The sequence below is a fragment of the Oncorhynchus kisutch genome, linkage group LG2 (genome assembly GCF_002021735.2).
Source record: "Oncorhynchus kisutch isolate 150728-3 linkage group LG2, Okis_V2, whole genome shotgun sequence".
NCBI lineage: Eukaryota > Metazoa > Chordata > Actinopteri > Salmoniformes > Salmonidae > Oncorhynchus > Oncorhynchus kisutch.
Window position 1 is genome coordinate 9,680,963 of NC_034175.2, and position 143,747 is coordinate 9,824,709.

General features: G+C 43.0%; 6 protein-coding genes and 1 long non-coding RNA gene across 14 annotated transcripts; 5 read left to right on the top strand and 2 right to left on the bottom strand.

Annotated features, from left to right (window-relative positions):
- The first annotated feature begins 9,981 nt into the window (after positions 1-9,981).
- LOC109900952 (potassium-transporting ATPase alpha chain 1) lies at positions 9,982-20,962 on the top strand. The gene is made up of 22 exons (XM_031786989.1): positions 9,982-10,156; positions 10,296-10,406; positions 10,528-10,587; positions 10,929-11,132; positions 11,812-11,925; positions 12,272-12,406; positions 12,754-12,871; positions 13,399-13,667; positions 13,760-14,068; positions 14,193-14,327; positions 14,499-14,691; positions 15,446-15,621; positions 17,416-17,552; positions 17,733-17,883; positions 18,052-18,220; positions 18,393-18,547; positions 18,637-18,760; positions 18,979-19,124; positions 19,331-19,464; positions 19,653-19,754; positions 19,862-19,953; positions 20,125-20,962. The coding sequence occupies exons 1-22, from the start codon at positions 10,145-10,147 to the stop codon at positions 20,151-20,153; spliced, it is 3,075 nt and encodes a 1,024-aa protein (XP_031642849.1). The 5' UTR covers positions 9,982-10,144; the 3' UTR covers positions 20,154-20,962.
- Positions 20,963-22,432: 1,470 nt separating this feature from the next.
- On the top strand, positions 22,433-43,671 carry gapdhs (glyceraldehyde-3-phosphate dehydrogenase, spermatogenic). Its single transcript, XM_020505203.2, has 11 exons — positions 22,433-22,521; positions 36,656-36,715; positions 38,391-38,487; positions 38,657-38,763; positions 41,268-41,358; positions 41,616-41,734; positions 41,870-41,951; positions 42,105-42,256; positions 42,497-42,659; positions 42,859-42,956; positions 43,103-43,671. The coding sequence occupies exons 2-11, from the start codon at positions 36,687-36,689 to the stop codon at positions 43,170-43,172; spliced, it is 1,008 nt and encodes a 335-aa protein (XP_020360792.1). The 5' UTR covers positions 22,433-22,521; positions 36,656-36,686; the 3' UTR covers positions 43,173-43,671.
- A 969-nt stretch (positions 43,672-44,640) lies between these two features.
- Positions 44,641-48,438, top strand: LOC109907317 (transmembrane protein 147-like). 4 transcript variants are annotated; one of them, XM_031787034.1, is made up of 8 exons: positions 44,843-45,024; positions 45,592-45,708; positions 45,817-45,980; positions 46,189-46,258; positions 46,636-46,838; positions 47,030-47,114; positions 47,279-47,400; positions 47,789-48,438. In XM_031787034.1, exons 5-8 carry the CDS (start codon positions 46,636-46,638, stop codon positions 47,907-47,909), a joined length of 531 nt encoding a protein of 176 aa, XP_031642894.1. In that variant the 5' UTR covers positions 44,843-45,024; positions 45,592-45,708; positions 45,817-45,980; positions 46,189-46,258; the 3' UTR covers positions 47,910-48,438. The 4 variants fall into 4 exon arrangements, with proteins under 4 accessions (XP_020360814.1, XP_031642894.1, XP_020360805.1 ...); XM_031787031.1 differs by lacking the exon at positions 44,843-45,024 and adding an exon at positions 45,049-45,308; XM_020505225.2 differs by lacking the exon at positions 45,817-45,980 and having other exon boundaries at positions 44,641-45,024.
- Positions 48,439-51,234: 2,796 nt separating this feature from the next.
- sult2st3 (sulfotransferase family 2, cytosolic sulfotransferase 3) lies at positions 51,235-54,948 on the top strand. 2 transcript variants are annotated; one of them, XM_020505252.2, is made up of 6 exons: positions 51,235-51,627; positions 52,965-53,173; positions 53,397-53,523; positions 53,632-53,726; positions 53,836-54,016; positions 54,181-54,948. In XM_020505252.2, exons 1-6 carry the CDS (start codon positions 51,492-51,494, stop codon positions 54,294-54,296), a joined length of 864 nt encoding a protein of 287 aa, XP_020360841.1. In that variant the 5' UTR covers positions 51,235-51,491; the 3' UTR covers positions 54,297-54,948. The 2 variants fall into 2 exon arrangements, with proteins under 2 accessions (XP_020360841.1, XP_020360831.1); XM_020505242.2 differs by lacking the exon at positions 51,235-51,627 and adding an exon at positions 51,932-52,188.
- A 146-nt stretch (positions 54,949-55,094) lies between these two features.
- Positions 55,095-56,393, bottom strand: LOC109907350 (uncharacterized). Its single transcript, XR_002257525.2, has 3 exons — positions 56,332-56,393; positions 55,694-55,825; positions 55,095-55,273 (listed from the first exon to the last, which is right to left on the bottom strand). It is a non-coding gene; the product is annotated as an uncharacterized LOC109907350 (long non-coding RNA).
- A 32,807-nt stretch (positions 56,394-89,200) lies between these two features.
- On the top strand, positions 89,201-109,610 carry ncam3 (neural cell adhesion molecule 3). 4 transcript variants are annotated; one of them, XM_031787059.1, is made up of 16 exons: positions 89,201-89,363; positions 91,253-91,324; positions 93,431-93,625; positions 94,203-94,340; positions 94,782-94,922; positions 95,064-95,181; positions 95,515-95,669; positions 100,284-100,426; positions 100,558-100,696; positions 102,916-103,083; positions 103,324-103,444; positions 105,087-105,216; positions 105,326-105,491; positions 107,727-107,928; positions 108,060-108,185; positions 108,608-109,610. In XM_031787059.1, exons 1-16 carry the CDS (start codon positions 89,303-89,305, stop codon positions 108,645-108,647), a joined length of 2,115 nt encoding a protein of 704 aa, XP_031642919.1. In that variant the 5' UTR covers positions 89,201-89,302; the 3' UTR covers positions 108,648-109,610. The 4 variants fall into 4 exon arrangements, with proteins under 4 accessions (XP_031642919.1, XP_020360870.1, XP_020360861.1 ...); XM_020505281.2 differs by having other exon boundaries at positions 103,324-103,443; positions 105,089-105,216; positions 107,724-107,928; XM_020505272.2 differs by having other exon boundaries at positions 94,785-94,922; positions 107,724-107,928.
- A 6,967-nt stretch (positions 109,611-116,577) lies between these two features.
- On the bottom strand, positions 116,578-125,017 carry LOC109900959 (IgGFc-binding protein-like). Its single transcript, XM_020496885.2, has 12 exons — positions 124,957-125,017; positions 123,236-124,462; positions 122,688-123,028; positions 121,996-122,569; positions 121,299-121,903; positions 120,566-121,136; positions 119,818-120,416; positions 119,183-119,726; positions 118,835-119,031; positions 118,451-118,589; positions 117,975-118,303; positions 116,578-117,854 (listed from the first exon to the last, which is right to left on the bottom strand). Exons 1-12 carry the CDS (start codon positions 125,000-125,002, stop codon positions 117,276-117,278), a joined length of 5,751 nt encoding a protein of 1,916 aa, XP_020352474.2. The 5' UTR covers positions 125,003-125,017; the 3' UTR covers positions 116,578-117,275.
- Positions 125,018-143,747: the final 18,730 nt, after the last annotated feature.

Consider the following 143,747-nt stretch of genomic DNA (forward strand, 5'->3'; position numbering starts at 1 on the left):
ACTGACTACAGTAACAAGGAGGAAAATATTATTTGGGAGTAACAAGGATTGCCCCCCCCCCCACACACACACACTAATATGCTCTCCCTAACCTTATTGTTCTGTAGAAGAAAGGAAGTGCAACTAGAGAAGTGGGACATGACATGACAGACATATGGTTAAAACCACTTGTAGAGGTTAACTGAGGCTGCTGTGTATGTATGCACTCTTTCTCTCTGTCTCTCTCTCTCTTATTCTCTCTCTCTCTCAATTAAATTAAATTCAAATGGCTTTATTGGCATGGGAAACTTTTTTAAATTGTCAAAAATGATAAACAATCAGAAATTACTAGTTAACATTACACTCACAAAAGCTTAAAAAATAGAGACATTTAAAATGTAACATGTTTATGCTCTCTCAGTTAGTGATAACACAACCTCTGTGATCAGATAGCAGGACAAAGTGCCTGGTAGACTTATAAACTCAGGCCCAGGTCCTACTGTAAGTGTGTTTACCCACAGTATGCAGGCTAAAGGAGTCCCCATTTTTTAACTAGGCAAGTCAGTTAAGAATAAATTCTTAGTTTCAATGACAGCGGGTTAACTGCCTGTTCAGGGGCAGAACGACAGATTTGTACCTTGTCAGCTCGGGGATATGAGCTTGCAACCTTTCGGTTACTAGTCCAACGCTCTAACCACTAGGCTGCCCTGCCGCCCCCGAGTTAACATCACACTCACAAAAGGTCTGCATGGGAGGGGTCACCACCACCTTAGCCAGGATATTCTGACCATTTCACTTTAGGTGAAACTTTAGGTGAATGTGCTCACCTATTAGTGAAAAGCCTACATTTCACAGAACTTGTTTTTTAATGTGTTTGCATATAGTACATTGTATTTAAACATATTAAACTCTACTCACAATTCTGTATTGTCACAGGACCAGTTCGTGTATTTATCCAAGCCATGCAGCTATTAAGTGATTGGTGTAAGTGTGTTCCAAGCGGTGGGCACTCCACTCAGAGCAGTTTATTTTTATATCTTGGACTTGTAAACTAGAACACATTCCAGCTCCAGCCCACTCTACCTTACTGAGATTAGGACGCTAGTGTCCTGTTTGAAAGCAACTCCATGTTGTTTCATGTCTTCTAAAGACCCAGAAATTTCACCGGACATATAAATGTGAAGCATCCGATTGGCGTTTCCACTTACTACCAAATATGGTAACAAGAAGAAGCCCAGTGGCTGACAGTGTGATATGATGGAGCTAGATGGATCTTTGCTTACATTTTGCACATTTTCTACATCGATGAACAGCAGCAGTGTGTGGGTAAAATCTCTGGGGAAGTCCACAAAGCATATTGCATGTACCAGACAGTTACATGACCTAGAGCATGGTCAAGCAAGTTCAGACCACTAAACAACTATTGATTTAGAACCACAGAGAGTTACCACAAGTCGCAAAGAAAACAGGAGCTGCTTCCCCTATTCCAGTACCATTTCAACTTCATAATTTCAACATCATCAAATCACCTCTGCTTAGTCTAATACAGCGACAACTAATATATACCTAAAACAATTTAGTTCAATCAAGGTAAGCTAACTAAGATGTGGCTGTCCATGGTTCTGATTTCTGTGTGCGTGCGTGCGTGCGTGTTCGTGCAAGTAGAAACTACTGCACTTGTAGAGAAACACCATTGCAATCCTCCTCTCTTTCATGTTGACGAAACTTTCTATCACTCTGTCATACAGTACATGCTTTTATTTTTTGTTGTCCTAGGCTACCTGGCTAAAATGCTTGCTTGCTAGCCTGACTTCCATTCATGGGCAGCGTTAGGTAGTTAACATTAGCCTTCTACATCTAGCTACATATTTAACTTGCATCCTCTCAGGGCAGAGGCACAACAATGTATGAATTAATGGTTGGATCGGAGTTGCTTATAATCATTGGCCAGCACAGAGAATTAAGTAACATCACAAGTCCAAATCCCTATCTCCATCAATGGCTAATTTAGGAAAGGGTCCATTTTAGCTAGCTAGCTAGCTAGCCTCCGGATTACAACAACAAAACCAGATTCAACTATTCAAATTTTTCTGACAATGACTTATGCTCTCAATGGGATTTGATAGGAGTGACGCCAAAATCCAAGCTGGCTTCCCATTACATTTTTTTGTTGGTGTGCCAGGACCATTCACAGTTTAGCTCAACACTGATTGACACCTTTTTTTCTACTTTTCTAGGGAGGCCAAATGCTCGCTGGCTTCCCTTGCCTTCAATGCTACAGGTGGCAACAATTGTATATTTGTTTAGACCAGACAGCATCAGATAGATGGCCAACAGTTAGAGAGACAGAGGGGCATTGTTTCGCTCGCTCGGATGCCTTCTCCTGTGAGATACATTCAGCCTCTTGAGAATTGAAGGAAAATTATGAAACATAGAGACAAAATATAATTTATTATATATATATATATTGTTTTATTGGTACATTTTTTTCAGAAGCCTGGTTTCTCTTGGCATCCATGAAAACATGCCACTGTCGATGAAACATTTACTCTTCATAAATTTTTCTGTAACAATCTGTAACAAACATAGTGGATTGCATTTTGTAGACTTTACCCTTTGCCAAAGTTTCTAAAAATGGTGTTGTTTAGAAGGAGTGCAAGGCCGAATGGAGTTATTACACGTGCGCACTTCACAGAGCAGGCATTCCCTAGGGGAAATATGCAAATAAATGCCAGTGTTACGGTTTTCTTCCGTCGAAAGAGAGTCAGACCAAAATGCAGCGTGGTTAATTCAATACATCTTTAATAAAGATGAAACACGAACAATACAAAAACAATAAACGTAACGTGAAAACCGAACCAGCCTAAACTGGTGCAAACTAACACAGAGACAGGAACAATCACCCACAAAACACTCAAAGAATATGGCTGCCTAAATATGGTTCCCAATCAGAGACCACGAGAATCACCTGCCTCTGATTGAGAACCGCCTCAGGCAGCCATAGACTATGCTAGAAAACCCCACTAAGCCACAATCCTAAAACCTACGAAAAACCCCCATACATAAACACAACACAAAATAAACCCATGTCACACCCTGGCCTGACCAAATAAAGAAAGAAAACACAAAATACTAAGACCAGGGCGTGACAGCCAGAATGCGCCAATAGGATCTCACTAGCTCATGCTTGGCTCTGCCCACCTCCTTGCTTGTTCTGCCCCTAGCTCTAGAAGTCAAAATGAATTGCCACGCTGTTCCAGTTTGGCCTTTCAGTTGATTCATTTGATAAAAATGTCCCCACTATCAATGTCATTTATAGTCACATATTGTCAGATTATGTATAACGCTTATAACGATTATGTATAACGCTGTATAACGCTGTAAAGTGTAAATAAATCACACACTCTAATTTCAAACACATTTAGATGAAATGCCTTCTGTCTGGCAGCAGGGTACAATTAATAGTCCACTAAAAAACATGATTAATCTTAACACTGAATATTTCTCTCTTTACCCTCTGATTTATGTATATTAGCATTTGTAATATCTACACAGTACCAGTCAACGGTTTGGACACACCTACTCAATCAAGGGTTTAAGTAGGTGTGTCTGGAAAATTGAGCATGCCTGGAAAATACAAAAGGAAATTCATATCTAAAATTAAAAGTTATATTACAGATACATGGATTATCTCTTGAAAATAACTTACTGCCTGAGCCTTCAGTGCACTATGAACTGAACAAAAAAGGAGAACCTAAACTTAATGGTAGAAAACAAGCACAGATTCAATGCCAGTAAGTCTGTTCACCCACATGGGAGAGTCTATTTACACACAAAGCCACACAGCGTCAATGCCAGTAAGCCTTGCTCAAGGCGAGAGAGTCCATTGGCCTGCTTTGGATGGGGTGTGTCCTGGTTTATCAGTGTTGCCTTGGCTGCCCTCTGTTGGTTTGTGTAGACAACTGTATAGCTTAGCTTGCCAGGTTTATGTGGAAGACATGGCTAGGAACAATATTCACTGCAATAATACAAACTACAGTAACAAGGAGGGAAAACGTATTTGGGAGTAACAAACATTGCGTCCCCCCACCCTTTCTCTGTAGGAGAAAGGAAGTACAACTAGAGAACTGGAACATGACATGACAGACATGAGGTTAAAACAGCTTGTAGAGGTTAACTGAGGCTACTGTGTTTGTGTGCACTACTGTGTTTGTGTGCATTTCTCTCTCTCTCTCTCTCTCTCTCTCCCTCTCTCTCTTTCTCTCTGTCTCTCTCTTTCCCTCTCTCTCTCTCTCTCTCTCTCTCTGTCTCTCTGTCAATTCAATTCAAGGGCTTTATTGGCATGGGAAATGTGTTAACATTGCCAAAGCAAGTGAGGTAGATAATATATAAAGTGAATATATAAAGTGAAATAAACAATAAAAATTAACAGTAAACATTACACATACAGAAGTTTCAAAACAATAAAGACATTACAAATGTCATATTATATATATACAGTGTTTTAACAATGTACAAATGGTAAAGGACACAAGATAAAATAAATAAGCATAAATATGGGTTGTATTTACAATGGTGTGCGTTCTTCACTGGTTGCCCTTTTCTCGTGGCAGCAGGTCACAAATCTTCTCCACAAATCTTCTTCAATCTTTCTCTCTCTTTCTCTCTGTCTCTCTCTCTCTCCCTCTCTCTCTGTCTCTTTCACTCGTATACCTCTCTCTCTTTCCCTCTCTCTCTCTCTCTCTCTCTCTCTCTCTCTTATACCTCTCTCTCTTTCCCTCTCTCTCTCGCTCTCTGTCTCTCTAGCGCTTATCCCTCTCTCTCTTTCCCTCTCTCTCTCTGTCTCTCTCATACCTCTCTCTCTCTCTCCCCTTTTTCATCTCTCTCTCTCTCTCTCTCTCTCTCTCTCTCTCTCTCCCTCTCTCTCTCTCTCTCTCTCTCTCTCTCTCTCCCTCTCTCTCTCTATCTCTCTCTCACACTCTCTCAATTCAAATAGAGCTTTATTGGCATGGAAAACATGTTTACACTGTCAAAGCAAATGGAATAGATAAACAAAGGGTAAAATAAACAATAAGAAATTACCAGTTAACATTACACTCACAAAAGCTTCAAAATAATAGACATTTCAAATGTTATATGTACAGTGTTGTAACAATGAGCAAATAGTCTCTCTCTCTCTCCCGCTCTCTCAGTTAGTGATAACACAACCTCTGTGATCAGATAGCAGGACAAAGTGCCTGGTAGACTTACAAACTCAGGCCCAGGTCCTACTGTAAGTCTGTTTACCCACAGTATGCAGGCTAAAGGAGTCCCCATAGGTCTGCACGGGAGGGGTCACCACCACCTTAGCCAGGATATTCTGACCATTTCACATTAGGTGAAACTTTAAGTGAATGTGCTCACCTATTAGTGAAAAGCCTACATTTCACAGAAATGGTTTTTGAATGTGTTTGCATATATATATGTGTTTGCATACATATATGACCAACCTAAAATAGAGACATAACAAAAGGAACTAAGGTCAGGATGTGACAAACCAAAACTTAACGGAGGAAAACAAACACAGAGGCAATGCCAGTAAGTCTGCTCACCCACATGAGAGAGTCCATTGGCCTGCTTTGGATGGGGGTGTGTCCTGGTTGATCAGTGTTGCCTTGCTTGTAGACAACTGTATAGCATAGCTTGCCAGGTTTATGTGGAAGACATATGGCTAGGAACAATACTCACTGCAATAATACTGACTACAGTAACAAGGAGGAAAATATTATTTGGGAGTAACAAGGATTGCCCCCCCCCCACACACACACTAATATGCTCTCCCTAACCTTATTGTTCTGTAGAAGAAAGGAAGTGCAACTAGAGAAGTGGGACATGACATGACAGACATATGGTTAAAACCACTTGTAGAGGTTAACTGAGGCTGCTGTGTATGTATGCACTCTTTCTCTCTGTCTCTCTCTCTCTCTTATTCTCTCTCTCTCTCAATTAAATTCAATTCAAATGGCTTTATTGGCATGGGAAACATTTTTAAATTGTCAAAAATGATAAACAATCAGAAATTACTAGTTAACATTACACTCACAAAAGCTTAAAAAATAGAGACATTTAAAATGTAATATGTTTATGCTCTCTCAGTTAGTGATAACACAACCTCTGTGATCAGATAGCAGGACAAAGTGCCTGGTAGACTTATAAACTCAGGCCCAGGTCCTACTGTAAGTGTGTTTACCCACAGTATGCAGGCTAAAGGAGTCCCCATTTTTTAACTAGGCAAGTCAGTTAAGAATAAATTCTTAGTTTCAATGACAGCGGGTTAACTGCCTGTTCAGGGGCAGAACGACAGATTTGTACCTTGTCAGCTCGGGGATATGAGCTTGCAACCTTTCGGTTACTAGTCCAACGCTCTAACCACTAGGCTGCCCTGCCGCCCCGAGTTAACATCACACTCACAAAAGGTCTGCATGGGAGGGGTCACCACCACCTTAGCCAGGATATTCTGACCATTTCACTTTAGGTGAAACTTTAGGTGAATGTGCTCACCTATTAGTGAAAAGCCTACATTTCACAGAACTTGTTTTTTAATGTGTTTGCATATAGTACATTGTATTTAAACATATTAAACTCTACTCACAATTCTGTATTGTCACAGGACCAGTTCGTGTATTTATCCAAGCCATGCAGCTATTAAGTGATTGGTGTAAGTGTGTTCCAAGCGGTGGGCACTCCACTCAGAGCAGTTTATTTTTATATCTTGGACTTGTAAACTAGAACACATTCCAGCTCCAGCCCACTCTACCTTACTGAGATTAGGACGCTAGTGTCCTGTTTGAAAGCAACTCCATGTTGTTTCATGTCTTCTAAAGACCCAGAAATTTCACCGGACATATAAATGTGAAGCATCCGATTGGCGTTTCCACTTACTACCAAATATGGTAACAAGAAGAAGCCCAGTGGCTGACAGTGTGATATGATGGAGCTAGATGGATCTTTGCTTACATTTAGCACATTTTCTACATCGATGAACAGCAGCAGTGTGTGGGTAAAATCTCTGGGGAAGTCCACAAAGCATATTGCATGTACCAGACAGTTACATGACCTAGAGCATGGTCAAGCAAGTTCAGACCACTAAACAACTATTGATTTAGAACCACAGAGAGTTACCACAAGTCGCAAAGAAAACAGGAGCTGCTTCCCCTATTCCAGTACCATTTCAACTTCATAATTTCAACATCATCAAATCACCTCTGCTTAGTCTAATACAGCGACAACTAATATATACCTAAAACAATTTAGTTCAATCAAGGTAAGCTAACTAAGATGTGGCTGTCCATGGTTCTGATTTCTGTGTGCGTGCGTGCGTGCGTGTTCGTGCAAGTAGAAACTACTGCACTTGTAGAGAAACACCATTGCAATCCTCCTCTCTTTCATGTTGACGAAACTTTCTATCACTCTGTCATACAGTACATGCTTTTATTTTTTGTTGTCCTAGGCTACCTGGCTAAAATGCTTGCTTGCTAGCCTGACTTCCATTCATGGGCAGCGTTAGGTAGTTAACATTAGCCTTCTACATCTAGCTACATATTTAACTTGCATCCTCTCAGGGCAGAGGCACAACAATGTATGAATTAATGGTTGGATCGGAGTTGCTTATAATCATTGGCCAGCACAGAGAATTAAGTAACATCACAAGTCCAAATCCCTATCTCCATCAATGGCTAATTTAGGAAAGGGTCCATTTTAGCTAGCTAGCTAGCCTCCGGATTACAACAACAAAACCAGATTCAACTATTCAAATTTTTCTGACAATGACGTATGCTCTCAACGGGATTTGATAGGAGTGACGCCAAAATCCAAGCTGGCTTCCCATTACATTTTTTTTGTTGGTGTGCCAGGACCATTCACAGTTTAGCTCAACACTGATTGACACATTTTTTTCTACTTTTCTAGGGAGGCCAAATGCTCGCTGGCTTCCCTTGCCTTCAATGCTACAGGTGGCAACAATTGTATATTTGTTTAGACCAGACAGCATCAGATAGATGGCCAACAGTTAGAGAGACAGAGGGGCATTGTTTCGCTCGCTCGGATGCCTTCTCCTGTGAGATACATTCAGCCTCTTGAGAATTGAAGGAAAATTATGAAACATAGAGACAAAATATAATTTATTATATATATATATATATATAGTTTTATTGGTACGTTTTTTTCAGAAGCCTGGTTTCTCTTGGCATCCATGAAAACATGCCACTGTCGATGAAACATTTACTCTTCATACATTTTTCTGTAACAATCTGTAACAAACATAGTGGATTGCATTTTGTAGACTTTACCCTTTGCCAAAGTTTCTAAAAATGGTGTTGTTTAGAAGTAGTGCAAGGCCGAATGGAGTTATTACACGTGCGCACTTCACAGAGCAGGCATTCCCTAGGGGAAATATGCAAATAAATGCCAGTGTTACGGTTTTCTTCCGTCGAAAGAGAGTCAGACCAAAATGCAGCGTGGTTAATTCAATACATCTTTAATAAAGATGAAACACGAACAATACAAAAACAATAAACGTAACGTGAAAACCGAACCAGCCTAAACTGGTGCAAACTAACACAGAGACAGGAACAATCACCCACAAAACACTCAAAGAATATGGCTGCCTAAATATGGTTCCCAATCAGAGAACACGAGAATCACCTGCCTCTGATTGAGAACCGCCTCAGGCAGCCATAGACTATGCTAGAAAACCCCACTAAGCCACAATCCTAAAACCTACGAAAAACCCCCATACATAAACACAACACAAAATAAACCCATGTCACACCCTGGCCTGACCAAATAAATAAAGAAAACACAAAATACTAAGACCAGGGCGTGACAGCCAGAATGCGCCAATAGGATCTCACTAGCTCATGCTTGGCTCTGCCCACCTCCTTGCTTGTTCTGCCCCAATGATTAATTTGCTCCCATTAGAAACAACAGGCTCTGTTCTAACTTGGGTTAGTTATAAAAATCACCTGTTCAGGGTGCTTACAGTATGTGTCTTACAAACATGATGGAAAATTATTGATAAATTGGCAGATGATAGAATTCACTGTTGAATGGATATTGCCGTTGAATAAACATTATTTCACTTAACACTTAGTTCAATAACAGTAATAACAGTATTATGTCAGTTCATCTCCTGCCCACTGGTGTCTTTGTGATGGGAACATGGTGCAGTACAAAAGAGGTTGTGAGTGTCAATTTGCTTTTAATGTTCAACTGTCTTTTCCTTATAAGGGCAGATGACGCAGCAGTGACGCCAATGTGGAGTGTGCCACCATCACACCTTTCAGCAGTCTGAGGCACAAATAAGTATTTACACACTCTTTCACTGATAAGGGGTTCTCACATGACCCTGAACAGGAAATGTAGAAAAACAGTCTCCATTTCTAAACGCTTACAGGCCTGGCATGACCATACCGACTGTATTTTATTTGAATTGACAATTACATTTTTTTACACCGATATATACTGTAAGTTAGGCCCTCCTGGGGGCAGATAATGAACTATAGTATAGACAAGGCATTTGAATCTACTTTTCACTAGATGTGTTTCATTCAATTCATGTCTTATATATCTGTACCAGTCATTGAATGGGATGAACCAGTCATTGAATGGGATGAACCAGTCATTGTCTCAGTGTCAATGTATCAGTCAATTCATGTGTATCTGAGTTGAGAAGAAAATCACCCTTGATGTAATACAGATTTGTCCTATCACAAGTGAAAGAAGTAGTTGTGACTTTGGTATGGCATTGACGTTCTTGATAGCTTTACAGTTAATCAGGGAATGTAGAAACGTGTGTATTCTGATAAGACAGGTACAAGCCCTACGCACAAGGCCATTGGCACTGATATGAAAGAGCCACCAAAGTGGGTAGGGGACGCTTTGCCACTCACCTTAATAGGGGTGACATTGGCTACTCTTAAAATAACACTGCCATTTTGGGGCGGGTAGAGAAGGTGAAGGTGGTGCAGTAGTATATAAAGCTGAGCCAACAGTCTGGTCCTGCTCTGGAGGTTGGGGATTTTACTGTGAGGAAAGTCCCTAGAGTGGCTATAAAGACGCTTCCAAGATTTCGGGGGAAAAGAGGACTGAGCGTTGGACTTCAATTGATTTGGGCAGGCCCTCCACCATGAGTAAAGGGGTAGGTGACCCATTTATGTGATTTATCAAAGCTAGGATCAAATTGTCATGAATTAAATGAGATTTTCCTTCAATGATCAAGGATATTGTATATTCACCCCCTAGTGAGATGATACAGGATGTCATCTCTTTGTCTCCAGGACTCTTACGACATGTTTGAGATGAATGGAGAGGTGGACGTCAAGATGAAGAAAAAGAAGAAGATAAAGAAAAAGGATAGGCTAGAGGGAATGAAGAAGGAGATGGACATTGTGAGTGTGGTTCACAAGACCAGAAGGAGAGAGGCTGGAGAGAATATGCCAAATTAAATGAAATGGGACAGAATTGCAGCATAAATACATTGCAGCTTTAACAGTCTGTCAATCTTTACAGGATGACCACGAAATCACAATAGAAGAGCTAGAGATGAGGTATACCACCAGTGTAACCAAGGTAACTAAACTACCATGGGGTTTCTGTCTGTCTGTCTGTCTGTCTGTCTGTCTGTCTGTCTGTCTGTCTGTCTGTCTGTCTGTCTGTCTGTCTGTCTGTCTGTCTGTCTGTCTGTCTGTCTGTCTGTCTGTCTGTCTGTCTGTCTGTCTGTCTGTCTGTCTGTCTGTCTGTCTGTCTGTCTGTCTGTCTGTCTGTCTGTCTGTCTGTCTGTCTGTCTGTCTGTCTGTCTGTCTGTCTGTCTGTCTGTCTGTCTGATGAAACAGACTGTTGCTAATATAGAGTAAATGCCCCCTCTCTCCCTCTTGCTCACTCTCTCCACCCTCCCCCTTCCCTCCCCTTAGGGCCTGACCTCCAGCAAAGCCGCGGAGGTTCTGGAGCGGGACGGCCCCAATGAACTGCTGCCCCCCAAAGGGACCCCAGAGTATGTCAAGTTTGCCCGCCAGCTGGCCGGAGGGCTGCAGTGTCTGATGTGGGTGGCAGCCGTCATCTGCTTCATTGCTTTCGGCATCGAGTTCTCCAGGGGAACCCTTGGCTGCTTTGACGATGTGAGGAGGATGGGGCGGGGAGAGAAAAAGAGGGAGGAGAGAGGAAGGGTGGGAGGAGGGGGAGGAGAGAGGTGGAGGCAGAGGTAGAGTAGGAGTAGGAGACTAAAGTTACACTGGGAGGGTGAAGTAGATGCTAATGTTACACTGGGAGGGTGAAGGAGATGCTAAAGTTACATTGGGAGGGTGAAGTAGATGCTAAAGTTACACTGGGAGAGTGAAGTAGATGCTAAGGTTACACTGGGAGGGTGAAATAGATGCTAAAGTTACATTGGGAGGGTGAAGTAGATGCTAAAGTTACATTGGGAGGGTGAAGTAGATGCTAAAGTTACATTGGGAGGGTGAAGTAGATGCTAAAGTTACACTGGGATGGTGAAATAGATGCTAAAGTTACATTGGGAGGGTGAAGTAGATGCTAAAGTTACATTGGGAGGGTGAAGTAGATGCTAAAGTTACGCTGGAAGGCTGAAGGAGAGGCTACAGTTGCACTTGGAAGCTGAAGGAGAGGCTGAAGTTACACTGGGAGGCTGAAGGAGAGGCTACAGTTGCACTGGGAGGCTGAAGGAGAAAATACTGTATGTGAAGGAAGGGGAATACATACGAATACAACATGTATTACAGAGTGAATATAATGTGACTGTTTGTTTCATCACTATTTCTCTGTGACCACACCTGTCTACAGCTGTACCTCGCCATCACTCTGATCACTGTTGTTGTGGTGACTGGCTGTTTCGGTTACTACCAAGAGTTTAAGAGCACCAACATCATCGCCAGCTTCAAAAATCTAGTGCCACAGGTGAAGATATGAAATACATTATAACTAAAGAATATATTATAACTAAGGAAATACATTATAACTAAAGAATATATTATAACTAAAGAAATACATTATAACTAAAGAATACAGTATAACTAGGGAAATACATTATACATTATTAACAGACCAGGAAAAACTCCTGGCCCTAAATACCCATACAACAGTTATTTTGTTATTGTAAAAAATGGTTTACTTTCATGACAAATATATTCCTTTCATCAAGACTGATCATAATCCACTCACTACTGCACTGAGGCAAGGCAGTCAGTCCATCAATCAATCATTGAAATACAGGGATTTGGTATAAACATCTATCTCGTTCTAGCAAGCCCTGGTGATCCGTGATGGGCAGAAGAACCAGATCAATGCCATGGACCTGGTGGTGGGAGACCTGGTGGAGATCAAGGGTGGTGACCGCGTACCTGCTGACATCCGCATCATCTTTGCCCAGGGCTGTAAGGTAGGTACACTAGGCCATCAGTTCCCATTATAGACCACTAACACACTTTCAACCCAGAAGTAATGGCTAAGGGTGTTGATGCAGGTTGAGCAGGAATGTGAACATAGAGCTAGGATTCCGGTTAGGATTAGTGTTAGGGTTATAGTTAGAGTTAGGGCTGAAGCTAGGATTAGGGTTGATCCAGGATGTGGACATGAAGCTAGGGTTAGGGTTAGGTTTACGGTTGACCCGGGGTGTTGGCATGAAGCTAGAGTTAGGGTTAGGGTTAGGTTATGCAGAAGACCCAGGCTTGGTTGGTTTCATATGTTATAACCCTGTCAGTTCCTTGATCTTCTCATCCTCTCCAGGTGGATAACTCATCCCTGACAGGAGAGTCAGAGCCCCAGAGCAAAACCCCGGAGTGTACCCACGAGAACCCCCTAGAGACCAAGAACATCGCATTCTTCTCCACCACCTGCCTGGAAGGTAGACACATCACCGGAGGCTGCTGAGGGGAGGACGGCTCATAATAATGGCTGGAATGGAGTAAATGGAATTGCATCAAACACATGGAAACAATGTGTTTGATGAGTTAGACACCATTCCATGTATTCCGGACGATGAGCCCGTCCTCCCCAAAGGTGCCACCAACCTCCTGTGCTACCTAAACACACGCACATGAACACACACCTACACATACACACTGCCACCACTGCCTGAAAGGTACTACAGAAGGACACCAGAGGAGGTTGGTGGGAGGAGCTATAGGAAGATGGGCTCATTTTAATGGCTGAAATGGTGTAAATGGAACGGAGTCAAGCATGTTGCTTCCATGTGTTTTGTAGTATTGGTACCATTCCATTGATTCCACCACCAGCTTCCTTTGACTGACACACCCCTTATTCAATCACACACAGAAAAGATTCACACAGAAACACAAATTTGCAAAAACATCAACATTATACTCATAATGTAATCTAAAATCCCCTTTCCTGTTCTTGGCAACCAACCAGGAGTGGCCACAGGAACGGTCATCAACACGGGTGACCGCACCATCATTGGCCGCATTGCCAGCTTGGCGTCAGGCGTAGGCAATGAGAAGACGCCAATTGCCATAGAGATTGAGCACTTTGTTGACATCATTGCTGGGCTGGCCATCTTCTTTGGCTTCACCTTCTTCGTGGTGGCCATGTTTATCGGCTATGCCTTCCTGGAGGCTATGATCTTCTTCATGGCCATCGTGGTGGCCTATGTACCTGAGGGGCTGCTGGCTACTGTCACTGTGAGTCAACAATGAGGCTCTGGTCTGTCTAGGCCTATATCAAGTTAGTTATTAGCAGTTTTCATCAACCATCTCCCTCTCTCTCCCCCCAGGTGTGTCTGTCGCTGACGGCCAAGCGTCTGGCCAGAAAGAACTGTGTGGTGAAGAACCTGGAGGCTGTGGAGACACTGGGCTCCACCTCGGTCATCTGCTCTGACAAGACGGGCACTCTGACCCAGAACAGGATGACCGTGGCCCACCTGTGGTTCGACAATGTGATCCATGCCGCAGACACCACAGAGGACCAATCAGGTCAGAGCTTTGACCAATCATCCGAGACATGGCGATCGTTGGCAAGAGTGGCAGGACTCTGTAACCGGGCCATCTTCAAACCCAACCAGGAGTCTCTGCCTATACCTAGGGTGAGCATATAGACACCAACCTCAACACACAGATTGGCAGACACATTCATTCACAGACACAGCATCAATGAAAAACGATATGATTTATGAGTTACCTTTATTCCAATGCACCTATGTGCAACAGAGAATAGTGGTGGGCGACGCCTCAGAGACGGCTCTGCTGAAGTTCACTGAGCTGGCCATAGGGAATATGATGGAATACAGGGAGCGATTCAAAAAAGTTGTTGAAGTACCATTCAACTCCACCAACAAGTTCCAGGTAAGAGGCCTGATTTTCTGATCTGATTTCAAGTCAGTCTGTTGAAAGTGTTTATATAATCTACCATATGTTGTATAGGTGTATCATGTGACTATGAGAAATACTTTAATGGCATGACCAGAATTAGCTATTTGTGTTTGAATCGTACTGTCTCCCCCCGGTGGCGAGTAGCTGTCAGTGCATGAGTTGGAGGACCCCATGGACTTGCGCTACCTGCTGGTGATGAAGGGGGCGCCAGAGAGGATCTTGGAGCGCTGTTCCACCATCCTGATCAAGGGCCAGGAGATGCCCCTGGATGAACAGTGGAGAGAGGCCTTCCAGACCGCATATATGGACTTGGGGAGCCTGGGGGAGAGAGTGCTGGGTAAGGGACAGTGTTTGGGAATAGTGAACTACATGTAATTCAACTAGTAATTGAACTACATTTTGCAATAACTTGGTGGTAGTTGAACTATATTCAAATCTTGGAAGTGTTTTCAGTAGTTTTACTTTTTTTGTGTTACTTTTTGGGCCATGTAGCTTTGTAGCTAACAACTGGAACTACACCGTACTTTTTTGGCTAAAATAAAATATGGGAGAAGTAGGCAAACATGTCCTTTCTTTTTCAGCATCAGACCTGCCAAATATTTTGTGTTTAATAGGTTAAATGACACATTCTGTTAACATCTGACTGCAAAGTGAACTGTTCTTGCAATTTGTAGTCTATGACATTTCAGATTTAGATATGATCATTTATCACAAAGAGGTTATCACAACATTAATTACTTTCTAAGTAACTTTAGTTAAGTAAACAGTTTTTTATGGTGGCTTTAGTGTAGCTTAACTTGTATTATTTTGTAGCTTGGTAAACAATATTTTCAGAGTAGCTTCCCCAACACTGGTAAGGGACCGTACAAGGCTATAGGAAACCATGCACGAAGGTTGAAGGAACAAGCCAAGAGAGAAAAGCAACAAGATCAATTGACTACAAGAGAGGATGAGGGGAGAAAAGTCACATCTAGAAAATACAAGATAGTACCACAGAAGCTTTATAAGCTATCAGGGAGAAAATGGTATCTCTTCTTTGGGCCCATAAATACCCACTAACCCCTCCAATCTGTCCAAACATTTATCTCCAGGTTTCTGTCACATCTATCTAAATGAGAATGAGTTCCCTCGTGGTTACAAGTTTGACTCTGATGAGATGAACTTCACCACGTCTGGTTTGTGTTTCGCTGGACTCATCTCCATGATTGACCCGCCCCGCGCCACTGTGCCTGACGCTGTCATGAAGTGCCGCACGGCTGGAATAAGGGTACGAGGGTAAAATGGGGGAGAGTTCGGGCAAAGGAGAAAGACAGAAATAGAAAAATGGAGAGAGAGAGTTAGAACGTACAGTGCCTTGCAAAAGTATTCACCACCCTTGGCCTTTTTCCTATTTTGTTGCATTACAACCTGTAATTTAAATCGATTTTTATTTGGATGTCATGTAATGAACATACACAAAATAGTCCAAATTGGTGAAGTGAAATGAAGAAAAATTACTTGTTTCAAAAAAACAAAAAACAAAAACTGAAAAGTGGTGCGTGCATATGTATTCACCCCCTTTGCTATGAAGCCCCTGAATAAGATCTGGTGCAACCAAACACCTTCAGAAGTCACATAAGTATTAAATAAAGTCCACCTGTATGCAATCTAAATGTCACATGATCTCAGTACAGATACACCTGTTCTGAAAGGCCCCAGAGTCTGCAACATCACTAAGCAAGCGGCACCACCAAGCAAGCGGCACCATGAAGACCAAGGAGCGCTCCAAACAGGTCAGGGACAAAGTTGTGGAGAAGTACAGATCAGGGTTGGGTTGTAAAACAATATCTGGAACTTTGAACATCCCACGGAGCATCATTATTAAAACCATTACTAAAAAATGGAAAGAATATGGCACCTCAACACACCTGCCAAGTGAGGACCGCCCACAAAAACTCACGGACCAGGCAGGAGGCCATTAATCAGAGAGGCAACAAGCAGACCAATGATAACCTTGAAGGAGCTGCAAAGCTGCACAGCGGAGATTGGAGTATCTGTCCATAGGATCACTTTAAGCCATACACTCCACAGAGCTGGGCTTTGCAGAAGAGTGGCCAGAAAAAAAGCCAATGCTTAAAGAAAAAAATAAGCAAACACTTTTGGTGTTCGCCAGAAGGCATGTGGGAGACTCCCCAAACATATGGAAGAAGGTACTCTCGTCAGATGAGACAAAAATGTAGTGTTTTGGTCATCAAGGAAAACGGTATGTCTGGCACAAACCCAACACCTCTCATCACCCCGAGAACATCATCCCCACAGCGAAGCATGGTGGTGGCATCATCATGCTGTGGGGATGTTTTTCATCGGCAGGGACTGGGAAACTAGTCATAATTGAAGGAATGATGGATGCCGCTAAATACAGGGAAATTCTTGAGGGAAACCTGTTTCAGTCTTTCAGAGATTTGAGACTGGGACGGAGGTTCGCCTTCCAGCAGGACAATAACCCTAAGCATACTGCTAAAGCAAGCAACACCTGAGTGGTTTAAGAGGAAACATTTAAATGTCTTGAAATGGCCTAGTCAAAGCACAGACCTCAATCCAATTGAGAATCTGTGGTATGACTTAAAGATTGCTGTACACCAACAGGAACCTATCCAACTTGAAGGAGCTGGAACAGTTTAGCCTTGAAGAATGGGCAAAAATTGACTAGATGTGCCAAGCTTATAGAGACATACACCAAGAGACTTGCAGCTGTAATTGCTGCAAAGGTGGCTCTACAAAGTATTGACTTTGGGCGGGTGAATAGTTATGCACGCTCAAGTTTTCAGTTTTTTTGTCTTATTACTTGTTTGTTTCACAATAAAAAATATTTTGCATCTTCAAAGTTGTAGGCATGCTGTGTAAATCAAACTATACAAACCCCCCAAAAATGTATTTTAATTCCAGGTTGTAAGGCAACAAAATAGAAAAAATACCAAGGGGTGTGAATACTTTCGCAAGGCACTGTAGCTTATACAAGGTAACAGGCCATCACAGTCTCACGTCAACCTATATCAACTCATTCCACTGTGAACTCCCTCAGGTAGTCATGGTGACGGGTGACCACCCGATCACGGCCAGAGCCATCGCTGCCAACGTTGGCATCATCACAGAGGGCAGTGAGACAGTAGAGGACATTGCTACCAGGAAACGCATTCCAGTGGAGCAGGTCAACAGGAGGTGGGTCTTGTTCTCCAACACCAACACGGTCTGGCAGGGTTAGGATTCTGACTCTCACTTTGGTTGATGAATCTCCTGTGACAGATTTGACTATTTATACAGAGTTTGTATATCAAGTAAGTGGATTAGACATGTATATTCTATTCTATCATATTCTAATCTATTCTATGTGGTCTTCAGGGATGCCCGTGCCTGTGTGATCAGTGGTGGTCAGCTGAAGGACATGAGCAGTGAAGAGCTGGACGAAGCGTTGAGGAGTCACCCTGAAATGGTGTTCGCCCGCACCTCCCCCCAGCAGAAACTCATCATTGTGGAGAGCTGTCAGCGTCTGGTGAGCCCCCCCCCCCCACACACACACACATATACCAAGTCTTTAGTCACACTGCATTCCAGAGAGGTTTTTGGTTTGGGTTACCCTTCTTTTTTGTCATGTTATCTCTCTCAAACCTTCTCCTCCCCTCTCTTTCTCTCTCACTCTCTCACGTTCTCTCTCACTAAGGGCTCCATTGTGGCTGTGACAGGCGATGGGGTGAACGACTCCCCTGCATTGAAAAAGGCAGACATTGGTATTGCCATGGGCATAGCTGGCTCTGATGCAGCTAAGAATGCAGCTGACATGATTCTGCTGGATGACAACTTTGCCTCCATCGTCACAGGGGTGGAGCAGGGTAAGCGAGAGTGTCTTAGCAAATCGCAAAACACAACAATAGACATTTTAACAGGCTGATTACAATTTAAATGTATCCTGTGAACCAATATTTGGTTTCACAAAGTTAAGCCTTCATGATATTAAGTAATACTGATATTGAGGGATTGATTTTGACCATATCTGACACCAAGGTCGTCTGATCTTTGACAATCTGAAGAAATCCATTGCGTACACACTGACCAAGAACATTCCGGAGCTCACACCCTACCTCATCTACATCACTGTCAGTGTTCCTCTGCCATTGGGCTGCATCACCATCCTCATGATTGAGCTGGCCACTGACATTGTGAGTCTCCTCCTCTTCCTCACCCCTCATCCCCCTGCACTATAAGACCATTCTAGAATGATGCTGATTATCCTTCTTCTATCCTACAGTTTCCCTCTGTGTCTCTGGCCTATGAGAAAGCAGAGAGTGATATTATGCATCTGAAACCCAGGAACCCGCGTAAGGATAGGTTGGTGAACGAATCTCTGGCTGCCTACTCCTACTTCCAGATTGGTGAGGGTTCATGTCTGCTCCTGTAGTATGTAAATGTCTGGAAAAGGCCTTTCTATTTCACTCGGCCCTTTGAGTCCAATTGATCCTTGAAGCTGAATGATTTATTGACCAATATTCAAGGTGATAACCTACAAATAGTCTATTAGTAAATTTTTCATGTCCAATTTTCTCCTCCCTCCTCTATTTTGATTTATCACTCCCCCTCTCCCCTTATTCAGGAGCGATCCAGTCTTTCGCTGGTTTCACAGACTACTTTACAGCGATGGCCCAGGAAGGCTGGTATCCTCTGCTGTGTGTGGGGCTCAGGTCCCACTGGGAGAACGTCCATCTGCAGGACCTGCAGGACAGCTATGGCCAGGAGTGGGTGAGTGTGTGTGGCTTAAGGTAGGATAGATATGGCCAGGAGTGGCAGAGTGTGTGACTTACTGTAGGATAGATATGGCCAGGAGTGGGTGAGTGTGTGTGTCTATGGCCAGTACTGTACGAGTGCTTGTAGCTTTACAGCGCCCTCACTTACCTATAACTCCTGGAAATGTCTATTGAAAATCTCCTGTCTTCTCTGTTCTGCAGACATACGCCCAGCGTCTGTATCAGCAGTACACCTGCTACACTGTCTTCTTCATCAGTATCGAGATCTGCCAGATCGCTGACGTGTTGATCAGGAAAACTCGCCGTCTGTCCATCTTCCAGCAGGGCTTCTTTAGGTCTGTGGATGTTGACTGCATGGAACAAATGTCTCTTACTCCCTACATACAATCATATACTCCATGTTATGCATCGTTCATCGTAGTGGCAGAGAAGGCTTCCAACAAAATAACTTAGGATGTATCAATCTTGATGGGACTAATAAAACATTGTTTGACCATCCTCCGTGTTTTCTGTTTGTGTGCAGGAACAAGGTGCTAGTGAGTGCCATCGTCTTCCAGCTGTTACTGGGTAACCTGCTGTGCTACTGCCCAGGGATGCCAAACATTTTCAACTTCATGCCCATTAGGTACTGTTACACTCTGTTTGACTTGAATGGATGTCGATTCATCTTCTCTGTCATTGTTTTGATGGCTTTCATGTTGGTTTGTTCATGCGTGTAACTCCCCCTTACAGGGGCCAATGGTGGTTCGTTCCAATCCCGTACGGAATTCTAATCTTTGTCTATGACGAGATCAGGAAGCTGGGGGTCAGAAGACATCCAGGAAGTAAGTAGCCTTGCTTGCTTCTGTCTTATCCATCCATTCACCTCCCCATCCATCCATCTATTTATCATCCATCTATCCATCCATTCACCTACCTACCCATCCATCCATCTATCTATCCATTCCTTGCAGTAGTCCACCCTAATTCTGATTATTTCCATTCCCCTCTCACAGGTTGGTGGGACCAGGAGCTGTATTATTGAGAGAAGAGGGCAGATATCTAGACCAGAGCCATAGGTATAAAGATGCAGGTTAGCGTTTTCCGTCATGAATCTTGTTCTGGAGGCAGCTCTGCTCTGCAGTGGTCACTAGCTGGCACAGCCACAAAGTCATAAAATCTGATTTGAATCCTAACCCTAACCACACTGCTAACCCTAGCTAATGGCTAACCCTAAACTTAAATTCATTTTTGTTTTCATTAATTTTTACAATAAGTCCAATTTGACTTTGCAGCAGGTCTATGAGGAAATCGCTCAGTTCTGCCTCTAGGACAAGACACATAACAATAAACGTCAACCTGTTATACAAACCAAGTCTGGCTAGCAAACTGTCCTCCATCTTGGCCCCAAACATTCCATTACAAACATTGGTGCCATGGTGTCCATTACAATTTAAATATCAAACAAGGTTTGCCAAATTCTATACAAGTGTAGCTCTGAATATCCTAAACCATTTCTGATATGGAACCAAATATTATACATTGAAATAATAACCATAAATTCTTATGTGATATGTTTTTAAAGACACACCTCCATGTTCTAATACAAAAAAATAAGAATTCTTGATGTGAGTTTGTCATATCAATTTTAATTTAGAATCCTTTCCTTTTGTAAATCCAGTATGTATATGTCTGTGTGTGATTGCCTTTTGCTTCTGAATTCCATTGCCTTTTTATGTATAACATCAAACATATTTGCCGTTAAGGGTTCTTTCTTGGTGATAATGTTGGAGTTACAGTAGCTTATAGCAATTGTATTTCTGTATTTGTATGAATAAAGTGTGTCAAATATAATGTATTGTATGACTTCATATTCTAGAGAGGTACCTGAAATGTTTCTTCACCATTCTAATTTCAATTCAAATTAATGAATCACTTTTATTAAAAGCCAGACACTCAGGGGTTTTGTACATTGTGTAGCTCAGTCTACGTCTGGTTGATCTCATCTTATCCTGTCCACACAGATAGTAATATTGCTTTGACACCTCCAAGGTGAAAAAAGCTTACCAATATTGAGGGATATGATGTCATTGATGTACTTCCTTTCCTTTTGGGTCATTTCAACGCACGATGGCGCCATTGAGAAAAATAGGCTTTGACACAACGACTGTATGGTTTGACAGCTTCCTATACATATATTTTTACGCAACTCACCATATGTGATGTAACATTTAATATACACCCTGTTCAGTCAGATTAGAGAGTAATCTAGTCGATTTAAAAACTCAATGTTTAGGTAGCATACCACCATAGCGGTTAAGAGCTTTAGTCCAGTAACCAAAAAGTCGCAGGTTCGAATCCCCGAGCCGGCCAGGTGGAAAAATCTGCCATTCTGCCCTTGAGCAAGGCAGTTAACCCCCAACAATATCTGTTCCCCGGGCGTCGATGACGAGGGAGGCAGAACTCACACCTCTGATTCAAAAGGGTAGGGTTTAATGCGGAAGATACATTTCAGTTGAACGCATTCAAATGTGCAACTGAGTAGGTATCCCACTTTCCATAAAATATTTATATATTTTAAATGTTTTTTTCCCCAGAGATATTATTTTACACAGAAAAATTAGATTAGTTAAATTCGCTATTACATTGAGATCGTGTGTAACTATAATGGATGGATGATGATTCATCAAAATGTGGTCTCATACGGTTTTCATCCATGGAGTTTCCACAGAGGCACGCATCATATCTCACGTAGCCCAGCAGCCGGATGCTCTGCAGAACACTAGCCCAGATAGTCACGTGCTGCAGCATGTGGAATTTTAGAGCAGTACTCAGATTTTTCAATCAAATTATGCAAATTAACGACTTTGCCATTAGTGATCCGTTATTATGGTTATGGTTCCGTGTGTGAAAATAATATAAAATACTAATTTCAATTTCTGTCCATAAAAAACAAACATTCGTAGCATATTTTGATTATATTTCTAAATACACTTGCATATTGATGCATTATCAGGCTCCCGAGTGGCGCAGTGGTCTAAGGCACTACAGACACCCAGGTTCGATTCCAGGCTATATCACAACTGGCCGTGATTGGGAGTCCCGTAGGGCGGCGCACAATTGGCGCCACGTTTGTACGGTGTTGGCTGTCATTGTAAATAAGAATTGGTTCATAATTGACTTGCCTAGTTAAATAAAAGTTACATTTAAAAAAAAATCTGCTTTTAGTATCTTCCCATGGTTTGGCAACATCCCCACCCTCTCTATGGTTTCCATAGCAGCCGTGCCCCAGCAAAAGATCACGTGACGTCATGTTTCCAGGGCGATTAGACCAATGCTCGTGTCACGTGTCTGCTATAAATTCGGAAATTGTACTCTCGGTTTGCACAGACACTGCAGCATCTCCCCTCAAGGTAGGCATGAACGACAAAAAGGGGTTATTATACAACAATAATTGTAATACTTATTGCTTAATATGTGTCTTTGTGTTTTTTGAATGCCGTTGTAATGGTGTAGCAGTAGCTACTTTTGAGCCTCTCCTTTCTCTTTAACATTACAAAGCCAGGAAATAAATGATGGAGGCGGGGAAAAGATGCGCCCATGGCCTTGTAATAATTCGCATTTCAGTACAATTTCTGAAAATATGAAGTGTAGTTTGCTAACTAATGCAGCACGTACAAATCTTGTTTATTAAGACACGAGTTGAGCATTTAGTGAGAACAACAAGATAATGCATTATTCATTCATTAGAAGGCAAAATGTGCCGAGGTTACGTGACACAGTAGCTTGAACGATGATGCATTTTGCGGAAGACTGTTGTCAACGAATATTGTGGCTTCATGCAACATTTAGATTATGTCTTCATGAACCTAAATAGTTGTATCAATTGGTCGGTGTAAATCAAGAGTTCTGGCATAGATGACTGTACAGGAAATCTCAGAAATGTTGCTCTAGCTAGAGCTACGTGCGTCTCACCACATACTCATGAGTTCTTTTGATTGCGTCATAGCATTCTAGAACGTTACCGTCGAAATGATGAACATCTAAACAAAATAAATGTTGCAAAATTAAGCCGAGACTACTTTTGGATGTTGAATTGTAATTGATACATTCAACGTTTTAATTTTGGGGATGAGATGAATGATTGAACATTAATTGTGTTGTTCCAGTGATGTTCTCTCTCTCTGAAGGTGGAAGAAATGGCGTGGTGTGGCGTGGTGTGTCGCATCAATGTGCCTACCGATTAGGTTACTCTGTCCGAATTGTTGCAAATTGTATTAGTTGCTAAAATATACATACTTTAATCAAGATGTCAACCGTTTGCAATGACAGTTACAACAGGTTTCGGCTCAGTGTCACTAAGGAGGATGGAGAGGCAGCCATCTCCAGATGATGGAATGGGCCTTTTTCATCAGTGTGATGGTGAAGGTCATATCATACTGTAAGGTCATTTGACAGACCCGGCCTATTTTCCAGGAGATGCCATAAAGAGTGACTGATTCCCTGCTGCATTAGTTGCCTCGCTCATAAAACACTTAACATATTCTAGATATAAAATTATTCCTCATCTAAAAGGACAGAAAAATGCCATGTTAGAATTGTTGAAATAATTATATTTCAAAATGAAGTGATTTCAAAGTTAAAATATGTAATGCACATCTTCATCAGTAAACTGCTCTTATCTAGTTTGGCCTGCTGATCTGCGCACTGTGTCAATTATCATTCTGGAAGAATAACTGCTAATGACATTGATTGCATAGGCCTAATGTAAACAAGCTGATGTACTGGTTAGGTCGTGTGACTACAAATAAGGCCTAATCCTATTTTCCTGCCTGCAGCTAAGAGACTCTGACTCAATGGCCGTGTTCGAGTTAATCAAAACTGATGTATCATGGGAAAATTGAGACTGACTGCTTTACAAATACTATTGAAAAGTTATGTATGATGCAAGTTAATCAGCCAGTCTCGACTTTCCTTTAAAGTCGTCTGCTATGTTGAACACGGCCAGTCTCTTCCTGGGTAAAAAGAGGTGGTTCCCTCAAACTCTACTCCCTCTCTCTGACCTGCTCAATGCGCTTTCCTTTTTTTGGTATGCACTTACCATCACCTTGAGGTTACCATGGAGATATTTCCCCCACCATTATTTACAATACCCGTGTGTGAAGAATCTTATCCATGTGTTCTTTATACCTGTATTGGTAGTGTATGGCTGTTGAATCAGTTTTATCTGTGAACACATTGTTCTTGACCTGCCTTGTGTAGGCCTATTTTTGTGCAGATCTGGCTTGTATAGCGGTGAGAACTTGGTAAGCACTTCTGATGCAACATGCAGACCATCACTAGCTGTATAACTGCCTGGGTTAATGGTCAACCACACCTGGCTTGACTTTTGCTTTTGATTTGTGCTGACAGAGTCCTCTCTTGACGCTGGGGTTAGCGATAGCTATCGCTGCCCCAAAGATGGCATCGGTAAATGATCACATAGATGTCGTTGTGTGTTTCTCTCCCCCACCTGCACAGTTCAGGCAGTCAAACAGATCACATGCTGGCAGGGTGCAGGAGGTGGCCCCTCCATCGATTCACTGCAGTTTGATACAACAGTTAATTTATTCATGGCTGTTCTGTTCTGCAGCGGCCTTTCCCTTCTCTGTTAGGTTTCACAGCTCTAACAGAACACAAAAGTACTTAAATGTATTGTCGCCTTGACGATTTAGTCTGACATGACACAACAGGGTGACAACTTGATGTTCTTTTGTCAGCACAGGACAGGTGACTGGCTTATTATGCGTTTAGCAGGTTTCTGGTTTTGTCCAGACAAAGCTGACTACGTTCGTCTATTACTAGGCCTTGATGGAGTGATATTTAGTGGCGTGAGTTGACTGGCTGTCTGCAGTGAGGGCAGTCATGTGACAGTAAATAGGCAAGGTGCTGAGGCTGGCTGGTCCTGAGTCTTGTAGAGGAGGACTGGATATCATACTGCTCTCTCTGACGAGAGCTGTCCAACCATATTAGACTGATAACATTCTCAGATGAGAACCAGTAGGCTATACAGAGGTTAATTGTATGTATTTGAGATTAGCCCACATACTATAGTTTAGCTGCAGGCAATAAGATCAGATTATTTCCAAACAAATCAGAATGATCTTGAAAAACATTCTTTTGACCATAAGTGGATTTCTTTTAGGTAATCATGTTTGATGTTTCATAAATACAGAAGGTTTGATGCATTGATTTACTGAAAATACTGTTCTAGGTGTAGTTGTGTGAGACTTAATGTAGTTTATTTTCCAAAGGGGCGTGGCAGTCAGTGAGCAGGTTGAATGGCGAATATTGAGCGGTCTCTAGTATCAGGGCCTGCCCCTCATGGCTCAGGTCTCAACAGTGGAAAACTACTGAGCTACAGTCAGTACAAGACATGCCTGGGAATGTAGAAAATGCCAGTGAGAGGGTGTGTGTGAGGAAGCACGTTTTCATGCTCTCTCTGCTGAGGTTAAGACAGCTTGTAGAGGTCAACGGAGGTTACTGTGTGCTCTCTCTGCAAATGACAACACTGGTTTATAGTATATTTGTTATTACATTGTAAATATCTATATATTATTACCTACTATTACTCAGCCTGCCTCTTGCATCATATTTGCCTGATTTGTGTCATTCTTCCTGTGCAGCACAGTAAATGGACGTGGTGGTATGACACAGCACTTGCTCAAAATGGCTCCCAGGCTCACCTCTGCTAACAGGAATGGTCTCCATCTGCCTCATCCCTCAACCCAGCCACACACTGTTTTTTGCTTTGTTTCTTGATGCCAGCATTTTTGTGAATACCGTAGTAAAAGGCCAACTCGTTCATAAACGCTTCCATATTGAGACGCTCCCACACTGCACCCACTTTATTTTTGTCCCATTGTCCCATTGTCTGTATGCCCCTGGGGTGAATGACCCACTTACGACAGGCACCCTGTTTCTCTCCAGTAATTGGGTTGGTGCTGTAGCTGTGGAGGGGTGGACGGCTGCACCCCAACAGAGGAGTAGCCCCATAGCACTTGACTGATTGGCTAGACAGACTTGTGACAGACAACTACCATGGTGGATGTTTGAAACAAAGTAGTCATTATTGAGATTTGTTACCCCAGGCATTTTTAATACCTTGCTATGAAATATTATTGCTGTGGTGGTCCATATGCCTAGTGATATGACGGTCAGGTCAATACATTTTGGATGGCGGTTATTGGTCAACCAAATGACCGCTGTCACCAGAATAGATATGATGCACATTTTATCCTCCTCTCCTGACTGGTATGTTCTGCTGATGGGAGGGGGGAAATCACCTAGGCAACCAAAGATTAGTTTGCTACAGCATCTTGCTTGTTTCAGAAAGGAGCAACAAAGTTGAATTAAGTTGTAGAGTCCATGTTACAGCAGACAGAGTCAACCGCATGAATGCCCAGCTCTCCTGTTTTCAGTCAGCTGTTCTTTCCAAACATGTAAATATACAGTACCAGTCAAACGTTTGGACACACCTACTCATTCAACGGTTTTCTTAATTTTTTAAAAACTATTTTCTACATTGTTGACTAACAGTGAAGACATCAACACTATGCAACAACACATATGGAATCATGTAGTAACCAACAACGTGTTGAACAAATCAAAATATATTTTATACACTGCTCAAAAAAAATAAAGGCAACACTTAAACAACACAATGTAACTCCAAGTCAATCACACTTCTGTGAAATCAAACTGTCCACTTAGGAAGCAACACTGATTGACAATAAATTTCACATGCTGTTGTGCAAATGGAATAGACAACAGGTGGAAATTATAGGCAATTAGCAAGACACCCCCAATAAAGGAGTTGGTTCCTGGCTGATGTTTTGGTCACTTTTGAATTCTGGCAGTGCTTTACCTCTAGTGGTAGCATGAGACTGAGTCTACAACTCACACAAGTGGCTCAGGGAGTGCAGCTCATCCAGGACAGCACATCAATGCGAGCTGTGGCAAGAAGGTTTGCTGTGTCTGTCGGCATAGTGTCCAGGAGACAGGCCAGTACATCAGGAGACGTGGAGAAGGCTGTAGGAGGGCAACAACCCAGCAGCAGGACCGCTACCTCTGCCTTTGTGCAAGGGGGAGCAGGAGGAGCACTGCCAGAGCCCTGCAAAAGGACCTCCAGCAGGCCACATGTGCATGTGTCTGCACAAACGGTCAGAAACTGACTCCATGAGGGTGGTATGAGGGCCCGACATCCACAGGTGGGGGTTGTGCTTACAGCCCAACACCGTGCAGGACGTTTGGCATTTGCCAGAGAACACCAAGATTGGCAAATTCGCCACTGGTGACGGGTCAGTCATGGTGTGGGGTGGCATTTCGTTGGGGGGGGCGCACAGTCCTCCATGTGAGGTAGACTGACTGCCATTAGGTACCGAGATGAGATCCTCAGACCCCTTGTGATACCATATGCTAGTGCGGTTGGCCCTGGGTTCCTCCTAATGCAAGACAATGCTAGACCTCATGTGGCTGGAGTGTGTCAGCAGTTCCTGCAAGAGGAAGGCATTGATGCTATGGACTGGCCCGTCCGTTCCCAAGACCTGAATCCAATTGAGCACATCTGGGACATCATGTCTCGCTCCATCCACCAACACCACGTTGCACCACAGACTGTCCAGGAGTTTGCGGATGCTTTAGTCCAGGTCTGGGAGGAGATCCCTCAGGAGACCATCCGCCACCTCATCAGGAGCATGCCCAGGCGTTGTAGGGAGGTCATACAGGCACGTGGAGGCCATACACACTACTGAGCCTCATTTTGCTTTGTTTTAAGGACATTACATCAAAGTTGGATCAGCCTGTAGTGTGGTTTTCCACTTTAATTTTGAGTGACTCCAAATCCAGACCTCCATGGGTTGATACATTTGATTTCCGTTGATCATTTTTGTGTGATTTTGTTGTCAGCACATTCAACTATGTAAAGAAAAAAGTATTTAATAAGAATATTTCATTCATTTAGATCTAGGATGTGTTATTTTAGTGTTCCCTTAATTTTTTTTGAGCAGTGTATTTGAAATTCTTCAAAGTAGCCACCCTTGACAGCTTTGCACACTCTTGCCATTCTCTCAACCATCTTCATGAGGTAGTCACCTGGAATGCATTTCAATTAACATGTGTGCCTTGTTTGTATTTGTATTTATTATGGATCCCCCATTAGCTGCTGCCAAAGCAGCAGCTACTCTTCCTGTGGAAAAGCAAAATGAAGGCTTTTTATACTTTTAAAAACATTACAATATATTCAGATTTTACAATACACTGTGTGCCCTCAGGCCCCTACTCCATCACTACCACAAATCTCAGTACTAAATCCATGTGTATGTATAGTACGTGTGTTTGTGTTGCTTCACAGTCCCCACTGTTCCAAAAGGTGTTTAATCTGGTTTTTAAAAAAAATCTAATTGTACTGCTTGCATCAGTTACTTGATGTGGAATAGAGTACCATGTAGTCATGGTTCTATGTAGTACTCTGTTCCTCCCATAGTCTGTTCTGGACTTGGGGACTGTGAAGAGACCTCTTGTGGCATGTCTCATAGGGTATGCATGGGTGTCCGAGCTGTGTGCCAGTAGTTTAAACAGACAGCTCAGTGCATTCAACATATCAATACTAGAGGTTTTTTTTTTTAATGAATTTTCAACGCTGATACCGATTTTAATTTTTTAAAATGTTTTTTAGTTTTTTTTTCTCAACATTTTATTTATTTGTAATGACAATTACAACACTACTGAATGAACACTTAACTTAATACATCAAAATCAATTTAGCCTCAAATAAATAATGAAACCTGTTCAATTTGGTTTAAATAATGCAAAAAACAGTGTTGGAGAACAAAATAAAAGTGAAATATGTGCCATGTAAGAAAGCTAATGTTTAAGTTCCTTGCTCAGAACATGAGAACATATGAAAGTTGTTGGTTCCTTTTTAACATGAGTCTTCAATATTCTCAGGTAAGAAGTTTAAGGTTGTAGTTATTATAGGACTATTTCTCTCTATACCATTTGTATTTCATTAACCTTTGACTATTGGATGTTCTTATAGGCACTTTAGTATTGCCAGTGTAACAGTATAGCTTCCGTCCCTCTCCTCGCTCCTCCCTGGGCACGAACCAGGAACACCGACAACAGCCATCCTCGAAGCAGCGTTACCCATGCAGAGCAAGGGGAACAACCACTCCAAGGCTCAGAGCGAGTGACGTTTGAAACGCTAACTAGCCAGCCATTTCACTTCGGTTACACCAGCCTCATCTCGGGAGTTGATAGGCTTGAAGTCATAAACAGCGCAATGCTTGACGCACAACGAAGTGCTGCTGGCAAAACGCACGAAAGTGCTGTTTGAATGAATGTTTACGCGCCTGCTTCTGCCTACCACTGCTCAGTCAGATACTCAGATTATATGCAATGCCGGACACGCTAGATAATATCTAGTGATATCATCAACCATGTGTAGTTAACTAGTGATTATGATTGTTTTTATAAGATAAGTTTAATGCTAGCTAGCAACTTACCTTGGCTTACTGCATTCGTGTAACAGGCAGTCTCCTTGTGGAGTGCAACGAGAGAGCCAGGTCGTTATTGCATTGGACTAGTTAACTGTAAGGTTGCAAGATTGGGTCCCCCGAGCTGACAAAGTGAAGCTATCATTCTGCCCCTGAAATAGGCAGTTAACCCATCATTCCTAGGCCGTCATTGAATGTGTTCTTAACTGACTTGCCTAGTTAAAGATTAAATAAAGGTGTTAAATATATAACAAAAAAAATCGTCAAAATCGGTGTCCAGAAATACACATTTCCGATTTGATATGAAAACTTGAAATCGGCCCTAGTTAATCGGCCATTCCGATTTTAATTGGTCGACCTCTAATCAATACCTCTCATAAATAAAAGTAATGATGAATTCAATCTCCTCCACTTTCAGCCAGGAAAGATTGACATGCATATTATTAATATTAGCTGTGTACACCCAAGGGCCAACTGTAATGCCCTGTTCTGAGCCAATTGCAAGTCCTTAAAAAAAAAAAAAAACTTGTGGAGTTTCTTTCTTAATGAGTTTGAGCCAATTAGTTGTGTAGTGACAGGGTAGAGGTGGTATAGAGAAGATGGCCCTATTTGGTAAAAGACCATGTCCATATTATGACAACTTCTCAAATAAGCAAAGAGAAATTACTTTAAGACATGAAACTGTCTCTCATGTGGACCGCCAATGGAATGGAAGACCCAGAGTTACCTCTGCTGTAGAAGGTAAGTTCATTAGATTTAACTGCACCTTAGATTGCAGACCCAATAAATGCTTCACGGAGTTCAAGTAAGAGACATCTCAACATCAACTGTTCAGAGGAGACTGCGTGAATCAAGCCTTCATGGTCAAATTGCTGCAAAGAAACCACTACTAAAGGACATCAATAAGGAGAGACTTGCAAGAAACACAACCAATGGACATTAGACCGGTGGAAATCTGTCCACCAGTCCAAAATTGAAAATGTTGGTTCCAAACACCCATGTCTTTGAGACAGAGAGTAGGTGAGTTGATCTCTGCATGTGTCACGCCGTCGTTAAAGCAAGACCAAGGTGCAGCGTGGTGAGCGTACATTTTCTTTTATTTAGTAAAATGTCACCAACAAAAACAAGAAATAACAAAAACGACCGTGAATCTTACAAGGGCTATAGTACCCCTAACAAAGACAACTTCCCACAATGACCGAAGGGGAAAAAGGCTGCCTAAGTCTGATCCCCAATCAGAGACAACGTTAGACAGCTGTCCCTGATTGAGAACCATACCTGGCCAAAACAGAACATAGAATGCCCACCCAAATCACACCCTGACCAAACCAAATAGAGACATAAAAAGGCTCTAAGGTCAGGGCGTGACAGCATGTGTGGCTCCCGCCGTGAAGCATGGAGGACGTGTGGGGGTGCTTTGCTGGTGACGCAGTCAGTGATTTATTTAGAATTCAAGAGACAATTAACCAGCATGGCTACCACAGCATTCTGCAGCGACACGCCATCCCATCTGGTTTGCGCTTAGCGGGAGTATCATTTGTTTATCAACAGGACAATGATCCAACACCTCCAGGCTGTGTAAGGGCTATTTGACCAAGGAGGGTGATGGAGTGCTGCATCAGATCTGGCCTCCACAATCACCCGACCTCAACCCAATTGAGATGGTTTGGCATGAGTTGGACTGCAGCGTGATGGAAAAGCAGCCAACTAGTGCTCAGCATATGTAGGAACTCCTTCAAGACTGGAAAAGCATTCCAGGTGACTACCTCATGAAGGTGGTTGAGAGAATGCCAAGAGAATGCAAAGCTGTAATTTTGTTTTAATACTTTTTTGGTTACTACATGATTCCATATGTTTTTATCATAGTTTTGATGTCTTCACTATTCTACAATGTAGAAAAACCATTGAATGAGTAGGTGTGTAACTTTTGACTGGTAGTGTATATTTTATTTTCATGACGGTCTTCATCAATAACCATCGGTTCAACGTTATACAATTTGTGCCAGCCCTAAAAATACCATGGCTCATGCTCAATCTTTTGCTTGAATGACACAATCAGAAAAACATGGGCCTACTCTTTTCGGTGTTTGGAACTTTAATTTTCACCTGACGTTGTGTCAGTTTTCAGTAGAACAGGCAGATAATTGGCTGAGTCAGAAGCAGAGGTGGATCCTATAGGCCTTTTATAAACACAGTGGCCATTTGTCTGTGCTAAGAGTCGCCACCATGTTGCCACCAGCCTGCGCCTGTTGAATTCCCCCACAGTTCCGCTCTTAATTGAGTCGTTTGACATCTTGAGGCATCCAGGACACAAGTCCAGTATTGATTGGTCCCCTCAACAAAGGACTGTATTTGTCAGCCCACTTGCGTACTCTTGATACCAAAAGAGGGGTGGTAGTACTTCAGACAATAGTACACACTGACACCATAAAAGAACCCACCAACATTTTATTTTGTAGACCACAGCAGCCTTGACAAGACAGGTGTGAGGCTAGTCTACTCTGTTTTTCTCAAGAAACAAAATGGAGGTGATAGAACTAGTGCAGTGGACTTGATATGTGGATTGGGCCAGACTGCAGCTGAAGGGGGAGAGAGGGAAGGTGTGAGCAGAATTTAAAGGAGGGAGGATTGTGAGAACGCCATACTAACACGGAGCCTTCTCTGACTGCCTCTCAGCCTGCTTGCCTGTATGATGCCTGTGTGGCAAGGAGAATTGAAGATGGCCTGACAGCCTTAACTTGATGACATGTTTTTTTTGAATGTACTTATCCAAACGTTCAATGTTACTGACTATATCAAGCTCCAGACTAGTACTTTCAATTCCCCACTGGTGCAGTGTATGGAGTTGCGGCACAGATGCCATTAATTTGTAGTCAGTGTGACCGCATTAGGTGAGGAGGATTCACTGTGAGCTTGGCTCATTATTGGCCAGTCAATCCAGTCAGCATACGCAGTGCATTCTGGGGCTCTTTAAAAAGACCACAGGCTGGATGAACAGGCAGATTAGGATAAGCCATCTGGGTAAATTGCGGTGCAGTGGGAGCCACACACAGGCATACAGGCACACAAACTCACACAGGCACAGATTATCAAGTTGTCTAATGTTACATCAACCAGATGCAAGGGCAATCCTGTGTGTCCTTTCAAAGACAGCGCTAAGTCCTACCTTGCTGCTGCACAGCAGTCTTACATAGAGGCCTACAAGCTGTGGAGAGGAGTCTTAAGGAGTTTTTGGACTTATTGCTCATAGGAGGATACTACAGATTCTAAGCATATTCAGTAAGGTACTTGACCTTCTGACACTAGTCCAATTAAATATGTAGCCTATGTAGTGTTGCATAGCTTACTACACTTAGTTAACCAGGTAAATAAATAATCTATTGAGGATTTTTTTTTGTTGACCTTTTTATTTAACTAGGCAAGTCAGTTAAGAACATTCTTATTTTCAATGATGGCCTAGGAGCAGTGGGTTAACTGCCTTGTTCATATGTTGCTTTTGCATAACCCTCACGTTATAGCCTACACCCAGACAGTTGAAACGGGTGCTAGACATTAGACAACTGGACAATCCGTTGGAAAAACCTAAGCCTATTTATAGCTATTTTGAGTTGATTGTCTAAAGTGTTGCTTCGATTGGTTTGAGGTGTTTTAGCCCCAAGGGCTTTGTCCACACTAGTCTAGCCTAATGCTCTGAGAGTTCAGTACTAGTTCTGTCCCGTGTATGGATTGTTTCTGTGCTTCCATTTCGGTGACCCTCAGCTCAGAGTGGAAAAGCTAATGGAGGATAACTGGGACTCCCTTCATATAGGGTCATGGCTAGAAGGGATCCAGCTTTTGTCAAATGAACATCAGATTTGACTTTTCGATAACTGATTAGGATAACCTAGTTAAGGTTAGGGGAATGATTAGAGTTGTAAAATAAATCTACTTTTGATAATTTGACAAAAGCTGAATCCCTTCTAGCCATGTCTCTAATATAGCCTATCTGTCCTTCTTTGGACACTGTGTTAACAAACCTCCAGACGAGCTTCAATGCCATACAACTCTCCTTCCGTGGCCTCCACAACTGCTCTTAAATGCAAGTAAAACTAAATGCATGCTCTTCAACCGATTGCTGCCTGCACCTGCCCGTCTAGCATCACTACTCTGGACGGCTCTGACTTAGAATATGTGGACAACTACAAATACCTAGGTGTCTGGTTAGACTGTAAACTCTCCTTCCAGACTCACAGTAAGCATCTCCAATCCAAAATTAAATCTAGAACCGGCTTTCTGTTTCGCAACAAAGCATCCTTCACTCATGCTACCAAACATACCCTCGTAAAACTGACTATCCTTCTGATCCTTGACTTCAGTGACGTCATTTACAAAATAGCCTCCAACACTCTACTCAGCAAATTGGATGTAATGTTTCACAGTGCCATCCGTTTTGTCACCAAAGCCCCATATACTGCCCAACACTATGACCTATATGCTCTCGTTGGCTGCCCCTCGCTTCATTTTCATCGCCAAACCCACTGGCTCCAGGTCATCTAAGTCTTTGCTAGGTAAAGCCCCACCTTATCTCAGCTCACTAGTCACCATAGCAGCACCCACCCGTAGCACGGACTCCAGCTGGTATATTTCACTGGTCATCCCCAAAGCCAACTCCTCCTTTGGCCGCCTTTCCTTTACAGTTCTCTGCTGCCACTGACTGGAACGAATTGCAAAAATCACTGAAGCTGGAGTCTTATATCTCCCTCACTAACTTTAAGCATCAGCTGTCAGAGCAGCTTACCGATCATTGCACCTGTACACAGCTCAACTACCTCATCCCCATATTGTTATTTCTTTTTTTCCTCCTTTGCACCCCAGTATCTCTACTTACACATTCATCTTCTGCTCATCGATCACTCCAGTGTTAATGCTATATTGTAATTATTTTGCCACTATGGCCTATTTATTGCCTTCCCTCTCTAATCTTACTACATTTACACACTGTATATAGAATTTTCTAGTGTGTTATTGACTGCGTTTGTTTATCCCATGTGTTTGTGTTGCACTGCTTTGTCTTGGCCAGGTCTCAGTTGTAAATGAGAACTTGTTCTCAACTGGCCTACTTGGTTAAATAAAGGTGAAATAAATCAAATAAATATAAAAGGTTACAGCGAGGCTAGGCTATGGCCTAATGATTTATCCTAACTTGAGAGAAGAAACTAACCACATTTACCTTTCCTTTGAACTGGACATGGTCATGGATTTTTTTTTTATATACCTAAATGTTATTAGTCCTGTTAGATTGGACCTCCATGTGCAGCCAAAATCCCTATGTCATGGCAGACTAGGACAAATCAATAGTCTCCTTTTGATGGAAAAAAAAAAGTTAGTTTTTTAAGTTGAAATTGATTAATGGGGCTGTCATTTGGTTTAAATGTCACTTATAGAGCAATACAGATCATGGTAAATATGATGCATTGATAGATCTATAGCCCAGGGCTATGACTTGTTTAAACAGCAATGTTCCTACATTGATATTCACAAGAGTTTGCCACATCAATTTCCAACAAACGTTTTCATCGATGCAAAATGATGAAGCAGGAACTTCCTGATTGTTGCATCACTTTGTTAGCCAAGGGTAGTAACTTACTGTTATGCGGTCCATCCTCCATCACGTACCTGACATTGATGTTATTGACCAACTGTATTTTGCAAGTATTGCCTCAAGTGTTCAAACCTCTCCCGACCTCCTATTACCTTCAGCATTGCTAACCAACACTTTTTTTTGCTAGGCTACATAATTTGGTTGAACATTTAATCTTTGGCTTGCTCAAACAGTATGTAAAGACAGTTAGAAAATAAGGCTTTATAGTTTATAGTCTCATCTGTAACCACTTGCTTTGTTACAGGAAGTGTCTCATATCTATCTTGTTCACACTTGTTCACTATCTTGTTCTGCTTCCTGTGTCTCTGGCTAATGGTCATCTTCTCCCTTCCTCCACAAAAATATCTGTTTGACTCCTCTCCCTCTCCAGTCCTTATAAGGCTGAGGTTACATATCTTCCAACCCTCCCTCTTTTTGTTTAGTAGACATGTCTGTCTCTCTTACATAACCAATAGCCTATCTCAGTGTCTTTAGAAACCTCAACATGCTCCTGTACAGCACAGCCACTCACTCTGTCAGAAATACCACACATGCAGCAGCTTGCCCATAAAGGCATGTGCATATGATCATAATACAGACTGTCACTGAATACTAGGCACAACCCAAGGCTCATATTTATACGTTTCCATGCAAGTTGAGCTGAGAACAGAAAAGCATGTCTGTGTCCAATCCTCCGATATGGGACCATTGGAGAAGTCAAAGTAGACAAATAGCCTAGTCTCCTATTAAACCAGAAGGTTAAAGTGGAAGGCTGTGTTTTATCGTTCCTTACACACCGCAGCCTCTGGAAAGTAATGAGACTGGCCTGGCACCACAGGCCTTCAGGCTGGTAATACAGTGAGCTAACATTGCGGAGGAGAGCTACTGATTGATATCGCCTGTGGATTCAGACCGGCTACAAGGGAGGAGCCCAGAATCCAGTGTTTGTTTCATACTGGGCTGGTTTCCCCTGGAGTCTACAGAAAGGAAGTCCTCTGAATAGGAAGTCTGGGCCTGTTGCTTCAGTTCCTCAACTCTCTGCTCTCTGTCTGGCATGTTAAACAGGCCTGGAGACAATGGAGTCTTCCATAGTCAAGTTTGGGACACAAATCTAGCCTACACCTCCCAGCACGAGGCCACCTAGTCATGCACTACATAGTAGAACAAGTGTTTGACTTAGCTAACTGCTGTTATGTAACTGGACAAATTAAACTTTTGCACTACTTTCTCTGCTGTTCTAGAAAAAAATATTGATTGCAGATTCTAGGCACTGTGCTCTGTGGGAATAGACGGTGTGGAAAGCTGTACATTTGCAAGACTTTGCTGTTTCTACAGGGAGGGACACTTGTTGCAATACACTTCCTAATGTTTTCTAATATCTTCTTGTTTCAGGTTCACCACCACAACCCAATCAACAGCAACTATGTCAGACCTCTGTGTTGGAATCAACGGGTGGGTATTATATTCACCTCTAATATACAAATTGTTGCATATTGATCAAAGAATGTGTTAAACACTGCCATTCAAAAAATGGGAAATGCACCAACAGAAGACATCCAGGCCCAGTTAAGACTAGTTATGTAATAATAACAGGCTCTGAAGCAATATAAAGGTGCAAAGCAATTGCAAAACGCACTGAAAGCTTTATGGTGTAGATCTCATTTGGGAGCAGCAAACACTGAACAGACATTGGTCGTTTTCCTATGGGTATCTGTCAGCCCCCACAGAGCTTGTGGTTGTCATCGGGGGCCAGTTGCACCAGTTGGGTGTTAAAGAAGTTGGCCTTAAATGCTAGTTTGGTCATAGCTTCGTCCAACTTTAGGATCAGAATTTAGTCGTAGCTTAGTCCGGTGTAAGCAATGGCCGTTCATGAGATTTGATGCTTCATAATGATGGTTGCTAGGCTGTTACCATCATCATGACAGTTCTGAACTTTGAGGCACGTCCCATCACTTCGCAAAGCCCACCACTATGCATGCATGGGAATGAATATCACTAAATGATGAAAATATTGGAATAAAGTAGGCTAATGTAAATACTTTAAAGTAACGCTGTGTGTGGTCAACTGTAATTGCATCACCGTTATGATTGGGACAGTGCCATCTCACTGCTCTGAGACCAGCATGGGGACTCGTCTTGATGAATAATCAGACTTTTGTTTTCACTGTATCTCCATTTGGATATTTGGTGACAATTAGGCTGGGAAAATGTTAGCCAAGTTGAGGTGAGTGTTCATGATGACAATCTTTAGTCTAGTTTGCTCATCTAATAGTGTTATCAGAACATTTTGCTAGCATGTTATGTAGCCTACACTGGCCTAGTATAACAGGGGGATTATTTTGCTCTTCACTGGCGTCGAGGCCAAGGCTATATCCCCATGAAAAGCCTTTGACTTGTCTGCTCAATCAATGTGATTTTGTTTCACAGAATCTCTGTTTACAGTATTTGTTTATTTGATCTCTGGTTGGGCAAATAAGTGGAGGTTGCAGCTCATCTATTCGTTTGCTAATATCTGATCAGACACATTTAGCATGGTCTGTAGCATAAGTCAAGTGTATAATTGACTCACTCATAGGCAACTCAAAAAGCCTGCAGAGGTTGGGAAATATGAACACGAGACTCTCATTCTTTTGAAAATGCCTGCTCCCTACTAGATGTAGAATCTCCGCCCAGTCATAGCTCATAGAATGGCTACACCCAGGTGGTGTAACAGGTATCATTTTTAGGTCTGGCGTAGAGCACGTTTTACCTTGGACGTAGAGTTACGACCAACTTGTGCAACCGGCGCCAGAAGGTGTGGTGTTGAGGGGAGTCAGTAGTGTTAGATGGGAAGAGGAGGACAGCACAGTTAACAGATAATGAGGATTACACTGTAAACCAGCACCCCAAGGAAAGCACGCCAGCGCACGTATAACACAGTCACACAACTAAGTACACACACATTTCTTCACTCACCACATGATGTGTAAATCCTAACTCAAAACATTTTCATTTAGCATCATCTGGAATTTTTCACAGCTATCCCAATACACAGAGGCCGGACGAGGGAATTTTACAACGTATTTAGGGGAGCAATCCCATGTCGCCCTGTGTCTGTACTGAATCCAGCCTTTCCCTCTCTGTCCAGATTTGGCCGTATTGGCCGCCTGGTCCTCAGGGCCTGCCTGCAGAAGGGAATCAAAGTCGTTGCCATCAACGATCCCTTCATCGACCTGCAGTACATGGTGAGTCTCTTTCAGTCCCTCAACCAACAGCCTTCATACAATATGACACTCTGCCAGATCAAGCTACCTGTGTGCTTATGTGGTAGTATTTATTGTAAAAACGCACCAATATCCCCATGTGTAATGAACTGATAACATTGATGTTCTCTGACATTCTCTTTCTCCACAGGTTTACATGTTCAAGTATGACTCCACCCACGGCCGTTACAAAGGTGAGGTGAGCATGGAGGATGGGAAGCTGATTGTGGACGACCACTCCATCTCCGTATTCCAGTGGTGAGTGATGACATCATCACGTGTGCTTGCATGTGTGCGAGGGCCACTGGAACAGCGTTTCTGTACGTCTGAGTAAAGTTCCATTCTATGGGGCTAGGTTGATATGAGATTCAGTGTGTGTGTGTGCCCCTTTCTCCCTGGCTCATAGAGTATTACCTCAGTGGTCTGTAATCCCGCTGGCCATTATCTCCTCAGTGTTGCTATCGGCCTTTGAGGGCTGGCGCCACCTGTCTGCAAGGCCCAGCTCACAGCGATAACACTGAGGCTTAAAGGAAATATTCCCCCATTTTGAATGTTACCCCCAAAAGTTCCAACGGAATAGATATTGTCTATGTACAGTGTTGTAACAATGTTCAGAAGGGAAAATAACTAAACATAAATATGGTTGTATTTACAATGGTGTTTGTTCTTCACTGGTTGCCCTTTTCTTGTGGCAACAGGTCACAAATCTTGCTCCTGTGATGGCACACTGTGGTATAGAGGTCGTCCGATTAATCTGAATGGCCGTTTAATTAGGGCCGATTTCAAGTTTTCATAACATTCGGAAATGGGTATTTTTGGACACCGATTTGGCCCATTTAAAAAAATATATTTAAAAAAATATAAATAAATTCACCTTTTATTATTTAATCTTTATTTAACTAGGCAAGTCAGTTAAGAACACATTCTTATTTTCAATGACGGCCAGGGAACGGTGGGGTAACTGCCTCGTTCAGGGGCAGAACGACAGATTTTTACCTTGTCAGCTCGGGGAATTCAATCTTACAACCTTACAGTTAACTAGTCCAACGCTGTAACCACCTGATTACATTGCACTCCACAAGGAGACTGCCTGTTACGCGAATGCAGTAAGCCAAGGTTAGTTGATAGGTAGCATTAAACTTATTTTATAAAAAACAATCAATCAATCATAATCACTAGTTAACTACACATGGTTGATATTACTAGTTTATCTAGTGTGCCCTGCGTTGCATATAATTGTGAAAAAGGACTGTCGTTGCTCTAATGTACCTAAACATCAATGTCTTTATTAAAATCAGTACACAGAAGTATATATTTTTAAACCTGCATATTTAGCTAAAAGAAATCCAGGTTAACAGGCAATATTAACCAGGTGAAATTGTCACTTCTTGCGTTCATTGCACGCAGTCAGTGTATATGCAGCAGTTTGGGCTGCCTAATTTGCCTGAATTTTTCGCAATTATGACATAACATTGAAGGTTGTGCAATGTAACAGGAATATTTAGAATTATGGATGCCACCCATTAGATAAAATACGGAACGGTTCTGTATTTCACTGAAATATTAAACATCTTGCTTTCGAGATGATAGTTTCCGGATTCAACCATATTAATGACCTACGGCTCGTATTTCTGTGTGTTATAATTAAGTCTGATTTGATAGAGCAGTCTGACTGAGCGACGGTAGGCACCAGCTGGCTCGTAAGCATTCATTCAAACAGCACTTTCATGCATTTTGCCAGTAGCTCGTTGCTGTGCTTCAAGCTTTGCGCTGTTTTATGACTTCAAGCCTATCAACTCCCGAGATGAGGCTGGTGTAACCGATGTGAAATGGCTAGCTAGTCAGCGGGGTGCGCGCTAATAGTGTTTCAAATGTCACTCGCTCTGAGACTTGGAGTGGTTGTTCCCCTTGCTCTGCATGGGTAACGCTGCTTCGAGGGTGGCTGTTGTCGATGTGTTCCTGGTTCGAGCCCAGGTAGGAGCCAGGAGAGTGATTGAAGCTATACTGTTACACTGGCAATAGAAGAACATCCAATAGTCAAAGGTTAATGAAATACAAATGGTATAGAGAGAAATAGTCATATAATAACTACAACTTAAAACTTCTTACCTGGGAATATTGAAGACTCATGTTAAAAGGAACCACCAGCTTTCATATGTTCTCATGTTCTGAGCAAGGAACTTAAACGTTAGCTTTCTTACATGGCACATATTTCACTTTTATTTTGTTCTCCAACACTGTTTTTTGCATTATTTAAACCAAATTGAACATGTTTCATTATTTATTTGAGGCTAAATTGATTTTATTGATGTATTATATTAAGTTAAAATAAGTGTTCATTCAGTATTGTTGTAATTGTCATTATTACAAATAAATGGTTAAAAAAAATGGCTGATTAATCAATCGGTATCGGCCTTTTTTTGGTCCTCCAATAATCGGTGCCGGCATTGAAAAATCATAATCGGTCGACCTCTACTGTGGTATATTACCCAATAGATATGGGAGTTTATCAAAACTGGATTTGTTTTCGAATTCTGTGGGTCTGTGCAATCTGAGGGAAATATGTGTCTATGGTCATACATTTGGCAGAAGGTTAGGAAGTGCAGCTCAGTTTCCACTTCATTATTTTGTGGGCAGTGTGCACTTAGTCTGTCTTCTCTTGAGATCCAGGTCTGCCTACAGCAGCCTTTCTCAATAGCAAGGCTATGCTCACTGAGTCTGTACATGGTCAAAGCTTTCCTTAATATCTCTCTCCCCATTAGTATGAAGCCCCATGAGATCCCATGGGGTAACGCCGGTGCCGATTACGTCGTTGAGTCCACCGGAGTCTTCCTCAGCATTGACAAGGCCTCTGTAAGTAGCAGTACACAGAAGACACTGACACTCGTGTGTCCTCGTCAAGCTCTGATAACTATAGCGCTCACCAAGTTCTTGCAACAGCCAAATAAGTAACCCTAATGTACTTTGTCAAAATAAACCTATGAAACTCGAAAGACTTTCAACAGTTCTCAAGTGTATTAGGACCAGTCAGATCTAGACACAAAAATTCAATATGATGTGCATGCAAGATTTGAGACTTTCTCAGTTTGTTTTCTTTTCTGTTTTCACAGTCCCACATCCAGGGTGGTGCCAAGCGGGTGGTTGTGTCTGCCCCCTCCCCCGACGCCCCCATGTTCGTCATGGGAGTCAACGAGGACAAGTACGACCCCTCCAGCATGACCATCGTCAGGTGAGTCCCTTTTATTCCTGATCAATACATGCATGATCAAAGGGCGAACCCTCACAAGAATAGTCAACCTTTAATAACGCTAGTATAATTGATTTGAGTTGGTGACCTATTGTAATTCTCTCTGGTCATCCACAGTAATGCATCTTGCACGACTAACTGCCTGGCCCCCCTGGCTAAGGTCATCCACGACAACTTCGGCATCGAGGAGGCCCTCATGGTCAGTGTTTTTCTTCCATTACTCTGTCCATGCATCTTCATGACCAGCATGCAGGGAGCATCTGAATGTCTTTTTGTCCTGTGATCCATATTGACATATCCACTGACGCTATGGAACCCATGCTCATCTTTCTCTCTCTGCTCCTCCTCTCAGACCACAGTCCACGCCTACACCGCCACCCAGAAGACTGTGGACGGCCCCTCTGCCAAGGCATGGCGCGATGGCCGTGGTGCCCACCAGAACATCATTCCTGCCTCCACCGGAGCTGCCAAGGCTGTGGGCAAGGTCATCCCTGAGCTCAACGGGTCAGTAGATGGAGTGTGTGTGTGTGTGTGTGTGTCTCACAGGAGGCTGGTTGGAATGACATCAAACACATGGTTTCCAGCCATTATTATGAGCCATCCTCCCCTCAACAGCCTCCTGGGGTGGGTGTGTTTGCATACATTTATGTGATTGTGCCTGCTATCAAAGATGCTGAATGCAGATGTGTGCTTGATGAAAAAGACTGCTTATATAAGTGCTGATGTGAGCCTTCTCTCTGTCAGCAAGCTGACTGGCATGGCCTTCCGTGTGCCCGTGGCTGACGTGTCAGTGGTGGACCTAACCTGCCGCCTGTCCCGGCCTGGCAGCTACGCTGAGATCAAGGAAGCTGTCAAGAAGGCAGCTGAAGGACCCATGAAGGGATACCTGGGGTACACTGAGGACTCTGTAAGTTAATTACAAAATATGTATGTCAACATGAAAGATGAGCACAGGTGGCAGTAGAGCTCAGTGTAACTGGCAATTATATGATGTGTTATTAGCAAGTTGTAGTTTAAAAGCAGGGCTCCTAGATTACATAGATCTCTGTATACTGCAGCTGTTCTGTTGGTGGGTTTCTCACTTTTCATATTTCCTGTCCCACCAGGTTGTGTCTTCTGACTTCATTGGAGACACCCACTCCTCCATCTTTGATGCTGGTGCCGGTATCTCCCTCAACGACAACTTTGTCAAACTCATTTCCTGGTAAGTTCCTCCCTTAGAATTAGAGTAAATATTCAATCATTCTGCATTATAATTCTATAGTTCCTCCCCTGTTAACGCTGGACCCCTTTTTGGTTTTTCTCAGCTCTCAACTATACTATGAACTCCATCTCTGTCTGTTTCCCTAGGTATGACAATGAGTTCGGCTACAGCCACCGCGTCGCTGACCTGTTGCTGTACATGCATTCTAAGGAGTAACTGTCCGGCTCCAGAAAGCTGCAATGGGACCCACCCCCCTTTTACATGCAGTCACACCCCTAGTACCCCCAGCCCTCCACCACTCTCTACAACACAACTTAGTCTCTGTAGTAGGCTGTGTGTACGAGTATTTGTTTTTTCCTTCATGAAAATGTCCCACTTTGAGACTGTTTTGACTTGACAGTATGAGTTTCTGTGTCTTCCCAGAGCATTGCCGTAGATGTTTCCATACTGGCTGTTACCATGTAATATTGGTGTTAAAGATTTCTAGTTTAAGAGTCAAGTGAGAAAGAAGCTATTGTAACTAAAAAAATAATACCTCTGTAGAATCTTTACAAATGTCTCTGTCTTGCCTTGTTGTTGTTCATGTTTCCTGTTTGCCAGTGTTATAAGAACATGTTTTCACACAATGGCAAATAAGTCGTCATCTGCATTCAAGATAATCAACAGGATGCAGAACATGAAGATGATGCATTATAAAGTGACAATTGTATGATAATGTGTTTGTAACATTACTGACAGGATTAGACTTAATTTGATGCACATTTGCATTATTTGAACATCACAGTTTGGTGAAAATTTATATTGAAACAAATGTTATTCCCTAAACTTCAGTTTTCATAGCTGATGCTTTAGCCATGCCACAGTTTTAATACTATGCTAGAACAAAAGTCTGCATACCATGTTGGTACTTAGGACCAGGAGTCAAACATGTTTGATATTGAATTTGCCAATCTGGTTGTGCACATTGCACTGGATGACTTCTCAGACAGGTTTTCTGCCAGAATTTATTGGGTGTCAGGCTATGGAACTGACAGTTTCTCAGTCAAGTGTCAACTCTCCAAGGACATATGCAAATGCTTTCTGAAAGCTATCTGGAAGTCCACTATTGCAATTTAATTTATCCTGCCCTAACAGGAATCGCAGGAGACATCTAGTGGCAAATATTGTTGCACAATAAGGTAAACCAAATGACTGGTGGTATGTTTTCTGCATTCAACACTGTTCACATGAACAACCACAACACCCATTATTTTGGAATGTCATTACAGCATGGTTGTACATATTTAAAAAAATATTAATTAGACTAGCCTAGAATACTGCACATTGTGGATGCCTGAGTGACCATAATGAGCTTTAAAGGTCTAATGTAGTCATATCTCAATATCAAATCATTTCTGGGTAAAAATTAAGTACCTTACTGTGATTTGTTTCTTTTTGACCATTTTAATTTAAAACAAAGTGTTTCTTAGCAAGAGCAGACCAAAACTTCATCCCACCAAAAGAAGTTGACATTTCAGGCTGTCTTTTCAAACAGCTCTTACACTAAAAGGGCATTATCATAATTTGACCGTTTTCAGAGTACTATTCCAAATATTTTTCAAACAATCACGTTTTTGACTGCACTGGGCCTTTAACTCAATGACGTTAGACTACTACATATAGTGTAGCCCTGCTGCCGCCAGATGGCACTATTATTGCTAACGTCGTTTGTTAGTGGCGAATAGCGCCTACTAGCGGATGTCCAGGCTAGCTATAGTGCTGCAAATATCCTTAAACTTATAAATTGTCATTAGTTGTATTTATCATGTCAACGACGATGCAGGAACTATTTACTCATTGCATGAACAACAAAAACCACCGAGTTTTTAAACATTTTCATACTAAACAATCTTTGCAGAAACTGCCGAAGTCCTGCTCTGCAATTATTACGGTTAACCATGGTGACTCCGTTCTGTCATTCCGTCTATTTGCTTTACAAGACCCTCTTTGAGTACTTGTCCTAAAACGCTAGCAAACGAGCGGAGCGATAGGATTTGGAGACATCAAGGGATAGCGGAATCATTTAAAGGTAGGACTTTGGTAGTTTCTGAGTCCTCACTAGTTACCACAGCCACAAAGTTATTAATTCCGCCTATTTCTACAATTTATCTACTTGGAACCTTACTCAATCCACACTGCTACTCGTATGCCTAACCCTAAATTAATACCAAAACTCATTTTTATTTTATTTTAGGAATTTTCTACGATACAGGCTGTGGTAACTAGTGGACAACTAGTTTCCGTCCTTCATCCAACGAGTTAGCAAACCAGCATTAGCATCTCAATAATCCCTGTCAACCTGAGTAAATACAGGTATTTCTGAATGATTCGTGCTGATCTTCATTTAGACGTGTGTTATTTATATGCAGTTAACTTATCTAACAGATTTCAATTTATAATGCGAGTGGAATAAATATGTTTAGGCCTTGCCCATAATCAGCCTTTTGAGTGCAGGAAGAGAGGACGCTAGCAAGTAACGTTGCTTTCAGAATATCTGCTCCAATGCTTCATAAATCTTAAAAAACTAACGTTAGTTAGCTAATATTGTGTCAATAATTGTTGCTAGCTAATAGCTATCATGTCTTCATTCCTTCAGACTCGTTGGAGAATTCGCCAGTGTTGGACTCCCTGGAAATATGACGCTATTTCATTTCGGGAATTGCTTTGCCTTGGCTTATTTCCCCTACTTTATCACCTACAAGTGCAGTGGACTGTAAATATTAGCACCTCTCATACTATATAAACTGCATTAGATGAATTTGTTAGTTGACCCCGTACATTTAGCTACTGAACATGTATTTTTGTATGATCTGTTCACTAGCTAGTCACCCTTATTGGGCTCCCGAGTGGCGCAGCAGTCGAAGGCACGGCATCTCAGTGCAAGAGGTGTCACTACAGTCCCTGTTTCGAATCTAGGCTGTATCATATCTGGCCGTGATTGGGTGTCCCATAGGGCGGCGCACAATTGGGCCAGCGTCGTCCGGGGTAGGCCGTCATTGGAAATAAGAATTTGTTCTTAACTCACTTGCCAAGTACAAAATATATATATATGACATATATATATAGTAGAGGGTAAAATGTAATCTACATGGAAATGTCAGCAGATTGAGAGGTCAGCCAATCCTGCCACTCTAGGCAACCATGTTCAAACCATTCTAGTGTACGGATGTGTCTTTCTCTATCCATATTATAGATCAGAATACAATGCATTTTGGAGATGTGTTCAAGCAGGAGCTACCTACCTATTTGTGCAGCTATGCAAGGTGAGCATTGACTGTCCAAACTGTCTGTTTTCTGAAAAGCAATAAAAGTATCATCATTCTGTCAAAGGAACTGATGATCCATCACATTGGGATGCAGACTAAAAACTGCTTGATTACTAATGTAGCCTACTAGTTATTACTAGTTAATATGTATTCTACTAAGGCGGCATGTAGCCTAGTGTTTAGTAACCAAAAGGTCGCTGATTTGAATACTCGAGCCAACAAGGTGAAAATGTGCCCTTGAGTAAGCCAGTTAACCCTAATTTGCTACAGGGGCGCTGTAATACTATGGCTGACCCTGTGAAACAAGACATTTCACTGCACCTATCCAGTGTATGTGACAATAAAAAATAAAATGAACAATGTCTCTGTTCCAGATGCTATTTCTAGCCACTTTCTTCCCCACATGGGAGGGAGGAGCTGGTGTGTATGACTTTGTTGGTGAGTTTATGAAGGCCACGGTGGACCTAGCAGACCTTCTGGGCCTGCATCTGGTCATGTCCAGGAACGCAGGGAAGGGAGAGTACAAGATCATGGTGGCAGCGATGGGATGGTCCACAGCAGAGCTCGTTATGTCAAGGTACATTCTCTTTCTCTATCTTTCTCTGTCCTCCTGCTGTTTCTCTTTCAATCTCTTTGGGTGCATTCCAGATTCACATTCATTTCTGTGTAGATTATAGTCATTCACTACCCAAGCTCACTAGTATATTTGCCATTATGTTTATTTGCAATGCTGTCTCTTGTATTTAATCCTCTTGCCCTGTCATCCAGGTGTATACCTCTATGGGTGGGTGCCAGAGGCATTGAGTTTGACTGGAAGTACATACAGATGAGCTTCGACTCCAACATCAGCCTGGTAAGTCCCCTTGCACTGACACTTATACTGCTGAATCAAATAGACATTTATTTTGACTTCCAATAAATACTTAGATAATGAATACTCATCAACATTACATTTCCTGTAGAGGGCTTAGAAGATCTATAGTTTCTAAGGAAATTCGGTGTCGCCTTCTAATTCAGGTGCACTATATCGCCATGGCAGCAGTGGTGTGGATGTTCACGCGGTACGACCTCCCGAAGAGCTTCCGTCTGCCTGTGACTGTACTGCTAGGGCTGTGTGTATACAAGGCCTTCCTCATGGAGTGAGTATCACGTACTTCAATGTACCCAGGGAAGGGACCTGTGGAACTGCATACTGTAGAAATCCTCACAGAGCTGGTTTTCAGCTCTAGTGCTCATCTGTTCTGGGGAGGGAACTGAAGTTTTTCTGTACACCGCTGGAGGTCATTATAAACACTGATAGCTACAGTTGTGTAATGGTCTGGATGACCAACCCCTATTTTTCAAAAGAAACAATACATTATTGAAATGGTACTGAAAACCATAACGCCTCCAAGTTCATGTCATAATCCATCGTGATTATATGATGTTAGCAACAATCAGTTACATAGTAGTCAACAATTGACATATTGGTATCAAACATAGCTACACATCTACTCATTTCCTCCTCTGTCCTCTAACTTCTCTCAGGTTGTTTGTCCATGTGTTCCTGCTGGGGAGCTGGACAGCCCTCCTGGTGAAGGCGGTGCTCACTGGATCCATCTCCCTCTGTTCTCTCTTCCTCTTCGTCACACTGGTGCACAGTAACTGAGACTGGCTGCGACCCCAAACAAAGAGGGTCTTTAACACACACACACACAGGGCCTTTCAACCAGACTTTGCCTGTAAAGATTAATTTTGTATCACACAGAAAGAGGGCAGGAATGTGAGCATTCATGGTTTGACTTTTTTAATGTTGTGATACTACTTTTTTATGTATGATTTATTATTGTGCTGAATTAGTACGGTAGATTGAGTATTTATAACAATTGGATGACAGTGGATGCCTCTTAAGCGTTGTAGTACAGTTACTAAACTACTTTGACATCTAAGCTGATGGTACAATACTGTTGTTACTCTGTGTGCTCACCTGCATTACTGCAGATATGAAAGAGATTAACTTTATCTCATTTGACATGATGAAATACAAATGTTGGTGCACTTGTCACATGACTGAAGCAGCATAATGGCGTATTTATGTTGTCGTAAGATGACATAAAACATGGTAGCAGTGGGTTATCCTACTCTATGGAAACTTAGTGAGGTGTGAGTGAATGGCCAATAAATGACTTAATATGCTACTTTTGATTGCGCACAGTGTGCTTATTACATACGATAGACAATGTTTTAATTTGATTTTGTATAGATATTTACAAAAGGCAGGAGATAGAAGTCAAATTTGTACTCAACATTGAGGTGTAGTTCGGGTTCCTAGTATGAGAGCTTTATGTGTGGTGTTGTAGGGAGATAATCAAATCACACTTGCTGTCACAACTGACCTACTGTTACTACAAACCCGATTATGTACTGTGGGGCCCAATTCTGCTGAATTCCATGGTGACTTGGTGTCTGTACAGTAGTGGGCATGTCCAGGAATGATGAATACTCTTGTGTCCAGATTCCCACACATATTGCCTTTCCAATCGGAAGAATCGACGCTCCACACCTACCACCGGAATGCCACTTCTAATTCATTCCGGAGATAATAGATTTGTTCCCCTTCTAGTTAGCCTTGAAATGACTAGTCTGGTTTGTATAGAAACCTGTTGACCAGTCTAGTCTGTATAGAAACCTGGTGTCTGCATAGAAATGTATTGAAATGTATTGACCAGTTTAGTCTGTGTAGAAACCTGTTGACCAGTTTAGTCTGTGTAAACATGTTGACCAGTTTAGTCTGTGTAAAAACCTGTTGACCAGTCTAGTCTGTATATAATCCTGTTGACCAGTCTAGTCTGTGTAAAAACCTGTTGACCAGTCTAGTCTGTATATAATCCTGTTGACCAGTCTAGTCTGTGTAAAAACCTGTTGACCAGTCTAGTCTGTATATAATCCTGTTGACCAGTCTAGTCTGTATAGAAACTTCATGACCAGTCTAGTCTGTGTAGAAACCTGTTGTCTAGTCTGTAGAAACCTGTTGACCAGTCTAGTCTGTAAAAACCTGTTGACCAGTCTAGTCTGTATATAATCCTGTTGACCAGTCTAGTCTGTATAGAAACTTCATGACCAGTCTAGTCTGTGTAGAAACCTGTTGACCAGTCTAGTCTGTAGAAACCTGTTGACCAGTCTAGTCTGTGTAAAAACCTGTTGACCAGTCTAGTCTGTATATAATCCTGTTGACCAGTCTAGTCTGTATAGAAACATGTTGTCCAGTCTAGTCTGTGTAGACACCTGTTGACCAGTCTAGTCTGTGTAGACACCTGTTGACCAGTCTAGTCTGTATAGAAACCTGTTGACCAGTCAAGTCTGTGTAGACACCCGTTGACCAGTCTAGTCTGTAGAAACCTGTTGACCAGTCTAGTCTGTAGACACCTGTTGACCAGTCTAGTCTGTATAGAAACATGTTGACCAGTTTAGTCTGTGTAGAAACATGTTGGTTGACCAGTCTAGTCTGTGTAGAAACCTGTTGACCAGTCTTGTTTGTATAGAAACCTGTTGACCAGTTTAGTCTGTATAGAAACCTGTTGACCAGTCTAGTATGTTTAGACACCTGTTGTCTAGTCTGTATAGAAACCTGTTGACCAGTCTAGTCTGTGTAGAAACCTGTTGACCAGTCTAGTCTATGTAGAAACCTGTTGACCAGTCTTGTTTGTATAGAAACCTGTTGACCAGTCTAGTCTGTGTAGAAACCTGTTGACCAGTCTAGTCTATGTAGAAACCTGTTGACCAGTCTTGTTTGTATAGAAACCTGTTGACCAGTCTAGTCTGTGTAGAAACCTGTTGACCAGTCTAGTCTGTGTAGAAACCTGTTGACCAGTATAGTCTGTGTAGAAACCTATTGACCAACCTGTTTTCTCCCTCACTTCAAAAAGGTCTCATGCTTTGTGATTGTTGGCACTACACTATGGTGACCGGGGACTTGGGCTGTATTCAATGAAGTAAAACATTCCTATATAAATGTAAGAAACTGAGCCAACACGATTACATTCTACCTGACACAATCTTTTCTGTTTTACATAATACATTTCTATCTGAACATTCTCTAACCCCTAACTAAAAGTCCTACAAAATTCCTGTAGGATTATTTTGTAAGGTACGCTACAACCTTCTAAACAGGCCCCCGCTAAACCAGAACCTTGTTAATCCTGCATTACACTCATGTAATGTAGCATGCTTTTCAGCCAAGAGGCACTTGGTCAATCCTGTAAATGTATGGGAAGAGGAAGCCATTACATATATTTTATTTTTTACAAGGAAGTTCATGCAACAGATTTGAATGTCTTGGTATGTGGCATCTTAACTCTGCCATATTTAAGCTCTTGGGATTAGATATTTTTCAGAACTGATCTGATTGGTCAAAAGGCCTATTAGTGGAAATTATCAGAAATGGGCTGCTTGTATAAATGTAGCCTAAATTACAGGATGGCAAACACAGGGCCATATCCTATCTCAGGCCCTCTCTCTGGCATTCTGCCCCAGACTTACAGTTCTGCCCTGGACAAAGGCTCCATTGAGTGAGTCCTATTCAGAATGACTGACCTACAGAATCTGCTAGTCAGTTTCAGTTAGGCCTGGCTGCATCAAATGTGCATTACATCACAATACAAGAGCTGTTCAGTTCATGCATAATAACATTATTGTGCAAAATGTTACCATATCTCAGTGAAAGCAAGGAAGTGAAGGAACAGGAGTGAGGTGAACTCAGTCTTCTGGACAGACAAATGATAGCTCCTCCTGCAACAAGGTAGAAGGCCATGGCGAAACATATCACACTTTTTTAAGCTGTTCAACTGATCATCCCATAGCAATAAAGGTATTTAAAATATTATGGAGAGTGCTGTGCTTCTCCTTGTTATTCATTGGCCACGTAGACCTATTTGTAATGGTTGCAACATTAGGTGGGATGTCTCATTGTTTGCATCCCTTTCGCTGTGGGGAATAGATTGAGAGTGACAAGGTTTACAAACACTCCTTTCTTTCTTGTATTGGGTTTACTGCTCCCGCAGGGGCCATCCATCCCATCTCAAGCCCTTCTCTGGGTGATTCTGCCCTTGACAAAGACACCATTGCAAGAAAGAGCTACAAGAGGGGAGGGATTCTTTCCTCTCTCACATTTGCATTGATGCATTAAACATATGCCTCTAGGTCAGGGCTGAAGTGGCAGAACTTTACTGCAGGCTATACCTGAGTGTGTTCCATGGCATCAGACAGGTACTTTCTTCACCATGGAATTTTGTTACCAACTGTGGTTCACAATGAGGAGAGTCTGAAATATGCCAATGATTTCAAAGTTCAGGACAGCGATGTGTTTGCCATTACTTACCCCAAATCAGGTAATGTATGCAACAGATTTCCATATCTCAGTGTGATCTGCCAACTTTGAGGCACCTTCTTCAAATCCAGGGATCAACATCTTGACATAATTTTCATACATTACATAATTTAACCAATTTTGGTGTTGTAACTGCATCTTGAGATGGGTCCAAATCTATCTATTCAACATTTGTATTATTGTATTATTAGTAGTAATATTAGTATGAGCAATTATTTGAATTATTATGAATTACTTATTATTAGTGTATTATTGCCAGTGAATAATGCTGCTATCGGCTGAGTGAATTGTTAGAATGTTTTGGCATCTGCGCACAAATTGCCCAAAAGGAATGCACTTCCCTCCCACCTTACTGACTCGCGGACATTGTTTTTCACCGAAAATTAGCATACTTTACTTTAACTCTGTAAATTGTGTTTAAGTATGGCGAATGATGGAAATTATATCGTTTATCACGGTCTTTTGTGCCCGAAAGAAACTCACTCTTTTGAAAGTTTTAAATACGCGGAGGAAATTAAAGTTGAAGATGAAGATATTTTCATAGTGACTTACCCAAAGTCTGGTAAGAACATACTGTACTCTAACGTTAGTATGGCTTCATGTCATTTAAAGTTTAGTAGTGGTGTACCAAATTGTCAAACTTGAGTAAAAGTAGATACCTTAATAGAAAGTTACTAAAATAAAAGTCACCTAGTACAATACTAACGTTACTTGAGTAAAAGTCTAAATGTATTTGGTTTTAAATATACTTAAGTATCAAAAGTAAATCTAATTTCTAAAATATACTTAAGTATCGAAAGGAAAGTTTAAATAATTTCAAATTCCTTATATTAATCAAAGCAGACGGCACCATTTTATTGTTTTTAAAATGTACGGATAGCCAAGGGCACACTCAGACGTTATCTACAAAAGATGCATGCATTTGTGCTCAGTGAGTCAGCCAGACCAGAGGCAGTAGGAATGACACGTGTTCTCTTGATTTGGGCATGAATTTCAAAATGTTCCTGCCCTGCTGCATTCAAAATGTAGTATTTTTGGCTGTCAGGGAAAATGCATAAAGTAAAAAGTACAATACTTTCTTTAGGAATGTAGTGAAATAAAAGTTGTCAAAAATATAAATAGTAAAGTACAGATGCCCCTATAAAACGACTAAAGTAAAAAAATACTTTAAAGTACTATTTAAGTAGTTTACACCAATGCAGTTTAGTCTCCCAGGCATTGCAGTTGGACATCTTTACATCCCAAAAACTTGTCAGACGAAAGAAAATATGTAATGTGTGTTTTTTATTACTATAATAGGACTTACTTACAATAACTAATTAAGGTAATGTTTCCCAGGCACCACATGGATGCAAGAGATTGTACCTTTAGTCCTAAATGGAGGAGACCTTACTCCAGTGCAAACTATTCCCAACTGGGACCGGGTTCCCTGGCTGGAGGAGACACGAGCAGCCCTAGTTCTGGACCGTCTGCCCTCACCACGGGCAATGGTCTCTCATATGCCCTACCATCTCATGCCCCCCTCCTTCTTCCCCTCCAAAGCCAAGGTAGGGCCCTGATCCAGGAACTGAGAGCAACTACTAGACAGTAACAACTGAAGAGACTCTTGCAGTATGTTTAATGGACTGACTTCAGCATTGCAAATGTATAAAATAATTGGAAAAATGTGCCTACATGCAATGTAATTATCTTATAATTTAGCTATCACACTGGGCTCTTGAAAGTTTGTCTATGGAACTCATATTTAAGACTTTATTTGCTTTCATTTAGGTCATCTATGTTACCCGGAACCCAAAAGATGTTATGGTGTCATCATTTCACTTCCACAAGATGGCCAGTTTCCTGGATGACCCTGGGACTTTTGATGAGTTTCTAAATAAGTTTCTCTCTGGGCAAGGTGAAAAATGCTAGGATATATAAATAAATGTGAGGGACCATTTGATGCACATACTAAAGAAGAGGGTAAATGGGTTTGAATGTAATTAACATTTGTTTATCTACACAGTGTTGTTTGGGAAGTGGACAGACCATGTGAAAAGCTGGCGAAATTCAGATCTGGGAGACAGAATCCTATACATTACCTATGAAGAAATGGTCAAGGTAAAACACCAATCAATGCAAACCGCCTCAATCCTGCGTGACCAGACTCATAGTGAACTAGGCTAACCCCAGGCCAAACTGCTTACATATGTCTGTTTCTCTCCTGAAGGACCTGCGGGGAGTGCTGGAACGCCTCTCACGGTTCCTTGGTCGGGACCCAAGTGAAGAAACTCTGGATCGTGTAGCTAACCACTGCTGTTTCAGCAACATGAAGTTAAATGCAATGTCAAACTACTCCCTGGTGCCACAGGAGATCATGGATAGCAGCAAGTCCACCTTCCTTAGAAAAGGTAATGGAAACTGGCAAGATAGGGGGTAATCACTCCCTGCAGCGGGATAGGAACCCAGAATGCGGCTAGTAGTAGAATGTTCTCTCATCATGCGCTACTGCAACCACTTTTTGCTTCCATATATTTCACTGTTCAATTAAAGCACATTCACCTTGTTCTTTCAGGGGTTGCTGGAGACTGGAAAAATCATTTCAGTCCTGAGCAGGATTTCAAATTCACAGCTGTCCTAAAAGAGGAAATGAACGGAACCAACATAAAATTCCCATGGGATGAGGAGTGAACAGGTGGAAATGTACCGACAACGTTTTCTTGACATTGCAGGCAGTTAGACAGTGGAGAATTTAAAACAAATTGACTTTCTAAATGCATCTCTGCATCCACAGCACAAGTGTAATGTCACTTATGCATTTATTCCTCATTATTATTTTTCAATTATTTATTTTTCTCGCTCTGCATTGTTGGGATGTAAGCATTTCAGTATTAGTCTACACCTGTTGTTTATGAAGCATGTGACAAATAAAATGAGATTTGAAATGGTCCAAAAGTCCTGCTGCCACAGGAATGACTTGTGGTTAACTGGATATTTTGTAACTTTGTTAGTATTTTGATTGAACTCAGTGCTTGTTGGTTAAGTCAAAGACCGGCTTTCAAATCAAAGTTTATTGGTCACGTATACAGTTCTGCAGATATTATCGCAGGTGCAGTGAAATGCTTATGTTTCTAGCTCCAATAGTGCAGTAATATCTAGCAATACAATAATAATACAATAACTTTCTGAACTATTCTTGTGTAGTACTTATTTCACATTTTTACATAAACAACTGGTAGTTGAATACGTTTAAATTAGCCATAATCTGGTAATAACAGACTTATCATAAATAGTAAAACACTGTAAGTTATATTACACATTGTATACATCTGACCGTCACACAGTACTGTGTCTTGTTTTTTCTTACTGCTGAGGATTTGGCTAAAGGGTTGTGCTCACATAAAAAGTTTGACTTGCAGGCATAGTCTTCAGATGACAACAGTCCTAATGTAACCATAATACATTTCTTGTACAAAAACGTGAGGCTCCTCAGTGAAACAATTTAATGAACATTTTCATAACAAGGTGCGGAAGACAACACTTTGGGGATCAGCAATCACTTTCTGGCTCTGTCAGTTAGGAATCTCCTTATTGACTTCATGAACGATTTGGCATTGAACACATGGTTCGCAGTAAGCAGTCATACACCAGTCATCGCAAATGGTTCCCTGTAGAAATCAACATATTATTAGGGTGGCTAAGTTGATATCAACTTCTCACAGTCCTATGTCGTAGGCCTATAACGATCAGTCCCTAAGCCCTGACTAGCGCTGGCCCTGACAGGGTGAGGATGAGACAGATAACACAAAGGGCTGATTTACAAGACACGGATTACACCTAGTCCTGGACTAAAAAGCATGGCCAATGGAGAATTCCCATTGAAATAGCATTTTTTTCTCAGGATTTAGATTAATCTTAGTCCAGGACACCACCCCAAAGGGCTTTGTGATATGACGGAGTTGATGCTGGACAATGAATGCTGAATAGTGTGCATGAGGTGGTGGAGAAACAGGTCATGGAAATGTTCAACAATACATGAAGATGCATATCTATACAGCTGTACAATCAGCAACATGCCATATGCATACCTCTATGTTATACCTCTCCACGAATGCTGGTTCGCAACATAAAATGTGTCCATGGAACATGAGAGTAGGAAACACTCCGTATTTCTCTGCCATCTTAACGGCCTGAATGCATGGACAGAAAAGTCCAGAGACCTGTTGGCATGAATGAACAGGCAAGTAAAGGATGAATGAAACCGACCCAATTACACTCCTCTGTAAATGTACCATATATGGACAGTGAAGCTAAAACTTTTAACTTGGCTCTATACTCCAGCATTTTGATTTAGACAAATGTTTTAGATGAGGCGACAGTACATAATGTCACATTTTATTTTAAGGTGTTTCCATACATATCCGTTTGGAAATTAATGCACTTTATGTATTTTACCATATTCACTCAGGCCCAGATTCTGACCCAAGTTAAGCAAGCGTAAATAGAACGTAATCCTCTTTTTATGCGCTTTTCTCTATTTATATTCTGACCTTGAATTTAAGTATGAGAATAGCATGCTATTCACCCACTATATAATAAATGAATAAATAAAGGTGTGGCGGAGGTGTGTCTATAGATATGCCGTATTCTGACCTTGACTTAATTCCCTAATAATTCCACCACCTTTACACGTGAAGGAACCATGAATAAGGTCCAGCGAACCTACCTGTTCCATGTCTCGGAGGTCTAGGGACAATTCCTTAGACCTCATGGCTTGGTTTTTGCTCTGACATGCACTGTCAACTGTGGGACCTTATATAGACAGGTGTGTGCCTTTCCAAATCATGTCCAATCAATTTAATTTACCACAGGTGGACTCCAATGAAGTTGTAGAAACATCTCAAGGATGATCATTGGAAGCAGGATGCACCTGAGCTCAATTTCTAGTCTCATAGCAAAGGATCCGAATACTTATGTAAATAGGGTATTTTAATTTTTAATACATTTGCAAACATTTCTAAAAACCTGTGTTCGCTTTGTCATTATGGGGTATTGTGTGTAGATTCTTGAGAAAAAAATATTTAATACATTTTAGAATAAGGCTGTAACGTCACAAAATGTGGAAAAGTCAAGGGGTCTGAATACTTTCTGAAGGCACTGTATATAAGGTCCCACACTTGACAGTGCATGTCACAGCAAAAACCAAGCCATGAGATCAAAGGAATTGTCCGTAGAGCTCCGAGACAGGATTGTGCCGAGGCACAGATCTGGGCAAGGGTACCAAAAAATGTCTGCAGCATTGCAGCATTGAAGGTCCCAAGAACACAGTGGCCTCCATCATTCTTAAATGGAAGAAGTTTGGAACCACCAAGAAACTTTCTAAAGCTGGCCGCCCGGCCAAACTGAACATTTGGGGGAAAAGGGCCTTGGTCAGGGAGGTGACCAAGAACCGGATGGTCACTCTGACAGAGCTCCATAGTTCATCTGTGGAGATGGGAGAACCTTCCAGAAGGACAACCATCTCTGCAGCACTCCACCAATCAGGTAGAGTAGAGTAGAGTGGCCAGACAGAAGCCACTCCTCAGTAAAAGGCACATGACAGCCCTCTTGGAGTTTGACCTCTTGGAGTTTGCACCTAAAGGACTCTCAGACCATGAGAAACAAAATTCTCCGGTCTGATGAAACCAAGATAGAACTCTTTGGCCTGAATGCCAAGCGTCACATCTGGAGGAAACCTGGCACCACTCCTACGGTGAAGCATGGTGTTGGCAGCATCATGCTGTGGGGATGTTTTTCAGAGGCAGGGACTGGGAGACTAGTCAGGATCGAGGGAAAGATGAATGGAGCAAAGTACAGCGAGATCCTTGATGAAAACCTGCTCCAGAGCGCTCAGGACCTCAGACTGGGGCGAAGGTTCACCTTACAACAGGACAGCAACCCTAAGCACACAGCCAAGAAAATGCAGGAGTGGCTTTGGGACAAGTCTCTGAATGTCCTTGAGTGGCCAAGCCAGAGCCCGGACTTGAACACAATCGAACATCGAGACACTTGAAAATAGCTGTGCAGCGCCGCTCTTCATCCAACCTGACAGAGCTTAAGAGGATCTGCAGAGAAGAATGGGAGAAACTCCCCAAATACAGGTGTGCCAAGCTTGTAGCGTCATACCCAAGAAGACTTGAGGCTGTAATCGCTGCCAAAGTGCTTCAACAAAGTACTGAGTAGTGGGTCTGAACACTTAGAGTTCAGTCTAAAGTTTGGACACACCTACTCATTGAAGGGGTTTTCTTTATTTCTACTATTTTCTAGATTGTAGAATAATACTGAAGACATCAAAACTATGAAATAACACATATGGAATCACGTAGTAACCAAAAAAGTGTTAAACAAATCAAAATATATTCAAAGCACACTTAACCAGCATGGCTACCACAGCATTCTGCAGCGATATGCCATCCCATCTGGTTTGAGCTTAGTGGGACTATCCTTTGTTTTTCAACAGGACAATGATCCAACAACCTCCAGGCTGTGTAAGGGCTATTGACCAAGAAGGAGAGTGATGGAGTGCATCAGATGAACTGGCCTCCACAATCACCCGACCTCAACCCAATTGAGATGGTGCTCATCATATGTGGGAACTCCTTCAGGACTGTTGGAAAAGAATTCCAGGTGAATCTGGTTGAGAGAATGCCAAGCGTGAGCAAAGCTGTCATCAAGACAAAGGGTGGCTACTTGAAGAATCTCAAATATAAAATATATTTGGATTTGTTTAACACTTTTTTGGTTACTACATCATTCCATATGTGTTATTTCATAGTTTTAATAAGGTTTTAACTTGTGAGGGAAAAAATGTGGAAAAAGTCAAGGGGTCTGAAAACTTTCCAAATGCACTGTATATTGGACTCAATAGAAGAGAATTGTGACTAATATATTGAGTAATTTTCAAATCATTATTGTAAATAAGAATATAATATGTTTCTGAACATTTCTACATTAATGTGAATGCTACCATGATTACAGATAGGCCTAATCATGAATGAATCGTGAATAAGGATGAGTGAGAAAGTTACAGATTCCCCCAAAACATGCTAACATCTTACCATTACCAATAACAGGTGAAGTCACAATTTTATTGAGGGTATTATAGTTATGCATCTGTAACTTTCTTACTCATCATTATTCACGATTCATTCATGCTTATCCCTAACCATGGTAGCATCCACATGAATGTAGAAGTGTTCAAAGACATATTATTTTCTTATTTACAGTAAAAGTGACTCCAAAATGACACAATACATTATTTACCATTCATTTCTATTGGGCACCACAACCAAAACAACCTGCAAATGCATCCACCAAGTGTGTAGTCACAAGCATGATGTAGTCATTGTTTGCTTGGTATAAGTTAATTAACAATAAGTAACAATAAGTTAATTTGTCCAAATACATATGACAGCTTCAAATGGGGGTCTAGATAAAATGAAAGCACTAGATAAAGTCCTTTTATTTCTAAATGGTAAAACAGATATGTATGAAAATTCCCTCAAATAGAAGGTGACATTCTGTACTGTTGCCTCATATAAGTTAACATGTTTGATCTTAAACCAAAATGCTGTAATATAGAGTCACCTTAAAAGTTTTAGCTTCACTGTCAAAATAAATATGTAGTGTACATCTTGGCTTGTATTAATCAAATAGTATGTAAACAATCGAAATGTGTAGGTACCATTCTAGCCATAGCTTACAGACATCTCTGTAGACACAGCAGAAATGGGGCAAAAGGAGTGGCTAATAAATCTGGCTGTACATCTGACTGGTTTACTTACTGCAAATTGAGAAATTATGTGACTGAACTCAACAAAAAGAAGAAGAAACTGTATTATGAAGCCAAGATCAATTATATAAAGAATGATGGAAAAAAACGTTGGAGTACTTTAAATGAAATTATGGGCAGAAAGACAAATTATTTCATCGAATCCGATGGCTTATTCATCACAAAACCATTTGATGGTGCTGATTATTTTAATGATTATTTTATTGGCAAAGTGGGCAAACTTAGGCATTTAAAAAATGAATTATTTTGCAACAGCTAAATAGGGATCCTAATAAAATACCATATACCACTCTAGAGCTCCATGTCTTTTTCTGAATCCCGGCAAACCCAGCTAAAGTCCTTGGTTCTTGTAGTGGCGTCTTGAAATACGTTGCACATATGTCCTGCAAATACCCTGCTCAATTAATATAAATTAATACAGAATTAATATAGGCCTACATTTTACTTCTAGCTAGCTAGCTCATCATATGAATAACTAGTTAGCTACTGTGGCTAGCTAGCTTTTATCTGTCAATAGCTAGCTACCTAGCAACAGTAACCAGTTACTTGAGCAAATGTAAATATTATAAAATAAAATCATCTGCAAAATAATGCATTTACACTCTTAATGTTCACTCTTTAGTAAACTTTTCTTTTCCATTTCAAAACGTACCTAGAGGTTAACAAACAAACCTAACGTTTCTAGAAAGTTAGTTTATGGCATTCTTCGGTGTTTAGGATGTTACTAGGCATCGGTAATTCATAAATTGCATTCCACAGCCAAGATCATCCCTCCATCCATTGCCATTACTATGAAAATGTGTTGAAAATTCTGTGTGAGTATTTCCTCATGTATATTAATCGTACTTTACTTTGTCATTGTTTTAGCAACAAACAATAATCAGTAGTCAAATTGACAACTGCATGTGCAAGAATATAAACAAAAACACATTTATTATGGTTGTGCACTATATACAAAAGTTGTGTAATCGTACATGCAGGTTTATTAGGCCTTTTTGTAAATTCCATGCATGACTTATTCAATTGGAATTCATCAGATTGTCAAGCCCTGATCTGTTTCACCTGCCTTTGTGATTGTCTCCACCCACCTCCAGGTGTCACCCGTTTTCCTCATTAGTCCCTGGGTATTTATTCTGGTGTTCTCAGTTTGTCTGGTCAAGTCAAGCAGTGTGGTTGTCTGTGGGTCTGCTTTTTATTATCTCTCTTTTGCTAGTTCTCCCGGTTCTGACTCTGAACCTGCCTGCCTGCCTGTACTGCCTGCCTGTACTGCCTGCCTGTACTTCCTGCCTGTACTGCCTGCCCTGACCTCAAGCCTGCCTGCCACTCTGTACCTCCTGGACTCTGACCTTGTCATGATCTTTTGCCTGTCTCTTGGATTATAATAAATATCAGAGACTTGAACCATCTGCCTCCCGTGTCTGCATCTGGGTCTCGCCCTGTGCCCTTATACAGATACTGTAAAGCCATCAGTGTTTTTCTTTTATTAGGTATGCACAGACCCCCAAAACTCAAATGCCTTTCAATCTCAACCCAGCTGACGTTTCATCTCTCTTGCAATCTGACAGAGCACAGGATCCACAGAACATGCGCCCTGCCCAGTCATCAATTAAGCTGCCCTAGAAATACAGAGGGATGACAAATATCTATATATTTTGCTTACTGGTGACTACTGTACTGTATAAGTACACATAAATCATACAGTCAAACCAAGCTATTAGAAATGGACAATTATGTTGTCCAGCAATACCACTGTGATGATAAAAAGTAGTTGTTCAATAATACACAGATGTATTTTAGGTTTGTTGCACTGTACTAGACAGCTATCTCACCGGGATGTTGTATCCCTCTCTCTCATTGATGTGCGCATCATCATCATAGTTGTTGGCACCAGGGGGAGACAAGCATTCGCCATACCTCTCAACCATCTGACAGGCTAGGCACATTGAACAGAAGGTACCACACAAACCTGGAAGATACAAGTTATTATGAAATTGTTGACATTAAAGATTTTAAATAAGGTTTATGTTTGTTATTACAGCCTACACTTAGACTCTCCTGTCAATGCAACAGTCCAGAGTCCTTGGGTTCCACTTTGCCGGAATGTTTGGTTGACTCATTACTGCTCTATCACACACTCCATATCCAGATTTGCAGGCTGAAATAATAAGAAATGTATTGGTTACATTGAAGACAATTGGGATATGCAGCAATCATTAGAACATTTAACAGGGCTCTATAGTGCGACCATTGAACTGACATATATGCCTAAATATTTAGGAGCACCAATGAGCCTAGAAAAATCAAGGATTCTAGTATTATTACCTCAAATGTTTTTATTTTGCTCCTAAATTTCTTTATGTGCACCTACATATTTTAAACCAAGGCGCACATGTGCTCCTTGTAAAACAAAGGTAATCGTAGCCCTCTATAAATATTATATTTATTTTACAAATATTGTCTGTTTGGGGTCATTTTGAACAGGGTAGGGTAGAACTGATACTGTAATCTGAAATACAAGGCATGATTATCCTAGAGCTGCGGTTAATAGGAACTTTACCTATTATACCAATTAGCAAGAAAGGTGGGTTGTAAGTGTGGAGCTCTCTTGTTATTTTGTTATTATTAGGCCAGGCTATGTTCTCCTCACCCGCCATCTACAGGGAATCTAGTTTACTGCGTTAGGACTGAACTAGTGCAGAGGTCTGAAATGTACTACCTCCCGAGGAAGGGTTTGTTTGATTGACAATTGGCGAAAAAAGAATAATAACTGGTAGCTAGCTAGTTACAAGCTCAATTCCAGTTGCTAACCAGACCATCATCACAAGTTGAGCTCTAACGTTAGCCTAGTACGACTACAGCGTTATTTCCTAAGGGACCTTTATTTCAACCACCACAAAACTTTACAAACAATTACTGTAAGCACTCAACAGGCTTGTACTCAACAATGTGTTTCCGTTTTAACTTATTTTTTCTCCATTTGAAATCACTCCATTTGACAACCTCATCCAGCGAAGTTTATATGCAACGCCAGTGTCAGTGAATTGGTTATTAGAACGGTTGCCAATCACTAACGTGATTGATTGATTGGCGGAAGACTGGGTGGGAGCTTGAAAAGTATTCTCTGATAGATTTTAGCACATGACATGGCTATTTATTTGTACATAAATGATTAACTCCAATCAATTAAACTGTTGTACAGTGAAATGCCTTTCTTGCACATTCTAACACACGTTGAATAATTTACCAAAAATAGATCAAAATATTTGCAATACAATAATGTAGTGTATAGATAATCAAGATGGGCCTACAGAAATTAAATGAAAGACAATTAAAAAAGAAAGAAATGAAATACAAGTATATTTGTAGGCTTGAATAGGTTGAATAATATTTTTTTCTAATTTTGAAAATGCAGTACAGGTAATTAGTTGAATAGACAATTTGACTGTTTAATTTTTTTCAATTGTGTTTAGTATGCCACAATTTCATTCAATGACTGGGTGTACGAACACTGCAGAAGGCCAACAGTGTTTTTTCTTGGATTTCCGTTTAGGATGTTTCTGCAAAACATTTCCCTCATTTTACACACATCATTAAGCTGGGTGCCTGTCTGTGAAACTTTTAATTTTCAATGAAATATCTGAGATTATGTGAGGAAATAGGGGGAAAAAAACACTGTTTTATGAATGAAAACATTTGTTCATTTTAGAAACATATTGTGTAATGCCCAGCGTAAATCCTATGTACTTTTAGTGATAATAAAGTAGGCTACCTCTGTAAGGTTTGTGTCAAATATACTTTTCCCATTTCTTATATCAAGTACCTACTGGGCACAAACGTCAATTCAACGTCTATTCCAAGTTGGTTCAACGTTATTTAATTGTGTACCCAGTGAGTAAGGTTTCTACTTCACTTCTCTGAACAGATTACAGAATAGGCAAAGTTGAAGGAGTAATAGGCCTTATTATATGTTTATCAGTTAACTTACCTATTTATTTGGTTGTGTCAAAGACCCATTGCTGTTGAACAATACTTTTTGTACTTTACTTTGAGTCTCAGCAGCAACTTAAGCAACTTTTTATTATCAAACCCAGGATAAAAGATTTTCTCCTAATTGCATAAATAAAATGTATGATAGATGGCCATACTGTTTTGTATTTATTTGTATGACATTTGGTTACATGCCCTACTGCACTCTTGCCTCTGGATAATACAGACGCGACTTCTATTTTGTGGTAACCTCAACATGGTTTAGTTAGTTACGGGATTTCTTGTGTTTATTTTGGTTTTCTTTTGTTCCTACTTGATGCCATACACAGAGCCTTGATTCATTTTAGTTGGGTTTCCATGGCCAATTGTTTCTGTGTCACTTTGTTTCTGTGTTGGAATGAAGCTGGGAATTCTGTTGGCATATTGTGAGGTTATGCTTTATGCTAAAATACTGTCTCTGTGGTGTGTCTTTTAGTTTTAAATGGGCCACATGCAGACGTCATGCATTTCCTTTTTCCCATTTAATCTATATGCTAAATCTATCAAGTTAGTGCCTACAGGAAGTGTGTATCCCTTACGTAATGGATGAGTGAATTCGTGTGCCCTGGTCATAGGCCTACGTGCTTTCCCCCCTCCTATATGGAGCATGCGTCATAACGACCACATTGCAGTGTTTGCGTAATGTTGAGAGTTCACATGTTTTTATTAATAAGTGATGAGGATACCAATTTTACAAAGCATTGTAAGTTTGGCTTTATAATACATAAGAAATAGCTTACAGATGAATATGCCATCTCGACTGTGAGACTATGGATGTGATAATATAATGTTATTAATATCATGACAAAGGTATAGGTAACTGCTCAAATAAATCAAACACCAACATAGTGTCTTAATAGTGTGTTGGGCCACCTTGAGCCATATATTTGACAAGTTTGGGTGGCACTGTAGCTTAGTGGTTAGAGCGTTGGACTTGTAACCGAAAGGTTGCAGGTTTGAATCCCCGAGCTGACATACTGACTCAACTCCAGCCACTTTAATGATGGGAATTGATGTAAAAATGTATCACTAGACACTTAATATAATGTTTACATACCCTACATTACTCATTGTATATGTATTTACTGTACTCTATATCATCTACTGCATCTTGCCATCTTTATGTAATACATGTATCACTAGCCACTTTAAACCATGCCACTTTATGTTTATATACCCTACATTACTCATCTCATATGTATATACTGTACTCTATACCATCTACTGCATCTTGCCTATGCCGTTCTGTACCATCACTCATTTATATATCTTTATGTACATATTCTTTATCCCTTTACACTTGTGTGTATAAGGTAGTAGTTGTGGAATTGTTAGGTTAGATTACTCGTTTGTTATTACTGCATTGTCAGAACTAGAAGCACAAGCATTTCGCTACACTCGCATTAACATCTGCTAACCATGTGTATGTGACAAATAAAATTGGATTTGATTTGATTCAAAGTATATTGAAAGCGGATGACACACAGCTGTACATTTCAATGAAACATGGCGAAGCCCCAAAATTGCCCTCGCTAGAAGCATGTGTTTCAGACATAAGGAAGTGGATGGCTGCAAACTTTCTACTTTTAAACTCGGACAAAACAGATGCTTGTTCTAGGTCCCAAGAAACAAAGAGATCTTCTGTTGAATCTGACAATCAATCTTAATGGTTGTACAGTCGTCTCAAATAAAACTGTGAAGGACCTCGGCGTTACCCTGGACCCTGATCTCTCTTTTGAAGAACATATCAAGACTGTTTCAATCTGTTTCCATCTACGTAACATTGCAAAAATCAGAAACTTTCTGTCCAAAAATGATGCAGAAAAATTAATCCATGCTTTTGTCACTTCTAGGTTAGACTACTGCAATGCTCTACTTTCCGGCTACCCGGATAAAGCACAAAATAAACTTCAGTTAGTGCTAAATACGGCTGCTAGAATCCTGACTAGAACCCCAAAATTTTATCATATTACTCCAGTGCTAGCCTTCCTACACTGGCTTCCTGTCAAGGCAAGGGCTGATTTCAAGGTGTTACTGCTAACCTACAAAGCATTACATGGGCTTGCTCCTACCTATCTCTTTGATTTGGTCCTGCCGTACATACCTACTTGTACGCTACGCTCACAAGACGCAGGCCTCCTAATTGTCCCTAGAATTTCTAAGCAAACAGCTGGAGGCAGGGATTTCTCCTATAGAGCTCCATTTTTATGGAATGGTCTGCCTACCCATGTGAGAGACGCAAACTCGGTCTCAACCTTTAAGTCTTTACTGAAGACTCATCTCTTCAGTGGGTCATATGATTGAGTGTAGTCTGGCCCAGGAGTGGGAAGGTGAACGGAAAGGCTCTGGAGCAACGAACCGCCCTTGCTGTCTCTGCCTGGCCGGCTCCCCTCTTTCCAAAGGGATTCTCTGCCTCTAACCCTATTACAGGGGCTGAGTCACTGGCTTACTAGGGCTCTTTCATACCGTCCCTAGGAGGGGTGCGTCACTTGAGTGGGTTGAGTCACTGATGTGATCTTCCTGTCTGGGTTGGCGCCCCCCCTTGGGTTGTGCCGTGGTGGAGATCTTTGTGGGCTATACTCAGCCTTGTCTCAGGATGGTAAGTTGGTGGTTGAAGATATCCCTCTAGTGGTGTGGGGGCTGTGCTTTGGCAAAGTGGGTGGGGTTATATCCTTCCTGTTTGGCCCTGTCCGGGGGTGTCATCGGATGGGGCCACAGTGTCTCCTGACCCCTCCTGTCTCAGCCTCCAGTATTTATGCTGCAGTAGTTTATGTGTCGGGGGGGCTAGGGTCAGTTTGTTATATCTTCTCCTTTTCTATCCGGTGTCCTGTGTGAATTTAAGTATGCTCTCTCTAATTCTCTCTTTCTCTCTTTCATTCTCTCTCTCGGAGGACCTGAGCCCTAGGACCATGCCTCAGGACTACCTGACATGATAACTCCTTGCTGTCCCCAGTCCACCTGGCCGTGCTGCTGCTCCAGTTTCAACTGTTCTGCCTGTAATTATTATTATTTGACCATGCTGGTCCTTTATGAACATTTGAACATCTTGGCCATGTTCTGCTATAATCTCCACCCGGCACAGCCAGAAGAGGACTAGCCACCCCACATAGCCTGGTTCCTCTCTAGGTTTCTTCCTAGGTTTTGGCCTTTCTAGGGAGTTTTTCCTAGCCACCGTGCTTCTACACCTGCATTGCTTGCTGTTTGGGGTTTTAGGCTGCGTTTCTGTACAGCACTTTGAGATATCAGCTGATGTACGAAGGGCTATATAAATACATTTGATTTGATTTGATGGCCTTGAGATAGCAGCTGTTTTTCAGGCTCTCGGTCCCTGCTTTGATGCACCTGTACTGACCTCGCCTTCTGGATGATAGCGGAATGAACAGGCAGTTGCTCAGGTGGTTGTTGTCCTTGATGATCTTTATGGCCTTCCTGTGACATCGGGTGGTGTAGGTGTCCTGGAGGGCAGGTAGTTTGCCCCCGGTGATGCGTTGTGCATGCCTCACGGCATGCCTCACCACCTGGAGCGGTTGCCGTACCAGGTGGTGATACAGCCCGACAGGATGCTCTCGATAGTGCATCTGTAGAAGTTTGTGAGTGCTTTTGGTGACAAGCCAAATTTCTTCAGCCTCCTGAGGTTGAAGAGGCGCTGCTGCGCCTTCTTCACAACGCTGTCTGTGTGGGTAGACCAATTCAGTTTGTCCGTGATGTGTACGCCGAGGAACTTAAAACGTACTACCCTCTCCACTACTGTCCCGTCGATGTGGATAGGGGGGTGCTCCCTCTGCTGTTTCCTGAAGTCCACAATCATCTCCTTTTTTTTGTTGACGTTGAGTGTGAGGTTATTTTCCTGACACCACATACCGAGGACCCTCACCTCCTCCCTGTAGGCCATCTCGTCATTGTTGGTAATCAAGCCTACCACTGTAGTGTCGTCCGCAAACTTGATGATTGAGTTGGAGGCGTGCATGGCCACGCAGTCGTGGGTGAACAGGGAGTACAGGAGAGGGCTCAGAACGCACCCTTGTGGGGCCCCAGTGTTGAGGATCAGCGGGGTGGAGATGTTGTTACCTACCCTCACCACCTGGGGGCGGCCCGTCAGGAAGTCCAGTACCCAGTTGCACAGGACGTAATCCCTAAATTACTCAACTGTTTCCTTTATTTTGGCAGTTACCTGTACATTTTCACAGTATTTTTGGGAAGATAAATCGTATAGCAAACTATTTTCAAAATGTTCTTCTCCAGGTATGGGTATGCTCGTGTATGTGTGTGTGTGTGTGTGTGTGTATGTGTGTATATGTGTGTGTGTTTGCGTGTGCGTGTGCTCTCCTCCTTGGGCATATCACCCAAGGTTCTCAGCCGTACGTGACTTGAGCAGGGTCCAGCTCTGCCAGCTGCAGCCTCGCCATCCACTGATAACACTGATTAACTTCCTGTAATTTCCTCTAATTGCCGACGGCCAGGACTGAGACACCCAGGTTGGGGTGTGTGTGTATATGTGTGTCGGTGAGTGAATGAGAGAGAGAGAGAGAGAGAGAGAGAGAGAGGAGAGAGAGAGAGAGAGAGAGAGAGAAAGAGAGAGAGAGAGTAGACTGTATACATCCATCCATCAATACAAAAGTATTCACCCCCCTTGGCATTTCTCCTATTTTGTTGCCTTACAACCTGGAATTAAAATATTTTTTTTGGGGGGGGGGTTTATCATTTGATTTACACAACATGCCTACCAATTTGAAGATGCAAAATATGTTTGATTGTGAAACGAACAAGAAATAAGACAAAAAAAATGAATCTTGAGCGTGCGTAACTATTCACCCGCCTAAAGTCAATACTTTGTAGAGCCACATTTACAGCTGCAAGTCTCTTGGGGTATGTCTCTATAAGCTTGGCACATCTAGCCACTGAGATATTTGCCCATTCTACAAGGCAAAACATCTCCAGCTCCTTCAAGTTGGATGGGTTCCACTGGTGTACAGCAATCTTTAATGCATACCACAGATTCTCAATTGGATTGAGGTATGGGTTTTGAGAAGGCCATTCCAATACATTTAAATGTTTCCTCTTAAACCACTCGAGTGTTGCTTTAGCAGTATGCTTAGGGTCATTGCCCTGCTGGAAGATGAACCTCCGTCCCAGTCTCAAATCTCTGGAAGACTGAAACAGGTTTCCCTCAATTCCTTCAATTCTGACCAGTTTCCCAATCCCTGATGATGAAAAACATCCCCACAGCATGATGCTGCCACCACCATGCTTCACTGTGGGGATGGGGATCTCGGGGTGATGAGAGGTGTTAGGTTTGCACCAGACATAGCATTTTCCTTGATGGCCAAAAAGCTCAATTTTAGTCTCATCTGACCAGAGTACCTTCTTCCATGTGTTTGGGGAGTCTCCCACATGCCTTTTGGCAAACACCAAATGTGTTTGCTATTTTTTTTCTTCAAGCAATGGATTTTTTTATGGCCACTCTTCTGTAAAGCCCAGTTCTGTGGAGCATACGGCTAAAAGTGGTACCATGGACAAATACTCCAATCTCCTCTGTGGAGCTTTGCAGCTCCTTCAGGGTATTCTTTGGTCTCTTTGTTGCCTCTCTTATTAATGCCCTCCTTGCTTGGTCCATGAGTTCTGGTGGGCGGCCCTCTCTTGGCAGGTTTGTTGTGGTGCCATATTCTTTCCATTTTTTTAATAATGATATAATGGTGCTCTGTGGGATGTTCAAAGTTTGGGATATTTTTTTACAACTCATCCCGGATCTGTACTTCTCCACAACTTTGTCCCTGACCTGTTTGGAGAGCTCCTTGGTCTTCATGGTGCCGCTTGCTTGGTGGTGCCCCTTGCTTAGTGGTGTTGCAGACTCTGGGGCCTTTCAGAACAGGTGTATCTATACTGAGATCATGTGACACTTAGACTGCACACATGTGGACTTTATTTAACTAATTATGTGACTTCTGAAGGTAATTGGTTGCACCAGATCGTATTTAAGGGCCTCATAGCAAAGGGGTTGAATACATAGAGTTGAAGTGGAAAGTTTACATACACTTAAGTTGGAGTCATTAAATCTCATTTTTCAACCACTCCACAAATTTCTTGTTAACAAACTATAGTTTTGGCAAGTAGGTTAGGACATCTACTTTGTGCATGATGCAATTCATTTTTCCAACAATTGTTTACAGAGATTATTTCACTTCTAATTCACTGTATCACAATTCCAGTGGGTCAGAAGTTAACATACACGAAGTTGACTGTGCCTTTAAACAGCTTGGAAAATTCCAGAAAATTAAGTCATGACTTTAGAAGCTTCTGATAGGTTAATTGACATCATTTGAGTCAATTGAAGGTGTGCCTGCGGATGTATTTCAAGTCCTACCTTCAAACTCAGTGCCTATTTGCTTGACATCATGGGAAAATTAAAAGAAATTAGCCAAGACTTCACAGAAAAAACTGTTGACCTGAACAAGTCTGATTCATCCTTGGGAGCAATATCCAAATACCTGAAGGTACCACGTTCATCTGTGCAAACAATAGTACGCAAGTATATACACCATGGGACCATTCAGCCATCTTACGGCTCAGGAAGGAGATGCGTTCTGTCTCCTAGAGATTAATGTACTTTGGTGTGAAAAGTGCAAATCTTTCCCAGAACAACAGCAAAGGACCTTCTGAAGATGCTGGAGGAAACAGGTACAAAAGTATCTATATCCACAGTAAAACGAGTCCTATATCGACGTAACCTGAAAGGCCGCTCAGCAAGGAAGAAGCCACTGCTCCAAAACCACAATAAAAAAAGCCAGACTACGGTTTGCAACTGCACATGGGGACAAAGATCGTACTTTTTGGAGAAATGTCCTCTGGTCTGATAAAACAAAAATAGAACTGTTTGGCCATAATGACCATCACTATGTTTGGAGGGAAAAGGGGGATGCTTGCAAGACGAAGAACACCATCCCAACCGTGAAGCACGAGGGTGGCAGCATCATGTTGTGGGGGTGCATTGCTGCAGGAGGGACTGGTGCACTTCACAAAGTAGAAGTCATCATGAGGGAGGAAAATTATGTGGATATATTGAAGCAACATCTCAAGACATCAGTCAGGAAGTTAAAGCTTGGTCGCAAATGGGTCTTCCAAATGGACAATGACCCAAAGCATACCTCCAAAGTTGTGGCAAAATGGCTTAAGGACAACAAAGTCAATGTGTTGGAGTGCCCATCACAAAGCCCTGACTTCAAGCCTATAGAACATTTGTGGGCAGAACTGAAAAAGTGTGTGCGAGCAAGGAGAACTACAAACCTTATTCCATTACACCAGCGCTGTCAGGAGGAATGGGCCAAAATTCACCCAACTTATTGTGGGAAGCTTGTGGAAGGCTACCCGAACCGCTTGACCCAAGTTAAACAATTGAATGGCAATGCTACCAAATACTAAATGAATGTATGTTAACTTCTGACCCACTGGGAATGTGATGAAAGAAATAACATCTGAAATAAATCATTCTCTCTACTAATTATTCTGACAATTCAAATTCTTAAAATAAAGTGGTGATCCTAACTGACCTAAGACAGGGAATTTTTAGGATTTTAGGATTAAATGTCAGGAATTGTGAAAAACTGAGTTTAAATGTATTTGGCTAAGGTATATGTAAACTTCCAACTTCAACTGTATGCAAGCACCACTTTTCAGTTTTTTTATTTTTTGAAATTCAATATTTGGAATATTTTGTGTATGTCCATTACATAAAATCCAAATAAATATCCATTTAAATGACAGGTTGTATTGCAACAAAATAGGAAAAACACCATGGTGGATGAATACTTTTGCAGGGCACTGTATATGACATATTTTGAGGGCAGTGAAGGTTCATGGGTTTGGTCAAAAGCCTCTTCCTGAGAGTTGCAAAACATCTATGAAATGCAATGTTCTCCACATGTACTGATTCCGCATGTATTGTCTCCAAAGTCTTGACAGAAACACAAATGACACTGCCAGTGAACGCAAGTTTGTATTACCCTCAGTTAACCGTAAAAGGGATGAGACATCCTGCCTTTTAGACCACTGCTATCTATATGTGTGTGACCGGATACTACCAGATAAAACATAGCTGTTCAATGGTTGGACCAGAAGGGAGAGGGGTGAGATGAGTGATGAGACATCCTGCCTTTTAGATCACTGCTGGCTTTTAGATCACTGCTATCTATGTGCGTGTGACCGAATGCTACCAGATAAAACATAGCTGTTGGGAGAGGGATGATGGGAGAGGGATGAGATGAGTGAGAGAGAAATCAAAGTTAGACTTGTACCCTGTGACGAGCCATCAGCCATCCTGTAGTCATGGCGAGGTGGGTGTCCTAGGGTGGGTACAGGTCCCAGAGGGTACAAGGGGTCAATGTTTAATTGAATCAGTGTCTCTGGTCTTGGGAGACAGAGAGGGAGGGCTAATACAGTAACACACACATATGCTGTACACACGCGCAACATACACACACAAACACACACATCCAGCCCCTTCAATCTTTAACCCTGCGGACAGAGAGGCAGGCATGGATTCTATGTAATTCAGGCAGCAAAGTTAAGAAAGCATATTAATAGCAACAGGTTTTGCATAAATCATTGTTTACTGTTGTAACTCCAAACTCATTTCACCAAAAAGAAAGATAATTTGCATAATTTTTTAAATATCAGTCATTCGCAAAAGCAACCAAGGGCTCATGGCAGTGCATCTTTCCATAATTAATTGGATAAACTCTTTCAGGCATATTTGATCCTAAAACCAGTCTGCATAAAACATAATTGTGTAAATTCACGTCTTTACAAAGGTCAGTGAAAAGTGGAAAGTGAAAACCATTTTCAAATCTAATTATACCACTATCTCCAGGATATCCTCTTTAGACATCCATGTATTGCTGTTCTCCTGTCCTTCAGCTTAAACTGTTGCCTGTTGGAGGTCAGAGCCACAGTAAGAAATTAGATAAATAAATAGTGAAACACAGGTGGGGGTGGTAGGGAGGTATTTTCTGTCCAGTTATCTGTGTTGGGATGTGATGTAACGCTGCTGCTTCCTGTCCCTGGCCTGATCTGTTTATTTATTTTGGCTATTCTGAGATAGCTCTGTAAAGGTTTACAGCCACAGGAGAAACCCAGGCAAAGTAACCTGTGCACAGCACAGGCACAGCACAGGCACAGCACAGCACAGAAGACTGCTGTATTTCAGCACTTAATGGGCTTTTAAATCAAATCAAATTTTATTGGTCACATACACATGGTTAGCAGATGTTATTGCCAGTGTAGCGAAATACTTGTGCTTTTAGTTCCGACAGCGCAGCAATATTTAACAAGTAATATCTAACAATTCCGCAACAAATACCTAATACATACAAATCTAAGTAAAGGAATGGAATATGTATATTTTTTTATTTTTTTTATTTCACCTTTATTTAACCAGGTAGGCTAGTTGAGAACAAGTTCTCATTTGCAACTGCGACCTGGCCAAGATAAAGCATAGCAGTGTGAGCATACAACAAAGAGTTACACATGGAGTAAACAATTAACAAGTCAATAACACAGTAGAAAACAAAGGGGGGGGTCTATATACAATGTGTGCAAAAGGCATGAGGAGGTAGGCAAATAATTACAATTTTGCAGATTAACACTGGAGTGATAAATGATCAGATGGTCATGTACAGGTAGAGATATTGGTGTGCAGAAGAGCAGAAAAGTAAAGAAATAAAAACAGTATGGGGATGAGGTAGGTGAAAAGGGTGGGCTATTTACCAATAGACTATGTACAGCTGCAGCGATCGGTTAGCTGCTCAGATAGCTGATGTTTGAAGTTGGTGAGGGAGATAAAAGTCTCCAACTTCAGCGATTTTTGCAATTCGTTCCAGTCACAGGCAGCAGAGTACTGGAACGAAAGGCGGCCAAATGAGGTGTTGGCTTTAGGGATGATCAGTGAGATACACCTGCTGGAGCGCGTGCTACGGATGGGTGTTGCCATCGTGACCAGTGAGCTGAGATAAGGCGGAGCTTTACCTAGCATGGACTTGTAGATGACCTGGAGCCAGTGGGTCTGGCGACGAATATGTAGCGAGGGCCAGCCGACTAGAGCATACAAGTCGCAGTGGTGGGTGGTATAAGGTGCTTTAGTGACAAAACGGATGGCACTGTGATAGATTGCATCCAGTTTGCTGAGTAGAGTGTTGGAAGCCATTTTGTAGATGACATCGCCGAAGTCAAGGATCGGTAGGATAGTCAGTTTTACTAGGGTAAGCTTGGCGGCGTTAGTGAAGGAGGCTTTGTTGCGGAATAGAAAGCCGACTCTTGATTTGATTTTCGATTGGAGATGTTTGATATGAGTCTGGAAGGAGAGTTTGCAGTCTAGCCAGACACCTAGGTAATTATAGACATAGATATAAATAATAATATATGAGTGAGCAATGACAGAGCGACATAGGCTAAGATGCAATAGATAATATAGAATACAGTATATATATCTATATATTTGAGATGAGTGATGAAAGATATGTAAACATTATTAAAGTGGCATTATTAAAATACAGTGCCTTGCGAAAGTATTCGGCCCCCTTGAACTTTGCGACCTTTTGCCACATTTCAGGCTTCAAACATAAAGATATAAAACTGTATTTTTTTGTGAAGAATCAACAACAAGTGGGACACAATCATGAAGTGGAACGACATTTATTGGATATTTCAAACTTTTTTAAGTTTGCACGCCCAATTTTTCAGTTTTTGATATGTTAAAAAAGTTTGAAATAACCAATAAATGTCGTTCCACTTCATGATTGTGTCCCACTTGTTGTTGATTCTTCACAAAAAAATACAGTTTTATATCTTTATGTTTGAAGCCTGAAATGTAACTAGTGTTCCGTTTATTCAAGTGGCCAATGATTTCAAGTCTGTATGTAGGCAGCAGATTCTCTTTGCTAGTGATGGCTGTTTAACAGTCTGATGGCCTTCAGATAGAAGCTCAGTCTCTCTGTCCCAGCACCTGTACTGACCTCACCTTCTGGGTGGTAACAGGGGGGAACAGGCAGTGGCTTGGGTGGTTATTGTCCTTGATTATCTTTTTGGCCTTCCTGAGACAATGGGTGCTGTATGTGTCCTGGAGGGCAGGTAGTTTGCCCCGGGTGATGCATTGTGCAGACCGCACCACCCTCTGGAGAGCCCTGCGGGTGTGGACGGTGCAGTTGACATACCAGGTGGTGATACAGCCCGACAGGATGCTGTCAATTGTGCATCTATAAAAGTTTGTGAGGGTTTTAGGTGTCAAGCCAAATTTCTTCAGCCTACTGAGGTTGGGTGGACCATTTCAGTTTGTCCATGATTACCCCCGAGGAACTTAAAAATGTCGACCTTCTCCATTGCTGTCCCCTCGATGTGGATAGGGGGTGCTCCATCTTCCTGAAGTCCACGATCATCTCCTTTGTTTTATAGACGTTGAGTGAGAGGTTATTTTCTTGACATCACACTCCGAGAGCCCTCACCTCCTCCCTGTAGGCTGTCTCGTCATTGTTGGTAATCAAGTCTACAACTGTTGTATTGTCTGCAAACTTGATGATTCAGCTGGAGGCGTGCATGGCCACGTAGTCATGGGTGAACAGGGAGTACAGGAGGGGGCTGAGCACGCACCCCTGTGGGGCCCCAGTGTTGAGGATCAGCGAAGTGGAGATGTTGTTTCCTACCTTCACCCCCTGGGGGCGGCCCGTCAAAGTCCAGGACCCAATTGCACAAGGCGGGGTTGAGAACCAGGGCATCAAGCTTAATGATGAGCTTGGAGGGTACTATGGTGTTGAATGCTGAGCTGTAGTCAATGAACAGCATTCTTACATAGGTATTCCTCTTGTCCAGATGGGATAGGGCAGTGTGCAGTGTGATGGCGATTGCATCGTCTGTGGACCTAATGGGGCAGTAAGCAAATTGAAGTGGGGACTTAATGACATGTAACAGGGTGACAGCTTTAGGGTGACAGGTAAAGGATACTTATATATATATATATATATGTTTGTGCCTTTCCGAGTAAATTAACTGCATCTTTTATTTATTTCACCTTTATTTAACGAGGTAGGCTAGTTGAGAACAAGTTCTCATTTGCAACTGCGTCCTGGCCAAGATAAAGCAAAGCAGTCGACACATACAACAACACAGAGTTACACATGGAATAAACAAATATACAATCAATAATACAGTAGAATAATCTATATGCAGCATGTGCAAATGAGGTAGGATAAGAGAGGTAAGGCAATAAATAGGCCATGGTGGCAAAGTAATTACAATATAGCAATTAAACACTGGAATGGTAGGATGTGCAGAAGATGAATGTGTAAGTAGAGATACTGGGGTGCAAATGAGCAATAAATAAATAAATATATACAATATGGGGATGAGTTTGTTGGGTGGGCTATTTACAGATGAGCTATGTACAGGTGCAGTGATCTGTGAGCTGCTCTGACAGCTGGTGCTTAAAGCTAGTGAGGGAGGTAAGAGTCTCCAGCTTCAAAGATTTTTGCAGTTAGTTCCAGTCATTGGCAGCAGAGAACTGGAAGGAGAGGCGGCCAAAGGAAGAATTGGCTTTGGGGGTGACCAGTGAGATATACCTTCTGGAGCGCGTGCTACGGGTGGGTGCTGCTATGGTGACCAGTGAGCTGAGATAAGGCGGGGCTTTACCTAGCAGAGATTTGTAGATGACCTGGAGCCAGTGGGTTTGGCGACGAGTATGAAGCGAGGGCCAGCCAACGAGATCATACAGGTCGCAGTGGTGGGTAGTATATGGGGCTTTGGTGACAAAACGGATGGCACTGTGATAGAATGCATCCAATTTGTTGAGTAGAGTGTTGGGGGCTATTTTGTAAATGACATCGCCGAAGTCGAGGATCGGTAGTATGGTCAGTTTTACAAGGGTATGTTTGGCAGCATGTGTGAAGGATGCTTTGTTGCAAAATAGGAAGCCGATTCTAAATTTAATTTTGGATTGGAGATGTTTAATGTGAGTCTGGAAGGAGAGTTTACAGTCTAACCAGACAACTAGGTATTTGTAGTTGTCACATATTCAGTCAAAACCCCCCAGAGTAGTGATGCTGGACGGGCGGGCAGGTGCGGGCAGCGATCGGTTGAAGAGCATGCATTTAGTTTTACTTTCATTTAAGAGCAGTTGGAGGCCACGGAAGGAGAATTGTATGCCATTGAAGCTCATCTGAAGGTTAGTTAACACAGTGTACAATGAAGGGCCAGAGGTATACAGAATGGTGTCTTCTGCGTAGAGGTGGATCAGAGAATCACCAGCATCAAGAGCAACTGTCAAGCCCTGACCGTAGATTGCTTTGTATGTTTCATGTAGATTGCTTTGTTTGAACACGTACCCTGCTGCATTTTGGTCCGATGATTCCTCTTCTTCTTCCGATGAAAGCCGTTACAACAACATCATTGATGGATACAGAGAAGAGAGTCGGCCCGAGAATTGAACCCTGTGGCACCCCCATAGAAACTGCTCAAGGTCCGGACAACAGGCCCTCCGATTTGACACACTGAACTCTATCGAAGAAGTAGTTGGTGAACCAAGCGAGGCAATCATTTGAGAAACCAAGGCTATTGAGTCTGCAAATAAGAATGTTGTGATTGACAGAGTCGAAAGCCTTGGCCAGGTCGATGAATATGGCTGCACAGTAATGTCTCTTATTGATGGCGGTTATGATATCATTTAGGACCTTGAGCGTTGCTGAGGTGCACCCATGACCTGCACTGAAACCAGATTGCATAGCGGGTAAGGTACGGTGAGATTCTAAATGGTCGGTAATCTGTTTGTTAACTTGGCTTTTGAAGACCTTAGAAAGGCAGGGTAAGATAGATATAGGTCTGTAGCAGTTTGGGTCTAGAGTGTCTCCCCCTTTGAAGAGGGGGAGGACCACAGCAGCTTTCCAATCTATGGGAATCTCAGACGATACGAAAGAGAGGTTGAACAGGCTAGTAATAGGGCTTGCAATAATATCGGCAGATAATTTTAGAAAGAGAGGGTCCAGATTTGTAGGGGTCCAGATTTTGCAGCTTTTTAAGAACATCAGCTATCTGGATTTTGGTGAAGGAGAAGTGGGGGAGGTTTGGGAGAGTTGCTGTGGGGAGTGCAGAGCTGTTGACCGGGTAGGGGTAGCCAGGTGGAAAGCATTGCCAGCCGTAGAAAAATGCTTAATGAAATTCTCAATTGTTGTGGATTTATTGGTGTGACAGTGTTTCCTAGCCTCAGTGCAGTGGGCAGTTGGGAGGAGGTGCTCTTATTCTCCATAGACTGTACAGTGTCCCAGAACCTTTTTGAGTTTTTTGAACGGCTGTCGTGGGTTGAAGAAGGTGAAGAGGACCAAAGTGCAGTGTGGTACGTGTTAATGATGTATATTTATTTTAACTCAGAACACTACAACCAAAATAACTAAATTAGACCAACACGAAACAGTTCTGTCTGGTGCAGACACAGAGACAGAAAACAACTACCCACACCCATAGTGGGAAAACAGGCTGCCTAAGGATGATTCTCAATCAGAGACAACGAACAACACCTGCCTCTGATTGAGAACCATACTAGGTCAAACACATAGAAATATAACAACCTAGAAAAAAGAACATAGAATGCCCACCCCAATTCATGCCCTGACCAAACTAAAACAGAGAAATAAAAAAGGAACTAAGGTCAGGACGTGACATTTGTACTACAGGATTTCTGTTTGAAAAACTAGCCTTAGCTTTCCTAACTGCCTGTGTATATTGGTTCCTAACATCCCTAAAAAGTTGCATATCACGGGGACTATTCGATGCTAATTCAGAACGCCACAGGATGTTTTTGTGCTGGTCAAGGGCAGACAGGTCTGGAGTGAACCAAGGGCTATATCTATTCCTAGTTCTACATTTTTTGAACGGAGCATGCTTATTGAAGATGGTGAGGAAGGCACTTTTAAAGAATAACCAGGCATCCTCTACTGACGGGATGAGGTCAATGTCATTCCAGGATACCCCGGCCACGTCAATTGGTGGCAGAAGTGTTTTCGGGAGCGTTTGACAGACCCATTATGGATGCAGGCAATGAGGCAGTGATCACTGAGATCTTGGTTGAAAACAGCAGAGGTGTATTTGGAGGGCGTGTTAGTTAGGATGATATCTATGAGGTTGCCTGTGTTTACGGATTTGGGGTTGTACCTGGTAGGTTCATTGATCATTTGTGTGAGATAGTGGGTATCAAGTTTAGATTGTAGGATGGCCGGGGTGTTAAGCATGTCCCAGTTTAGGTCACCTAGCAGCACGAGCTCAGAAGATAGATGGGGGGGCAATCAATTCACATATGGTGTCCAGTGCACAGCTAGGGGCAGAGGGTGGTCTATAGCAAGCGGCAACGGTGAGAGACTTGTTTCTGGAAAGGTGAATTTTTAGAAGTAGAAGCTCTAATTGTTTTCGTACAGACCTGGATAGTAAGATAGAACTCTGTAGGCTATCTCTGCAGTAGATTGCAACACCGCCCCCTTTAGCAGTTCTATCTTGGCGGAAAATGTTATAGTTAGGGATGGAAATTTCTGGGTTTTTGGTGGTTTTCCTGAGCCAGGATTCAGACATGGCTAAGACATCTGGGTTGGCAGAATGTGCTAAAGCAGTGAATAAAGCAAACTTAGGGAGTAGGCTTCTAATGTTATTAACATGCATGAAACAAAGGCTTTTACGATTACAGAAGTCAACAAATGAGAGCACCTGGAGAGTAGGAGTGGAGCTAGGCACTACAGGTCCTGGATTAACCGCTACATCACCAGAGGAACAGAGGAGAAGTAGGATAAGGGTACGGCTAAAGACTATAAGAACTGTCCGTCTAGCACGTTCAGAACAGAGAGTAAAGGGAGCAGGTTTCTGGGCACGATAGCATAGATTCAAGGCATAATGTACAGACAAAGGTATGGTAGGAAGAGAGTACATTGGAGGTAAACCTAGGCATTGAGTAATGAAGAGAGAGAGATAGTCTCTAGAGACGTTTAAACCAGGTGATGTCATCGCATATGTGGGAGGTGGAACAACATGGTTGTTTAAAGCATATTGAGCAGGGCTATAGGCTCTATGGTGAAATAAGACAGTAATCACTAACCAGGACAGTAATGGACAAGGCATATTGATATTAGGGAGAGGCATGCGTAGCCAAGTGATCGTATGGGTCCAGTGAGTGGTTGGGCTGGATGGGGACATGGCGATTCAGACAGTTAGCAGGCCGGGGCTAGCAAGCTAGCATAAGTGTCATGCTCGTCGTAATGATTGGACCAAGGCGCAACGTGAGTAGAGTTCCACATATTTTTTATGAACCGAAACTCAGCAAAACAAACAAACACAAACGAACCGTGAAGCTACTGGTGCACACAGGCAACTATCCGTAGACAAGATCCCACAAATACAAATGAGGAAATGGCTACCTAAATATGATCCCCAATCAGAGACAAGGATAAACAACTGTCTCTGATTGGGAACCATATCAGGCCAATATAGACATACAAAAAACCTAGATGACCCACCTTAGTCACTATCACGCCCCAACCAACATATCCCCAACATCTAAGGGCCTTAGAGAGACGTCGCAATGGGGGAAAAGTCAGTTTTTGCCTCCTCGTGAGGTGACGTCAATAGAACGGTTGTGGAATTAGTAGGGTTCCAAGTAGCAGAGGGGTCCAAGTCCAATTGGCAAAATGGGTATAGTGGTCCAAGAAACTGCCCGGTGGATCAGCTAAGTCCAATATGCTATAGATAGCTAGCTGGCCGTGGTTAGCAGAATGGGCCTTCAGGGGACGTCGTGCCTGAAGGGCCTGTTGGGATCCTTGGGCAGATTATGTTGGTATTCCAGTCATGAAGGATCGGCGGGGTTCCGTGCCCCGTACCGGCAGTAGAAGGGGTCCGGATATTGTAGCCGAGGATTGGGCTTCAGGAGTAGCCCAGGAGCCCTAGCCGGGAGATGGGTCTAGCATGGGCTAGCCCCAGGCTAGTTGGTGCTTGCTCCGGGACGGAAACGTTAGCCAGGAGTAGTCAACCCGGGTTGCGGTTAGCTAGCTGCCATGATCCAGATAAAAGGGTTCAGAGTTTGCGGTAGGAATCCGGGGATATGGAGAGAAAAATAGGTCCGGTGTGCTCTGGTTTAAACGCGTTGTACGAACTGGTGAGAGCTTTCCGAGCTAAAGGTTAGCTGACTGATAGCTGATAGCTGGTAGCTAGTTAGCTAGCTAGCTTCCGTTGAGGTATTCCAGTTCGGAGGTAAATAGAAATACTTTAGAAAAAGAACAGATCCACACCACATTGGGTGAGGCGGGTTGCAGGAGAGTATTTTGAAGTTGAGGTCTAGGAAAAATATTAAAAAGAATGCGAAGAAAAATATATAAAAAGATATATACATGGGACAAGACAAAGACGTCTAATCTAGATTTAAATGGAAAATCAACAATAAACAACCCGAACCCCCGGCTAGGACGCGTCCACCTCCACTATGAATGCTAAAGAGGGGTCCGGATGTGCCAACACGGGCGCATTGGTGAACAGCTCCTTCAAATGACTGAAATCTCTGCCCGCCTCTGCTGACCAATGCACCGGTCCTCCCTTCAGCAGTGAGGTGATGGGAGCAGCCACCTGACCAAAACCCCGGATAAACCTCCGGTAGTAATTGGCAAACCCTAAAAACCGCTGCACTTCTTTCACCGTGGTCGGAGTCGGCCAATTATGCACGGCTGTAACGCGGTCATCCTCCATCACCACCCCGGAGGTGGAAATACGATAACCCAGGAAGGAAACGGCCTGTTTGAAAAACTCACATTTCTCCGCCTTGCAATACAGGTCATGCTCCAGCAGTCGCCCAAGTACCTTACGCACCAGAGACACATGCGCCGCTCGTGTGGCAGAATAGATCAAGATGTCATCGATGTACACTACCACTCCCTGCCCGAGCAGGTCTCAGAGAAACTCATCTACGAAGGATTGGAAGACGGCTGGATCATTCTTCAACCCATATGGCATGACGCGGTACTCATAATGACCAGATGTAGTCCTAAATGCGGTTTTCTACTCATCTCCTCCACGGATACGTACCAGATTATACGCACTCCTCAGGTCCAGTTTTGTGAAGAAGCGCGCCCCGTGAAATGATTCCACCGCCGTAGCGATGAGAGGTAGTGGGTAACTAAACCCCACTGTGATGGAATTTAGACCTCTATAATCAATGCACGGACGCAGACCTCCATCCCTCTTCTTCACAAAAAAGAAGCTCGAGGAGACTGGTGATGCGGAGGGCCGAATGTACCCCTGTCCCAGTGATTCAGCAACATATGTTTCCATCGCTACTGTCTCCTCCTGGGACAATGGATACACGTCACTCCTAGGAAGTGCAGCGTTCTCCAGAAGGTTTATCGCGCAGTCCTCTTGACGATGGGGTGGTAATTGGGTCGCCCTCTTTTTACTGAAGGCGATAGCCAAATCGGCATATTCAGAGGGAATGCACACGGTGGAAACCTGGTCTGGACTCTCCACCGTAGTCGCACCAATGGCAACTCCTATACACCTGCCTGAACACTCCTCTGACCACCCCTTAAGAGCCCCCTGTCGCCAGGAAATCACCGGGTTGTGCTGAGCTAGCCAGGGAATGCCCAACACCACTGGAAACGCGGGTGAATCTATAAGGAACAGACTAATCTGCTCCTTATGACCCCCCTGCGTTACCATGTCCAGCGGCACCGTAGCCTCCCTAACTACTCCTGACCCTAATGGTCGGCTATCTAAGGAGTGCACGAGGAAAGGTAGGGCTAACGACACCAGGGGAATCCCTAGCCTTAACGCGAGCACACGATCCATGAAATTCCCAGCTGCGCCTGAATCGACTAGCACCTTATGCTGTAGAGAGGGAAGAAACCCAGGGAAAGAAGTTAACACATACATATGACCGACAGGAAGCTCTGGGTGAGTCTGGTGCTTACTCACCTGGGATGATCGAGTAGTGCTCCGCCTACCCTCCCGACTCCCAGACGAGTTCCTCCAGCACCGGTCGGCCGTGTGCCCTCGCCGACCACAACTGGTGCAGGAGGACACTCCTCCTCCGGTCCCCCTCCTCCGGTCTCCCTCCTAACTCCATAGGGATAGGGGCAGGAGGGCTGGGAAGTGGAAACGCCAGGACCTGATCCAAACGCCCGCGGGCAGCCAGCAGGTTGTCAAGACGGATAGCCATGTCAATGAGTTCATCCAGTGTAAGGGTGGTGTCCCGACATGCTAGCTCCCTGCGGAGGTCCTCCTTGAGACTGCATCTGAAATTATCTATCAGGGCCCTGTCGTTCCACCCTGCTCCTGCTGCCAAGGTCCTGAACTCCAGGGCAAAGTCCTGCGTGCTCCTCGTCTCCTGATGCAGGTGGAACAGCCGTTCACCTGCCGCACGACCCTCTGGTGGATGGTCAAACACAGCTCGGAATCGGCGGGTGAACTCGGGGTAATGATCCCTCGCCGAGTCCGGACCATTCCACACTGCGTTGGCCCACTCGAGAGCTCGCCCAGTCAAACAGGAGACGAGGGCGCTCACGCTCTCCTCTCCGGAGGGAGCAGGACGCACGGTAGCCAGGTACAGTTCCAGTTGTAGAAGAGAACCCTGGCACCCCGCCGCTGTTCCATCATACTCCCATGGGAGCGTCAGCCGAAGAGCCCTGGAGCCAGATGCGGTAGAAGGAACAGGATGTGCTGGAGGAGGGGGTGCTGGAGATGAGGTGGGAAGGCCACTCCTCTCCCATCGATCCATCCTCTCCATCATTTGGTCCATGGCCGAACCAATCCTATGGAGAACGCTGGTATGATGGAGGACCCTTTCCTCCATCAATGGGAGAGGAGATGCGGCTGCTCCTGCTGATTCCATGTTTTGGTGCAGGATTCTGTCACGTGGGACTAGGTGTGTGTGCAGGAATCAGACGCAGAGAGAGAGTAACGGAGTAAAGTGCATTACTATTGCACACCAAACTGATAAGCCCAATAAAATACAGGGTGCAGGACACTATACTAGACAACCCAAAACCACAGGGTGTCCAGTATAGAAAACAAAATACACCACGACATAATATGTACACACGTAGCAAAAGACAATCCCGCACAAAACAAGGGGGGGTCAAACTACTACATATAGGGAAGCTAATTAAACCAAAATACACACAGGTGAAACTAATAAGACAAAACCAACAGACGAACGAAAAAGGGATCGGTAGCGGCTAGTAGGACGGTGACGACGCCCGCCGATCACCACCCGAACAGGCAGGGGAGCCAACTTCGACGGAAGTCGTGACAGTATGACCCAGTGGGTTGAATAAACTTGGTTTGAGCTTTTTCTAGTCGTCCGTGAGTTTTTCTCTGTTCGTTCAGAACCTAATAATACAATTCAATAAGACACATGCAATACCATGTTCTCTGCTGTTCACAATCAACATTTAAATAATTTGACTCTGTGTGTGGTGCCATGTCCCTACATGAAAAAGCATCCATCGTTTTGGCAGTCGTTCAATAAAGTCGTTACGACAACCCCATATTTTTAGATGACATTCTTTGTCTGTCCTTCTATTAATTGGCGACCTCCATTACCCGTTTGAAGTCCTTGGTTTTTATTTGCACGTGCTTGCTAGTAATTACAGGATACCTTTCCTCCTGTTGATATTGTTTGTAGTCTTAACATGAGAGATCAGACAATACTTAGACCAAGGCCACATCCCTCTATTTAATTAATTGCAACATCCACCTTTGTTTAGGCTAGGAATGGATCGTAATCTCTTCAAAACAATAATATAGATGTAATGTAAGTTCAAGGGGGCATGAACTTAATGCCAACACCGATTAGGTGTTTTTTTTGGTCAAACCTGGACTTCATCCAGGATCTCTATTTCAGTTTGTCAGATGATGTGTAGATCTGAGTTAACAGGGCTTTGCAGCATGTAAGGTTCTGTATTTATTTTCTTAGTCAACCTTGTGTTCTGTTTCTTTGTGTTCTAGAACGTAGCCCTGTCATTTTTGTTCATTGATTTCACCTGTGTTAGTTACTCACCTGGTCTCATCAGCTCCTTATTTTGTTCAGTTCATTCTGTTTGTGCCTTTGTTAGGTATTGTTCATTTTGACTCTACTAAGCCTTTTCCTAGCTCGATTGTGAGAACCATTTATGGCCCTGAGTCCTAGTTTTGATTCACCTGCCTGTTTCCCTACCTGTGTATGACAATTGCCTGCCTGTGACCACGATTCCTGCCTTCTGTAAAGGCAAAATAAACACCTGCTGCGCTCTCCTTGAGTATTCATTACCCAGCAGTGCTACCAACCGTCCACTACCTAGGATTCTCTCCAAGCTACTATGTGAACCTAACAATTTAGAAACGTTATTGTTGCATGTAAACAGTCTTACACTATTTGTTTTATGTTGTGTCTGTATATTGTATGCATTTGTCTATGGACCAATATAAACAGTCCCCTTCTATTCTTGTCCTATCCCCTAGGTCTCCATACCTCTTTTTTTCTTTAAGAGATTTCTGGCTCACAAGGGGGACTCTTTCCTTCCTCTCAAATGTATAAATATCTTACTATCTGAATATAACTTACAATATTCACATGAACCAAGCCAAGAATGAAGACAAAGGACTGTGAAATGTTCCTTTGTGAGTGTTGCCCGTAGATTTGCTGATGTGACAGAGGATGAAAGCTGTTTGCTCTATCAAGATACATTTTTAAGAATGACCTAAATCTTCCCAGTGTCAAGTCAAAGTACGTGTAATAGTCTAGTCCCGAGAGTCTGAGAGAAATAGCATCTAAGAATAAAGAGGAATGATGTTTTTCTTGAATTCAACAGAACATGATTTAATTACCTTGTCTATTGTTAACAGGAATGTGGTTGGAGTTGCCAAAGCCTGTGGTCGGTCTCAAGGTTCAATCCAGTTTAGTGTTATGATGCTTGGGCCATAAAGTCATTTTCTGCTGGAAAACCTTTTATACAGGTTCATTCATTAACCTCAGTATTAGAGTTGTCCCTACTCCTTACATATTTCATTCTAATAGGTTCTAATTTTCACAGTAAATAACTTGGGACAGAGTTTAATTCTTCCCAAAGGGTCTATACAGCTGTAATTCAGACACAGACATGGCTTCCCTTGTGGTAGTATTCATACCCCACTTTGGGTGGAGTCTCCTCCTTATCGCTAAACATTGCGTCATTATTGCTAAGCAGGGGGCTAAGTGACATGAGCCTTCAACGGTTTCTCCCCTTACAAGTACTGCCACATGCGATCGTGTTCCCTGCACTCCGCCCCTCACAAGCTTCATTATGGCACCCCTCATGTCTCTTTTGGAACTAATGTTTCCATACTTCTGAGTATAACAATGTTCAAAGTTTCACCCAGAATCCCACAATGCCCATAGAGGACTGTAACATACACCCTACCCTCAGCTCACCCTTTCTCCCCTGTGAATGCAAGTCAAGGCATGTTATGCTACACATTTCTATAATTTTATCTGGTCGAAAGGGATCCAACGGGTCAAAGCCAACGCCCCATAGCCTCCTTGGTTCCTTTCAAAGACTTATTTTACATTGTAATTGTAATAGAAATCATTTCAGAGTGCATTCACAGGCTGACAGACAAGTGAGGGCAAGCAACAAGGGGGAAAAAGGGAAACTAACAGCTGTTATGTTTCTCCAGACTCTCCTAAGTTCCTTAACCCTGACTCACCTTTGTAGTTACAGAATTGTTCATAAGCATAATTATGACTCTACATGGGAGATATCTTCCACCCCAGCCTCCAACCCCCAATCCAGTCCAGCCATCTACAAGGCAACAGGAGGGTGTGTGGCAGAAAAGGCTGGTTGGAGGTGCTATAGGAAGACAGGCTCATTTTAATGGTTGGAATGGAGTCAATGGAACAGAGTCAAACGTGGTTTCCATATATTTCATGTGTTTGATAACATTATATGTATTCCATTCCAGCATTACAATGAGCCCGGCCTCCAATAGTTCCTCCCACCAGCCCCCTCTGGTGTGTAGCCCTTAAATGTCACGAGAGCCCTTTGGCGTCTGTCCCAATTTCCTGCAGTGTCTCTTCACATCTGGGGTTTCTGTTAAGAATGTGTGTGTGTGCAGTGTACAGTATGTGAGTGGTGGTGGTATTTATGTTTTTATTATCTAAACCAGCGCTGCAATTCTGGCACCAAAACAACACCCCATTGTTCATCTGGCCATTGTTTGTTTACCAGTATGAGAGGAGGACAAAGAAGGGAACGGTGGCTGGTCTACACTTTGGGGACTGGCGTCATGTGGCATCCCAAAAACATGAGGGTGTGGGGTCCTTGTTTTGGGGAGTGTGCCTTGACTAGCCATTGTCACCTGAGACTGATGGTATTTTACTTATTCATCAACAAAGATCTGGACCCAAGATAATTCAGCTAAACATATTTATATTTGCATATATTTCTCTTCTCAGTCAGCGCTAGTTCATATTCCTTTTCACCTAAAAGGATAGTGGTTTTGGTAGCTAGCTTCATTGCCAAATGTCCCTGTACTTCTCTGAATCAAGGGATGATCATGACAGGAAGGAGGAGTGAGAAAAGAAGAGAGAGGAGGAGGGAACAAAGATAATCCCAGCTGGGACCGCCACTTTTTCCCCATTGTGTGCCAACTTTCATAAAGAGCACGCTCCCCTATAATGAGAGAAAATGAGAGGCTGTTGATAATCGCTGTGATAGGCAGCCCTGATGGAAGGGCTGTGTCTCCAATGGCTGAGTGGACCACGGTCCGGAGCCTGCAATTGATTCACTATCAGCGTCGTGGTGCTGGGAAGGGCTGGCTGGCACTGGGGCCCCATGGCTGATATGATGATATGGCTTCAGAGGTGTGGCGGCCTGGTTGAGAACATGAGTGATACTGAGCTCCTACTGGGTGGCGGGACAGATAAAAGGAGTGTGATGATGCTGTGCATGTGTGTGTGGGGGGGGGGTTGTGTGTGGACGTGGATAACTATACTTGTGGGGACCAGATGTCCCCACAAGAATAGTAAACAAACAAAAATTTGACAAAGTGGGGACATTTTGTTTATCCTCACAAGGTCAAATGCCTACCTAGAGGGTTTGGGGTTAAGGTTAGAATTAGTGTTAGGGTTAGAATTAGGTTTAGGGTTAGGAGTTAATGTTAGGTTTAGTGTTACGGTTAGGTTTTCGGGTTAAGGTTAGGGTAAGGGGTTAGGGAAAATATTAATTTAAATTGGACTGAATTGTGAGTCCCCACAAGGTTAATAGTACACGTGTGTGTGTGTGTGTGTGTGTGTGTAGCTCAGATATTGCTTGCTAAACTGTGATTATATCACCTACCACATTTTTTTAGATAGCTGTCATGCCAGAGTGACAGGCCAATGCTTTAACCTATATGAGTATGTGAGTGTGCACCTTAAATAGACATGTCTTGTACCAAGATGAAAAGTAGGTAGGTTTCCGGCTTGGCTTGAAACTGAACTGTGTTTTCATAGGATTCTGTGGAAAAATACTTAATTTGCGTCCCAAATGACCTTCATGCTCATTTTACGATAAACACCATGCCCTAGTTTCCAGGATGTTCACAATCAAAGGGGCAAATGCGGTGCCGGAATTTGCAGATTGTTAATTTGATTGCAAGATTTATACTGAAATGTGTGTACATAATCTCCTCTTAACTCTACATTTGAAGTGAGGGATCCCACTGGGCACAGACGTCAGATCAAAGTCTAGTTCTGATTTACACTTGGTTGAGTTGTCAACTAACGTGAATTCAACGTGAAATCAACACAACATTTTCATTGGATTTAGGTTAAAAGTTTGGTGAAAAGAAGATGAAATGCCCTCACTTTGATGACTTTTTATTTGGAAACATATTTGACTTTTTTTACGTCCCCGGAGAAACCTTATTGTTGCTCTCCCTAAAAAAGTATAAAATACGACCTATGGTCGATTTATCACGTCTCATACTGCATCTCTCAGCTATGTCAGAATTACTGTAATGTGAAACGAATCTATACCTTGTGCAGCGCACAAGTAACAGTTTATTTTGAAGTTGGATAATTAAATAAGTGCTCTCCATAAAATAAGTGCTCTCCATAAAATAAGTGCAACTATGTACAATCCCTGCATCTTGAATATTTTTATTCTGAGACATTATTTTTCCATTCATGGCACACTGTAATTTCGGCTACTTTGATTGTATTGTTTTCTCTTTTTTACCTAGTGTTATTTATGCTGAAAACATAAATTATCAACATTTTACATGAGCTTTCCAGAGAAATCGGACACAAATTGTGACATTTTCTACAAACAGAAATTATGGGAACAGAAAAATGAGGTCAAGAAATGAAAAAGCTTTATTAAATCAAGAATACAGGTTTTATTTGCTTAATTTCATCACATTATGAATTCAGATGAACTTGCTCTTTAACTAAAACTGATGGAGTCGAGTGATAAAAATATCTTCTTCCATCTCGTCCCTGGGGGAGTGCAGAGTGCAGAGTTCCTTTTATCCGGTGTTTTGGAGCGGAGGCAGGGGCCTGCGGTGGCGCCTGATAGGGTAGGGAAGGCTACTTTCCAGCATTATTTTTCCCCGGTGCATGATCTGAACCGAAAATGTTAAGGGGTGTGGATTTGAGCAGGGGAGGGCAGCATGCAGAGATTTTAGAGATTGTGGGGTCCCTGTCTGCCTCCCTGGTTCTCTCCTCTTGCCTATAAAAGCATGAAATATATGTTTCCACCACTGTTGTTTTCGCGCGCAATTGCATGCAGCAGGTGTCAAGGACTACATCGATCCATTCATTGAGGATAGTGACAACTTTGAAGTAGAAATGGCTGAATCGATGATCATCTTGAGAATGTGTTCCATAATGCTGGTCCTTGGTTTTTCAGGTGAGAATACAAAATCCTAAACACTTCAAGGTTTAAATATTTCTGTAAATAATCATATTAATTAGGCCTGCTTTTATATTTGTTGAGAGTGGGACTATTTTTTGCTTTTAATTGTATTTATTCGATTATTCATTTGTTTATTTGTTCATTATTTGTCAATATGCATTTGCCTATAGTTTAAATAATATAGACACATATAGACAAAAAATTTCACTGTTGGAGTTCATTTCTTTGAATATGTGGTATTTATGCTTCAGTGTAATGACTTTCTTCATTAAAACCCTTGAAATCAGTATATCAGAGCTGGTATAGCCTATATCTGATGATCATATCACTGCTACAGATGTAGGATCTTAATTTGATCAACATGTTGCAGGAGAACTTTCCTGTGATGTAGGACATTTAAAACTTGGTGTGTGTTTAAAAATCTTCCGAAGTTTGTAATTTCGACTTTGACATTTCAGACTTGATTTCCCCTTAAAATAAATTTATCAACCCATACAAAAATGGAAATTCATTATAATCCACATAATAATGCACATTTCCTGTTGCTGCAGGATTATTTTCATGCTGTAGCAAACTGGCTCAAATTAAGATCCTACATCTGTAGGGTTCTCCTCACAGGGAACATGGTTCACAGTTTGTGTTCTGTCATGAGATGCACTTTGCTTGTTTGTCTTACTTTTCATTAACATGTATTTAATCTTACCTAAGGGATTCAATCCAACTTTACAGAGCTAACTAAAGTGAACATTTTCCTTGCCAATTTTCCCTACATGTACAATATATAGCACTTTCAACACATTCCTCAAGTACATGAATGTGGTACTACAACTATACAGCATCCTGAATACTAGGACATAGGAGAGAATACTGAGTTTGTTTATCTCTTATGTTAAAAAATAGATTTTCTTTATTCTATCTCTGCTCTGAGTGTGAGGTGTATCCAGAGCAATGTCCAAGCTCATCTGTTCCTGAGGCTGAATTGTAATAGGAGATAAATGCTTTCTGAATCCACCCCAGCCCATAATTTGGCAGTGATCTTTAAAATGCCAAAAAAGAGATGCCAACTAACTACTCTTATTCTAATTCCACCACATCTAAACTCATCCTAATTAACCCAGCCGGGATTGTTAAGGCTACATCATCCCGCTGCTGTAATTTGGTTTAGGCTCCAAGAGCCCCCTGACCTTGTTTTACAACCAAATTGATGATTGGGGAAAGTAAAGCAAAAGGTTGGAAGTCTATCCAACCATTTCAACTTTCAGTGGCCAACAAAGACAAAAGACAGAAAGAAAGTAAGTTATGAGGGGAAGGAGATGTGGCCATATAAGAGAATTGGGACGCAGACATAGAGCCTGTCTCATCCACAGCCATAGAGCCATTCTCAGCCTCAGTACAGGAAGGAATAGTGTGCTGCTCAGGAAGTCCATCACTGCCAAGGTCCCTGCTTGTTTTTTCCTGGCCGCCTGTCGGCATGCTGCAATTAGTCCCCAGGAGCCTATTTGTAGGCCTAACTTACTATCTCCAGATTGATGTCTATCTGCAGGGCTTCAGTGTTGACAGGTGCAATTGAGACCTCTCTCCTTCTGCAGGTGTCCCAGGTCAAATCAATCAACTGATCTCTCTTATAAATGTATAGTGTTGATGAGTGCATCGTTACAGTCTGTTCTAGAGATACAGTGTAGAAAATACATGGCAGTTGTGGTTTGGTGGTATTTGATTAATCACACTAATATATTCTTAGTCAAGTCGATAGGCATGCCCAAATTTTGGGCTCTAGGTTCTCCATTTCAATAGTTATTCCAGAATATAGAAGCTTCAAGTGGTGTTACTGTTAGGTGTCTGAAAGGTTGTTCTAATATTGCTCTTCTTCCTCACTGTGTCAGAGGCCAAAATGGAAATCATCACCAGCAAACCAGATTTGTTGCTGGGTGAGAATGCCATGCTCCTCTGCAAAGGTTGGTACAATGTTCTGGCAATATATATATATATATATATACAGTTGAAGTCGGAAGTTCACATACACTTAGGTTGGAGTCATTAAAACTCGTTTTTCAACCACTCCACAAATGTCTTGTTAACAAACTATAGTTTTGGCAAGTCAGTTAGGACATCTACTTTGTACATGACACAAGTAATTTTTCCAACAATTGTTTACAGAGATTATTTCACTTCTAATTCACTGTATCACAATTCCAGTGGGTCAGAAGTTTACATACACTAAGTTAAAGTTAAGTTAAGTTAAACAGCTGGGAAAATTCCAGAAAATGATGTTATGGCTTTAGAAGCTTCTGATAGGCTAATTGACATCTTTTGAGTCGATTGGAGGTGTACCTGTGGATGTATTTCAAGGACTACCTTCAAACTCATTGCCTCTTTGCTTGACATCATGGGAAAATCTAAATAAATTAATCCCAGAACAACAGCAAAGGACCTTGTGAAGATGCTGGAGGAAACAGGTAAAACGAGTCCTATATCGACATAACCTGAAAGGCCGCTCAGCAAGGAAAAAGCCACTGCTCCAAAACCGCCATAAAAAAGCCAGACCATGGTTTGGAACTGCACATGGGGACAAAGATTGTACTTTTTGGAGAAATGTCCTCTGGTCTGATGAAACAAAAATAGAACTGTTTGGCCATAATGACCATCATTATGTTCGGAGGAAAAAGGGGGAGGCTTGCAAGCCGAAGAGCACCATCCCAACCGTGAAGCACAGGGGTGGTAGCATCATGTTGTTGGGGTGCTTTGCTGCAGGACTGGTGCACTTCACAAAATAGATGGCATCATGAGGGAGAAAAATTATGTGGATATATTGAAGCAACATCTCAAGACATCAGTCAAGAAGTGTCACATCCTGACCTTAGTTCCTTTTTTATGTCTCTATTTTAGATTTGTCCGGTCGTGAGTTGGGGTGGGCATTCTATGTTTTGTTCTGTGTGTTATATTTCTAGGTGTTTGGCCTGGTATGGTTCCCAATCAGAGGCAGCTGTCAATCGTTGTCTCTGATTGAGACCCATACTTAGGCAGCCTGTTTTCCCACTATGGGTTGTGGGTAGTTTTTTTCTGTTTTGTGTTTCTGCACCTAACAGGACTGTTTCGTTTTCATTTATTCTCTTTGTTATTTTGTTTTGTGTTAAGTTTAAATAAAAATAACATGAACACTTACCACGCTGCGCTTTGGTCCTACTCATCATCAGACGGAGAAGAAGTTCGTTACAAGAAGTTAAAGCTTGGTCACAAATGAGTCTTCCAAATGGACAATGACCCCAAGCATACTTCCAAAGTTGTGGCAAAATTGCTTAAGGACAACAAAGTCAAGGTATTGGAGTGGCCATCACAAAGCCCACAAATCCCATAGAAAATTTGTGGGCAGAACTGAAAAAGTGTGTGCGAGCAAGGAGGCCTACATACCTGACTTAGTTACACCAGCTCTGTCAGGAGGAATGGGCCAAAATTCACCCAACTTATTGTGGTTCCCAAAACTTTTGGGGAGCTTGTGGAAGGCTACCTGAAACGTTTGACCCAAGTCAAACAATTTAAAGGCAATGCTACCAAATACTAATTGAGTGAATGTAAACTTCTGACCCACTGGGAATGTGATGAAAGAAATCAAATCTGAAATAAATCCTTCTCTCTACTATTATTCTGGCATTTCACATTCTTAAAATAAAGGGTGATGCTAACTGACCTAAGACAGGCAATTCTTACTAGGATTGAATGTCAGGAATTGTAAAATACTGAGTTTAAATGTATTTGGCTAAGGTGTATGTAAACGTCCGACCCCGGGGCGGCAGGGTAGCCTAGTGGTCAGATCGTTGGACTAGTAACCGGAAGGTTAAAAGTTCAAACCCCCAAGCTGACACGGTACAAATCTGTCGTTCTGCCCCTGAACAGGCTGTTATTTTAACCCACTGTTCCTAGGCAGTCATTGAAAATAATGATATGTTCTTAACTGACTTGCCTAGTCAAATAAAGGTTAAAAAAAAATATATATATATATATATGTATATATCCTAACAAATTTTTAAAATATGATACATATAATCACACATAACCCCTCTTAGCTGGTGGGGAAGGAGACATCACCTGGCAGAAAGATGGAGAGGATGCTGAAGAAGACCAGATTGAGAAAGTGGATGAGACATCGTCAAAACTGTTAATCAGGAATGCCAAGATGGAGGATGCAGGACGGTACACGTGCTTATGTGATTTTGACACCGGTCACATAGATCATACATCTTATATCATCTTTGTCTATGGTAAGATGTTTAAAGTAAAACTTTTCACCTGGCTAATGTGACCAAGAGTTAGTGTTGAAGGGTTTTTCTCGTATTGTTTGAGTATTGAGCTAGTTAGTGTTGTCTTGCAAGATCAAAGACGCCACATAGCTCATATCTCTGTCACACACACACGTTTGTTTTAGTATCCTTGTGGGGACCAAAACATGCATTCCCATTCAAAATCCTATTTTCCCTCACCCCTAACCCTGACCCTTAACCCTAACCTTAACCCCAAACCCCCAACTCAATTCCTAACCCTGAACCCTAAACCTATTTCTAACCCTAACCCTATAACGAACCCCTAAACCTAAAATAGCCCTTTTCCTTGTGGGGAAGAGTGAAATTTTCCATAATCCTAAACTTAGCCCCAAATCTCAAATCCCCAACCCAACTCCTAACCCTTACCCCTAACCCTAATTATAACCCTAAACCCTAAGCCTAAGATATCCTTTTTCCTTGTTGGGACCGGTGAAATATTCCTTGAGGATAGTAAAACCAAAAACACACACACACAATGACCCTTTCGCTCTCTCCATCCCTCTCTCAACTCACCCAGAGCGGCCATCCTTCGGGGAAACACTGGCCTACCATGAGTTCCTGGAGGGTCAAGATGTGGTCATCACCTGCATGGTCACTGGCAAGCCGGTGGTGGAAGTCAACTGGGAGAGGGACCATGAGAAACTGCACTCTGAAGGTAGGAGGGGTACCCTCGGTTCTGATTGTTCATGTGGTATGGGGGTCTCTTAGCTTCCTAGCTCCTCGCACTAGCTGCTGCCTGCCTGCCTGTGACCGATGGAGAGGTGGCGATGGTGGACAGGCTGTTGAGGGGCAGAAGGGGTCACGTAGCTCATAGGCTAATCCAATTTGCCATCAAATCGAGGGATGTTTCCCGGACTCTTCCCTGGGAAACATCTGATTCAATCTGTCTTTTTCCAGAGGGACAAAACACACTAAAAATAACCACCAGACAAGCCCTGACCCTGTTTCATTTTCACACCACCATAGACAACCTTATAGAGAGAGCTTGATTGCTTTTTGAAGCTTGGTTATATTGATGATTAAGCAGACAGAACGTGTTCCTGACACTGAGATGGGGCTGATCTTTCTTTTTCCTGTTGCCGTCTTTTGCTCCCAGCAGGTCGGATCACAAGACTAAAAGACAACTCTCTACAGATCAACAACATCAACAGGAAGGATCGAGGAACATATACCTGTGAGGCTAAAATCAAGGACCGGCCCATTTTCGAAAAGCTCGACATCTCCATCTCCGTCAACGGTGGGGTTACTCAAAGTGCAGTAGGGAATAAGGGATGTTTTAGGATCTTTATTTCGTACAAACTCTGTATAGACCAGAGGATTAGGTGTGTGTTGTTGTTGACTATAATAAATAATGTCTCCTCTGACCCTCCTGCTGTAGTTCCTCCCACAGCGAAGATCCATGAGGAGGTGAAGAAAGTCACGGCCGGACCAGAGACCAATGTCTCCCTCAGCTGCCTGGTCGAGGGAGTCCCCCAACCGAACATCATCTGGACAGTGTGAGTGTGTGTGTTTGTTCACACTGATGTGCATGTGTGTAAAGCCAGAGTATCCTGCTAAAAACAGTTTGCAATAACACAGAGAGAGAGAGAGCGAGAGAAATGAAAAACTAGTGTGTATTGGAAAGTGTATGTTTGGGTGAAGGCCTCCAGTGTGTCTATATTTATGTGGTAATTTATGTCTCAGTACACCACTAATGTGGCGTGCCATCCTGTCTGTGTGGTTGACTGTGTGTCTCACTTCCTGTCAACTTCCTTATCAGCAGCGTGCTAATGTTCTGTAGCACCAGGCCTCACTTCTGTCTGTCTGTCTGTTGGCGCTTCCCTCCTCAGCCCAGACTCTTCAGATGAGTCCCGCTACAAGTACAACTCAGACAAGAGCGAGCTCATTATTTCGTCCGTTGTCAGGAGCGACTACGGAGAGTACATCTGCACGGCCAAGAATAAAATCTCAGAGAGCAGTGCCATGATCATGCTGGATGTCTCAGGTGTGGTTTGTTAGAGAACATCAGGAAACACACTCCTCCTGGAAACAAACAGCTGTAGCTTCGTAAGACCAAGCTTTCTCCAAAAGAACAGATAAAAAATGACTTGTTATTTGAATACTTCCTTCCAGATGTTTACGTTCCTGATATACAGAGATATCATGGAGAATTTGATTCTGTGTAAGCAACCATTTTCTGTCAGACAGTCTAGTGAGCCTGAGCCACGAGAAGCTGTTTCAGAAAACAAACCACTTCATCCCATTCAAACCCATTACCCGTGTCACATTTTCAACCAGGGAAAAGCAGCATTGTGTGTCTCTCATCAGAGAATGTATTTTTAATCTTCAGGTGTTTTCAGAAAGATTGATGGAAAGAATGGGCACCTTTGAGGAAAATGGGGAAGGTTCATGCTTTTTCAATTTCAGTCAAGTTCTAGGTTTAGTATTTTTTTTTTACATCTAGTTCTGGGGAGGGTCATGTAATTTGTAATTGATGAAATTCCAATATTTCTTAGTGTTTTAAAATTAGTTGATTATAAGGCTATACATCGATATGTGCCCGATGACGCCCCTCATCTCTGATTCTCCACTGGTCACACAATATCAGGTATTTTGTGTGGTCTCAATCAAATGACCAATAGCCTATAGGCTACAGGCTATGAAATGCATGCTTTCAGAAGCATAGAGCAAAGTTATATTTCTACGATAGAAGCGGATTAAACAGCATGATCATTAAACAGGTGCACCTTGTGCTGGGACCATAAAAGACCACTCTAAAATATGCAGTTTTGTCACACAACACAATGCCACAGATGTCTCAAGTTTTGAGGGAGTGTACAATTGGCATGCTGACTGCAGGAATGTCCATCAGAGCTTTTGCTAGAGAATGTAATGTTAATTTCTCTACCATAAGCCGTTGTTTTAGAGAATTTGGCAGTACATCCAACCGGCCTCACAACCGCACACCATGTGTAAGTAGCCACGCTAGACCAGGACCTCCACATCCGGATTCTTCACCTGCAAGATATTCTGAGGAGGGGAAGGGTTGGTGCTGAGGAGTATTTCTGTCTTTATTAAAGCCATTTTGTGGGAAAATTTCATTCTGATTTGCTGGGTCTAGCTCCCCAGTGGGTGGACCTGCCTATGCCCTCCCAGGCCCACCCATGGCTGCTCCCCTGCCCAGTCATGTGAAATCCATAGATTAGGGCCTAATTTATTTATTTCAAATAACTGATTTCCTTCTATGAACTGTAACTTACTAAAATCTTTGAAATTGTTGCATGTTGTGTTTACATTTTTGTTCGTATAATTCTATCACTATCGATTGATTAATCTATTCACGTTCTGTGCAACAGAAGATGTTTAAACCCAGGCAGCTTTTAGGGAAACACTTGTGACCTTCTCTCGCTGGGTTAAATCATTGAAGAAGAGTAGCCAGCAGTTAAAACGTTAAAAAAAATTATGTGTCGGTAGTCCTACTCTGTCTGGGGTGGAAAGGTAGTCCTACTATGTCTGGGGGGAAAGGTAGTCCTACTCTTTCTGGGGGGGAAAGGTAGTCCTACTCTGTCTAGGGGGGAAAGGTAGTCCTACTCTGTCTGGGGTGGAAAGGTAGTCCTACTCTGTCTGGGGGGGAAAGGTAGTCCTACTCTGTCTGGGGGGGAAAGGTAGTCCTACTCTGTCTAGGGGGGAAAGGTAGTCCTACTCTGTCTGGGGTGGAAAGGTAGTCCTACTCTGTCTAGGGGGCAAAGGTAGTCCTACTCTGTCTAGGGGGGAAAGGTAGTCCTACTCTGTCTGGGGTGGAAAGGTAGTCCTACTATGTCTGGGGGGAAAGGTAGTCCTACTCTTTCTGGGGGGGAAAGGTAGTCCTACTCTGTCTAGGGGGGAAAGGTAGTCCTACTCTGTCTGGGGTGGAAAGGTAGTCCTACTCTGTCTGGGGGGGAAAGGTAGTCCTACTCTGTCTGGGGGGGAAAGGTAGTCCTACTCTGTCTAGGGGGCAAAGGTAGGCCTACTCTGTCTGGGGGGGGGAAGGTAGGCCTACTCTGTCTGGGGGGGAAAGGTAGTCCTACTCTGTCTAGGGGGGAAAGGTAGTCCTACTCTGTCTAGGGGGGAAAGGTAGTCCTACTCTGTCTAGGGGGGAAAGGTAGTCCTACTCTGTCTGGGGTGGAAAGGTAGTCCTACTCTGTCTGGGGTGGAAAGGTAGTCCTACTCTGTCTAGGGGGGAAAGGTAGTCCTACTCTGTCTAGGGGGGAAAGGTAGTCCTACTCTGTCTAGGGGGGAAAGGTAGTCCTACTCTGTCTAGGGGGGAAAGGTAGTCCTACTCTGTCTAGGGGGGAAAGGTAGTTCTACTCTGTCTGGGGTGGAAAGGTAGTCCTACTCTGTCTGGGGTGGAAAGGTAGTCCTACTCTGTCTAGGGGGGAAAGGTAGTCCTACTCTGTCTAGGGGGGAAAGGTAGTCCTACTCTGTCTAGGGGGGAAAGGTAGTCCTACTCTGTCTGGGGTGGAAAGGTAGTCCTACTCTGTCTGGGGGGGAAAGGTAGGCCTACTCTGTCTGGGGTGGAAAGGTAGTCCTACTCTGTCTAGGGGGGAAAGGTAGTCCTACTCTGTCTAGGGGGGAAAGGTAGTCCTACTCTGTCCAGGGGGGAAAGGTAGTCCTACTCTGTCTAGGGGGGAAAGGTAGTCCTACTCTGTCTGGGGTGGAAAGGTAGTCCTACTCTGTCTGGGGTGGAAAGGTAGTCCTACTCTGTCTAGGGGGGAAAGGTAGTCCTACTCTGTCTAGGGGGGAAAGGTAGTCCTACTCTGTCTAGGGGGGAAAGGTAGTCCTACTCTGTCTAGGGGGGAAAGGTAGTCCTACTCTGTCTAGGGGGGAAAGGTAGTTCTACTCTGTCTGGGGTGGAAAGGTAGTCCTACTCTGTCTGGGGTGGAAAGGTAGTCCTACTCTGTCTAGGGGGGAAAGGTAGTCCTACTCTGTCTAGGGGGGAAAGGTAGTCCTACTCTGTCTAGGGGGGAAAGGTAGTCCTACTCTGTCTGGGGTGGAAAGGTAGTCCTACTCTGTCTGGGGGGGAAAGGTAGGCCTACTCTGTCTGGGGTGGAAAGGTAGTCCTACTCTGTCTAGGGGGGAAAGGTAGTCCTACTCTGTCTAGGGGGGAAAGGTAGTTCTACTCTGTCTGGGGTGGAAAGGTAGTCCTACTCTGTCTGGGGTGGAAAGGTAGTCCTACTCTGTCTAGGGGGGAAAGGTAGTCCTACTCTGTCTAGGGGGGAAAGGTAGTCCTACTCTGTCTAGGGGGGAAAGGTAGTCCTACTCTGTCTGGGGTGGAAAGGTAGTCCTACTCTGTCTGGGGGGGAAAGGTAGTCCTACTCTCTCTAGGGGGAAAAGGTAGTCCTACTCTGTCTGGGGTGGAAAGGTAGTCCTACTCTGTCTGGGGTGGAAAGGTAGTCCTACTCTGTCTGGGGGGGAAAAGTAGTCCTACTCTGTCTGGGGGTGAAAGGTAGTCCTACTCTGTCTGGGGGGGAAAGGTAGTCCCACTCTGTCTGGGGTGGAAAGGTAGTCCTACTCTGTCTGGGGGGGAAAGGTAGTCCTACTCTCTCTAGGGGGAAAAGGTAGTCCTACTCTGTCTGGGGGGGAAAGGTAGTCCTACTCTGTCTGGGGTGGAAAGGTAGTCCTACTCTGTCTGGGGGGGAAAAGTAGTCCTACTCTGTCTGGGGGTGAAAGGTAGTCCTACTCTGTCTGGGGGGGAAAGGTAGTCCCACTCTGTCTGGGGTGGAAAGGTAGGCCTAACTTCAAGATTCCTCATGATGTCAGAGATTTAAGAATTTGCAAACAAGGACAGTTTAATTTAAAACAAGATATTTGGCATTGAAGAAATATAACTTTCTGTCCATTCTTAGCCTGTAATTTCAGTAGTTTGTGTGTTATTAAAAAATATTCTGCTAATATGTAAAATTACTTAGAATTGCATGAAAGGTTTATAAAAGGACCTGCAAATACCATTATAGATTTATGCAATGCTTTTACTATAAAGGAAATCTTTCCACCCATATTCTTGTCCACGGTGGTCTGCGAACCCATAACCTTCTTATCCCGGGCCGCAGCCCTGTGTGAAATAAAAATTCCTGTGCTGTCATGTAATGCTTACAGGACATAGAACAGTTTCTAAAACGTCATATCTAAGGCTCTGGTCTGTCGAAGAAGTAAGTGTAAATGGTAGACAATGTTCCCTGCTATCCACTTTATGTTTTCATTATTATTTGGGGTATAGGGGAGGGTCACTTGTTTTATTTTTCAAGCGTTCTGGGAAGGTTTAGGTCAAATATATTTTGCTGAAAGGAGGCCCATCCATTTTCATTTCAGAGAGGTCCGTTTTTCTCCATGTAACCCTTATTGTAAATAACGTTCACTCCCTAACCAGATACAATGGCAATATCTTGCTGGCTTAACCATACCAATACCTTGCTGGTCTTTGAAGCCATCTGAACGCACAACAAAATAATTGTTCCTATTTAACAGAAGATGCACATATATTGTTAATAAATTACACATATTCTTATCTATTGTAATTTGTTTGTTATTGTCACACAAAGCACTCAGTTTGTCCTGCCTCTTGTTCTGTGCGTGTTTACAGAGCATCCTGTAGCAGTGCTGAGCCAGGAGAAGATGGAGCTGGAGCCAGGCCAGACTCTCTCAGTGTCATGTAACGTCTCAGGACACCCTATGCCCGCGCTGCAGTGGGTCAGGAAGACCAACAATGACCACCTGCTAACAGTGGTAAGACAGACGATGCATTCACACAGTGGCAATAATTACAACAAATATTGGGGGAGAATCAGGCAGAGAATACATTTTTGTTATATTTCTCTCCTCCGAGTTCCTGTCTGGTTGTGTTTGTGTGGATACAGGACGCTGGTGGAGGTCGAGTGAGAATGGAGGATGGCTATGTCCTGGTCATTGACAATGTGACTCCCTCGGATGGAGGGCTGTACAGCTGCATGGCTATCAGTCCTGCTGGCAACGCCTCCACAGACTTCAGCCTGCAGAGTAAGGCCACCCTTGACCTTCCTACTCTGTTATGATAATACTTAGCGCTAACACAACATTCCACTGGACAGAGACGTCAGCTCAATGTGAATTCAACGTGAAATCAACAAAAAAAGTCATTGGATTTTAGGTGAAAACAATATGAAAAAATATGAAATATGAATATGAAATATGAAATTCCCTAAGATGATACATTTTCGCAAATCCAATCAGTTTTCCACGTTGATTCAACGTCATTGCATTCCATTTTTTGGTTTAAATGACATGGAAACAACATTGATTCAATCAGTTTTTACCTTTCTATAAAGGGACAAGCAGCCACAAACCACTATAAAATTCTAAAATAACTGAAAACAGTGGGCGATTTTAGCTAAAGTGTAGGTACTCTAAACTCAGCAAAAAAAGAAACGTCCCTTTTCCAGGACCCTGTCTTTCAAAGGTAATTCGTAAAAATCCAAAAAGCTTCACAGATCTTCATTGTAAAGGGTTTTAACACTGTTTCCCATGTTGTTCAATGAACCATAAACAATTAATAAGCATGCACCCGTGGAATGGTCGTTAAGACACTAACAGCTTACAGATGGTAGGCAATTAAGGTCACAGTTATGAAAATTTAGGACACTAAAGAGGCCTTTCTACTGACTCTGAAAAACACCAAAAGAAAGATGCCCAGGGACCCTGCTCATCTGTGTGAACGTGCCTTAGGCATGCTGCAAGGAGGCATGAGGACTGCAGATGTGCATCCGAACATCACACCTGCGGGACAGGTACAGAATGGCAACAACAACTGCCCGAGTTACACCAGGAACGCACAATCCCTCCATCAGTGCTAAGACAGTCCTCAATAGACTGAGAGAGGCTGGACTGAGGGCTTGTAGGCCTGTTGTAGGCAGGTCCTCACCAGGGCAATAAATTGCAATGTCCGTACTGTGAGATGCCTAAGACAGCACTACAGGGAGACAGGACGGACAGCTGATCGTCCTCACAGTGGGAGACCACGTGTAACAACACCTGCACAGGATCGGTACATCCGAACATCACACCTGCGGGACAGGTACAGAATGGCAACAACAACTGCCCGAGTTACACCAGGAATGCACAATCCCTCCATCAGTGCTCAGACTGTCCACAATAGACTGAGAGAGGCTGGACTGAGGGCTTGTAGGCCTGTTGTAAGGCAGGTCCTCACCAGACATCACCGGCAACAACGTAGCCTATGGGCACAAACCTACAGTCTCTGGACCAGACAGGACGGGCAAAAAAGTGCTCTTCACTGAAGAGCCACGGTTTTGTCTCACTAGGTGTGATGGTCGGATTCGTGTGTATCGTCAAAGGAACGAGCATTACACCGAGGTCTGTACTCTGGAGCGGGATCGATTTGGATGTGGAGGGTCCGTCATGGTCTGGGGCGGTGTGTCACAGCATATTCGGACTGAGCTTGTTGTCATTGCAGGCAATATCAACGCTGCGCGTTACAGGGAAGACATCCCCCTCCCTCATGTGGTACCCTTCCTGCAGGCTCATCCTGACATGACCCTCCAGCATGACAATGCCACCAGCCATACTGCTCGTTCTGTGCGTGATTTCCTTCAAGACAGGAATGTCAATGTTCTGCCATGGCCAGTGAAGAGCCTGGATCTCAATCCCATTGAGCACGCCTGGGACCTGTTGGATCGGCGGGTGAGGGCTAGGGCCATTCCCCCCAGAAATGTCCGGGAACTTGCCTTGGTGGAAGAGTGGGGTAACATCTCACAGCAAGAACTTGCAAATCTAGTGCAGTCCATTAGGAGGAGATGCACGGCAGTACTTAATGCAGCTGGGGGCCACACCAGATACTGACTGTTACTTTTGACCCCCTTTTTGTTCAGGGACACATTATTCCATTTCTGTTAGTCACATGTCTGTGGAACTTGTTCAGTTTATGTCTCAGTTGTTGAATCTTGTTATGTTCATACAAATATTTACACATGTTAAGTTTGCTGAAAATAAACGCAGTTGACAGTGAGAGGACGTTTCTTTTTTTGGTGAGTTTATTTACATTTGCAGTGTTCACCATTTTTTATTTCTAATGACAATGTTCTTATTCTTTCATCTCTGACATTCTCATTCCCTCTTCACCTCTCTGTCTTTGAACTGCTCTGCACCTCCCTCCTTTTTCCCTATTTCCCCCTCATTAAATCCTCTTGTTCTCCATGTTTCTCTCATCTCTCCTCCCCCAGCCTGGCCAGGTAAAGCATCCCAGGTAAGTGGCACCCCAGGGCCCACATCGGTCCACTTCACCCTGGGGGCTTCCCTGGTGGATGGGGGCTCTCCCATCACCCACTTCACCCTCCAGTGGAAGACAGGACGTGAGAACAATTGGCAGGAGAGAGTCATCCAGTCCACAGGTAAATACCTGGCTCTCAGTGACCAATCTATTTAATGAAATACTGTAGATGATGTTTGAGACAGTTAAGATGAAGCCAATGAATACACTGAGGACTAGAAGTCGTATCTGAACACTGATTACCCTAAAACAGGGGAGGCCTCTGATGACCATTTTAGTGATATGAGTAGTTTGATTAGTTTGAGTGTATACATATATAAAAGTAATATGTGTGTTCATGTACCCTGTTGTTTGTGTGCAGACCCCCTGGTTATCAAAGATCTGAATCCCTACACCACCTACTCTGTGCGGTTTGCCCCACAGAACCACCTAGGTCAGGGAGGCTTCTCCGAAGAGCTCACTGTCCGCACACAGGGCATACGTGAGTGTCACCCTCCTCTTCCTCCTCTCTCTCTCCTCACTCCCAATCGCATCATATCTAGGCAAATGCAGTATAATTATTACTAATTGTCACCAACTATCATTGTTCAAACTGCATTACTTGTGTCAACAAGCTACAGTATATCCATATTGCCTACTGTTTTGAGTGTCTATCTACAGTTGGAGTCGGAAGTTTACATACACTTAGGTTAGAGTCATTAAAACTCATTTTTCAACCACTCCACAAATTTCAGTCGGTTAGGACATCTACCTTGTGCATGGCACAAGTAATTTTTCCAACAATTGTTTACAGACAGATTATTTCACTTATAATTCACTGTATCACAAAAGTATCTATATCTATATCTATAGTATGTAAAACGAGTCCTATATCGACATAACCTGAAAGGCCGCTCAGCAAGGAAGAAACCACTGCTCCAAAACCGCCATAAAAAAGCCAGACCATGGTTTACAACTGCACATGGGGACAAAGATCATACTTTTCGGATAAATGTCCTCTGGTCTGATGAAACAAAAATAGAACTGTTTGATGATAATGACCATCATTATGTTTGGAGGAAAAAGGGGGCGGTTTGCAAGCCAAAGAACACCATCCCAACCGTGAAGCACAGGGGTGGCAGCATCATGTTGTGGGGGTGCTTTGCTGCAGGAGGGACTGGTGCACTTCACAAAATAGATGGAATCATAAGGTGGGAAAATTAAGTGGATATATTGAAGCAGCATCTCAAGACATCGGTTAGGAAGTTAAAGCTTGGTTGCAAATGGGTCTTCCGAATGGACAATGACCCCAAGCATACTTCCAAAGTTGTGTCAAAATGGCTTAAGGACAACAAAGTCAAGGTATTGGAGTGGCCATCACAAAGCCCTGACCTCAATCCTATAGAAAATTTGTGGGCAGAACTGAAAAATTGTGTGTGAGCAAGGAGGCCTACAAACCTGACTCAGTTACAACAGCTCTGTCAGGAGGAATGGGCCAAAATTCACCCAACTTATTGTGAGAAGCTTGTGGAAGGCTTCCTGAAACATTTAACCCAAGTTTAACAATTTAATGACAATTCTACCAAACACTAATTGAGTGTATGTAAACTTCTGACCCACTGGGAATGTGATGACAGAAATAAAAGCTGAAATGAATCATTCTCTCTACTATTATTCTGACATTTCACATTCTTAAAATAAAGTGGTGATCCTAACTGAACTAAAACAGCAAATTCTTACTACGATTAAATGTCAGGAATTGTGAAAAACTGAGTTTAAATGTATTTGGCTAAGATCTATGTAAACTTCCGACTTCAGCTGTATATTGGCTGTAAGAAAAATGTATCTGGCATAATTCACTCATTCCACTATCACATTATCATCCACATGACATCATCACCTGCTCGCTGATGTCTATTCATGCTCCATTATTGCCCCGCTCCTGATGTCATCCTCCCATTCCATCGGCATTCGGGCCCGCAGGAGGTAAAGAACTGACACATGTTGTGAAACATCCCTAACATGACAGTAGATTTTACTACAACAGTTTCACACACTGTGTAGTTATAAGCTGGCTGATGCATGAACACCCCTGACCTCTGTACCTACTGTACCAACACACTGCCTCTACCTGCCTCCCTCCCCAGGGGAACCAGACAGCCCGGCCCTGGTGGCCAGCGAGGGGAAGGTTGAGGGCAATATGTTCTCAATCCCTTTACCACAGTTGAACAACGGAGGCTCCCCCATTACCCACTACACCGTCCGCTACAGAGTGGTGAGTATGCATGCGTTTTTGTTTTTCAGTGAAGAGAAAAGATCAAGACATTACAGAGTATGCAAGACCTTGCACTCCCCCCCCCCCCCCTCTCCTCTCTCTTTCTTAGAATAAGGTGGACGAGGACTGGAGGGAGAAGGACCTGCCGTCCAACTCGACAGTGATCAACCTCCATGACCTGCAGTATAAATCAGACTACCACGTGGAGGTGCTCGCCGTCAACCCCTACGGCTCCTCCAGCCCCGCAAAGCTGAACTTCAACGTCCCACAGCCTGGTAAGCTGCTATGGCATACTGAGGTACTGAAATAAAGCTTGAGACCTTCCGAGAGGTGGGACAAATACTGGATTGAGCAGAGTAATGAATTGCTACCACCACCTTTCGATTAACCGGTATGTCAGAGTGAAGGACACACCAGAACTCAACAAAAGTATAACAAACAATGACATACTTTATTAAACATTTAATTTCATAAGACAACGTGGAGTATCTCACATAGGAGCCCTACTATATTTATGTTGTCTATGCAAATGAGCCTGAGTAGAAAGAAGAAAACTGTGGTGTAAGGCACAAACAAAACTGTGGCGTTCTGCATTAGCATCGAACAGCCCCCGTTATATGCAACTTTTCAGGGAAGTTAGAAACCAATATACACAGGCAGTTAAAAAAGCCAAGGCTAGCTTTTTCAAAAGGAAATTTACTTCCTGCAACACAAACACAAAAAAGTTCTGGGACACTGTAAAGTACATGGTGAATAATGAGTAATTTACAAAAAAGCCTCCAATACCCTACTTAATAAATTGGATGCAGTCTATCACAGTGCCATCCGTTTTGTCACCAAAGCCCCATATACTACCCACCACTGCGACCTGTACACTCGTTGGCTGGCCCTCGCTTCATACTCGTCGCCAAACCCACTGGCTAAAGGTCATCTACAAGACCCTGCTAGGTAAGGTCCCCCCTTATCTCAGCTCGCTGGTCACCATAGCAGCACCCACCTGTAGCACGCGCTCCAGCAGGTATATCTCTCTGGTCACCCCCAAAGCCAATTCCTCCTTTGGCCGCCTCTCCTTCCAGTTCTCTGCTGCCAATGACTGGAACGACCTACAAAAATCTCTGAAACTGGAAACAATTATCTCCCTCACTAGCTTTAAGCACCAGCTGTCAGAGCAGCTCACAGATTTCTGCACCTGTACATAGCCCATCTATAATTTAGCCCAAACAACTACCTCTTCCCCTACGGTGTTTATTTATTTAGCTCCTTTGCACCCCATTATTTCTATTTCTACTTTACATTCTTCCACTGCAAATCTACCATTCCAGTGTTTTACTTGCTATATTGTATTTACTTCGCCAGCATGGCCTTTTTTTGCCTTTAACTCCCTTATCTCACCTCATTTGCTCACATCGTATATAGACTTGTTAATACTGTATTATTGACTGTATGTTTGTTTTACTCCATGTGTAACTCTGTGGTGTTGTATGTGTCGAACTGCTTTGCTTTATCTTGGCCAGGTCGCAATTGTAAATGAGAACTTGTTCTCAACTTGCCTACCTGGTTAAATAAAGGTAAAATAAAATAAAAACATATGCTTTGAGCTTAATTACACAGTGTAATTAGGTGACACTGCACACAAAGGTGGGAACATGTGGTTACACAGCAAACTGGACATCAAATACTCTTAAAGCATGTGACTTCACTGCAGACAGGTGCTTGGACCAATTCAAACAGTTAAAAGACCCACATGATAGTGATGAAGGCACATATAGGACCCAGCACTACAATAACTGTTCTGTCCTCCCTTCATAACCCACACTGTAATTTAAAAAGGTACTCCTAAAAATTTAACACATTTAACAGGACTCAGCCAACAGAATAGGACACGGACATGACACTAAAAACATTTAAAAACATTTCACTTGTCTAACTGACGAGACGCTCCCGTGGGGTCTGAGCGTGTGCACCCTTGCTGAGCCGACAGGCATGGCAAGTTGCAGGCCGACGGTAGGTACATATCTAAGGTGCACTGAGTAGCCTTAACCTTAAGCAACAACCCCCCAAAAAAGCTTTCTTATCTGATTGTCGTCGGCAGCCCTACACAGCAGTGAATAACACCCTCCCACCATTATAGGTGCAATATAATTGCAAGAGCTACGGAGCCTCACGTTCATCGATGGATCAGCTCCTCCGCTACCACCTTTCTGCGCTCTCACCTTATAATAGTTTTTCCATAGTCCCGGGCAGAGCTGGCGAACAGGCACAGGTGCCAGCAATTAGTTCATTATTTGGTGATGCCATTCCTTACCACAGTCACATACTGGAAAACGGACTATTGCCCAATAGAGAGGAAAATATCTCTGAAAGAAAACAGTTACAGAACAGAATTCACGGTCAGGATAAAATGTTTTACTGAGTTTAAACATGATTCTCTCTCCCTCTCTGTGTCTTTCTCCTCTCCATCCCTTTCATCCCCTCCCTCACTCCTTCCCTCCCTTCTTCCCTTTCAGTAGCCAAGATGAATAAGGGTGGGATGGGGAAAGGGGCTGTGGCAGGCATTGTCATAGCCATCTTCTTGGCGCTATTGATCGCTGTGGACGCCACCTGTTGCTATACCAACCGCTGCGGCATGCTGATGTTCCTGGCTGTCAAGTTGTTTGGGCAGAAGGTCCCTGGGATGAAGACTGTGGAGGAGGGTGACGGCACCTCTAATGGGTAACGCTGTTCTCTAGCCTACTGTCTGCCTGTTCCTCAATGTAACATATTCAGAGGGTTGTAGTGTGGTTATGTGTGTTTCTCTATATGAACCCTCCTGAGCCTCAGTTTATGTGTGTCCTTCAATGCAGAGACTTGAAGTTGAATGGGCTAGGACTACCGAGGGATAGCATCCCAAATCTGCAGACACAAAATGGGGAAAAGAATGGGTTGCAGGCGGAGGTCACGTGCGACAAAGCGCCCCTCACCAAATTCGAGTAGGTGGCCCATGATGATGTCAGAGGGGTGGACACAGCCCACCCTCACCCTAAACGGGTTGTGAGCCATAAGAAATGGCAAAAAGAGTCACCTCTGCACTTATAAGTCAGCAAGTGTGTTCGATCACTGACTAATTAAATTATAACTAATATACCCATGTGAAAAGTGACACCCTTACCCATTTTTTGATACCCATGTTAATTGTTAGGTAGCCACCACCCACTTGCCACTGCTAGAGTCTTTGTTGACTTGAGCTGACGAACACGGGAATGCCCTTTCAGAATTAGTAGGCACACAGTCTCATTTTCCTGTATTTGTATGTGCATATTTAGTCACTGAGCTAATGACTCATTAAATATTTGCATGGCTAGTTGTATTGAGTTGTATTTTATTTCTAACCTGACCTATTATTTCCTTTCAGGAAGGCGTCCCCCAATGGAGATCCTGCCATTGAGGCCTGAGTTACTGAACAGGAAGTGACATCCTAGTATCTGAAGAATGGAACCTGTAAATGTCAAAGTAGAAAGGAGGAAGTATTGTGAGTTGAGGGGTCTTAGTTAAATGTTTTTGGAGAGTTCCCAGGACAGTCCATGTTGAGAAAGGATAAGGATTAGGAAAGTTATCTGTGAACTGTAATGTCTAACATTGACAGATTGTTGTAATTTCATCCAGCCTTGTGTAATCTCATGTTAAGTGTTACATTTCCTTGCTTTTATGTTTCAGTACATTCATGTTATATTTCAGTACATTAAGGTGGCTGTAAATTGTCAGGGAGACCTTCGTAGTTCATTAATTGAATCATAACTCGTTATTTATTGAAGTCTATATTCACTTTAATCTGAAAAAAAATCTGTAAGTGACATATCATTATTTAATAAGGACATTTTATCCTAACATATTAACAATATTACAGCAGGGCTGCCCAACCCTCTTCCTGGAAATCTGCTGTCCTGTAGGATTTCAGTCCAACCCTAATTTAGCATATCTTCAGCTAGTTAAGGTCTTGTTGAGCAGCTAATTAGTAGAATCAGGTGTGTTAAATCAGGGTTGGACTGAAAACCGACAGGACGGTAGATCTCCAGGAAGAGGGTGGGCAGCCCTGATATACAGTCTACAGCATAATCACATTAACAAATAACAACGTGTCAAAATGACATCTCTTCAAGTGTTGTAATCATGCGGAATATACAGAGCTCATATATTACAGAGCTATATGATGTGCTTATTTTTAACCCAATCTGTTGTTAAATTGCAAATTGCTCATATAATAATTGTATGTTTGTATTTGTTTAATTATCCACTTTTTTAAAGTTTATTTTGTACATTGTACACTGTACATTGTTTGTACATACACATACAGTATAACAGCTATGCATTTTGCTATTTAAAAAAAATTGAAATAAAAACATGCTGTTTTTCATTCACTTTTCTTGAGTTTACCATACTGTAGGCCTTGTGGTCTAGAAATCAAAGTTCTCTGACCACCTCAGTGTGTTTGCAGTTGGCTGTAGTTAACTGCATCGTCATCCACTGCCTCCTTTTAAGGGGAACAAGTTTTAGTGCAGAGCTATATTTGTATTTATCTAGTAGTTATTACTAAATTACAGATACTACGTAATGTAAGCCTGTTGTTGAATTGTTGGGGACACATTTTTTGCAAGTTATTACGCAATTGTTTTGATACATTATTTTTCTTGTGAAATTTACTTTGTGTCTCACTCACTCTGGTTATTTACCTGGGTGAAGGAGCAAGGCTGACATGGAGCTTGTGTAGTTGCGTACTTGAGTAGTTCATGTCATCAGGATCATGTCATCAGGATCATGTCATCAGGATCAGTGATCGGCTTGGCTGACCGTCTCATGTTTTCATAGATGTCCTCTGGTGTACACAATGTTGCTTTCTGTATCTAACAGTCAGAATACAGTCAAAATACTGAGCACTGGCCCCAGGCATAGAATGACTCTCTTGCTACTCATTGGCATACTTTAACTAACTCAAAGTTCAATGGGATTGATTTACATATTTACCATTCACTTTCATGCGAGCTGGTTTTTATTATCTAAGAAAAACAGAACAATAAATTACATGTGTAAGGTTTTTTTTTCGAAATGACAACATAGCCCATTCGCAATGACAACCAGATTTGCAATGACGACCAGAGTAAGGCCACTGTTAGTGCTGTACTTTCATCTGATCACCGAACTGGGGGACTGGTTTGGTAGGAAGCTTCTTCTCTGCCGTGTTCCACTTCTGTCTGTGGATGATAAAACAAAGAGAGAATTCACCCATAAAGGCCAACTAAATAGCCTGTTGTGCTTTTTTAGTAACTTTCTACTGTGGGACAACCAAATCAGCAGTTGGTGGTTGTCGATGCCAGTATGGTATCTCTTTTGAAAGAACATTTGGAAAGAAAGAAGTTGTGTAAGTCTCAGTTGTGACATGATTACGACATCAAGCCTGTAGACAGTGTATTTTCATTTGTATACAAAGCTAAAGAGGGAGGGGAATGGAATTATGTGCATTTCTAAAGAAGATAGGGGAGAGGGGGCCCTTCAATGCACTATAATATATGTTTAGTTCTTTATTACGCATTTTCAAAACACTCAACTTTTCATGTAAATGTTGAGCACCACAATCACTGCTGTGACAAGGAAGAGAGCCCCAAATGCTGCCAGGACCACCATTAAATGGGCTGATTCTGGAACACTAGAGAAAATACACTACTAAAACTGATCAGACTATGGTTTTGTATATAAAATATTAACTCCAAGATATTCCACAGATGACATGCAACATCATATACTGTATACTTCATATCCCTGTCTGCATGCCATTGTTTTGTTGAGATACACAGGACAGACATCACAACAGCGTGACATAAAATAAGTGCAGAAGTGTTGCAGTACCTTTAACTTTCACCTCCAGGTCTGTGATCCAAGGGCTTTCTGGGCCATACAGAAGTACAGTCCACTGTCATCAGAATCGTTTTCGTTGAAGTTGTGTTCTTTCCCCGTCCCTAATCTTAGTGTAGTTAGCCGTCCTGACCTCTGAAACCAGGTGTAGGTCTCTGCTGCAGGGTTGGCGTTATTGCTGCAGGTCAGAGTCAGACAACTGCCTTTCACTACCTCGGGGCTCGGGCTGACCTTAACAGAACCCTTGGAGCATCTGGAAGCAGACGTACAGAAAACAACATTGTTCTGTGTGTATTCATTTGACTGTATGTTAGTAGTACTGCATTTATACATTAATACAGGCAATGAATCAATCAAGCCATCTCAGATGTACATTGGCCACTGTGAAGAGAAAACAACACATTGAAGATAGCTGACTACAACATAAACCACATTTATTGCTGACTTACATCTCACATCCAGAAGTATTGGTGTAGATGTGCCTTGCCCCAGAGCACAGGAGTAGCACCAAGTGTCATTAGGGGAAAGTGGACCTAGAGGACACTGTCCACCATGGACACCAGAGAAACCAGGGAGTGGGAGGCCATCTTTAAACCAGAGGAACTCCATTTGAGGAAGTTTACAGGTGGAGGTGCAGGCCAGGGTGACGTTGTCTCTCTCTTTAACAGGGACATTTTCATTTAACTTTAAGGATAAGACTGACATGAAGAAGAAACATGTATAACCAAATATAGGACATGTTGAGGGTTAATAACTGACCATCCTAGGTTAGGTAATACCTTAGTTGTTTAGTCTGATGACATGTACATAAATCTCAGTCCACACCCCATGGTCCTGTATATGCCTGAGGGGCCTGATTACCTTAATTTGCATCAATTCCGAAGAAGAATCTGCTGCTGTCATCTTCAGTCACATTGTTGAGTTTCAGTGTGCAGTTATTGTCTTGGTCATAAAACTCTGTTCTTCTACTGTATCTTGTTTTAATCAGTCCAGATGTGTTAAACACTCCATCAACTTGCTGTGAGCCGTCTAGTTTTGTATCGCCTCTCGGAGTGAACCATGTAATTCTTCTAACTATCTGGGTAGCTGGGTATGTACAGTCAAATATATGTATGTACAGTCAAATACCACTGATGAGCCTTTTGATGCACAGATAACGGTAGTCCTGTCCCTGTCATGGTACCAAACAGACCAGGTCTGGGGCAGTGTGCCTGAAAACCGCGATTTAAAACATAAATACGTTCAATCAATCTATCAAATGTATTTATAAAGCCCTTGTCACAAAGTGCTATACAGAAACCCAGCCTAAAACACAAAACAGGCAGCAATGCAGATGTAGAAGCACGTCGGCTAGGAAAAACTCCCTAGAAAGGCAGGAACCTAGGAGGAAACCTAGAGAGGAACCAGGCTCTGAGGGGTGGCCAGTCCTCTTCTGGCTGTGCCGGGTGGAAATTATAACAGTACATGGCAAAAATGTTCAAACGTTTACAGATGACCAGCAGGGTCAAATAATAATAATCACTGTGGTTGTAGAGGGTGCAACAGGTCAGCACCTCAGGAGTAAATGTCTGTTGGCTTTTCATAGCCGATCATTCAGAGTTAGAGGCAGCAGGTGCAGTAGAGAGAGAGTCGAAAACAGCAGGTCCGGGACAAGGTAGAACGTCCGGTGAACAGGTCAGAGATCCATAGCCGCAGGCAAAACAGTTGAAACTGGAGCAGCAGCACGACCAGGTAGACTGGGGACAGCAAGGAGTCATCAGACCAGGTAGTCCTGAGGCATGGTCCTGGTGCTCAGGTCCTCCAAGAGAAGATAAATAGAAAGAGAAAGAGAAAGAGAAAGAGAAAGAGAAAGAGAAAGAGAAAGAGAAAGAGAAAGAGAAAGAGAAAGAGAAAGAGAAAGAGAAAGAGAAAGAGAGAATTAGAGGGAATATACTTGAATTCACACAGGACACCGGATAAGACAGGAGAAATATTCCAGATATAACAAACTGACCCTAGCCCCCCGACACATAAACTATTGTAGCATAATTACTGGAGGCTGAGACAGGAGGGGTCGGGAGACACTGTGGCCCCATCCGACTGTACCCCCAGACAGTGCCAACCAGGCGGGATATAACCCCACACACTTTGCCAAAGCACAGCCCCCACACCACTAGAGGGATATCTTCAACCACCAACGTACGACCCTGAGACAAGGCAGAGTACAGCCCACAAAGATCTCCCCCACGGCACGAACCAGAAGGGGGAGCCAACCCGGACAGGAACATCACGTCAGAGACTCAACCCACTCAAGTGATGCACCCCTCCTAGGGACGGCATGGAAGAGCACCAGTAAGCCAATGACTCAGCTTCTGTAATAGGGTTAGAGGCAGAGAATCCCAGTGGAGAGAGGGGAACCGGCCAGGCAGAGACAGCAAGGGTGGTTCGTTGCTCCAGTGCCTTTCCATTCACCTTCACACCCCTGGGCCAGACTACACTCAATCAATAGACCTACTGAAGAGATGAGTCTTCAATAAAGACTTAAAGGAGAAAGACTTCAAATGGAGCTCTATAGGAGAAAGCCCTTTCTCCAGCTGTTTTTTACTTAGAAATTCTAGAGACAATAAGGAGGCCTGCGTCTTTTGACCGTAGCGTACATGTAGGTATGTACGGCAGGACCAAATCGGAAAGATAGATAGGAGAAAGCCCATGTAATGCTTTATAGGTTAGGAGTAAAACCTTGATATCAGCCCTAGCCTTAACAAGAAGCCAGTGTAGAGAGGCTAGCACTGGAGTAATATGATCAAATATTTTGGTTCTAGTCAAGATTCTAGCAGCCGTGTTTAGTAGAGCATTGCAGTGGTCTAATCTAGAAGTGATAAAAGCATGGATACATTTTTCTGCATCATTTTTGGACAGAAAGTTTCAGATTTTTGCAATGTTACATACATGGAAAAAAGCTGACCTTGAAACAGTCTTGATATGTTCGTCAAAAGACTGTACAACCATCAAGATGAATTGTCGGATCCAACAGTAGATCTCTTTGTTTCTTGGGACCTATAACTAGCATTTCTGTTTTGTCCGAGTTTAAAAGCAAAACATTTGCCACCATCCATTTCCTTATGTCAAAAACACAGGCTTCCAGGATGGGCAATTTTGGGGCTTCACCATGTTTCATCGAAATGTACAGCTATGTATCGTCTGCATAGCAGTGAAAGTTAACACAATGTTTCCGAATGACATCACCAAGAGGTAAAATATAGTGAAAACAATTGAGGTCCTAAAACGGAACCTTGAGGAACACAGAAATGTACAGTTGATTTGTCAGAGGACAAACCATCCACAGAGACAAACTGATATCTTTCTGACAGATAAGATCTAAACCAGACCAGAATTTGTCCGTGTAGTCCAATTTGGGTTTGCAATCTCTCTAAAAGAATGTGGTGATCGATGGTATCAAAAGCAGCACTAAGGTCTCGGAGCACGAGGACAGATGCAGAGCCTTGGTCTGACTCCATTAAAAGGTAATTTACCACCTTCACGAGTGCAGTCTCAGTGCTATGATGGGGTCTAAAACCAGACTGAAGCATTTCGTGTACGTTGTTAGTCTTCAGGAAGGCAGTGAGTTGCAGTGCAACAGCCTTTTCATTTTTTTGAGAGGAATGGGAGATTTGATATAGGCTGATAGTTGTTTATATTTTCTGGGTCAAGGTTTGGCTTTTTCAAGAAAGGCTTTATTACTGCCACTTTTAATGAGTTTGGTACACATCCGGTGGATAGGGAGCCATTTATTGTGTTCAACATAGGAGGGCCAAGCACAGGAAACAGCTCTTTCAGTAGTTTAGTTGGAAAGGGGTCCAGTATGCAGCTTGAAGGTTTAGAGGCCATGACTATTTTCATCAATGTGTCAAGAGACATAGTGTTAAAAAATGTGAGCGTCTCCCTTGATCCTAGGTCCTCCCAGTGTTGTGCAGATTCAGGACAACTGAGCTTTGGAGAAATACGCAGATTTAAAGATGAGTCCGTAATTTGCTGTCTAATGATCATGATCTTTTCATCAAAGAAGTTCATGAATGTCTCACTGCTGAAGTGAAAGCCATCTTCTCCTGGGGAATGTTGCTTTTTAGATAGTTTTGCGACAGTATAAAAAATAAATGTAGGATTGTTCTTATTCTCTTCAATTAAGTTGGAATAGGATGATGAAGCAGCAGTGAGGGCTCTTCGATACCGCACGGTACTGTCTTTCCAAGTTCATCGGAAGACTTCCAGTTTGGTGTTGCGCCATTCCATTCCGTTCCAATTTTCTGGAAGCTTGCTTCAGGGTTGTTCTCCAGGAGGAGAAGCCTCGTTTAACACAGTAAATTCATCAGGCCTAAGACATGTTTCAGTCAGGCCAATCACATCAAGATTATAGTTCATTGACTATAACTGCCTTGGAAGTGAGCGATTAAGTAGCACTATTTTGAGATGTGAGATATCACAATTTCTTTCAATAATGACAGGAATGAAGGAGGTCTTTATTCCAGTGAGATTGCTAAGGCGATCACCGCCATGTTTAGTTTAGCCGAACCTAGATCAAGGCACAGACACAGTCTCAATGGGGATAGATGAGGTGACTACACTGACTGTGCTAGTGGCAGACTACACTAAGCTGATTTATTCATTTTCCACTGATGGATATAATTAACTGAAGCAAAATAAAATGTACCTGGCATGGAGAGTAGAGTTAACATAGATAACTAGACTGTACTGACAGTGCATAGCGACTTTAGCCCTGTAGGAAAAAGAGTTGTATTCCAGAAAATATATAATTAATACAATATTTGATCCAAGAACGTAGTACCAACATCTCTGCTGTGTTATCTGACCAGCAGTGACTGGGCAAATTCTTCTTATTGAAGACTGGAAGGTTGTGGAGAAGTACTGATGTCAACATCAAACATCTATTTCGCAGAAATTTCTGTCAAACTTCTGCTTTTTGGAGAGAAAAAAATTCCAGCGGCCACAACAATATAATAGCTTAACCATCAAACTGATTTCTGTTATTTTTGCAATATGACCCACTGGCAAAAACCTGTTGAATCAATGTTGTTTCCATGTCATTTCCACCCCCCAAAATCAATACTATGACATTGAATCAACGTGAAGAACGGATTGGATTTGCAAAAAGTAATCAATGTAAGGGGATTGTATTTTTTCACCAAACTTTTAACCTAAATCCAACGACATGGTGACGTGTTGTTCATTTCACGTTGAATTCACATCAGTTGACAACTCAATACCTCGCAAGTAATAATTCAAAACTAGATGTTGAACTGACATCTGTGCCCAGTGGGCAGAGGCAGTATATAATATGGCATGGCATATACAAGATTAATATACTCAACCGTTTTGTTTGAATGAATTACTTGAGAGGTTTTGAGTTATCTGATTAAACCAAAACTGTAGTAATTCCACCATTACTACTAAATGCTGGATAAACAGATGACACAGACTCAGTTAGCTGCAATATGTTTATTATTAGGCTTTTGAAAGTTGTAATGGATAGACACAGATACAAGCGTACAGAGATAATCTCAGTTTTAGTAATACACAAGTATGGTATTATATTTGGATTATAATGAATACAGTTCAATAACAATTCCATGCATGAATACTCAATCCCTCACAACATTATATGGTTTGTAATATGTTATCAAATACAGAAGGTCATTTTAAGGTACTTTTACGATTTTATGTCGAAATGCTCCTACAACCAGGACATGGAAGGAACATTTTCTTTTTTAAAGGATATTTTGGAGCCATGAGAGTTTCGTTGAAAATTAAGCCTCCAAACTTGATATGTACAGGTTTTACATATTTGTTCAGGAGTTTTTTATTCAGCCACACCCTGACACATTGATGACACATTGTTCACCTCTGAGCATGTAACCCTTGTTGCACAGGCAGCACTCCACACAGACTTTGGAAAAGATCTCTGGGACATTGGGATCGGCACAGGTAGCAGGGCAGGCAGTGCCACATAGCTCATAGTGGCTGTGGTATAGGCAGTCCAGGGCTGTTCGAGTTAAGAATAAACAAACATCACAAATGTAGTCCTAATACATTCTGCAAATGCACAAGTTGGTCTATCGTGTCATTATACACATTTAAGAATGTTTGTGTTCCTAAATGTGATGTTTTGTTATAGCTGAGTACTAACGGCAGTTGGAGGCCTTTCTCCACAGTGGTGAGACAACAGCCCCAGCCTGCTGACATTCGGCCACGTAGTTAGCCAAGGCCTCACAAAACACCTCCTGTCGACCCTCATTCAGACACACATCATACAGGCATTTTGAGGCAAACTCCTTCACCGGCACTTTCTTATGACACTGTTCAAATGGGCCCCCTCTGTCTGTCATCAAACCACAGTACTTTGGTCCAGTGTAAAGTGCCCGGTCTGAATCTGAGCATGTGGGGCAGTTGCTGTTACAGACGTGCCAGCAGAATGGGTCACCGTCGGCAACACTCCAGGATGCCACCCACGCTGTGGTATTTGATGAAAGCACACCTGTGGGAGTGGTGAAGTCATCTGCTTTGTTACCATTGTAGTTGCCACAGATGCCACCGAGGTTGCCGTAGAAACTGCTGCTGATGGTCACCATGAAGAAGGCTGTCCAGTCAAAAGTGATCTTCAGGCCGACATCTGTCTGGATGCTCCCTTGGATACCAGACTCTGTGATTCTGATGCTGTCAGACTCCAAACTCAAAGGGAGGGCAGACCTAATGCCATCAATCTGGGACGATAGAGAGATGAGGATTTAAAGAGGACTTAAAGTGGATGGAGAGCATAGAGGATTCTTACATTCAACTTCAACATGGAAAATCTGTATCAAGTATAACTGGAAGCCACCCACCTCCACTGTCCCTCTTTGGCCACTGAGAATGGTGATCCTGTGACCACTCAGGTCTATGTTGGCTGACTTGAGGAAGGAGCCTTTGGAGTTGACGCGCAGCTCGTTTTTAGTCTGGATGCTGAACTGAGGCAGGGTGGGATCTTTGCCAGTCGTTTTCACCAGAATGTAGGAGCAGGTGCCCATGAAGGAGAATGGCTGGCCGTCGAACGTGCTGTAATGAGGGTCACCGAACAACCAGCAGGTGGCCTTGGACTGGGCCACACATACCGCCTTATTGTTCATCACCGCACAGTTTTCCTTCTCACGGCACTCAGTATCCTCACAGGGGTCTGACAAAATGTGCATTAGAGACATTAGCAAATCCTGATCATAGTAATATGAAAATAAGAACATTAACAAAGTTCATAATTCCACATCCAAATTCACTAACACAAAGCCATATCTGTTTGGTTGCATTATTATTCATGTTTTTTTACCTGTGCTGTAGCAGTCCATGACTCCATTCTTCAACCCACATTGCTGACCCTCTTTGCACTGTGAGTTCTTGCAAGTGAATAGTCCTGCTGCACAGCTGCAGGTCTCAGAACAGTTGCCCAGCATCACAGACTGGCCAGACTGAAAACCAGCAAGACATGTAAATGATATCATTGAGTTTACACTATGGTGGAAACCATAGGACAACTGTAAACAATAAATATTTACCAAGGATAGTGATTGATTATATTATTTGCACTTTATATTTGCATATAGCATAGAACAGATGCAGGCCTTTAATTATAATATTCACTTTAGGATACCATTGAATTTTTGAGATATGAAAAAACAATTTACTTGTCAATACACAATAAATCAGTAATCACCTTGTAATAGTGTCCATCAACCACACAGCCACAGTTCTCACGTAGGACACACTTGCCACCATCAAACACAAAGCCGTCATCACACTGGCAGCCCTCCTGGCATAGTGGGCATTTGGGAGACTCACTCAGAGAATCACAGGTGGAAGAACAGGTGTCGGCACACAACTCATAGTGACTGTTAGCTGGACACGTCAGAGCTAGAGGACAGATGGAAATGCATGTTATCAAAAAACTTAAATCAGCTTCAGCTTCAATTGTTTTTCAGCAGAGCATTAAGTCAGAGAAATATTACACAATAAGATAAACCAGGTTAAGGTAAATCAACTTTCAATATCAACATTTACTCACGACAAAACTGGTCAGATCTCCAGCTGCTGACAAGGCCACCGGATGCCTGACAGAAAGTCACATACGTCTGTAAGTGACGGCACAGGGCATCCCCACCCTCTCCCTCCTTCGTGCACTCCTCAAAGTGCTCTTGTGGTGGCACAACAGCATGGCATTGGGCAAATGGACCCTTGGGTGACTTTATGATGCTACAAGCCGGCGGGGGTCCACTGGTGGGAGGACACTTCAAGCCACCGTCACATCCTGTCTGACATTTGACCCCTTCCTGAACCACTAACCACCCCGCTGCAAACTTCTCCACAGACGGCTCCTGCAGCCCACTGGGCAGCAGGAAGTCATCCTCCTTCTTGTCATTATAGTTGCCACAGAGACCACCGGTAACACCTTTGTAAGTGGATGGAAGCTGTATGATGGCGCCAGCAACGGTGTCGTAGGTCACCATCAAGCCAAAGTCTGTTACCACGATGATGTTAATGCCGTTCTGGTAGGCCCTGACCTTTCCATCTCCGAGTGACAGCGGGAGATTTGTTGCAACATCATCCACCTGTGAAAGGAGGAAAGATTGAAAACATCCGTTTTTCTAATCAAGTGTTGCTTTTTAATACTGAAATGAGTAGATCAAGACAGAAAACTACCGTTATTTCCCATATAACTCTGGGAGACATAGATATCTTGTATTTGTAGGCCTGTATTTCAACCCTCCTGGTGACCATTGCATCATCAATCTTGGTCAACTGCTGCACTGATACAGCAAATGGAGCCATCGATCCGTCTTTCTCCACAACCTCCAACATTTTGTACATACAGTCCCCGTGTAAGCTGAAGCAGCTGCCATCGAACGAGTGGAATCTCCTGGCCCCGCTCACATGGCAGGTGCCCGTGCTCATGGGTATACAAGCCTGCACCCCGTCTTGGACCTGGCACTTCTCATTGGGACCGCAGGCAAACTTCACATTACACTCCACGTGTCCATCCTTGTTACACACACAGCGCTCTTTGCACTGGCCACTGGGGAAGAACACCTGGCCCATCTGGTAGTATTGGCCTTGGTGAATGCAGCCACATTCAGCCAGCGGCACACACTCGCTGTCGCTCTGTATGAAGCCGTCGTCACAGACACAGCCCTCGGTGCACAGGGAGTTCCAACAGCTCTCAGGCTCATTGAGGCCGCTGCAGGTCTGGGGGCAGCCGGAAGCACACACCTCATAGTGGCTGTTGACCTTGCAGGAAGATGCTACAACACATTAGGTCAAATATAGAATTACATTTTGGTACCAGGAGCCGCTAGCTAGACAAACCACTTCTGACTTATTGTAATGATCATAATTGTTAGTCATTGTTTTGAAATGCACATCTGATAAGGTGTGTCTGTGCACTACTTACGACAGAAGCTGTCTGACCTCCACTGTTCCACCTTGGCAGGGGCATCCTGGCAGGCAGTGGTGTAGGTGCTGAGGGCGTTACAGAGGGCAGAGAAATGGCCACGGTACATACACATATCAAACACACAGTCCTCATAGTACTCTGTGGGGTCCACCTTGGCGTGGCAGTGCTTGAACGGACCATTTTTGTCTGTGATCCTGCCGCAGTACTTCCCTGTTTGGTAATCAAGCATCAGGCTGTGGTCACAGGTGGGGCACTTCTTGCCGTCGCAGTCGCTGGAGCAGCCAGGGTCGTTCCCCACTTTCCAGCTGTCCCCAAATACTGTTGGGGTGTTGACAGGGCTCTTGTCTGGTTTGAGGAGGTCGTCGTTCCGTTGGCCGTTCCAGTTTCCGCAGAGCCCTCCGATGAGGTTTGAGTAGGTGCTGGGGAGGGTTAGGGAGACGTGGCTGTTCCAGTTGAACTTCAGTGTCAGGCCAAATTTGGTCTTCACCACCCCGAAATACCCACTGCGGAAGATGGACAGTTGGCCATCTTCTACATCAAATGGCAAGTTCACATACTGGTTGTTGACCTGGGAAGATAGAAAGAAATTTTGATGAAACACGAAGGATGATACTGTCCTGATATTTCCTCTTACATTAAGTAGTATAATCATAAAAGCTCATTGACCAAGTAAACCCAGAGTGCAATTATGTCATTCATTTGGAATGGATAACATTTTAAGGTAGCTTACCAATACTTTGCCAGGGTTGTCCCTACTCATGGTGATGATGTTTTTGAAGACAATGACGGTGACTGTCTTTGTGTAAGACACTGCCATGTTCCTCCCCCTATTCTGATTCTTTACAAGCACCTCAAAAGGCGCCAGAGACTTGTCATCTTTGCTGACCAATTTGGAGAGAACGTAAGTACACGTTCCCTGGAAGTCGAACCTCTTGCCATCAAACGTGCGGTAGTGGGGGTCGCCTGAACCTTGGCAAGAGGCATATGATGTTGGGTAGCACTCTCTCTTACCGCTCTGCAGGCCACACACCTCTGATTTCTTGCATGCTGTTGCTTTGCATTCAACCTTGGCTGTTCCTGGATTGCATTCACACTGCTTTGTGCATTTGTCATCTTCCCAGAACTTCATTCCAGACGGGTAGTATCGTCCTTCATAAGAGCAGCCACAGCTCTCCTTGGAGATGCATTTGTCTCCACTGAGGACAAAGCCCTTGTTGCATTGACAAGTCTCCACACAGGGTTCCTTGCACTTTGCTTCGGCATCTAGATCTGAACAAGAGGCAGGGCAAGCTGTGCCACATGCCTCGTAGTAGCTGTTTGACGGACATTCCAGTGCTGCAAATGTGAAATGAGAAAATATATTTAAATAATTGTGAAATGTACAATCTAAAAATCTTTATGAAATGTCTGGAAAGAAGAAAACTCACAGCATCCAGTGATTGTCCTCCACTCAGGGCTAATTTTTACCCCCTCGGCCAAACAGGCATCATTGTAGCTTTTCATGTTCTCACAGAGGAACTGATAGATGCCTTTATTGATGCAGACGTCATAGACACAGTTGTCCATGAACATGCCTGGGTCCAGGACCTTGTGGCAGCTGGCGAATGGGCCGTCTTTTTTGGCCAAGAGACCACATGACGTCTCTCCCTTGTATTTCTGTTGGAGAGCCGGAGTGCAGCTAGGACATTCCCCTTGGCAGTCATCATGACAGAACAAGTCGCCGTCTTCAGTTCTCCAGCTCTGGGCAAACTTCACCACTGTGGGTTCCTTGTTACCTTTGGGGTTAGTGAACTCGTCATTGCGATCCCCGTTGTAGCTCCCACAGAGCCCACCCAGGGTGCGGAAGTAGCTGCTGGGGACAGTAATGTAGAACTTCATGTTCCAGTCGTACATAACCTTCAGGCCAAAATTTGTCTTCAGAACAGCATAGCTGCCACTATACACCACCGTTAGGTTTCCTCCGGCCAGGGTCACAGGCAGGTAAACATTCTCACCATTCACCTAAGAAAAGATCAATAAGCATATGGAAAAACCACTCAGTTCACCTCCTCGGTTGACCAAATTTACCATGGAACCGACCCCAGTCCTGATCATTTCTCTCTGGTCTCTTGTTACTTACCTCAACCTTCCCTTTATGCGTGCTCATCACCACAGTCAGCCCATAGACTGTGACTGAGACTTTCCTTACGAAAGACACCCTCTTGTTCCCTCTGTGGTTGTTCTTGGTCAGGACAGCGAACGGGATGAGGCCAGGTTCAGATTTAACAACCGTGGCCATGACGTAAGAGCAGGTGCCCTGGAAGTCAAATCGCTCCCCATCAAAGGTGAGGTAGTGGGGGTCGCCCACGGCCCTGCAGATTGCTTTGGAGATGTGGGCACAAACCCCCTTTGTACATTCTTCCTTTTCTCTGCATTTTACTTTCTCACAGGGGTCTGGTGGTGGAGTGGGTGGTGCAGTGTCTGAGGGAGTACAGAAGCAACATTCAAGACTAACACTAGTTTTCATGCAGTGCATTTGTTGTGTTGCGTTTTGTTTTATTGTGTTGCGTAGAATTTCAATGTGTTGCGTTGCATTGGGGTTGTTGAAGAGTTGTCCTCTTTAACAGGGGAGGTGTCGAGGGGCAGTTGATAGGCCATTTAAGTGTATGTGTCAAATAAACAGCTTACCTTTGGAACATACTCCTGTTGTTGCGTAGCCGTCTCTTGGCATGCCACCATAAACGTAAACAGCCATGAGGGAGTCGCCTTTGATGGAGAAATGCTGTTGCTGCTCTCCCAATGGAACATTTACCCACATGTACTTAGGGTCTGAGTTGAATGATGTCCATTGGAGAGATTTCACACAATTATTTTTTTCACAGACTTTAACGGTTTTGATCCCTTCCCCCTCGGAGACAATGACCAATGTGCTCTCGAATTTGCTCTGCGTGTCCACCGACCACTCTTTTGCTAGATCAGATGTTGGGAGGATGTTGGTGAGGAACGGATCATAGGGCTTGTTGTTGCTGAAGTACATCACCATGACCTTCTTATCACTTTTGATGATCAGCGGATATTTGGGTTGGACAGATATCACATACGCCTGCCCCTCATTCAGCTCTTTAGCAGTGGATACCTTTCCCTCAAAGATCTTCACTAGAGTGTTGTCCTCTGAGGCCACAATGTTGACAAAGTCTGTTGATTGGGTCATGTGCATGGAAGGAACCAGGTAATTGGTGGAGAGGCTCTGTACCGGTAGCAGTTGTTCGTAAACGTGATTGCAGCGGCCTCCATCTGCAATGCACTCGTGTCCCCCCAGGACTGCCACAGGGTGCTTAGCTTTTACCCTGGTCCCAGTGAAAGTGGTGTAGCTTTGGTAGAGGTAGACCTGGTATGGTTCCATGGTAACAATCATCGCCTTTCTTTGCTTCCAGGAATCCACGCCACTGAGATTCATGTTGGAGACAGGGATGATCGTGATCTTGTTGGGCTCTTTGCCGTTGATAATAGACATAAGCTTGTGCATGTTGCTTGGACCCCCTACAGGGGTGAAGGCCACATAGTCAGTACCCAGCTGGTCAGTCGGGAAGACCACACTGCTGTCTCCGGTCGAGAACTTGTAGTTGAAGGCCACCACCGAGATGTCAGAGTTGGAGGTGACCTGCACTGTTTTGGTGGAAGCTCCTGGACCCCCAATTTCAGCGGTACCAGGTATGCCAATCCATTTGGTGTTCTGTTTCTCTATTTTCACTGAGGTCGAGAAGCCGATTGCATTGACCTGAATTTGAACAATGGCTGGATAATCCTGTGTGGTTATGGCCAGTTTAAGACTCTGATCATCTTGGTAGCTCAGCAAATAGTTAGGCATAAAGGCAGTAATGAACTCCCGCCCCACTGGGCATGATCCACTGACCACTAAACATAAAGGAAGAAAGACAATTTTACAGATGAGCACCTGCATTCTTTTCGCAACCATTTGACTAATGTAATATCAGTTTAATAAGGAAACATATACTATAGCTTAATTAAGTACAGTACAATTGTCTTGCTCCGACTGCTCTTGCTGAATTCACTGACTGTCAAGTGTCATTTTAGTAAGGCACAAAATATTTAGTTTTTGCTTGAATGACATGACCTTATACAAATGTTTGTGTACATAACAATACACATGCTGTCGCTTCCCCCTGCATAGCTTTATAACCAGTATTACATGTCTATATAGTGTGCCTTGCAGAACAAACTACATGAATGTACTTTCTAATTAGAGGAGTCTAGAAATATTTAATTTGCCAAGCTACTGTACAGTATTTGTTTACCCATAATGTTAGATAATAATAAATTATCAACTTGCTAAATTCTGGTAGTGATTACATGACATGTATTATTGAAAGGTAAACTGTGATTCTTACCTCTGAATAGGGTGACAGCCACACAAAGCAGGAAAGTTGTCCCCATGGCTACTGACAGGAGAGAAGACAAGTGTAATTAATAGTAAAGGCATTTACTTTCATTAATTAATATCAATCAATAAATTACATTCACAAAAATAATGTGATTACTATGCATTAGTACATTGTACAAGCATCTACGAAGACAGGAAATAGTTTATTTCAAATCACTTTCAGCTCCGTAATAATTTGGTCTTCAACTGATACTTTTCACCAATATTTCTAATGCAAAATACTGACTTAATGTCCATACTTTACCTGTTGGTGGGACCTTGAAGGATATAACAGACAGACAGGGATGAGAGGGTGTCTTATATTGTAAAGAGGATGGATAAAAAATAACACATCCTTGCCAAAATATTTAATTACCGTGCTTATTAAGTCAACATAGCGTATATATGACTGTAATGCATATATTGACAACTTTGCGTCTTTAGATTCCATCTAACCAAAACATTTACATAGGATTTGTCACGTCTACTCCCTCTGGCGTTTGACGTCGCCAGTATACTAACCACTGGTCCTGGGATCCTTCATTATGCACACCTGGCATCCATCATTATGTGCACTTCCAGATCATTAGGATACTCACCTGGACCCATTACCCTGCATTGTTCATGTGTTCATGCCTTATTGCCACTGTTATGCTGTCTCATTTCATGTTTCTTGTTTTATTAAATGTTTCACCTGCACCTGCTTCTCGACTCACAACGTCTACTTTTGTCGCACACACCCTGATCTGTTTCACCTGTCTTTGTGCTTGTCTCCACTCCCCTCCAGGGGTCACCCATCTTCCCTGTTATCCCCAGTGTATTTATACATATGTTCGTTTGTTGCCCGTTTTTTCCCTTTTCCCCTTGCTCCTGTCTGTTCTACTTCCGGTTTTCTAGTTTTCACGGTTTGACCTTTCTGCCTGCCGTGACCCTGAGCCTACCTGCCGTTCTGTACCTTTCCACACCACACTGGATTACTGATCCCTGCCTACTCTGATCCTGAGACTGCCTGCCGTTGTGGATCTTTTGCACCCTGTCTGGATTACTGACCTATGCCTGCCCCTGTACTAGTAATACACTTTTATTTCTGACAATGTCTGCATCTGGGTCTTACCTGAAACGTGATAGTACCAACTGGCCATGACCGACCCAGCAGACTCAGACCAGCTCCACAATACTGTCTCCCTGCAAGGAGCCACCATTGGACGACTCGAGAAGTTACTGCAATGTCTTTTGGAGGGACTCCATACCCTGGCAGAATGCCATGACCAGGCAATCAATACTTTGCTGGAGCAATTCCGCGGGTCACACCCATAATAAACAAGCAAGCATTGTTCCTTCACGGATTATCAGAGGTGGTCAAAGATGAGCTTGCAGCCCGGGAGCTGCCCATGCACCTTGACTCCCTCATAGCCTTGACCATCCTGTGACCTGTCGCGCTCGATTCCCACGTAGCCTCCGAAGAATCCCGGAGACCCCCAAATTCTACATGTCCGAGTGAACCCGACGTCACCTGAGTTCTCTCGGGATTCACCATGGGCTACCGACTCGCCTACTTTGGAGTCCAAGCACCCGAGCAGGGCGAGATTGACTCCGGCTGAGCGCATACGCCGACTCAACACCCAGAGCTGTCCATATTGTGGAACTACAGGACATTTCGTAGCTACCTGCCCATTAAAAAAACAGACTCATCAAGAAGGAGCGAGTACTCTGGTGGGCCTTTTGGAGAACTTTTCCTCTCCCCTTACTCGCAGTCCTTTCCATGCCATCCTGCTGTTGGGGAACCAGTCTAAATCTCTCCGGGTACACATCGACTCTGGGGCCGATGAGAGTTTTTTGGACACTACCCTGGCATCTGAGCTGGGCATCCCCACTCAGCCCTCTCCATTTCCATAGACGTTAGAGCACTGGACGGGCACTCTATAGGCCACAATAAACTCAAACTATGTGTGTCAGGGAACCACAGCGAGACAATCCAATTCCTGCTCATTAAGTTTCCTCAGGTTCCCGTGGTATTGGGATTGTCCTGGCTCCAGTGACCCAATCCCCTCATTGACTGGTCTGCTGGTGCCATCATGGGCTGGAGCCCATTCTGCCACACCCATTGCCCCAGACCTCTCCACCATTCCTGCGGAGTACCAGGACCTCTGGGAGGTGTTCAGAAAGGCCCTGGCCACTTCGCTTCCACCGCACCGACCATATGACTGTAGGATTGACCTTCTCCCAGGCACCACTCAGCCCCAGGGATGACTGTACTCTCTGTTGGGTCCAGAGACAAAGACTATGGAGACCTACATTGAGGACTCCCTAGATGCAGGGTTCATCCGTCCTTCTGCCTCCCCCGCCAGCGCAGGGTTGTCAACGACATCACAGTGAAGAACCGCTCCCCACTACCCTTCATCTCCTTGGCCTTCGAGAAGCTCCAGGGGGCCACTGTGTTCTCCAAGCTGGACCTATGGAATGCCTACCACCTGGTGCAGATACGGGAAGGGGACAAGTGGAAGACTTCAACACAGCCAGCGGTCACTAAGAGTATCTGGTCACACCATTTGGCCTTACCCACACCCCTGCTGTGTTCCAGGCTCTGGTTAATGATGTTTTCCGCAACATGCTGAACTGGTTCGTCTTCGTCTACCTCGATGACATCCTCGTCTTCTCCACCCAAGAGCACATGCTCTACGTCCAACAGGTTCCCCAACGCCTCCTGGAGAACCAGCTTTTTGTAAAGGCAGAGAAGTGCGAATTCCATCACTCCACCATCCCCTTCCTGTGTTACACCATCACTGCATGGAGTGTACAGATGGATCCCAGGAAGGTCAAAGCAGTGATGGATTGGCCCCAGCCTAAGTCCAGGGTACAGCTGCAACATTTCCTGGGATTCGCCAACTTTTATCGTCGCTGTTGCCGGGCAACAGCAGCCTGGCTTCCCCCTTGTCTGCACTCACCTCTCCCAAGGTTCCATTCACATGGTCCCCAGCTGCTGATCGGGATCTTAAACACCACTTCACCACAGCTCCCATCTTGGTTTATCCTGACCCGTCCCGCAAGTTCGTGGTGGAGGCTGATGCTTTGGATGTCGGTGTGGGGGCTGTCCTGTCCCAGCGTTCTGGCCTGGACCTCAAGTTACATCCCTGTGGTTTCTTCTCCCACCACCTCAACGCCATGGAGAGGACCTACAATGTTGGGAATCGTGAGGTTCTCGCGGTGAAGATGGTGTTGGTGGAGTGGAGGCACTGGCTGGAGGGGGCGGAACATCTGTTCATTGTGTGGACAGAGCCCGCACCACCAAGCGCCTCAATTCCAGGAAAGCTAGGTGGGCCCTGCTGTTCAGTCGGTTCAACTTCTCCCTCTCATACCGCAGGATGCGCTGTCACGCCGCTATATCCCCACGGCTACATCCCCAGAAACCGAGACCATCCTTCCCAGCTCTTGTCTGAAGACGGCACTCAGCTGGGGAATAGGGAAGCATGTTTGTGAGGTGCAGCGTTCCCAGCCGAACCCTGGTGGGTGCCCAGATAATCGGATGTTTGTTCCTGACACGGGTCACCCCTCGTTCCTGGAGTGGGCCCACTTGTTTTCAACCCGGGCTCCCGTCGGACCCTTGCCTTTTTGTGACAACACTTTTGGTGCCTACCGTGGTTCCTGACATCTCCGCATTCGTCGCCGCATGCACAATCTGTGCACAGAACAAGGCTCCTCGGCAAGCTCCGGCTGGCCTCTTTCAACTTCTACCTTTCCCTCACCATCCCTGGTCTCACATATCCCTGGAATTTGTCACATGTCTCCCTTGTCTGATGGCAACACCACCATCCTGACCTTAGTGGATCGGTTTTCCAAAGCCGCCCACTTCATTTCTCTCCCCAAGCTACCCTTCTGGAAGGCTTTCTGCTCACTCATTGGGTCATTGGGTCGTCGGCCAGCCTGTCCTCCACCCCAGTCCAACGGCAAGTCGGAGCCAGCCAACCAAGACCTGGAGACGACTCTGCTCTGTCTGGTCTCCGCCAACCCCACCTCCTGGAGCTAGCAACTGGTTTGGCTCGAAAACACCCGCAACACCATTCCTTGCTCTGCCACGCCGCTGTCGTTGTACCTGGATGAGAGCCCGGTCGGCCCTTCTCAAGATCACCTCCTGGTATCGATGACAAGCGGACCCCGGCTCCCCGGTATCGTCTCGGGCAGAAGGTATGGCTGTCCATACCTTCAGTGATTCTGAACACTCGGAATCAGAGCCTGAACCCATGGAGGTAGGGGTCACACAGAAAGAAATATGTTCAATAGGAAACCGATTTTAGCAGGTGCGTAATGTCTTCATGGCGTGGCCAAACACGAATTTCCAAGACTGTGTCCCTCTACTAAAACTGATATTTCTTATTAGTTTCTGAAGTTACAAGCCTGAAACCTTGAACATAGACTGCTGACACCCTGTGGAAGCCATAGGAATTGTATCCAGGGAGCTCATTTTCAATATGACCTTTCTCTGTTATATTCTCCTACATTATTTTATCATTTATATAAACTTCAAAGTGTTTTCTTTCCAATGGTACCAATTATATGCATATCCTGGCTTCAGGGCCTGAGCTACAGGCAGTTTACTTTGGACACGTCATTCAGACAGGAAGTGGCGAAAAAAGGGGCCTAGCCCTTCCTCTGTCCTCTCCTTTTCCGGTTCAAGTCCATGAAAGTCGGCCCTTAGGACCCGGAACAATCACCCACATCACTCAACCACTCACACTCACTGTGGAGTCCACTCATCAGGAGAACATCCCCTTCTTCATTACCAGTGAACCAGTCCACAAGATCATCCTCGGCCTCCCTGGCTTCAACGCCATAACCCTACCATCTCATGGCCGAGGATGAAAATTACAGATTGGTCACCCGAATGCTGGAGGACCTGATTCATTGTCCCCTGTGGTTCCACGACGGTTGAGAGGCCTGTGGATGCCCTTCAGCCCAACGTCCCGGGGGGATACCAGGAGGAGTGGAGACAATAACTGGAGGGCACCCAGGAGCCATTCGTCATTCTCACTGACCATCGGAATCTGGAGTACATACTGACTGCGAGGAGGCTGAATCCGCTCCAAGCTAGGTTTTCTTCATTTGGTTTGACTTCACGCTGATCTATCGTCCAGGTTCAAAGAACACCAAGGCCGATGCCCTGTCCCATCTCTACGATTTGGGAGAAGGTCCAGAACGCGCCTATAATCCCATCTTCCTGAGTCGTAGCTCCTGTGGTCTGGGATGTAGATGTGGACATCCGCCAGGCTCTGGAGAGGGAGCCCGCACCCATTAACTGTTCTCCCGAGCGTATTTATTCCCACAGAGATAAGGGACCGACTGCTGACCTGTGCGCACTCAGCTGTCGTCACTGGACATCCAGGTATTTCTCGCACTACCCAATCAATCTCTGGGAAATACTGGTGGCCCACAGTAATGCAGTATGTCACTTGTTACATCAACACCTGTTCCATATGTGCCCAAACCAAATCCCCCCAGAACGCTCCAGCAGGGAAGCTCCTCCCCCTTCCCGTGCCTCAGCGACCCTGGTCACATCTATCCATTGACTTTGTAACTGATCTCCCCTCCTCTGACGGTTTCACAACCATTTTGGTGGTTGCAGAGTCCTGTCGATGAATCCCTCTTTCTGGTCTCCCTACTACTATCCAGGTCACTGAGGCACTCTTCGGGCAGGTCTTCCAGCATTATGGCCTTCCGGGGGACATAGTTTCCGACAGTGCCCCTAAATTCACATCATGCATATTGAAGTCCTTTATCCAGAAGCTCCGGGTAACGGTCAGCCTCACTTCCGGGTACCGGCCTCAGTCCAATGGGCAGGTAAAGAGGATGAACCTGGAGCTGGGGAGGTTCCTGATGAGTCACTACTGTCAGGACCGGCAGGGAGAGTGGGCGCAGAGTGCGCCCAGAACTCGCTACATCACTCCTCCACTGGGTTGACCCCCTTCCAGTGTGTTCAGAAGCTCCTGCGGTGGATGAGTGGTTCCAGCGCGCAGAAGAGGTGTGGAGCGACGCTCACGTGAGACTCCAGTGCGCCGTACACCGGCAAAAGGAGCAGACAGACTGCTCGTAGTGCGACCGTAGTGCGACCCCTGTGTTAAACCCTGGAGTTTGCATCTGGCTTTCTACCAGATACCTCCCACTCTGCCTGCCCTGCAAGAAACTGAGTCCCTAGTTTGTGGGTCCATTCAAGGTTCTCCGGAGGGTCAACGAGGTGACGTATAGGTTGCAGCTTCCCAGTCACTATTGTTTCTCACCTTCTTTTCATGTCTCCCTTCTCAGGCTGGTGGTTCCTTGTCCACTAGCTGATGCTGTCCCCACGACCATCGAGGGGAATCCAGCATATGCTGTCAGATCCCTACTGGACTCCCGGCATCGTGGAGGTCTGCTCTAGTACCTGGTGGACTGGGGAGGGTATGGCCCAGAGGAGCGGTGTTGGGTTCCGGTGGAGGACATTCTGGATCCCAACATCATCCGTGATTTCCACCTTCACTGCCCAAACCAGCCCGCTCCTCATCCTCTGGTCGGTGAAGTCCTGCGGCAGTAGCCTCGTGTCTGAGGGGGTGTGCTGTCACGTCTATTCCCGCTCCTCCCCTCCGGCGTTCAACGTCGCCAGTATACTAACCACTGGTCCTGGGATACTTCATCACGCACACCTGGCTTCCATCATTACGTGCACCTGCAGATCATTAGGATGCTCACCTGGACTCCATTGTATTCCTGATTACCTCCCTGTATCTGTCACTCCCTTAGGTTCCTTCCTCAGTTGGTATTGTTCATGCCTTATCGCCACTGTTATGCCGTCTTATCTCATGTTTGTTATTTTATTAATTGTTTCACCTGCACCTGCTTCTCGACTCATAGCATCTCAGTTAGAGGTTTTTTCCTTACACAAACAAAGCCAACCATGGATACCATTACAGAAACATTGATCTTGAAACAGGATATAAGAGCCACATCCCAGTTAACAAAGAAAACTATCTTTATTTACTGTCAGCCCAATCAAGAATAGGGTGACAGAGGTCAGAACAAGAATTGACTATGGATCCTTATGAGGATTTTGGGGGTGTGACGAGAGGGGTGAGGTGAGGATTTATTGGTCTTAAATACACATCATGTCATGGGCGTGTGTGTATAGTTTAAGAGGGAGGTGAGTATGTGAAACGCATTACAGAGCTGCCAACATACTTACAACCAACAGTAGGCATACATGGCACTGCAACTCACAAACAAAACACTCCTCCTGCTTAGTTTCTTTGACACTTTGAAATGATGGGCACAGGCAGGCCTCATCCCTGTCAACAATATAAGTAAAGGGCAAATTATTAATATGCATGTATGATTTCACAGTCTAGCTCTGAGGGTGACGTGTCAGAGGGCACCTTTTTGAACTGCTATCACTCGGGTTGAATGTCATTCTTTATCTAAGTGACAATGCAAATTCCTCCCATAAAATGAAAGTTCCTATTAGTAACCTTTTCCTGGTGGGTCAATGTATGGATTTACAAAACTATTATACTTAAGGTGGTGATGGAGGAGTAGGTGTGTTGTATTTGTACCTTCTGTGAGTAGCTCAAGGTTAGTCGAGCATGTCTTGTTGCAACAACTATTGGTTGATATGCTGGTTGAACAGTTGCTTTTCAAAATGCCTGTGTTGCAGCTACGGTATATCATTAATGTAATGAACTGTCTCACAGAGTGACACCAAGTATCATGTAATAACGTCAAATATTTCTGTAATATGCCCCAGAAGTTGCAGTTACATCCACAACGTCATGTAGCATCAACTTTACAACCAGCCCAACTGTAAGGTGGATAGTACTTTTCCCACAGTTGTTGGGAACCCTTTGACAATAACATTGGGCAAAATGTCCATAAATATTGATTAGAGTAAACATACTCTACATTTCAGTTATGTAAAAACATTATGTGATCTGACTGCTTACTGTTCGCTAAGATACTGTAGTTGTTATGGGGTTGCAAGCCTACATCTCTCCAAATGGTGAAGTTAGAGCAGCTCTTACCATATAAAATGTGTGAGAGTGATAGTGAGAGAGTGTGGGTGTGGTACTTAGTGCACACAGTTATGGTAATTCTCTTGTGCCATCATGTAAATCCTATCAGAAAAGTAATCCTTACAGTGGGTATCGTAAGTATTCACCCCCCTTGGATTTTTTCAAATTTTGTTGCGTTACAAAGTGGGATTAAAATAGATTTAATTTAAATAACACAAAATACTCTATGTCAAATTGAAAAGAAAATTCAACAAATTTGTATAAATGAGAAAAACCTAAATAACAAAAGTACATACTGAACCAAAATATAAACGCAACATGCAACCATTTCAACGATTGTAGTGAGTTACAGTTCATATAAGGAAATCAGTCGATTGAAATGAATTAATGAGGCCCCAATCTATGAATTTCACATGTCTAGGTTGCAACACCTGTCAGGTGAATGGACTATCTTGACAAAGGAGAAAGGTTAACTAACAGGGATGTAAACAAATTAGCTTTTTGTGCTTCTGGAAAAATTCAGGGATCTTTTATTACAGCTCAAGAACCATGGGACCAACACTTCACATGTTGCGTTGTATTTTTGTTCAGTATATTTGCTGCATAAGTATTCACCACATTTGTTTAGGAAAATTAGTTCAGGAGTAACATTTGGCTTACTAAATCAAATAAGAAGTTACATGGACTCACCAGTCCCCCTTACGTACAACATCTATAAGGTCCCTTAGTCACATATTGCATTTAAAGCACAAATTCAACTACAAAGACCAGGGAGCTTTTCCAAAGCCTCATAAAGAAGGGCAATGATTGATAGATGGGAAACAATAACAAATCGGACACTTAATATCACTTTAAGCATGGTCAAATAAGAATTACAGTCGTGTCCAAAGGTTTTGAGAATGACACAAATTTTAATCTTCACAAAGTCTGCTGCTTCAGTGTCTTTAGATATTTTTGTCAGATGTTACTATGGAATACTGTATAATTATAATTCCAAGCATTTCATGAGTGTCAAAGGCTTTTATTGACAATTGCATGAAGTTGATGCAAAGAGTCAATATTTGCAGTGTTGACCCTTATTTTTCAAGACCTCTGCAATCTGCCCTAGCATGCTGTCAATTAACTTCTGGGCCACATCCTGACTGATGGCAGCCCATTCTTGCATAATCAATGCTTGGAGTTTGTCAGAATTTGTGGGTTTTTGTTTGTCCACCCACCTCTTGAGGATTGACCACAAGTTCTCAATGGGATTAAGGTCTGGGGAGTTTCCTTGCCATGGACCCAGAATATCAATGTTTTGTTCCCCGAGCCACTTAGTTATCACTTTTGCCTTATGGCAACGTGCGCCATCATGCTGGAAAAGGCATTGTTCGTCACCAAACTGTTCCTGGATGGTTGGGAGAGGTTGCTCTCGGAGGATGTGTTGGTACCATTCTTTATTCATGGCTGTGTTTAGGTAGAATTGTGAAATGTTTTTGGGGATTCAGTTCATTTGCATGGCAAAGCGGGACTTATCCCTAATAATATCAAAGCAGGTCTGCCCCCGGTTGCAAGAGGCACCTCACAGCATTCTGTTGAAGAGGAGGAGAAGAGAGAAAGAGACAGGCTTTCAGCTTCACATCCCAAAGACCTGTTCCTCTAGTAGTACTGCCTGGTCACTGAACCTTTCATTGAGGGCATTGTAAACAGTTCCTGTCATGGAAAGTTGCACTCTGCAATGGTGTTATTCTTGCATGAAGTACATCTATACACAATGCTCATATGACTCATTTGCCCTCAAAGTGAAATGTCAAATCCATATTTAGGATGAATCCGTCCACCACACATCAGGCTGGGAGAAACCCTGGGAGGAGTTGAGGGTGATGATGAAGCTGTCACAGGATGACTGTACAGAGAGCCGGGGCTCCTTGTAGGGGGCTAGGGGTAAACAAAAACAACAACACTCATATTCAGTTTTAACCTAAGGATAATTCTGACTGCAATAGGCTTTAGGCAAGTAGATGACTATTAACTGATTTTGTGCCGATAGCTTAATACTTGTTTGTCTCTTAATCCCTGTTCATCCATCACACATCACAGGTGTATGGGCCCTGGTCACTCAGCTGCACACCACTAAGTGAGACATTTCCCACAGCGAGCTGGTCTTCAAACAGATGAGTGTGTCCTTTGTAAACAACACTGTCTTTCCAGCTGATCTCTCCCATGGTAATAGCTGTGACCACCTCTGATTCTCCACACTGCCAGTTGACAATCACGTTGTTGAGGTTCAGGTTCAATAATCAATCTACACACGATACCCCATAATGAGAAAACAAAAACGGGTTTTTAGAAAGTTTAGCAAATTCATACCAAAAAAACTGAATTACCTTAAGTATTCAGACCCTTTGCTATGAAACTCAAAATTGAGCTCAGGTGCATCCTGTTTCCATTTATCATCCTTGAGATGTTTCTACAAATTGATTGGAGACCACCTGTGGTAAATTCAACTGATTGTACATGATTTGGAAAGGCACACACGTGTCTATATAAGGTCCCACAGTTGACAGTGCATGTCAGAGCAAAAACCAAGACATGAGGTCGAAGGAAATATCTGTAGAGCTCTGAGACAGGATTTTGTCGAGGCACAGATCTGGGAAAGGGTGCCAAAGAATGTTGCTGCATTGAAGGTCCCCAAGAACACAGTGGCCTCCATCATTCTTAAATGGAAGAAGTTTGGAACCACCAAGACTCTTCCTAGAGCTGGCCACCCGGCCAAACTGAGCAATCGGGGGAGAAGGGACATGGTCAGGGCGGTGACCAAGAACCCAATGGTCACTCTGACAGAGTTCCAGAGTTCCTCTGCGGAGATGGGAGAACCTTCCAGAAGAACAACTATCTCTGCATCACTCCATCAATCAGGCCTTTATGGTAGAGTGTCCTGACAGAAGCCAGTCTTCAGTAAAAAAAGCACTTGACAGCCCACTTTGAGTTTGCCAAAAGGCACCTAAAGGACTCTCAGACCATGAGAAACAAGATTCTCTGGTCTGATGAAACTAAGATTGAATTCTTTGACCTGAATGCCAAATGTCACGTCTGGAGGAAATCTGGCACCATCCCTACGGTGAAGCATGGTGGAGGCAGGGACTGGGAGGCTAGTCAGGATCGAGGGAAAGATGAACAAAGCAAATTAGATCCTTGATGAAAACCTGCTCCAGAGCACTCAGGACCTGGGGCAAAGGTTCACCTTCCAACAGGACAATGACCCTAAGCACACAGCCAAGACAACGCAAGAGTGGCTTTTGGGCAAGTCTCTGAATGTCCTTGAGTGGCCACGCTAGAGCCCAGACCTTAACCCAATCGAACCCAATTCAGAAAACATTGAATATCCTCTCATTGTGCAACACAGCCATTTCTTTTTTTACAACAGTCAAATAACATCAACATGTACATTTATATAAAACAAATTCATGAATGTGAATGTATAATGTTAAAAACAGTCCTTAATATCACTTGGACTCTGTCTTGTATGTAACATGATGATTCAGGACTCTGTCTTGTATGTAACATGATGATTCAGGACTCTGTCTTGTATGTAACATGATGATTCAGGACTCTGTCTTGTATGTAACATGATGATTCAGGACTCTGTCTTGTATGTAACATGATGATTCAGGACTCTGTCTTGTATGTAACATGATGATTCAGATGTTTTCTGAATTGGAGAGACCTGAAAATAGCTGTGCAGCGACGCTCCCCATCCAACCTGACAGAACTTGAGAGGATCTACAGTGAAGAATGGGAGAAACTCAACAAATACAGGTGTGCGAAGCTTGTAGCGTCATGTGTAAAAAAAAAGGTTTTGCTTTGTCATTATGGGATATTGTTTGTAGTTTGATGAGGGGGAAAAAACTATTTAATCAATTTTAGAATAAGGCTGTAATGTAACAATATGTGGTCTATACTTGGCATGTAGGTTTCTCAATCATGGGTGGCACAAATTGGAATATTGGGGAGGGAAATGGGCGGAGTATACGCAAACAAAATATTAGTATATACATGTATGTGGGTGACCATCCAGCTAGGCCAGACAAGTTTATGTGCGGTGTGCAGCTCCCATTCCTCATATGATTTTGAGTTAGTCTGAGTCCTGTAAGGAATCAGTCAACTGTATTGTGTTGAACTTTGTGTATAATGTATTGTCCATGAAAATGGACTTTGGTGTAAAAGGTTGTCCTCCCTTTATGTTTTCTCTGTAAACAAGCAATGATAGTTGTTCTGGCATAAAGCCTGTTGACTGAAGGTCATTCTGGGGAGGCAGGGTAGCCTAGTGGTTAGAGTGTTGGACTACTAACTGGAAGGTTGCAAGTTCAAACCCCTGAGCTGACAAGGTACAAATCTGTCATTCTGCCCCTGAACAGACAGTTGACTCACTGTTCCTAGGCTGCCATTGAAAATAAGATTTTTTTCTTAACTGAAGATTGCTGTTTTAACTTGCCTGGTTAAAAATGATATTACTGTGTTATCTTATACTTTTTGGTCTCCTGCTCAGACCTCTTCCAACAGCATTAGCAGCAGCGGATACATCAACAATCTTCTCCTCTGCTCAGCAGGCATCACACAGCACACTGTGGAAGGGAGGAGAGAAGAATGGAACACTCATCCTCAGTCACTGAAATAGACAACATTTCCCTCTATATCTGACTAGTACTTGATCATGAACTGTAGTATAGTATTGTGAACAACACAATCACATCTTGCCCTGGAGAAGGACATGGTCAAAAGGGGGTGGATGTGGTGGTGGAGCCAGCTGCAGGCAGCTTAGCTTCGCACATAACATCACCTTCTGAGACCTGCAGCTCCCTCTAAACACTATGTGCAAGTATGGTATCACATCTCGATGGACTGTGTTAGGTACATACAGCACCAGAAGAATAAAACAAATGAATGATGAAAAATATCAAATTGCAAAAAGAACTGTAAATTAAGTATCTGAAAACAACACTGAGTCAACGAACAAACCTTGGAACCCTGATATTGTACCTGGTGGTGGGTGGAGTGTGAGAGACTTAGTAAAACTCTGGTCCAGAACCCTCAGTCTCAGCTTGGCTGTAACAGTCAGAGTGCTGTTCAGCCTCAGGGTCACTTCACTCTCCAGCTCATAGCGCCCCCTGCTGTCCAACTCCATAGTGGTGATGTCATTGCCCATCACACCTTCCCATGGTACCTCTGGCTGGGGATACCCCTGAGAGGCAGGGAGGGTGACAATGAAGCCATCACAAGTGGCTTAGACAGATAGCCTGGTATCATCATAAGGGGCTGGATTGAGATATTATAAATACTTTTGTAAGGTCAGTTGTCACCATTTAAGTTTCATTATAAAGATGCAGCAACAAAATTAGGTTTAGGAAAAATTGTATCTACATGTTTGTGTGTTATATGCTAACACTGTTGCTATGGTGTCTACTAATGGCATACACTCAAGTCCGTTCCCTATTTTTCAGGGGTGTAGACAAGGAGATGGTCTATCCCCAACATTATTCATTCTGTCACTAGAGCCTTTAGCCAAACATCTAAGGCAGAATGTAATTTCTTCTCCTATACTGCTTAAATTATCCACTCATATAATATCACTATATGCGGATGATATCCTCCTATATATGACAGATATTCAGAATTCAATCCCATCTTTATTATCTACATTTGAAGAACTCAAGTTGCTGTCTGGGTATAAGATACATCGGACATAATCAGCATTAATGTTGCTTAATGAAGCGCCCACGAAAGTGTCACTTCCCTCAACAATTCCTATGAAAACTCAGTTCACTTATTTGAGTATTAGTATACAAACATCTCTGCACTGTCTGCTGAATTGGAATTATGATCAAATTTAACGAGATCTAACCATTTGGGAGAAGTTGCATGCTTCCTTATAAACTAGGGTTGCTTCCATTAAGATGAATGTGCTGCCACATATTAGTTTCCTGAGCATGATGATCCCACTCCCTCCATCACTAGGTTATTGGGGAATGATTGATACATTTATATGTGAATCCCTTTGGAATGGCAAGCATCCAAAGATCAGGTTTGAGGTGTTACAATGAAAGAAGTATAATGGTGGACTTGCATTACCAAATTTGAGTATTGACCACCAGTTACGCCCACTTAGATCATGGTTTGATCAGTCTGCATCAGTCTCCTGGAGAACTATTGAGGAAGAACTTGTTTCACCTATTAGACTGCAGGATGCATTCATTTCTGGTATTTCTAATAAGAATATTGTATTTTGGTCCTATTATTTCTAATTCAATTGAGAATTTTAGGAAGGTTGAGAAGGGTTCTAGGTGGTAACTGGAAATGGCATCTCCATACACCTCTGTGGCATAACAAGGCTATTACTTCCAGTAGTAAACCAATTGAGCCTGGTCTGCAAAAGGGGTCAATAACCTAGGGGATATATTCAACTCAGAGGGTGTCCTTACATTTTGATTTGCCAGGGTCGTCATTCTTTCTATATCTTAGACTGCGGTCAGCGCTTGTGCCTATTGGGGTCCCATTGGGTACAAGTTTGGGAAGGCACCCGATGATAGTGTGGATTTTTACATTCTTGTCGAGAGGTTGTGTATTTACTGTCATCTTCAATTACTAAAAGGAGAAACATTTTTCAAATGTTTAAAGCATTAAAACATGGGTATAGGATTCGCTGTCAATGATAAGACTATTGATTGAGCGAATGTCTGGGAGAAAATATTTCATTCATCAAAGAACCCAAACCATCAGCTAATTCATTTTAAACATTGTCATCGATCGTAATGGAGAGCACTTGTAAGATTTGATGCAAAACAGGCTCCAAGTCCATACAGTGACCTATGTAACCTCAATACACTTGGCGCATACAAATATATGGTAAGGGATTGTCCTGAGGTTTATGAGTTTTGGAGGAAAGTGTCATCTATTCTCTCTGACATGATTGATAAAACTGTACCGCTTGAACCAATTCTGCAGTTGCTTAACGATAATACTGGTATGCAGCTGATTGAGAAACAGCGAAAGGTTTGGCTGGCTGGGTTGACTGCTGCCAAAACTTGTTGTTCAGTGCTGGTTGCCTCCACATGGCTGGCATATTTTCAAGATGTAGTTATGTGGAGTTATCCACTGCCGTGTGAATAAAGCCAGACTTTGTAAACGTGGAAAGTAGCTGCCTCAGAAACTTTGAATTGCAGTAGATGATGTAGGTGTGTGGTGTAAAATGTGTTATATTGGCAAACATCTTTTCTGTTTATAATTTGTACTCTTGTGTAGTGTGTGTTGTTTATTTATATTTTATTATAACTTACATTTTTGGTATATTTTTAGTTTAATATAATGGGTTGTCCAAATTTGGGGATAGGCTGGGGCTGCCAGGGGTATGCTTGGGATGGATGGGATGGGAGGGTGTTATTGTTCAAAAAAGGGGGAGGTGTAATGTTCTTTGATGATTGTATTGATATTGTGACCCAATAAAAACCATTGTTCAGGGCCTCCCGAGTGGTGCAGAGGTCTAAGGCACGCAGTGCTAGAGGCATCACTACAGACCCGGGTTTGATCCCGGGTTGTAACACAACCGGCCGTGATCGGGTGTCCCATAGGGCGCCGCATAATTGGCCCAGGAGTCATCCGGGTTAGGATGCTTTTGGCTGAGGGGACATTACTTGGCTCTTATGCTCTTGCAACTCCTTGTGGCGGACCAGGAGCCTGCAGGCTGACCTCGGTCGTCAGGTGAACACCCGTCAGGGCGGGTGTTAAGAAGCAAGGTGTGGTGGGTCATGTTTCGGGGTACGCATGACTCGACTTTTGCCTCCCAAGCCCGTTAGGGAGTTGCAGCAATGAGACAAGATCGAAATTGGGGAGAAAAAGGGGGTGAAATACAAAAAATATATAAAGAATAAATAAATAAAATTGTTCACCAAAAGAAACATGCAGCAACAATGGAACTTACCTGCAACTAAAACTAGCAGCTTTTCCTGGGTGCTAAGCCTGTTCATCTGTCACATCACAGGTGTATGGGCCCTAGTCACTCGGCTGCACACCACTCAGTCTAAGTGAGGCATTTCCCACAGTGAGCTGGTCTTCAAACAGATGAGTGCGTCCTTTGTAAACAACACTCTGTCCAGTCGTACTTCTGAACTGATCTGCAGGACAGGAAGGAAACTGTTTAGGGATGTTAGTGAAGAAAAATATATATACAGAATACAAGTATTCCAAAACATCCATATGTGTGCAACAAGGCACTAAAGTAATACTGCAGAAAATCACAACAAAGGAATACACTTTTTGGCCTCAATGTTTGGGGCAAATATAAAACATCACTGTTTAACGGCTTCCTTATTTTCAAGCATGGTGGTGGCTGCATCATGGTATGGGTATGCTTGACATCGGGAAATACTGGGAAGTTTTTCAGGATGCAAAGAAACAGGGTGGAGCTAAGCACAGGCAAAAAATCCTAGAGGAAAACCTGCATCAGTCCACTTTACACCAGACACTGGGAGAGGATTTCACCTTTCAGCAGGACAATAACCTACAACACAATGCCAAATATATACTGGAGTTGCTTACCAAGAAGACAGTGAATGGTACTGAGTGGCCAAGTTACAGTTTTGACTTAATCTGCTCTTATGATACTTACCCAAGAAGAGTCACAGCTGTAATGACTCCAAAGGTGTTTCTAACATGTAGACTCAGGGGGTGAATACTTATCTAATGAAGGTATATTACTATTCTATTTTTCATTCATCTTTAAAAAATGTTTGAATTTTCCTTTCACTTCGACAAAGCAATTTGTGTAGATCATTGACAAAAAAAAGGCATTTAAATACATTTTCATTCCACTTTGTAACACAATAAAATGTGAAGTAATCCAAGCAGTGTGTAGACTTTCTATAAGCACATATGTTTACCTGGGCTTGTTAAGGCATTTATTATTATTGTTAAGGCATTCAAATGTGGAATATGTAGTAAAAAAATTTAACTTGAGGCACACTAATGCACTAATCAATGTACACCTGTGATCATTGATGAGGGATGCCATTTATTTAAAGGGTATTTGTAAAAGTTTGATATAGGACCTACTACTAGTCCATACAAACCATATGGTAACACTTTTTTACCACGTGCAACCTGAAAGACAAAGACAGAGAGACATACACTCTTTGAAATCAGCTTCTAATAATCCATGGACTTTGTTAAACATTTGTGGAATGCTATGTTAACACGTACCCCATTTTCTGAGAACAAGGAACAAAGAAAGTCCCACTCTTTTCTTCAGTGGATTGATGTTGCCGTCGGAACCAACTTAAAGGTGCGTTACTGCCACCAACTGGACTGAAGTGTGGACTAGGGTTGAATATTTTCCAGGTATTTTACAATTGTTCCATCCCGAGAAGAAATCACTTTTCTCCAGGTTATACAGTATTTCTCTCCAAAGCCAGAAGTGTAATTCAAAAGCATATAAATAGGCCTACGTCTTGATTTGATTAGAGATTTAATCTAATATTCAAGCCTGATGCTACCTAAGCCTGATGAGCCATACATTAAATACATTTTATGAGCACTAAATGAAAGACATTTTATGAGCCCAAGTTAAAAAATACCAAATGATTGTGATGTTATCCAATACATATATGATATATAGGCTACTGCACATTACGCATGCTGCTCATGCTCCCAGATGATTTTATTATAACAAAGTTTTGACCCTTAGCTCTCCATCAGGCATCCACATCCCAGTTGGAGGTAGAAGGTCCTATAGGGGCAGTACTCAGTGACATCACTTTCTGAAGCAGGAGTATTACAAATTCAAGGAGGCTTGTTGTGCAATTAAACTGAAGTTTTTACTTCAGATCAACATGTTAACTACTCTACAACACTCACTCATCCTATCCTCGCACCTCCTTTCACGCACAACGCGCCTGATTGTCACGAGAATTATGTTCTCAATGTTCATAACCCAATTCAATTAAACGACTCGGACTGCAACCCATCATTTGTAAGATACTGGTTGAATGAAACAGACAGAGGCCCAGCTAAAATAGTCAAAATGTTTATTCACGAGAGCGCTGGTTCGTTGTACAAAACCATTCATTTTATATTAGCTCCTTACGCACATTCTTTTGCACACAAACAGACTCCTTATGCACATACTTTCACACACAAACAGAAGGTATCCTACGCACATACTGTCTCCCTACCCAGCCGACATAGATTATGGAGACCGTGAGAAACACTCCCTGTCCTCCCTCAAGGTTAGGGAGTACTCACTGCCCTCTCCCAAATCTCTCAGAGGCCCCTAGCAAGGTCGGCACCGAATTTTGCTCAGACAGTCTGTGTTTAAGATACTATAAAGATATATTGTACAGATATATTGTTTTACCCTAATTCTGACTAAAACTACACACATCATTAATAATAATTTTATGATTATACTCAATTTCATACAATTATATGGTTTCAGGGTAGAATATTGTAATCATTCATTTAAACATATAAATTCCATTAACACTGATACATTTTTAAAGCAACAGTACTCAATACTCAACTAGGCTACGACACCATATTACTGAACACGACATTCAGACGGTCTGACAATCTGAAAAGCCATAGAGGCTTGTGTCCAGAACCCTGTGAGGCCAGCAGTGCTGTGAGGGCTTGATGGTCTGTGCAGAGTTTGAATGGTCTGCCGTACAAGTACAAGTGCCAGTGCTCGCTTTCCCACAGAGTA

Excerpts from the sequence above, each read along its gene's own strand:
- LOC109900952 (XM_031786989.1), top strand. Across the intron at positions 12,872-13,398 it reads CTCCACCACCTGCCTGGAAG|GAGTGGCCACAGGAACGGTC; the intron begins GTAGACACATCA and ends GCAACCAACCAG. Across the intron at positions 17,884-18,051 it reads TGGAGAGCTGTCAGCGTCTG|GGCTCCATTGTGGCTGTGAC; the intron begins GTGAGCCCCCCC and ends TCTCTCACTAAG.
- gapdhs (XM_020505203.2), top strand. The coding sequence starts at position 36,687 with ATGTCAGACCTCTGTGTTGGAATCAACGG. Across the intron at positions 41,735-41,869 it reads TCCAGCATGACCATCGTCAG|TAATGCATCTTGCACGACTA; the intron begins GTGAGTCCCTTT and ends GGTCATCCACAG. Across the intron at positions 41,952-42,104 it reads GCATCGAGGAGGCCCTCATG|ACCACAGTCCACGCCTACAC; the intron begins GTCAGTGTTTTT and ends TCCTCCTCTCAG.
- LOC109907317 (XM_020505225.2), top strand. The coding sequence starts at position 45,632 with ATGACGCTATTTCATTTCGGGAATTGCTTTGCCTTGGCTTATTTCCCC. Across the intron at positions 45,709-46,188 it reads ACCTACAAGTGCAGTGGACT|ATCAGAATACAATGCATTTT; the intron begins GTAAATATTAGC and ends TCCATATTATAG. Across the intron at positions 47,115-47,278 it reads TCGACTCCAACATCAGCCTG|GTGCACTATATCGCCATGGC; the intron begins GTAAGTCCCCTT and ends CTTCTAATTCAG.
- sult2st3 (XM_020505242.2), top strand. The coding sequence starts at position 52,050 with ATGGCGAATGATGGAAATTATATCGTTTATCACGGTCTTTTGTGCCCG. Across the intron at positions 53,524-53,631 it reads TAAGTTTCTCTCTGGGCAAG|TGTTGTTTGGGAAGTGGACA; the intron begins GTGAAAAATGCT and ends TTATCTACACAG. Across the intron at positions 53,727-53,835 it reads CCTATGAAGAAATGGTCAAG|GACCTGCGGGGAGTGCTGGA; the intron begins GTAAAACACCAA and ends TCTCTCCTGAAG.
- ncam3 (XM_031787059.1), top strand. The coding sequence starts at position 89,303 with ATGGCTGAATCGATGATCATCTTGAGAATGTGTTCCATAATGCTGGTC. Across the intron at positions 94,341-94,781 it reads TGAGAAACTGCACTCTGAAG|CAGGTCGGATCACAAGACTA; the intron begins GTAGGAGGGGTA and ends TTTTGCTCCCAG. Across the intron at positions 94,923-95,063 it reads CATCTCCATCTCCGTCAACG|TTCCTCCCACAGCGAAGATC; the intron begins GTGGGGTTACTC and ends CTCCTGCTGTAG.
- LOC109900959 (XM_020496885.2), bottom strand. The coding sequence starts at position 125,002 with ATGGGGACAACTTTCCTGCTTTGTGTGGCTGTCACCCTATTCAGAG. Across the intron at positions 123,029-123,235 it reads AACAGGAGTATGTTCCAAAG|ACACTGCACCACCCACTCCA; the intron begins GTAAGCTGTTTA and ends GTACTCCCTCAG. Across the intron at positions 118,304-118,450 it reads CATGGACTGCTACAGCACAG|ACCCCTGTGAGGATACTGAG; the intron begins GTAAAAAAACAT and ends ACATTTTGTCAG.